Here is a 127910-nt window from a genome sequence, read left to right as displayed (position 1 = left end):
AACTCTGATCTTTTTCTTCACAGATGCTGCCAGACCTGCTGAGCTTTTCCAGCAACTTCTGTTTTTGTTCCAGTGTAATGTGACTTGAGGAGTTGTCACAAATGTTAATCACGGTCTGTGAGCTCTCTTCTGATGGCTTAAGTAGTTGAGGCGCTAATTAATACAATCATTACCCATACAGACCATGAATTACCAGTTTTGATCCTCAGTCTGTGCTGAGCGAGTGGATCTTACTGAAGTCACATTTGAGTGTGCCAAACAGTTTGCACCCCAAAACTGGTGCCATCTAGTCACTTGCTAGCAAATGCCACCATGTGGACAACAGACAGAGGTCAGGTTTAACTGTAAAATGCCCACAGACAAATAGGTTTGTCCATGACATCATGTATGTTGGCATGAGCTATTTCCAATTGCCCATTATTTGTGGATCCATCCCACCAGGATTTGACAGAGGGCAGCAAAGTAGTGTAGGGGTGCCATCTCTAGTTGGAGACATTCCTAAAAAAATTCAACAAATGATCTCCTGCCTCAAGTCAATGCATCCTCTCAAAAAAACTTGTCCATCACTGATATTTTTACAACTAATAAGCATAACAGGCAAATAGATTAAGAAAATATCTCCAAGTATTTTTTTAAAAAAGTCATTGTTTCCTCCCAAAATTGCTTAATCCACGGTTGTATCCTGAAGATCAAGCTTTTTCTAAATACCTGGAGAATCTAGTGCCATTGTGGAGAGTTGGCAACTGAAGGTACAATACAACTAGCCTTAGCATGCCAGACTGTCTGACAGACACTGACACAAGGGCTGTTAAATTGCATGCAGGACAGGGAGAAGGAAAGAGTTAAGGCTTGCTTGTGTGAAGCAAACCAGATAACCTTTTGGCACTTCAGTGACTTGCCCTATTTACATTGGCTGTTGACTGTGGGGGAGGGAGACAGAGAGAAAGAGAGAGAGAAAAAGACAAAGAATTCTGTGCTTGCTCGAAAGTCAACATTTGCTCTTTGAAAATCCATTGGGTTCACTTTAGTATGCAGCACGCACAGTGCATCATGCATTGGAATGAGGGTCTGCGGAGCTACGATTTGCCTACAGCACCATGTATCAAGCTGATTGCAGCAACTATCGGGGCCTCTCCATAGCAACTCAGTGGTTGCTAAGATACTACATTACTGGAAGAGCTGGATAAATGGCCAGCAGCTTCTGTCACTGTCAATATTTTAAGCTGGATTATAAATGACTTGGCACCTTCTGCAGCATTGGGGCATTTAGGGAGGTTTTGGGGTTGCAGATCTTGGGGCAGGAGGAGACATTTCAAGGGTTTTGTTGGGTTTTTCACCCTGGAGCTTTCTTTAAATCATTTATAATGAACCCAGCATTATTTCTCAAGGGTTGCTGTGGGAGGGTTGAGTTGCTTTGAATTTGTATGAATGAGCATGATGTCTTGACAGTACAATTTGCTGGCATTTTTTTAAAAATTGTATGGACCCCAAAGACCTTCAGTCCCATAGCTGTACTTTTGAGACCTATATGACTTCTCAATCACCTTCCACCCCAACCTTAAATTTACCTGGACCATCTCTAACACCTCTCTCCCCTTACTGGACCTCTCTGTCTCCATATCGGGCAACCACCTCGAAACCGATATTCATTTCAAGCCCACCGACTCCCACAGCTACCTAGAATACTCCTCCTCCCACCCACCTTCCTGCAAAAATGCTATCCCCTATTCCCAATTCCTTCGCCTCCGCCGCATCTGCTCCCAGGATGAGGCATTCCACTCCCGTACATCTCAGTTGTCCTCGTTTTTCAAGGACCGTAACTTCCCCTCCTCGGTGGTCGAGAACGCCCTCAACCGTGTCTCCCACATCTCCCGCACCTCATCCCTCACACCCCGTCCACGCAATAAAAACCAAAAAAGAATCCCCCTCGTCCTCACGTACCACCCCACCAACCTCCGGATCCAACGCATCATCCTCCGACACTTCCGCCATCTGCAATCCGACCCCACCACCAAAGACATCTTTCCCTCCCCACCTTTATCTGCTTTCCGGAGGGACAACTCTCTCCGTGACTCCCTTGTCCGCTCCACACTCCCCTCCAGCTCCACCACACCCGGCACTTTTCCCTGCAACCGCAGGAAGTGCTACACCTGCCCCCATACCTCCTCCCTCACCCCCATCCCAGGCCCCAAGAAGACTTTCCACATCAAGCAGATGTTCACCTGCACATCTGCCAATGTGGTATACTGCATCCGCTGTACCCGGTGTGGCTTCCTCTACATCGGGGAAACCAAGCGGAGACTCGGGGACCGCTTTGCAGAACACTTACGCTCGGTTCGCAACAAACAACTGCACCTCCCAGTCGCGAACCATTTCAACTCCCCCTCCCATTCCTCAGACGACATGTCCATCCTGGGCCTCCTGCAGTGCCACAACGATGCCACCCGAAGGTTGCAGGAACAGCAACTCATATTCCGCTTGGGAACCCTGCAGCCCAATGGTATCAATGTGGATTTCACAAGTTTCAAAATCTCCCCTCCCCCCACCGCATCCCAAAACCAGTCCAGCTCGTCCCTGCCTCCCTAACCTGTTCTTCCTCCCACCTATCCCCTCCTCCCACCTCAAGCCGCACCTCCATCTCCTACCGACCAACCTCATCCCGCCCCCTTGACCTGTCCGTCCTCCCTGGACTGACCTATCCCCTTCCTAACTCCCTACCTACACTCACCTTTCCTGGCCCCATCCCCGCCTCTTCGACCTGTTTGTTTCCTCTCCACCTATCCTCTCCTCTATCCCTCTTCTATCCGCCTCCCACTCTCTCCCTATTTATTTCAAAACCCCCTTCCCCTCCCCCTTTTCTGATGAAGGGTCTAGGCCCGAAACGTCAGCCTCTCTGCTCCTATGATGCTGCTTGGCCTGCTGTGTTCATCCAGCCCTGCACCTTGTTGTCTCTTGACTTCTCAATCAGGCGTCACCAAAGGCCTTTCAGTGTAAACTGCCCTAATGCAGGGGCATCAGTTTTAACATACAACAGTCCAGAGCCCCAAACTGCTGCTCAGCTGGTTAACTCATTGAACACGCATAATATTCATGGCAATTCGTGGTTTAAATCAAGTTTGTACCCTTCAATTTACCTTACAAAGTCATGCATTTGTCAATGTCTCAAAGAACTCCATCCCTGGCTCAAACCTCCACCTTAGGGTTAACAAGGATTACCTCCAGCATTGTCAAGTTTCCAGAAAGTGAAGAAGGGTCACTGGACCCAAAAGGTTAACTCTGCATTCTCTCCGCAGGTGCTGCCACACCTGTTGAGTTTTCCCAGCAATTTCTGTTGTTTGGGAAATATTTGTAATGGGTCCAATAGTGTTGGTGGTTTGGGAGACATCTTGCCTGACAGTCAGGTCATGGAATGCTAGAGCCTGTTTGTTTTCTGAATGGCCATGGGAAGGGTGGCAATGCAAAATGGTCATATTTGGCAATGACAGCAGGAGTAACATGTGGAGCAGTTTGGGGCCAGGATTATGTGGTGACATCTCCAGGAATATGCCCAACAAAGTTGGCAACCCTACCCCTCCATAAAAACCAAAAGAACTGCGGATGCTGTAAATCAGGAACAAAAACAAAATTGCTGGAAAATCTCAGCAGTTCTGGCAGCATCTGTGAAGGAGAAAACAGAGTTAACGTTTCAGGTTCGGTGACTCAGTTCTGAGGAGGGTCACCCGACCTGAAACGTTAACTCTGTTTTCTCCTTCACAGATGCTGTCAGACCTGCTGAGCTTTTCCAGCAACTTTGTTTTTGTTTTCTACCTCTCCATAACGCTGTTTATCACCAGGTTTTTTTATTCTTTCATAGGACGTGAGCATTCCTAATTGCCCTTGAGCTAAGTGGCTCGCTAGACCATTTAAGAGCAATTAAGAGTTGAGCAGGTTACCATGAATTTGGAATCACATGTAAGTCAGGCAAGGTAAGGACAGCAGATTTCCTCCCCAAAAGTGAATAAGAGGTTCTTGCAACAAATAGCTTTATATTCCAGATTTATTAATGGAATTTAAATTCCACCAGATGCCGTAGTAAGATTTGAACCTATGTCCTCAGACATTAGTCTCAGTCTCTCTGGATTAGTAGTCCAGTGATGTTACTACTTTAACACCATTAGGTTGGGAGCAGCTTCTCTGTGCTCCTCTTGCTGTTGAAAGTATTTTTCTTTGTAATGGCTGTCCAAAGGTTTGTGTTGAATGGGGATAGCATGAGGGTGTGGGCAGTGGCAAGTGCTCATTGTGTTTATGGATCCGTGGGTGGTTTTTGCAAAAGGACAGGGAACTAATAAAGGCCAGTCGTAGCTTACAACGCAGAATTATCATTGTGTCACCTGTGCCACGACTACTGACATTCTCAATGCCAGAACTGAGGGATTGCTGAACTGTTGGAGAGACTGGTTTTTGGATGAGATATTAAACTGAGGCACTCTTGTCCTCTCAAGTGGACAGAAAAGATCAGACTGGCATATTTGAAGAAGAGCAGGAGCTGATATTCATCCCTCACTAAGACCGAAAAACAGGTTGCCTAGGTAATTTTACAGTGTTGTTTGTGGGATCTTGCTGTGCACCAACTAGCTGCCCCATTTCCTGCATTTCAACACTGACTATACATCACAGATGTTACATTAGTTGCAAATTTGCTTGAGATGTCCTGAGTTGTTAAAAATTCTGTAGACCTATTGTTAGACGGGGTAGTATCCCCAGGAGGTGTTGCTGATAAATCAATTAATCGCAGTTTACAGAAATGCCCAGCAAATTATTCCCACTCTCTAAATGGCAACCTGGAGCAAGTTAACAATTGCACTAGGAAATAGTGAGAATGTGACCGATGAGAGAGATGGAATTTTCACATGAATAGAAGGAATGAAGCTCTTTCAACCTGTGTGATGCTTATGCTTCATTTGACTCAAATGGGTCACTCACTTTGGATCTTACTGAAGCTATCTTGGAGCAGGGAATGTTTGATGCGACAGTGAAACGGGAACTTCAGCTGATACTTCGGCATGTCCCACTTGACATAATTCTTTGTGCTGACGCCGAGTGTCCAGAATCATTGGGTGGAATGTTATAGGGGTCTGTGCAACTTGGATTGTGGTAGGATTTGTGGCAGGATCAGACGAGATGTCCATCAAGGCTGATCTCAATATTGGGAACATCTCCCTGCATCTTTTATGCTTTTGACAAACAACATGGTGAGTTTCTTGCTAAGCAGCGGGGAGTTGCCAATTAAGGGAGATTATTGCTTGTTGGCAGCCGGACTCACCTCATTGATGTTGAGCTTTGTATTTTACCAAACTCATCAAGCACTCGAGACTTTGACAGAACTTGAGATGGAAATCAAAGTAACTACCTGGTGGATTCAGCTTGCTGCTTGTTCTGGAAAACCTCCATGTTGGAACCAGGCACCAACGTGTCAGGGCACCTTCCATGGGTACCAGCTACATGTTCACTGACATTGGCACCCAATATGTGCCAGCTTCCGTGATCCCTCGTGGCATATTTCTGATCCACGTACAGGAAGCTACTGCACATTAATGCTGCACCTCATACTGCACCAGCAAATGCAACAAGGACAGCCAGGGACACACACCCTCCTGATGGATAGGACCAGGCTGCAATTACCCCTTGTCTTCCACATCCATGGAAAATGTCAAGAACTGTGCAGAGCCGCTCCAGACGGACAGTGTTTGAGGGGCTTTTCAAGATGGTGCGGTCAGAAGGAATGCCATTGAATTCTGGAATAGCCATTGGATGGCGAGTTGTTCTGGGGATAGTGTGTGGTAAGATGTGTTTGGCAAGATTCATCCAGAAAACTTGCTAAGTCTCGTGGCAGAAACCCCTCCAAGAAGCAACTTGGAGTTAGCCAAAATATGCAACATTTTGCCCAAAGTGTTCCATTCCCTTAAACAATGACAATTGATAAGACAAAATTTCAGTCCAGTGTAAATAGAAGGAATCCTGCTCCCACCATTCAGATAGATTTTACATGTGCTGCTTTTTGTGTGTGTGTGTGTGAGAGAAAGAAAGAGAGAACAGGGAGGGAGCTCAGTTTGAGCTCAAAGTCTTTACATCGGAAACCATTGTTGTCATTGGGCCTGGTGAAGATGAAAGAGTTCTCGGCACAACTAATGTCACCAACCAACCTCCAGATGCAGATGGCCAGGGTTGGGTAGAAGGTATACAAAGGGGTTCAGGCAGGATGACTGATAATATGCAGTAAACCATATCCCAGTGAGAGTCAGCTGCTCTGAGGGGAAGGGATTGGTGGTGAGATGAGGACAAATATCTCTTTTATGTAATAGCTGTTACATGCCCAGGCCAGAAGGAGTAATTTCTTTTACCTCTCCACCATTTTCTGATTAAATGATCTGGAAGTTAATTCTTGATTTTCTAGTTAGGAACACTTGGCATAAGATATGGGGATGTCTATGAATGATATATTAAGAAAATGCAGATTGCAAAAACCAGTTCTGTTTAGTATGACCTCAAACAAATATCAGCAAAAAAAAAACCCTCTGATGATCACTGCTGATTATGAACTGTCTAGCTCTCCCCTATCTCATGTTAGGATGCTGTGTTGTGGTGCCTTTGTACTCCCCATCATCCTGCCCCAGTAGCTATTCCGTTATGTGTGAGCCAAAGTGGGCTTCACTCTATGATTGTATCAGTGCAGGGGTGGGGCTATCATCATTGTACTTGCAGAGAACAGGCATGAGTTTCACCAGCCAAATCATTTCTTTCTAACCGCAGAGGTCATCGTGAAGAAACCTGATCCTTTCCAGAACTGAAAGGCATAAGTTCGTACAATTGTTTGCAAGAGTCACTAGGCAATGGAACACAATAAGTTTCTGCTGTCAGTTGTGCTGCTGTGAGCGGCAGTGTCTTTTTGGCAGGTTAGAAGTGGGTCATGGGGAGATTAATTGCCGCTGTGATGGAGCTAAGACAGAAGTGCAAGAGACCGAGGTGGCAGTGTTCACTTTTGGGGTTCAAGACACGATCTAATGCAGACTTGGGCCAGAGGGAGGGGAAGATCTCCTCCACCTGCTGCGTATGAAGATTCAATGTGAAATCAGGCAAGCTAGAATCACTTTGATTCAGCCGACAAAAGCAAAGTACTGAGGATGCTAGAAATCCAAAATAAAAACAGAAAGTGCTGGAGAAATTCAGGAGGTCTGGCAGCATCTGTGGAAAGAGATGCAGAGTTAACATTTTGAGTTCAATATGATTGTTTTTTTGGTGCTCCACTTCTTCTCCATCTCCATTTCTAAATTAGTACAGTATTTTTGCAGAAGTGTTCTGCTTTGGGAGCTTGTCCATCAGCCCATTGTCTCCGTGGGTTTCTGCCGGGTACTCCGGTTTCCTCCCACAGTCCAAAGATGTGCAGGCTAGGTGGGTTGGCCATGCTAAATTGCCCATAGTGTTCAGGGGTGTGTAGATTAGGTGGGTCTGGGTGGGATGCTCTGAGGGCCTGTGTGGACTTGTTGGGCCGAAGGGCCTGTTTCCACACTGTAGGGATTCTATGATCTATGATCCTACATCACCCCCTCATTTCATCCTCAGTGCTATGACTGATTTAGCATTTAATTTCCTTTATTGGTACCCAACATGGTAAGATAATCTCATGTGACTCCTAAAGATTTCAACAATGTTGCTAGTTGATCAGAAGAAGATGACTGACTTCAAGATTGCCCTATGAGAAAATAGGAGGGCAGGGAAAATACAATGTGCCACATTAAATTAAAATGTGAAAAAGAATTAAAAGATGAAGAGAGGGAAGCAGAGGCTAAAATGTTTCAACCACTTTAACATTAATCTACCTTTCTCTTTCCATAGTTGTTGCCTAACATTATGAGTGTTTCCAGCGTTCAATCATACAGCACACAGAAAGGCCATTCAGTCCATCATGGTGAGAGTACAATACGCTATATTAAGAAAAAATTGTAATGAAGCTTGAAATAGGATTACCCCATTCAGCCCTCTCTGGAAGAGCTATTTAATTTGTTCTACTCCCATAATCTCATGGCCCTGCAACTCTTTTATTTCCGTTAAGTATTTAAATCTGATAACCTAGTGATCATTACTCTTAAAAACTCTTCCATCAACCGTCCAGGCAGTGCATTCAAGATCTTAACAACCTAATCTGTAAAAACATTCTTCCGCCTGTTTCTCTTTTGTTCTTGCGCCAAGTTGAGGAAAAAAAAACTTTTTCAAACAGTGAGTAGTTAGGGTATGGATTGCATTGCTTGGAAATGTGTGGAGGCAGGTTCATTTGAGGCATTCATTGGACAATGGATGATTATTTGAATAAAAATGCATGGATGTGGGGAAAAGGCAGGAGATTGGCATTATGTAACACAAATGGTACAGGCACAGTGGGCTGAATGGTCTCCTTCTGCACTGTAACAATTGGATTGTGGTTAATGTACATCAGTATCCTCTGGTTTCTGACCTTCCCACAAGAGAAACTGATGCTCTTCATTTACTCTATCAAAGCATATCATCATTTTGAAGACATCTGTTGAATCTCACCAGAAGATCCACAGATTCTCTTGTCTCTCCACATGTCCATCTCAGCATTGTCTGTTTTAAATTCATATTTTTAATTGCTGCAGTGTTTTGAGTTTTGCAATTAAACTCACTTTGATAAAGAGTAAACACCAGGATTCCATTTCTGTTATGAGCCCAAACAGCAGTTGATTGAATTGGACATTTGAGAAATGATAAGGTGCTAAAATATGCACAAACCCTTTCTTTGAAGGTAAAAGCAAGCTGTTCGAAAGAAGAATCATTGGACTCAAAATGTTAACTCTGTTTCTCAATCCACAAATGCTACCGGACCTGCTGAACTATTCCACTACTTTCTATATTTATATTTCTTTCTTTGCAAACTACTAGTCGAAATATTCCCTGTAGTATATACATTTTATGCTGTCCACACTTTTCTGATGCACCTCTTCCTAAATTATAGAATTATAGGAATATTACAGCACAGAAAGAGGCCATTCAGCCCATTATGTCTGTGCCAGTTGAATAAACCAGCCTCTTATTCGAAACCCACTTTCCAGCAGCTAGACTGTGGCTTTGCTGGTTACAGCACTTCAGGTCCAGATCCAGGTTCCTTTTCAAATGAGATGAGGGTTTCTGCCTCAACTACCAAAATGGGCAGCACATTACAGACATCCACTATCCTCTGGTGAAAACGTATTTCCTCAAGTCTCTTCTCATCTTCTATCAATCACTTTCAGGGGAAAACAATTTGCAGTGCTATAGTGAAAGAGCAAGGTTTCAATGTTTAGCTCTATCAAAGAATCAATGTAGCCTTGATGGGGTGAATGGTCTTTTTCTATGCTGTAATATTCTGTGACCTGAAGGACACTGATTCCTGCATAAAGTTTGTCCTGTAACTGTTTATCTTTATGTTTAAGTAGTTGGATTTTTCAGCCAAACTAGATTATGGACTTTTCAGAAAGGATAGCATGGTGGTCGGTGATGGGCCTAGGGATATAAAAAAGATATTCAGACAAGCACAATTTTACATTTATGCTGAAGTTTTCAGGTGTTGATATATCCCAAAAATGCTCTGTTGGAGGAAATTTGGGCACTGACTGAAAATAACAGTCAAAATGATAAACTTTGAGGAGGCTTTGGATATTAGGGAAAACAAGCAGTGGGAGAATGGTCAAAGATTGCTGGCTGTCTCAGATTGTCCTTCAGGCTCCAAAATTAAAACTGAATCTCCTGGACGTTGCAGTGAACATTCAAGGAGGAAAATAATTTCAAAAATAGTGTTTTTGTCGTTTTTCTTCAGCACTTTGGTTTATCAGCAGTAAAGGTATTGACGAAGTAGAAAAAGCTGTTTGGACAGACAGTTGGAGCTAGGAGGTCATGTGGGGAAAGCTCCAGGAAAACATTCAAATCAAGTTGGCAACCCGAAGCAGGAAGCGATCGGCAGCTTGGGAGAACCGGGGTTAGAATGGTGCCTCTCTGACTTTTGGCACCACTCCATGATCTGCGCACTCCTTCAAATCTGGCCCCTGGCACACCCCCACATCCTTCTCCTCACCATTGGCAGCCATCCTTTCACCTGCCTAGGCCCTAAGACTTTCAATTCCCTCAGCAAACCATTCTGCCTTGTTTAAGAGCCTCCTTGAAAACCTATCACTTTGACCCAGATTTTAGCAAACCCTCATAATATTTCCTTCTCTAGATTTGCATCCGTGTTTATCTGATAGTGCTCCTGTGAAGTGCCTGAGGATGTTTTGCCATGTTACAGGCACTCGACACATGTAAGTTAGCATTGCACACTTCAGAGTTGAAAGGGTTAAATTCCTCATATCACTTATTCTATTCTGAATTCCCTGACATGCAATTGCTGCAGCATTTATTACACGGATGGATGCTTCAGGTAATGCAGGTTGGCACAAGAAGTTGGAAGCAAGTGGGGCTGGCAAGTAGAAGGAAAATTACCCCTCAGCATTTGAAGTGGCAAAGAAAAATATGCATGATCTCACTCGCTTAACTGTATGCCTCTGATTAATGATATCGGTGGGAGGCTTGCTTTCTCTGGCCATTGCGGTAGTCCAGCTGGGGCTAAGAAATCGGCAATGTGTAATTTCTTCCCAAACCCATGACCTTATTCACACACAAAAAAAAATGATAAAGGGAACTAAAAAAGGATAGATAGACATAATCTATTCCCCCACACTGAGTCCACCTCCCAGTGTTAACACATAGCCGCACATCTTATGAAAATCTGGAAGGGGCTTGGGCTGGAAGAGGCTGTCGTGTGTCTGTGCTGCGCAGGTTCTAATCAAATTCATCAGGGCACTTTTATAAAATATACATGAGCAACGCTTCGGCACCATACACTTCCCAGGATGCTTCACGGCAAAGAGCAGCAGTCTTGTGGCATATAAAGCAGTGTGCTTCCCTTGCCCACCAAAATGCAATTGATGGCAGGTGTTGGATCTGTCATGTTTGGGTAAACATTGTACAACAGGAGTTTTGGCATCTTCCTGTTTATATTTTTTTGTGCGTCTCCCTTTTCTCTGTGTGACGTGTGTGCTTTTATATATTTATATATATATAGTCCTCGTGAAAACCCGCGTGGAGTAGCCGAGCGGCGAGTTTTTTTTTGAAAGGTAAGCTGTCGCTTTCGGAGGAGAGAAAAGAAGAATAGATCTTGGGCTTGCGTGGTGAGTGACTCGATTGCGGGGTTTTTTTTCCCTCTGTTTGTTTCTCCTGTCGTGCACGTTTTGCTTTTGTTCTCTTTTTTTTCGTCTTCCTCTCCTTCTTCTTCGCTTTCCAAGTTTTGTAAACAAGTGCGCACTGGGTTCGAGCTGATCTCCTGGCAAAGGAACAGATAGAATTCTCGGGAAGAAGTGGCTGGGTTGCAGTTCGCAGAGAATAAGCTGGCACTCAGCTGGCACCGTGCCAAGGGCTTGTATTGGGAGGGTTGCCAAGCTGGGTTGCCTACAGTGGAAGAAGCAAAGAGAGAACAGGGGAGGCGGGTATATGGAAACTCAGCCAGCCAGTTGGTGTGTGCGTGCACACACACACATACGAACACACAAACAGCCCAAATTAAATACTTTATTTGTCCTATACAGACCCCAGAGTAAGAGGAAGAGAGACAGAGATAAAGGGGAATTTAAAAAAAAATTGGACAGTATTCTGTCGCACAGTCTCAAAGCACTTTCAGAGAGCAGATCCAAAAACAACAGCCGTGGTCAGTCTCGAATCCATAGGCCTTGTGGATGTGTAAAAAATAATGACAAACATGTTATGGATTCAAATGCCTTACACCGCTATAGTTTGCAGGAGGGTGAATGTAATTATTTTTGCAAAGATAATTTAGATTCTCATGATGCTATATGCAGAATGCAGGTAGAGTGGTTCGACACTAGACATCAGAATGATTGATACTAAATTGCACATCAAACTGAATGAATCCTAATCCTCCAGGCACTGTGCCAGTCAGTATGCCAGCTGGACAAAGTTCAGCAGGGCAAGAGTTAATTTTTTGTTGTGGTGCTACACACCCCCAGTCCTTGAAATAGTATTAGAATCTAATATCTCAACTCAATTTGACGGAGATTCGATGCCAGTGTAATAACCCAGAACAATAGTGAGCTGGTTGTCACTTGCATCCAACTCTAATTACTTTTTTTTCATGCTTGCAAGTGGGGTTTTAAAGCATTTCATACCTGCTGTGTTGGATTGCATAGTTTGTTTAAGTAGCAGATTGTTTTGGGTGCTGTGTGCCAACTGACAGCTTGGCATTGTTTAAAGACTGAAAATTCATTTGATGTAAGCTGGCATTTGTTTCATACCAGGAAGTGATTTTTGTTTTATTCCTGGCCTTTCTTTCTTTCTTCTTTCTTGGGATGTGGGCATCATCGGCAAGGCCAATGTTTGTCACCCCTCCCAAATCACCCTTGAACTGAACAACTTTCTAAGCCATTGCAGAGGCCAGTTGAGACTCAATCACATTGTTGTGGGCCTGGAGTTACATGTAGACCAGACCAGGGAAAGATGGAAGATTGCCCTGGACCATTGTAAGCTTTTTACAACAGTGTATAATGGTTTCACAGTCACCATTATCCAGATGAGCTTTATATTCCAGATTTATTAATTTGGTTTAAAATCCACTAACTGCCATGCTGTGATTTTCTTCTGTTCCTATGGCATTAACCTATGTCTCTGGATTACTAATCCAGTGATATTTCCAATGTGTTACCATCTTCCCATTTGGCCTTCACTAAAAACTCATGATGGAGGCAGCCACTGCACAGATTTCCTCAAAAATAATTACCGACTCACACCTATTTTACTTCTGCAGATGAAAGGTTCTCAGAAGTTTGTTTTGAATGAATGACTGGGAACAGAAAGCACATATTGAATTACATTTTTGTAGAGCCAGGAACTACTTTGTCTCTGCCATGACGCAGTAGACTGGGTAGCACTCTGATCTCTGCATCAGATGGTTGTGGGTTCAACACCTTCTCCAGACACTCCAGCAATCCAAGTTGATACTTCCAGTGTCAGTATTAAGGGAGTGCTGCCCAACCAGAAATGCATAGGCTCTGTCTATCATCCCGAATCAAACTAAGAGATCATGAAGCACTATTCAAAGAACAGCAGGGAACTCTCCCCAGTGTCTCAGTCAATATTTATCCTTCCATAAACACCTCAAAACAGATGAGCTAATCATTATCAAATTGTTTGTGGGAACATGTTATGCGGGAAATTGGATGCCACATTTTTACAACAGTGGCTATATTTCCAAAGTAGTCATTGACTATAGGATCCTTGAAATATTCTTAGGTTGTGAAAGAAGCTGTTTAAATACAAGTCTTTCGTTAACACTTGTACATTTACAAGGTTTATTTGCATGTGAGTGCACATAAATGCGGTATTTTTTGATTTTTCTTTGCCTCAGCTACTTGAATGTTTGAAAGAGAGGCTGATATTTTATTTTAAGGGGAAATTGCTAAATATTTACAGAAGAAGATTAAGATTCAGGGCTATGGGAGAAGAAGAGATCTGCAAGATAACTTTTGGAATTATTTATTAAAAAGTGTAGGCACAGATTTGTTGGGAAGAATTGCCCCCTGCGTGCTAAAAATCTCTATGATTGTATAGTCATATTAAACTTTCTGCATTGTTCCATAATATGAACCAAACACCAAAGACCTGATCTGAAAATAGAACTTCTCCGAAGAATGTAAGTAGCCAAGTCATACGGGCCCCAGACATTCTCGACTTTGGATCCTCTTCTAGCTAACCATCTCAGTAATTGTGGTGATATAATTGCCCTCAACACTCCTCAGCTAGGAAAAATAAACAAACTCCCAATTCTGCTCATCAAGCAGTAGACGTTGAAGGAAAATATGTGTAGAGATTGAGTGAATGTAGTATGAAATATCTGTTCTTCTAAAGCTGATCTGTTGCTGATCTTCCTTCTCCACACCAGTTTTGGCTGTATCTTCAGTTACCAAGCCCCACACTCTGAGATTCTCATCCTAAAGCCTCACACTTCCCCAGCTTTAAGATCCTTCTTAAAACTTACCTTTTCCGGTCATCTCTGAAAACATCTTTGAGTCAGCATTCATTTTTGTCTGATTCTGCTACAGTTATGGGCAATTTTGTGGCATCAAAGTGAAAATTGATGCAAGTGGGTGTTTTGATATGTGGAGATTGAATGAGGGCCATAGTGTGTGTGTGCGTGTGTGTGTTTAAGCCTGTGTGTGGAATTTGGGTCAGGGTAGGATTGGGCAACTATGCACCCCCTTTACAGATGCCACTGACTATTTAGCCTTGCTTCTGCAGAATGCAGACTTGGCTGATGCATGACAGAGTCACTAATGTCCTTAAAATTATTTGAAAAATTCTCTGTGGTGTTGTTATTTGAACAGCATCTGACAAAGTTTTATCAGAAACTGAAATCGATGGAATGTGGTGTTGGATTAAAAAATGTATAAAGAGTAGGATATTAAGAGTACTCATGAAAATCAACTAGTTGTGCTGAGTGGAAATCTAGAGATCATTGTTTAGTAATCTGTGTGAATGAACTGGATGATGAATCCATCCATACATTTTCTAATTATCAGGCAGTTCTAGAGTAGAATCTGCTGGAAAGGAGAGTGGAGCTAATAACTTGCAGATAAAAGAATTATATTTACACATGATTCAGAGATCTCTCAAATCACTTCATAAAGAATTAATTGCATTTGAGAAGTGTGGACTTGTGTAGGCACAGACTTTCATTTTTGCAAACAGACAGACAAGTGATCAATGCAAAAGTTCAGGAAAGAATGAGTAATATAGGTATATAACGAACAGACGGAAAATATCATGGGACACTGTATCATACTGGACCCATTCTTCTGGACAACTTGGGGAAGCAATTAAAGCTGGCGAATATTGGGTTACTGAGACAAAACTGTAGGAAATAAGCCTACAGAAGTAAAAATGTCAAGGTGTCCGTCAGACTTGCTCAGTTGGTAGCACACTACCTTTTGGAATAGAAGATTGTTGGCTCAATTCCCATTCCGCAAACTGGAGCACATAATTCAGATTGACACTTCATTGCAGCGCTGTTGGAAATGTTGTCTTTTAGATGAGATGTTAAACTGAGGTGGGGGCGCAGACAGGAACAAGACTGATCCCAAGCGTGAAGAAGATTTCCTTTGACAAGTAGCTTGATACCCAGAGATCATAGATTGAAAATAAATCGTAGAAGAGCTAGAATAATGTCACAGAGGTTTGTTGAGATCAGGAAAGCGATGCTGGAATTAAATTTTATTTAAATGGCAATTGGACATCTACTTGAAAAAAACTGTTTTGCAGGGATGTGGGATAAAATCTAGGGGCTGAATCTCAGTTGAACAGTTCTTTAAAGAGCCACAGGGCCTGCTTTTGTGCCGTATGCCTCTTTGATTCTGATTTATGGATGAGCTATGAAGAAAAATCCAAAAAGTTTGAGCCAGAGCAGAAACTGGTTAAAGGAAACCTAATCCAGGTAACCTGAAATATTTACTGAGAAAAATGTGGTAAATTTCTTATTTCAAGGTAAATGAGAACTGAGGACATAACTTTAAATCGCTAGAAGTAAACTCATCTCTTGGAAATTCAATACTTGAGGGTGATTGGCATACTGAAGAAAGGAAAAATACAATTGGATGCAAACCCAGACGTCCAGCCTTCTACAGTTTGATTTTAAGCCCCCAGTTAATCTCTTGCTCAAACTCAGTTGGAGATACTTGCTGACCACAGAGAGAAACAGGATTTTTGCTGGTTGGAGACACTCCTAACAGTCAGGTAGGTTAGAGAAGGAAGATAATGCATACAGAAAAAAAGCAGCTCTGTGGACTGAACATATAAATTAAGTGACTTTGTAGATTAGCATATGATTTACAACACAGAGAAAGGGTCTTTGTTTGCATCTGGGTTATGCCAGTATTTATTGTCCACAGGAGCATGCCTTCCACCCTACTTTATCTAATCCTATCATCATCACCTTCTATTGCTTACTTCCTTGTGTACTTATTTAGCCTTTTCTTAAATCCATCTATCCTGTTTTTCTCAAATGTTCCATAATGTGGAAACTTCCATATTTTCACTATTCTCCAGGTAAGGACATTTATGCTGAATTCTGCAGTTATTTTGTTGCTAACTGTGTAATACATATTGCTCCTAATTTTGGTCTCTCTTATAATTAGACATATATCCACTTTAAGTACACTATGAAGCGCTTTTTCAATTTTAAATACATCTATCAAATCTCCCTTGTAACGAGTCTACTCAATCCTTCTAGGTAAGTTATAATCTTCCAGTTCTTGTAATTTTTCTTTTTCCCTTCTGCAGTGTTTTATATCCATTTCAAATATGGACAGAAGGTAGTGTGTCATTTAGGACCTCATAGATGGTTGTCCTTGCCCGTTTGTGTGTTGCCCCATAGCCCTGGTAAGGGTCCCAAGCTCAGGCTTCTGTGTCATGGCCAATGATAGCAGAGCCAGTAAGTTTCAGTGGCGATGATGATAGAGCTGACTCCTTGAGGGGCTACAGTTGCTTACAGGCAGAAGATCCTTCAGGAAACGGTCTTGTGTTACTTTTCAATACTTATGTCAAAGGCAACTTGAGACCACCTCACACGTACTTTTCCCCAATCACATAGTTCATTGAATTTGCAAATAGGAAGCTCCTGCACAACTGAAGAGGAGAGCACAAGGTTTCAAGAAGTGAGCAAAAGATCTTGGACAAAAGATCTTTGGAAATGAGAACTGCACACAGCACTATAAGTGCATTCCAACCAAGTTCTAAAAAAGTTTAATATCTAAAGTATCTACTTTTCAATTCTGCACCTCCAGAAATGAACACACTGATTATTTCTATGATTCACTTGAGTGGTGGAACAGGCTCCAGGGTATACTCTTGCTCCTCGGTTTCAGGAGGACATTGCAGCTGTTGAAAGGGGAAGTGAAGTCTGGCCGAGGAGCCTCAATGCCCATTTGTGGGGCCCAGTGGAACACAGGCCGTCAAGGAAATACAGCCGTTCTTCAATGTCATCTGGTCGTGGATCTCCTTGCTGTCAGATTGGTCTTGGAGGGAAACCGTAGTGTATTGCCTACAAAGGGCCTAGGTTAAAATTATATTTGGGACTGGTTAATCCCACTTATGCCTAATGTTTATATTCAATTAATGGTTCCTGTGACCTGCTTGCTTGCCTGCTCCAAAAGGCTGGTTAACACTGAAACTGTTTTGGATGGAAGCGAGTATGTCATCATGTCTATTTTAACAACCCCTTTTTTAAAGTCATGTCCCATCTTAAATGGACATGAAGTGTTCAGATTGGCCATGGAGTGCTAGAAGAATCTGATTGATGGGCTGAATACCATTGTCTCTTTCTTATATCTATTTTCTTGTGAATCCCTATCAACTTGCTCATTTTCATTCTGGTCTATTTCAGTGGAGATTAATATTGTGTGGCTTTTATAACAGATGACAGATTGGCAACACCAGTTTCACACTTAATTTGTTGAGCAAAGATGTTGAACCATAAGTCTAATTCGATAGAAACATGGCAACATCTCTGAGGCACTATAGACTGGCCTATAACATGCAATAACCCTGTTATGACAGTGGATTGGAAATGGAACTGTTGTAGGATTTGGGCACACTGAGACTGGTTAGATGGGCAGACAAACAGTAGATGGAATTCATCCTGGAGAAATGTGAGGTGAAGTGTCGGGGAGGCCAAACAAGACAAAGAAAAAAACAATAAGTGGGAGGATACTGAAATGTGTAGGAAGGTTGGGCGGGGGTCCTTGGAATGAATATCCACAGATCCAGAAGGTAGCAGAACAAGTTGATAAGCAGGTTAAGAAGGCATGTGAATCCTTTCCTTTATTGGCTGAGATATAGAATATAAGAGCAGGAAGTTGTGCTGGAACTGTATAAATCATTAATTAGGCCATAACTTGTGTGCTGCATGCAACTTTGGTCACCTCATTACGGAAAGGACATAAATGTATTAAAGGAGGGCTCTTGTGACACAGTGGTAGTGTCCCTACCTCTGGGCCAAATCAAACAGATTCAAATCCCACTTGCCCTTGATATGTGTCATAACAAGTCCAAACAGAATGGGTTGATTAAAATGAACCTTAAATGTGGTTTTATGACTCAGTGGTAGTACCCATACCTCTGGGCCAGAAGATGTGTCATACCACATTTGAACTGGTTGATTAAAAATAAACATAATTGCCCTACAGACAGTAGAATCACAGAATCCCTACAAAGAAGCCATTCAGCCCTTCGGGTCTGCGCTGACCCTCTGAAGAGTGTACCCCCACCTTGTCGCCACACTTACCATGGCTAATCCACCTAGCCTACACATCTCTACACACTATGGGGCAATTTTGCATGGTGATTGCACCTAACCTGCATCTTTGGACTATGGGAAGAAACCAAAGCACCTAGCAGAAACCCAAACTGACACAGGCAGAACGTGTAAAATCTACACAGTCACTTAAGGCTGGAACTGAACCTCGGTCCCTAGCACTGTGAGGCAGCAATGCTAACCACTGTGTCACCATGCCATCCAAAGCAGAGATTTGCAAGCATGCTGTTAGGGTCTGGGGCTTACTGTTTGAAAGGGTAATAGAGGTTTGGAGCCCTCAGCTCATTTAAAAGTTGTCTGGCCATGCAACTGAAGCGATGCAACTTCCAAGCCTATAGACCAAATGTTGGAAAGGAGGATGAGGCTGGGTGCTTTGTTGTCAGCTGAGGCAGGCATGATGGACTAACAATATTTTTCCGTCCTGTAAACATTCCATGATTCTATGATCAACTGGTCTCTACAAATGTCTGTAAAATAAGTTGCACCTACCACAGCAGTCCAGCATACCCTGAAACCTCATGTCTGAAGAAAAGCTGGTGTGTTAATATATTAAAATAAATAGGCAATATTCAAGCTTTAATTTGCATTGTATTGCCGTTTATTTAATTATTGTTATAATACAGTTGCACCTTGTCCAGAAACTGAATTTCCTATACAAAGTTGGGTCTGAGCTCCAAAAGGAAATCTCTTGATTAAAAATGAAGAATTTTCACGCCTTTGTATCACAGTTGATTGAACCATTTATTCCAATGGCTCACTCTGAAGTTAATAGAAATGCTGTGACTACAAATATGTATTTGACACAAAACTCATTAACTCTCTAAAATGTCCTGATGAAATGTGGCAGTGGGTTGTAGCTGAGCACCAATACCCACTTAATTAGGGAATGCTTCATTCTTAGATCAATGAGCAGGAAGAGATTTGGATCATTAGAATTCTGTACAGTATGAATTAATTGGGAGATGTTCAGTCCTCTGGGACTCTTAGGAAGTGGGAGGGAATGGGAAGCAATTTGGTCCGTTGTAATTCTTGACAGTGGGAAAGATTTGGGAATTCTGCACATAGATATTAGGGAACCAGCTAGATGTTTACAACCGTCTGAGAGCTTCCTGTTCATTTTTTTTTTGAGACTGTGCGCTGGATTTTCAAACAGCTGTAGAGACTGAAGGCAGTGCAGATTCTTGGTAGTGTGGATGAGCAGAGAGATCTCGGTGTCCATGTGCATAGATCACTGAAAGTTGCCACCCAGGTTGATAGCGTTGTTAAGAAGGCGTACGGTGTGTTAGGTTTTATTGGTAGAGGGATTGAGTTTCGGAGCCATGAGGTCATGTTGCAGCTGTACAAAACTCTGGTGCTGCCGCACTTGGAGTATTGCGTACAGTTCTGGTCACCGCATTATAGGAAGGATGTGGAAGCATTGGAAAGGGTGCAGAGGAGATTTACCAGGATGTTGCCTGGTATGGAGGGAAGGTCTTATGAGGGAAGGCTGAGGGTCTTGAGGCTGTTTTTGTTAGAGAGAAGGTTAAGAGGTGACTTGATAGGGACATACAAGATGATCAGAGAATTAGATAGGGTGGACAGTGGGAGCCTTTTTCCTCGGATGGTGATGGCTAGCACGAGGGGACATAGCTTTAAATTGAGGGGTGATAGATATAGGACAGATGTCAGAGGTAGGTTCTTTACTCAGAGAGTAGTAAGGGCGTGGAATGCCCTGCCTGCAAAAGTAGTAGACTCGCCAACTTTAAGGGCATTTAAATGGTCATTGGATAAACATATGGATGATAATGGAATAGTTTAGGTTAGATGGGCTTCAGATTGGTTTCACAGGTCGGCGCAACATCGAGGGCCGAAGGGCCTGTACTGCGCTGTAATGTTCTATGTTCTATGTTCTAGATGGGCCTGCAGCTTCTTACCAATGGGCTAGCATGGTGAGCCAAACATTCAGGCCAGTTTCCTTCCTGGAAAACAAGGGCAGGGTCAGTGATTGAAAATATATGCCTATCCACCCATAGAAGCTGAAACATAGCCACGTACTGGAGATGGTCTATTGTAGCAGGAAATGCTGTCTTTATAGGATGAGATGGTCTACTTGTAGCAAATCCAGGCTGATGGGAAGGATGGGATGAGGAGGAGAATGCTCAATCTAGCTAGGGAGCCCTTACCCTGCCCTGTGGCTGTTAACAGGCCTGTACTAATGCCATTGGCTGTCCAGTGAACAGAGATTCCCCCTCTGCGAGGACAGTCCAGAATCCCACATCTCCTTGCGATGTTGCCTTTGCAAATAACATCAGAGGCCAGCTCCACCTTAAAGCACCTTCCTGTTCTCCCTCCTACATTGGCAACTCTATTGGTGGGGCTGCTGATTTTTCAGAGTCGGAAGGTTTCCTATTGGCCTTGGAATCTCGAGAGCCCACCATCACTCCAGTGGGTAAGGCAAAACATCATGCCATAAAATCTTGATTAAGATTAATTGTTTTTTGCAAAATGAGCTTTGCAGCATGCTATCAAAAAAAACTTTGAAGCCACAAATCCTTGAAAACCAAAGATAGGTAAAATAACAAGTTGAAGCAGTTAAAAATGTTTCTCATAATCGAAAAAAAGGAAAAAGATCTTTTTGAAGTTTTTCCAGACTATATGCTAGCGCAGATCGGAGAAACCCATGGTTAACATTGTTCATGCTTAATAATAGAAATGCCTGTTCTATCCTTTGCTGCAAATCTCCATTTATTTCATTGCAGCATTCCTTTGCATAAAACAGCCTCAAATATATTGCAAAACTTTGGCTGAATTCTAATTTGTACGCAGAGTTCATCTATTTTGTACATTAATTTATTAAATTGAATAATTAAAAAAATCCCATTATGAGCCAGACATTGATGTGATGTTGGGTCAGGACCCAGAAATTCATCCAAGCTTAGAGTCCTGGCCCCATAACGAACATTCAACCCCAACTAATTAAATATATGAAAATAAAATACGGCACATGAGGAAAACTTGAAATAAAAACAAGTGCTGGAACAGCTCAGTGGGTCAGCCTGCATCTGTGAAGGGAACCAGGATTAACATTGCAGGTGGACAAATTTTCATCAGAATTGAAGAAAGATAGAAATGTAAGAGATTTTAACAAAGGGAAATGGGGACAGACAGGCAGAACAATGGAGGAGATCTGTGATAGGGTGGAAGCCAAAGGAGTTTAAATAATAAAAGTAAAATACGGTGAATGCTGAAAATCTGAAATAAAACAGAAACCCAACAGGTCTGGTAGCATGTGAGGAGAGAGAAACAGAATTAATCTTTTGAGTCTGATACGACTTTTTTGAAACACAAAGACAAGATGGTGTTCAGAGGTTCTTCTCTTCCTAGGTTTTTAAAACTAAGTTTCAAATTCTAGAACTGCCACAATGGGATTTGGGTTCATATTCTCTGAATTGTGAGTTGAGTAACTTGATTTTTACTTCATCTTGCATGACAGTGAGGTATGTCAATGGTGGCGAATATAACACTTTTGTAGTCTGGGTTTGTATGAGTGCTTGGATTGAGGACCAAGCCTGCTTTGGTCATAAACAGATAAGAGGATAGTTGACATTCTGGGTTGACTTCACAAAATCAGCTGTAGGCTCCTCCCTGGAACACCAGTGTTTCCACCGCATAACTGGCTGATGGAACACAGGAACAGGAGGAGTTCATTCAGCTCCTTAAATCTGTTCCACCATTCAATTAGCATGTCTGATCTGTACATTAACACCATTTTCCCACCTTGGGACATATCCTGAATACATTTATCTAACTTAAATCTACCAATATCTGTTTTCCGAAATTTCCCATTGACCCTCAGCCTTGCTAGCTTTCTTGAGGGTAGTGGTGAGTTCCTGATCTCCACTACAGTTTGTGTGAAGACATGCCTCCTCAGATCACGACTGAATTAACTGGCTCTAATTGTAAGGCTATATCCCATTCTTCTGGACTGTTGAAACAGAGCAAATAGTTTCTTTCTATCAGAACAGAGGAGCAAGAGTAGGCCATTTTGCCCTTCAAATCTGCTGCACCATTCAATCAGATCATAGGTTGATCTGGATGTGGACTCAGTGTTCTGACTTTCCTGTCTGCACACGTAATCCTTGACTGCCTTGTCTGTCGAAAGTTTATCTAACTCAGCCTTGAATAAATTTAGAGACCCAGCCTCCACTGCTTTCTGAAGGAGAGATTTCCACACTCTAAAGACCTTCCAGAGAAAAAAAATCTTAATCTCTGTCTTTAAAGGGGTGACTACTTATTCTTAAACTATGTCCTCTAATGTCTGTCTCTATCACAAGGAAACATCTTTGAGCTATTCACTCACCCCTCTCCACCATCTAGACCCCTTAGGGTCTTAAAATTTTCAATAAAATCATTGTTAATTCTTCTAAACTCCAATGGATAAAAACCTAACCTGTTCAACCATTCATTGTAAAATGAGCCCTTCATCCAGGAATGAGAAGAGTGACCTTCTGAACCACATTTAGCCCTCCCCAATCTGCATCTTTAATCATCTTAAATGCTTGAATTAGATTGCCCCTTAATCTTCTACACTCAAGGGACATGCATTGTCTACGAAACCTTCTTTATCATTCAGCTATTTTAGTCCCAAGTTTCATCTTGGTGAAACTGGGCTGCATCTGCTCCAAAGGCATTGTGACATTCTCGATGTGCAATGCCCAAAACTGAGCGCAGTTCTTGAAATGCATGATTGCCAGAAATAATAACAGAAAACAGTGACATCTGCATTCAGCTGCCAAAACCAAGAACAGCACAGTTTTCAGAATCATTAGATCTCCCATGACTTCACTTCCACAGTACACATTATAATCTCAATCTTCGCCCAGCTGTACAAGAGACCAGCAACCTGAAATTTTGGGACTCACAGCAATCACCCTTTGTTCAATGAGTGAATTTGTTGATTGGAGCTTAATCCTGAGCAGCTTTGTGCTGAATGACTGTTCTCACTAATAGCAGGGAGCAGGGAGCTAAGTTGTTGGACCATCCCATATCATGTCGTTCGTGGAGAAATTTACGAAAATAAATACCTTTGACCACAATTCCATCAGGCAGTGGTCAGCATGTAGCTTCCTCGAGACCCTTTGGGAAAAGGAGAGGGTGGATCCTGTTGGGTTGTTCCATGAGACTGCAAAAGCCACTTGGCAGAATGCCTCATCACCAGAACTTTCCAACACGCACTAAGATGTTGCTTGACTGGTGGTGAGAAGTTCATTACCCATGAGATCCTCCGTGCATGCCCAGATTCCCTGTACCATCACACACTGCCCTCAAAGCAGCTGTATGTAAGATGAGACTGTCACACATCTCCTTCTGGAATTTGGCAGCATCTGTGAAGAAAACATCAAAGTTAACGTTTCGGGTCCAGTGACCCTTCCTCAGAGGACCTGAAATGTTATCTCTGATTTTTCCTTCACAGATGCTGCCAGACCAGCGGAGCTTTTCCAGCAACTTCTGTTTTTGTCCCTGATTTACAGCATCCACAGTTCTTTCAGTTTTCCTTCTGGAATTTGCCTATGCAAAGGAAATCTGGAGAAAGATGCAGCAAATTTTGTCGCGGTTCATCACGAGCAGCTCTGTGATGCAGGCCTATGTACTTTATAGGCTGTTCCCTAGGACGTACACCAAGACAAATATCAACTACACCTGAAGGACCATCAACTCGAGGACCAAGGAACATCAAGGCCCGAAACTTGCTAGTCTTCCAGTTGAAAGAGTTGACCCCGACTGTTACAGCCTAGTACATTCCAAGGTCCAGGACTATGTGCTGAAGGGTGCATTAAAGCTTGGGGCGGCTGCTGCCAAGGCGCAGTGGTGAAAAACCACCATTTAAGGTCTTTCTGTCAAAGTACAATGGGGGTCCATTCAGTTATTGGACCCTCCCAAAGCATCAGATACATGTAAGTAGTTCCTAGTACCTAGCATAATTAAGAAATTCATTTAGAATAGTTGTAACAATCGAGAAAGTCAAACCCCAATGATTGTTGTCTTGTCCATATGCAAAAATAAGTATAGATCTGAACTGCTTTAGTAACTGTGTATGTATATAAAGTTTTATTTTATGAATGAAGTGTATTTTTGCAAGAAGAAAACAGCAATGCAGCAAGTGTCTCTATGTTCTGAGGTTCTACCTGTCCCTGGTGTTGTGAAGGATGGGACTGGCCTTGTTGCCATGGAACGCTCCAAGTAGTTGGGGACCGCGCTGTATCACCTGTGCATTGTAGAAAAATTTTAAAAGAAAACCACCTTTGACCACCAGTCTGTCAGGCAGTGGTCAGCGTGTTGTGTCCTCGAAACCTTGTGGGAAAAGGAGAGGGAGGATCCTGTTGAGTTGATCCCTGAGCAGGTTGTCAAAGTTTTTTTGGCAGAATTTCTTATCACCAGAACTTTCCAACAAGCACCAAGATATTGTTTGGCTGGTGGTGAGGTGGGCACTACCAATCAGATCCGTCATGTATGCCCAGACACTCTGAGTGCCTCAAAATGGCTGTGCTGTCAAAGAGACTGTCACACATCTCCTTCTGGAATGTGCCTTTGCAAAGAAGGTCTGGAGAGGGATACAGTGGCTTTTGTCCACGGTGGTCTTGAGTTGCTCTGTGACACAGGACTCTACCTTCTGTACCCCGCACCCAGAGACAAATATTGATGCACCTGGAGAACCATCAACTCAGTGAAAGAATGGCTTCCTCTGACAGAAACTTCTTGGTCTTCCAGAGCATGGAGTTGACCTCGGCAGAGAGTTGCAAACTGGCACATTTCAAGGTCCAGGAAGGACTAAGTGCTGAGGGACACATTGAAAATTGGGCAGCTGCCGCCAAGGGCAGTGGGGAAAGACTACCGGCTAAGGTCTTTCTGCTGAAGTATAGCGAGGTTCTGTTCAGTTATCAGATCCCCTCGGTGCTTCAGTGTATGTAAATAGCGTCCTACGTGAGTAAGAAATGCCTTTGATTTTTGCAACTGTAGGGAACGGAAAATTCCAATGTTTGTTTTTGTTGATATGCAAGGACTGCACCGAACTGCTGTTGCACCTGTAAACGTAAATAAATATTTTTCATGAATAACGTATGTTTTTGAAATTAAAAAATGCAGCACTAACGGAGTTTGGTGGTGACATATTTGCAGCAGGGAAAAGCTTGCAAAGGGTTAGCTAATCACTTAGCCGTCCTGTCTACCACCACTTTACCCTGATCACAGAAGACGGAGCCAGGTTCGGTAATCCGCCCCTGTATCTTTCAATTTGCGTGATGCATGGAATTAATCATCCCGCTGATGGTCATATATGAGCTAAAATATTCAACTGATCCAGCTAAGCCTGCCTTAAACCAGACCGACATCTGTCTTTTTGAGCTGAGGGATGTGGCTTGGGCACTAACAATAGATTCTTATTTCCCCTCAAGCACCCGAATTGCACTCACCACTTGCCCACCCCCCCCCCCCCCGCTCTGTCCCACCGCGCAAAAAAATACACATGTCCACATTTATCACGACGTTGCGAGATTTTCAAAACTCAGTGGCCTGAAGCGTAATTCTATTCCTCTCTGTACAACGCTGCCTGACCTGCTGAGTGTTTCCCAGTACTTCCTGCTTTTATTTCAGATGTCTAAGCATCTGCAGCATTTTGTTTTGGCTTCTGGGCTGCCCTTCGCACTCCCTCCAACCTCGGCTCAATGACCACATCATGCTCACGGAGAGATATTGTCGATATGCAACGACTGTACAGAACTGCTTCAGTATCTGTAAATGTAGATAAATATTTTTAATGAATAAGGTATGTTTTTGCAATAAACGGAGTTTGGTGGTGAGATATTTACAGCAGGGAAAAGATGCTAAAGCAGTTCTGTGCACGTGAAGAACAAACATTGGAATTTACCATCGTCTGCAGGTGTACAAAAAAAGGCATTTCTCACTCATGCAGGACAATATTTACATATATTTGAAGTACTGAGAGGGTCTGACAACTGAACGGACCCCCATTGTACTTTAGCAGAAAGACCTTGACCAGTACAAATGTGCCAGGTCATATTGCTACAGAAAATACCCTGACCCGCCCCCCCCACCCCCTCAGCATACCCCTCACCACCACCTCCGCACTAAACGTTTAATACCAAGGGACTTTTTATTAATTTTTACAATAAAGCAGGAGAAAACCAAACTAAGGCTGGAAATCTGAAATTGGACAAGTGTCAGTGTTGGAAAGAAACAACGGGTCAGTCAGCACTTGTAAAGGCGGAAAAACAGGCGAACATTGGGGATGCATTTGTTGTAACTGCAATGTTTGTTGAAACTAAAAAGGCAAAGGCTGTATCTGTTAGCTTATGAATATGCAAATCGCAACAGTCTTTAAGTGGACAATTTAACCTTTTGATGTGCAAGTCTGCTGTGTGTGTTTCTGTTTCTGATTAGCAAAGGTGATTAAATCCATCGCGTCCTTCATCATACTTTTTTTTTGCCTGTGGTGTGTCTCATCGACATCGTTTGCAGGTCCCACACAGACTGGAGATGTTAATTCTCCAGCCTTTGTGCGCTTTCCTGGTGTTAGGATACGGGACAAGTGGGGAAGGGAGAGGAGGAGTGGCGACGTTTGGAATTCAGAGCAGGGGGTGGCATCTGCTAATTTTAAGCATCAACCTGTTTTTTCACTTTCTCCTGCAGTTAGAAAATAAATGGTGCGGAAATTAGTGTCCCTCCAAAACTGGCCCGCTGGGCTGTTGCAATCCGCAACGATACAGAACGTAAAAGTGCAAACAAATAAAAACCGTGCACAACAAAGAAATATTGAGGGAATATTATTGTCGATTCAGTGACCCACTTCATTGGCACGCATGCAGCAATATGTATGTGCAAGGGTATGTGTGTGTGTGCGCATGAGTATGTAATAATTTTATTTTTATCTCAAAAATATACTACATTCATTAAAATCTGTATATACATACATAGTCACTAGAACAATTTTGTTCTGTACAATCTTTACATATGCAGAATGAACAAACCCGAGGTATTTCTTACTTATACGAGACTATATCAATATACATTGAGGCACAGACCCCCATTCAAGTTCAGCAGGAAGACCTTAGTTGGTGATCTTTCCCGACTGTGTTTTGGCAGCAGCTGACCCAAGCTTTAGTGCATCCCTCAGCATCATAGTTCTGGTGCATAAGTGTGTAAACACAATTCCACGTCAGTGTAAGTGAAGCCGAATGAATGTCTATGTGCAGATTAAATGTGTGTGACTTGCGTTCAAAAATGCCCAGTTTTAGTCAAAGTGATTTTTTTTTGTATATCTTTCTGAGTCGGCAGATTGGAGGTTTATAAAAGGCAAAGGATATGCTTTTTTTAAAAAAAATGCTTGGTCTGTTCGTACACACTAACTGATTTCTGATGTTAGTAATTAAGGCTTTCAAATTAAATGTTCAGCTCAGAGAGCAATCTCAGCCCCTAGACCCTGCCCCTATTCTGCTCACTCCCCTGTCTACTATTGGAGTCAGTCAGAAGCTGATAAACTCCAGGGGAAGATGTTACATCAAATACGAATTTGGGATGTAAAGGTTATAACAAAGGAGGGCAGTGCTTTCTTAAACAACGAACTGGGAGAAGGGGATTGGAGCATTAATGACAGTCCCATTGATTGATTATAACGTAGGGGTAATCCATCAATGACAAGACAGCGAGGTACCAAACTAGTGTATGTCACCCCGTCTCTCCCTGAATTTCCACAGCAAGATAACTCCCAGTTCAGGCTAATAATGTGTATGTACTGAAATGAACTCATGTGGATAATTTATTTTAATCTATTTTATTTTTGGATTAGTTTTCCTGTTAGGTAAACTGCCTTAATAAAATGCCGAGAAAGTGGCTTCACGTTGCACAGTGAGCTGAGGTATTTGTGTTTTTCTGCAAAGGGGGAGGGATGGATAGATTTTGACTCTGTACAAGAATATAACATACTTTACATGTTTTTAAGAATTCAATTACAATACAAATGGAAAGTGGCATACCTGCTACACCTCTTTTACACTATTTTACAATGTAACATCTCCCCCAGTATTTTCTATAATGGAAGAAGAATTCTTTTTCAAATTGTAAAATTTAAAACATCATCTTGGAAATGTCCATCTGTATTTTTGTTGAGCGGTGTTGTTTAATCACTGATGGGGTCTGATTTTGTTGAAAATATGGCCTGGAAGAACTGGAATACAATCAGTAACTTCTGAAATCATAGAGCTTCAAGCAGTGTCTTCCACATATCCCAAAACAATCTAAACTGTTTAAAATTATGGTCGCAAAACTCTCATTGCCATCTATACTGTTTAAAGTTATCCCATCAAAATAATGAGACAAAAGCAAAACAAAAAGTAGTTTTTAAAATATATTCTTCCCTTCCTGGGATGAGTCACCACCTTGATCACCTTTCCAGAGGCATGGGACCAAGCCACTACTCTAGATGTGAAAAGGCTATTCAACTGTGGAGGGCAACACAATTTAGCCTGTTCTGCTCCTTTCAAAACCTCTCCTAGTTTAGCAAAGATGAAGTATTCTTTTTTAACTAATGCTAGTTGGAGGATAAATGTTGTCTACTGCACCAGCGAGAATGTACCTGCTCATCTTTGAAATAACGCCATGGGATCGATGGCATTTAGCTAAGTGAACAGCAAGGCCTGAATTTGACATCTCAAATGAAAGAGAGCACCATATGACAATGCAGCACTCCCTTATTATTTCACAAAGGAATGCCGGTCTAGATTTCTCGGACTGGTGCATGAACTCACCTCTTAGACGTGGGAGTCTGTACCTGCTGAGTCAAGGCTGGCACTTAAAGTACAGCAGAACCGAGTCAGTATCAAACACTTGACAATTGGTTCTCATATTACACCCTTTCCTTCCATTATATTTTCTCATGTTCCCTGCACCTCTTACTTGAGTGCAATATGTGGTGTGACCTCATTTATCTCAGTGGAGTTTGCGATAACAGGCCCTTGGATATGTTTTGTGATGAGATATATTGGCTCCTGGGCAGCGCCACTGACAGTAATACCATAAGTCATCAAAAGCCCTCCTTTCTTCATGGCCATTTGGGGGACTGTGTTTGATTAACAGTTAAACTCTTGAAGTACAAGGACCACTTGTGGTGTGTCATAAAATATCTAAACAGATTCTTTAAAAATATCTATTTGCCTGTCAATGAGGCCCAATGCTCCTATTTCCTCCCTTTGCACATGACTTGTAAGGAGCTGTGCCATGTCATGTGTGAGGATCAGTATGTTATCTTTCATCTTGAAAAGCAGCATGATTTTACTGTGCTTGGAAGGGTTATCAGTTACTAATTGCACAAGAATCTCAAGTCCTCACAGTAAAGTTTTAACAAAAAGCCTTGAGTTTTCCAAACGGCTACGTTGGTATACATATGACCTTGTATGGTACTGCTGCTGCTCATGTGCCCTAAAATGTTGGTACTGGGTATCCAAGATGCTGGTGCAGAGGAGCAAGCAATCAATGAAGTCACTAGCTACCCATTCTGACTTTCATGTCACAAATTGTCAATGTCCAGTTTCCTTGCAGTGGGTGGTACGATAGGAAGCTGCCTATTATCGAGGCAAGATTTGTAGTCAGTGAAGATGTTGACAAAACACCCGTAACAGACATCCAACGCTCATTAGGGAGAATCTTGTTTCAATGCCAGGAACTCGTTTGAAAATGCAACAAGTTGCCCTTGATGTCGAGAAAGGCCTTGGCTGACCTCTCATGCAATTCTCTAACAGTTCTTGTCATAGCCCATGTTTTCAGGGCCTTAAAAGATTGAACTGATTCAGTTAAGTTTCTGGATCTCCAAAAGGTAAATGGTGGAGATTCAGCAATAGTAATTCTGTTGAGTATCAAGGAGAGATGACTGGACCCTCTCTTGTTGGGGATGTCATTGCCTGGCACTAATGCGGTGTGAATGTTACCAGCCACTTATTAGCCCAAGCCTGAATGTTTACTGGTTCTTGCCGTATGTGGACACTGGCTTTTACTATCTGAGAATTTGCAGATGGAACTGAATATTATGCAAGGCAAGAGAACATTGATGTCACACATGATTAAATGTTGTATTGGTATCAAGGGCAATTGCTTTCAGCTTATCACTGGCACTCACCTGTTTTGTGCACCTTTGGACCAAAACCTGGTCTTGAGCTGAGTAGTCCTGATGATCCTGAACAATTGTGTGCTGGGTGTTGGTGTGTGAGTGCCTCATTGTAGCACTACTGATGATGTTTTCTATTATTTTTCTGCTGATTGAGGGTAGGCTGATAGAACGGTAATTTTACCTATGGAGTGGCCATGCTTTTTGTGGATAGCACAATCTTCAACATTGTTGTGTAGATGCCACTGTTGAAACTGTACTGGAAATGCTTAACAATTGAGATCAGTAGTGCTGAAGTATAAGTCTTCTGCAATACTAATTGGTAGTTGTCAGAGCTCAAATCTTTGTTGCGGTCTCTCCACTCAGCCATTTTTTAAAATATATGGAATGAATCAAATTTGTGATGCCCAGCTTTGAATTGCTAGATCTATTCTGAATTCAACCCCATTTAATAGGTTTGTGGTGTCAAACAGTGGTGTCCTACATAGTTCATGTTGGCAATGCTGGATTACGAAAGCCAGCTTGGGTTTGTTAAAGACAAATTGCATATCATTAGCTTGATTGAGTTTATTTAATGAAGTAACAGAAAGGCTGATGCAGTTGATGTGGTGTGTTTTTGATAAAGGGCCACATAATAGGTTACCAATGAAGCTGGTTAACAAAAGGACAGTGAAAGCTTGCATAAGAAGTTGGCTGAGAGACAGGAAAGAAGAAGTAGTGGCGAATGGTTGTGGAGAGGCATACATTGGACTTTCCTGGGGCTGTTCTTAGGAGCACTATTTTTCCTAACGTACTTAATGATCTAGATTTGGATGCACTGGGCATAATTTCAAAATTCACAGATGACAAGGAAGCTGAAAGAATTTTTTTTATTTGTTCAGGGCATGTGGGCTTTGATGGCTGGGCTAGTATTTACTCCCATCCCTAATTGCTCTTGAGATGGTGGTGGTGAGCTGCCTTCTTGAACTGGTGCAGTCTATTTGGTGTAGGTGCACCAATGTACTGCTAGGGAGGGGCTCTGGGATTTTAATCCAGTGACATTAAAGAAATGGTCAAATGTTTCCAAGTTAGGATGGTACGTGACTTGGAGAGGAACTTGCAGGTAGTATGCTCCCAAATATCTGTTGCCCTCATCCTTCTAGATGGTATTGGTCATGGATTTGGAAAGTGCTGTCTAAGGATCCTTGGTGAATTTCTGCAGTGTATTGTGTAGACAATACACACTGTTACTGGTATGTGTTGGTGGTAGAAGGAGTGAATATTTGTAGATATAGTGCCAATCAAGCAGGCTTTTTTCTATTGTCAAGCTTCTTGATTGTTTTTGGAATTGTACTCATCCAGACAAGGGGAGAGTATTTCATTACAGTCCTGACTTGTGCCTTGTAGATAGTGAACAGGCTTTGGGAAGACAGGTGAGTTACTAGATGCAGGATTACCAGCCTCTGATCTGTTCCTGCAGCCAATGTATTTATATAGCTAGTCTAGTTCAGTTTCTTGTCAATGTTAACCCCAGGGTATTGATAGTGAGGAATTCAGTGATGGTCATACCATTTAATAGCACCATTTATAACCCCTTCTATCACTTTACACTTAATTGAGAGTAAGCTGATGGGACAGTAATTGGTTATGTTGTATTTGTCCTGATTTTTGTCTACAGGTTATATATGGGCAATTTTTCACATTGCCAGGTAGATGCCAATGTTGTAGCTGTATGGGAACAGCTTGGCTAGGGATACAGCAGATTCTGAAATTGCTTAATTCTTGTCCATCATTTGCTGCTTATGTAGTTTTGCATGTAAGCAGTCCTAAGTTGTAACTAGATAGTGATGGACTTCAAGAGGACATAGACAGATTGGTGGAACAAATCGACAGATGGTTGTTGAAATTAAATGCAGAGAAGTGTGAAGTGGCTTGTTTTGGTGGAAAGAATGAGAAGAGGCAATTTAAAATAAAATTTCAATTCTAAAAGTGAGCAAAAATTACCATACTAGGAGTATATATGTACAAATTATTGAAAGTGACAAGGCATGGTGAGAAATTGCTTGAAAAGGCATATGGGATTGTGGGTTTTATGAACAGTTATAGAGTATAAGAGCAAACAACTATGAAGAACTTTTTTAAACACTGGTTTGGGATTAGCTGGAGTATCATGTTCACTTGAAGGGACCATACTTTAGGAAGGGTATGTAGGATATAGAAAGGGAGCAGACAAGATTTACAAGTATGGTTTGACAGACATCAGAGGAATGCATAGAATCTAAAAGCTGGGGTTGTTCTCCTTGAAGAAGAGGAGGTAAGAGAAGATTTTATAGAAATGTTTAATATCATGACGGGTCTAGAAAGAGTAGACAAGAGAAATTTATCCCACTGGCCAAAAAGTCAACAAGGACATCAGTATAGGGTGAAAAAGAATAGGGCAAAGGCTAAATGATGGAAAGCTTATTTTAAGTAGTGAATGTTTCTTATCTCAAATGCACTGCCTGAGAGTATAGTAGATGTTGATTCACCATAGTCTTCAAAAGGGAATTAGATAAGCATCTGAAGAGAAAAAATTACACAGTGATGGTAAAGCACAGGGAAGTGGCACTATTTAAATTGCTGTTGCAGAGATTCAGCGTGGATATGATGGGTCAAATGGTATCCTTTTGTGCCGTGACCATGTTATGATTCCATTCTTCAGTGTGAAGATGGGACTTTGTCTCCACAAGGGCTGTGAGTCAGTCACTACTACCAATACTGCCATGAACAGATATATCTACAATAGGTACATTGATGTGAAAAAGAACAGTAGGTTTTTCATTTTAGTTTTTTGACACATTCTGCTACAGGGCCAATCTGCCATATGTATCCTTCATGACCTTGTCAGCTCAGTTAGGGGTAGTGCTGTTGAGCCAGTGTTGGTGGTATCCAGTACATTAGTTGAAAGTTACGATTGTGTGTGTCAGATCAGACTATTGCTCTCCAATTTTCTCACGAGGCTCCAAATGTTATTAAGAAGGACTTTGTAGAGCTGACAGGCCTGGATGAGCCTTGTTTGTATCAGGTCGATGCCAGGTGGTCTGTTTGGGTTTATTCTCATATTTTTCTGGAGCAGTTTGCTATGACTGAATGTTCGCTAGACCATTTCAGAGGCTATTCAACAGCCAACCATGTTGCTGGGGGCTCACCGTCACATTTTGCCTCAACTGGATGTGGATGGCAGATTTCCTTCCCTAAGGGGCATTGGTAAGCCAGATGGGTTTTTAAACCAATCTAGTGGTTTCGTGGTCACCATTGCTGAGACTTTTAATTCATGACTTGTTTAATTAATTGAATTTACATACCCCAGCTGCTGTGGTGCGATTTAAACTCGGATCTCTGATCATTAGTCTAGGTTTTAGCTAGCTTATTTGTATCAGTGGCATAAATACTGTACTATTGTACTGGTAACCATTATGTCTGTATTAGTGTGTGGACCTGTGTAACCTGTATTGTTTCTGTGTGTAATGCTGTGTGTGTGGGTATAGAATGCTGGGATTGAGGACAATAGACCTGGCTCATTTCAAGGCTCAGAGATAAAGAATGTTGCGGGTGAGTTGCTAGGACAGTGGCTTGACATCAACTGACTCAGAGCATGGGAACTTCATAATGTGTTGATCAGTGCACCATCTTGGGCCATTTGGCAAATCTTCATCTCTTTTAAAAACGTATATCAATCTGAGGCAAAACCACGCCAATCTGCATCAATTGTAAAAAAGGACAGTTAAAAGTATTTAAACCGAAGGGAACCAAAGAGATAGTGAGTGACCCTGCCTGAAATAAGCTTCCAACTCTGAAACACCACTAACTGTGAGGCAAACGCTCGTTAAATAAATGATCACAAAGCTATTCCGTCACCTTTTACACCGGCTGCAGGAGCTGGCGATCACTTCCTGCTGTGTACACACTCTGAATCGTTTTTAATGCAAACCACTTGTGCTGTTCCCGGGATCAGGCAGTGCAATTTCTAAGCACTTGGCTTTGAAACTCTTACCTCAAATTTGGGTGATGTCACTTTAATCAACCTCGAGATGTTGAGTGTGATTTACCGCCTACTCAAATTTTCTATCCTGCGAGGTCAATAAAATCAACTCAAAACGAAACCACATATTTATATTTTTAAAGCATGTTTTTAACTGCTACCTAGCCAGCATGATTTTAATGATGGGGTATGCATAATGTGATTGCTTAATGCATTACAGAATGCTCTCTGTCCCATTTTCTTCAAAGCGATTGACCGTTCGACATCTAGGATTAGTGAAGTTATATTTCTGCTAGGTCTGTCGTAACTTTGGGACATCCTACAGCATTTTACAGCCAATGGAGTATATTTTTCACTGCATTCACTATTGTTAGAAGTAGGAGACCTAACAGTTATTGTGCACCCAGCAAATTTCCACAGACTGCAATGCGATAATGATCTTATTTTGATAAAGATAGTGATGATTTTGTAAACGAATTATATATCGAGTAGGTCATCAGGGAGAACTCGCCTGCTCCTTATCAAAATCGTGCCTTGAGATCTGAAAGGACAGATTTGAGTTTAAAGGCCTTATCTCAAAAAATCTCAGCACTGAGAGCCCGGATTACGTGCCCGCGCCTCTGGAATGAGATTTGAACCGACAACCTGATAGGTCAAAGTGGAGAGTGTCCCCATTTGTGTGACATCGAAGTTGAATGGTGCACGATGACTGTCTTTCTTGGCTCTCTAGCATTAGTCACTGTGTAGAACGTTTTGAGATGTTTGCCATTCCAAGCCAGGAGAGCGGATATCTTGGGAAATATCCCAGACTCGCCATGGGGTCCTTAGGCATTCTCCACTCTTTACAATTCTTTCTTTCGGACTTCCAATGTACGCCCGTGATACACGAGGAATTGCATTTTGACAACAAATTTGTAGAACCTCCTCTTACGCAATAAAAGTGATTATTTAAGGGAGCAGGATAAGTGTGCAGTTTGGGCAGTTTGGTAAGTCCTTTGTGCTTGCTGTTCTTGGAGAGTCCTTGCCTTTATTCAAGTGTCCAAAAGCTGTATAATTGGGTTTCCTCAAATATGTAATTTGCATTTATATAGTCTTGTAATGTAAAATGGTCCAAAATGTTCCCGAGCATTTCCTAGACATTGCCTGGGCCGCAAGTTCTAGAATTCTTTTCCAAACGCTTCACCTCCGTACCTTTCTCTTCTCCTCGAAGATATTTCTTCAAACCAATCCTTTTGGACAAGTTTTTGTTCGTCGGTCAAAATAATGTTTGCTGATGTTTGTACCAGTTTGCGACATGACAAGGTCCAATAGAACCCCCAGTAACAGTGCAAAGGAAATCCGGGGTGCACGCGATGTCAAAATAGGAATAGTGCAGAGATCTTAGTAGGATATTGGTTTGGAGGACATTGCAGAAATGGAGAGGGGAGGAGATGGGTGGAAGAAGTTGCTAAAACCTGCCCATGGAGGAAATGGAAGAGACATTATGGAAACATGGAATATAGAAGCAGGAGTAGGCCATTTGACCATTCAAGTCTGCTTCACCATTCATAGTGATGACTTGATCATCTAAGTCCACTTTTCCCCCATATCCTTTGATCTGTTTAGCTCCAAGTATTGTATCTGACTCCTTCTTGAAATCACACAATATTTTAGCCTCAACTGCTTTCTGTGGTAATGAATTACACAGGCTCACCACTCTCTGGTTGAAGAAATTTCTCCACATCTCAGCCCTAAGTGGCCTAACCTGTATCCTTAGTCTGAGACCCCTGGTCTGGATCCTCCTGCCATTGGAAACATCCTTCCCTGACTCTACTCTGTCTAATCCTGTTCAAATTTTATAGGTTTCTGCAAGATTCCCCCCTTATTCTTCTGAAATACAGCAAATATATTCCTAATCGATTCACCCTGTACTCATACATCAATCCTGCCATCCCAGGGACCAGTCTGGTAAACCTTTGCTGCACTCTCTGTGCAGCAAGACACAGATACAGAGACCAACACTGCACACAATATTCCAGGTGTGGTCTCACCAAGGCCCTGCACAGTTGCAGCAAGACATCTCTGGGGACTTGTAAAATGGGGCCATGGCTGGACAAGGAGCCAATTTAGGTCCGTGTGCACAGTGGAGAATGATCAAACTGGACTTGGTTCAAGTTAGAACATGGGCACCTGAGTTTTGGATGAGCTCAGTTCTGTTGAATAGGGAAGATGAGTCTTGGAACTGAGTTTAGGTCTGGCCCAGACAAAGGGGTGGCAGGCTCCCCTGTTGCAGGTTGCAAAGGTTGTCATGTGAAATTAGTTTGAACAGTTGTTATTCCATTCTTTGTGGGGGTTACTGTTGAAACAATGATTACAACTTGGATCTTTATTGTGGTTTTGATGTAAAGTGTAAGCCAAGGACCAAACAAAGGCCTTGGCATAACAGAAGTATTTCCTTGATGATTTTAAATGACGAGTAGTGGAAAAAAGAAAGGGAACCCACAAAGGCCAGGACTCAGAGGACTGAAGGAGCTGTTACTAACACAGGGATGAATGTTGGAAGCTGTGGTGCAGAAAAGGCTACATTCAAAGCAAAGTAGAGATTGGAGTGTGGGCTGCGGTGTTGAATGAGATTACAGGGATGAGATGGGTTCAGGAGATATGATCTGCAGGTTGAGATTTTAAATAAATGCTGATCCTTCCTCAGATTGTGCTGAAGGAAGGGTATGGAATACAAGGCAGTGGGACTGAGCTTGTGGCAAGGCTTGAAGCCAATAGGCCTGAGCTTCCCAACATCAGAACAAGTCAGTGAAAGTTCAAGGTTACAGTCAGGCCTGACTTGGGACAATCTGACAGCACAAAGGCAGGGGGTACACAGGCTGAGCCAGAAATGGTGAGCCTGTAGGCCATGCACATCTGGTTATTTTTCGAGGCAGGATGTAAGGGGGAAGGGAAATATCGCAAATCTTTGTGTTAAAACCCCAGTGTGTAAAGAGTGGCAGAATTGTGGTGGCTAATTTCTGACACTCTGGTGCCTCTCACAGATTGGGATCATTTCCCCCTGATTTGTACTTCAGTGAATCCGCTTCAAACAATTTCCATGGCCAAATTTGCAGTCATCTCGTTTCCTTGTGACTCCTATCTATGTTCTGTATCCTGGTCTCTTTGTCCTCCTCACTCTGCCTCTCCCGCCCCTCTCCTTTTCTCTTGTTCCCCTCAACTCCCCTCTCTTGCGGTTTCTTTTTCGCGCTCTCTCTCTCTATCACCCTCCTCCTTTCTGCCTTGCCCGGCTTTGTGCCTATTTATGTAACTAAAGTTAACCTTGATTACTGTGGCAAGGACGAAGTACCGCTGGCACTCTTGTGTGTAGCAGAATTGCGTTGTTCTTATCTGAAAAAAAGCACTCTCCCAAACAACTGTTCCCTAGTGGCGGTTACGAGTGTCAAAGAGCAATGCAGATGCATTGTGAAAAAGCAATAAAGTATAGCCTTGGGGGCCCTCTCCGGAGCTAGTCAGTCAAATCCGCGAGCAGCAGCCAATATGGGTTTGCACACACAGGGTTGCATGAGACAAAAAAAGTGTGTACGTTTTATTAACAGTCTTCAACAACACACTCGATTTATTTTTTTTCGTGTGTGTGTGTTCATTGTGGGACACTGTCTATCCCTTGCCAGGAAAGACTGGCCCTATTGAAACAGGGGAAGAAATGTGAATGATCCGCAACAGATCAACAACAAGGAGCTAGCGAATGTCTTTTGGGAGAATCGGGCGATCCTGACACAAGGTATGGTAATGAAGGTGCCAGTTTCTCATTACGCTCCCTAATTACTGTTTCGTAATTAGCACGCACCAGAGATACAAAAGAATGAAAATGATCTCCCATTCCTTCCCCCCCCCCCCTCCCCTGCCTCAGTCCTCCTCCCCCGCCTCTCAATGTTAAATTACTTGCCTCAAGCAGCAGCCCCGAAAAGGCAGCGAAGCGATTCGAGGGGCCTGTGGGGATTTGGGGGGAGGGGGGTGCTGGGGGAGCCAAATGGCAGCTTCACAGCTTCTGACTCGATGTGTTGCTAAATTACTGTAAATATTTAAGCAAATTAAAATTCTGCTTGAGCTGTCCTTGCGCCCGGCTAATTGTTTTTTCTCTCTGCTCCCTGCAGCAAAAGCCGAGTGAAGGCTGCACTCTTGTCTGATATACGCCAGGCTTGCTCTGAACCGAGCTGCAAATTGAGCTGTATTACTTGTGGACTGTTTAATTATTCTCTTCAATTTGCATTTAAAAGATTGATTATTTATTTCAGGCTGTGTGTGTGTGTGTGAGAGAGAGAGAGAGACAGACAGAGAGAGTGGGGGGTTGGGGAGATTGTGTGGTGGGGGGTTGGGGAAGTTGCTCTCAGCAGCAATGCGGCATCTCCCTGTCAGACCCACTACCACCGAGTGCCCTTTCCTTACACACCGCTCGCTGAAGGTGCCCTGTGCCAGGCACCCTCGGGCTGCATTAGACGCATTGTCTGTTTTTATCGTGACATCTTCCTGCCCTGTTATTAACCCGTCCGTCTCATCCCCGCTGTTCACTCCCTTGATCCCCACCCTCCGTCCTTGCACACAAGCCGCCCCCACCCCGCCATCCCCGTCCACATCCCACAAGTTTCTTTTTCCATGGGCCGCACTTTCACAGAGACTCGCAGTCCCGCAATGCCTGCGGTGAGTGGCTATTCTGTATCCGCAAAACTATACGGTGAGTGCGGGCCGGCTGTTCGGTCCCGGGAGGCATCACGGTCCTGTCAGCCAAAAGCCACACACACACACACACAGGTAAAGACATAGGCACATAAAGACATATACACACAGAGACACACAGACGCACGCAGGGAGACATAGACATACACAAGGACAAAGACAAAGAGACACACAAACTTACACCCAGAAATGGACATACCGACACAGAGACAGAGGCACACACATATACAGAGAGACAGCCATATAGACGCACACACAGTCACATACGCAGAGACAGACATAAAGAGACACAGAGACAGACAAACAGACACACACGCAGAGACAAACAGAGACACACACAGAAACAGGCATACTGAGACACACACAGACATATACACAGAGACAGACATGCAGAGACACGGACACAGGCAGACAGACACACAGACATACTTACAGAGACATACATACAGAGGCACTCAGAGACAGATATACAGAGGCACTCACAGACAGACATACAGAGGCACAAATAGACATACACACAGAGGCAGACATATTTAGACACACAGAGGCAGACTTAGAGAGGCACACACAGACATACACACTGAGCAGACGTACAAAGTCAGGCAGAGACATACATACAGAGACAGGCAAAGACAGCCATACAGAGACGCACATACGCACGCAGAGAGGGACTTAGAGAGACCACACAGACATATACACAGAGACAGACATACAGAGACAGGCAGAGACGGACATACGGAGACACAAATAGCCATACACAGGCAAACACGGACAGACAGAAAAGCATGAAAACACAGAGATACAGACAGACACAGACACACAGAGACACAGGCACACAAAGAGATACGCAGGCACAGAGTCAAACCACATACACATAGCCACACACAGAGACAGACGCACAGATACATACACCAATAGAGACACATAGACAGACAGACGGACAGGACTGCCGTGTGAGAAAGGGCAGGAATCATAGTGGTGATACCAACTTGGAGCACGGGCTAATTCCTAACTCCTCGCTCTCCATTGTGCAGTGGACCTACATTCCGGTCACGAAACCCCATCCCGGTCCCTCAGCCCTAACCCGGGGCAGTTAACATGGGACTCTCCTGGACTGAACAACTCACGTCCTTGGGAGTGAGGTGGTTGGGGGGAATACTATATGAAATTCGAAGAGCAGTGATCCAATTTTTTCATTAGCCTTCCTATAAATTAAGCAGTCGGATACAGTTTGCAACCAATCGATTCACATGTGTCAAGAACTGCAAAAATGTTTTTGAGTGATTTGTTCCAGAGAATATTCCAAAGCCCACCCCAACATCAGCTTGCAGAATGGCTGCCTGAGGTCACTGTCTGTAAAACGATAAGGTGTTCTGGTCCTGGAATAGAATGGTTCCAACACAGGAGAAGGACACTCGGCCCACTGCATCTCTGTTGGCTCTCTGTAAAACAAATTGAGCTAGTCACTCCCTGGCCTTCTCCCTTACAGCCCTGCAACATTTCTAATATCATCCACAAGTAGTTATCCAATTCTCTTTCGAAAGCCATAATTTGTCTCCAGCATCCCTCGCGGCTGGACCCAATCCTAGATCCTAACCATTGGCTGTGTAATAAAAGAGTTGTATCTCCTGTTGTCTTTCGTTCTTTTGCCTATGATTGCATTTTTGTGTTCTTTGGCTTTCGACCCTTCCACCAATGGGAGCAGGTTCTCTCAATCTACGCTGTTCATACTCCTCATGATTTTGAACGCGTTTATCACATCTCCTCTCAACATTCTTTTCTCCAGTCGATCCACATATTTCAAGCCTCTCGGCCTATTGAATGGTGGAACAGGCTCGACGGGCTGAGCACCCTACCCCTGTACCTTTTTCTTGTGGTCTTATCCCTAGAACCTTTTTCATAAATATTTCTCTACAGCCTTCAAATGTCTCCTAAAATGCAGTGCTTCTTGGAGGTGGTAAACACTATTGCCAGTGGAAGTGAATGGTTATGGTGGTGGCTTTGTGCCAACTAAGTGGACTACTTTGTCCTGGATGGGGTCAAACTTCCTAAATGTTGTTGGGGCTGCACCTATCCAGGCAAGTATTCCATGTATTCACAACTTTAGCTTTATAGATGGTGGTCAGGCTTTGGGGAGTTTGAAGGCAAGTTACTCTCTATAGAATTCCCAACCTCTGATGTACTCTTATTACAACGGTATTTATGTCGTTGTCCAGTTCAGTTCTGGTCTATAGTAACACTTGGGGTGTTGATAACGGGAGATTAAATATCTTTGAATATCAAGTGGATACCATTAAAAACAAAACTCTTCTTGGAGATTGACATTGCCTCATACTTGTGTGGCATGTATGTTACTTGTTACTTATCAGCCCAAGCCTGAGTATTGTCCAGGTCTTGCTGGCAACAAACTGCTTTAGTATCTGAGGATTTACAGATGGGTCTGAACACTGCACAATCATCAGCAGATATGACTTTTACGAAGGTGATGGAGGGAAGGTTATTGATGAAGCAGCTGAAGATGGTTGGGGCGTAGGACTCTACCCTGAGAAAGTGCAACGATAGTCTTGGGATTGACTTCCCAAGGTCAATATATAAAAGTCTTCCTTTCTGCTAGCCATGACTCAACTTTGGAGAATCTCCATTCAGAAGAGGAGCAACATAAATGCAAATCTTTTTCTATTGTTAAGTAATCTATGGTAAACTGCAAGCTGTAGCATAAGCGAGAAGCTCGTTTAACGACCTGTGTGCAGAGATTTGGTGGCTCTCTGTGCCAGCAATGTCTCACGCAATCTGACTGCAGTAAAGCTTCAGGAGCCGGTCGCCAGAAACGACTTAATCGTTGTTTAATTAGCCTCGCCTTCGGATCAGGCGTTGAAAATCTGCCCAACAACTATTCTCTGATTGGCCGCAGGTCTGAGCAACTGAACTGATTATTGGTCCGGAGTCCGATTAAAAAAAGAAACACCTTTAACCCTTCCTTAAAAGAGCCATTGCTTCAATTGTGACAAAAGTGCAAACAACTTATTAAAAGAAGATTGGAACTTTTCTGAGAAAGAACAGACCGAGTTAGGAAGGTGTAATTGGGATAAATGACTTTGAGCTGGGTGAGAGCGATGCTGAAATCATTTTAATGTTGTCACTGACAAGTATAGGGGAGCAGGGCTTAATGTACTGCAGCAAAATCAAACGCCTCTGATAGGCTTTATTTCTCCCTAATGATTTTTTTTTGCCTTGTCCATTTTTTTTCTGGCGAGGTTCAGTCCCGTGAGTTCTGACAGGCCTCCATTTCCTTGTCCAACTTTAATGTGTGAATTGACATTCAGAGTGAGCTGTTTGGCTGTGCTCCCTGACCTGTGCACCCAACCCCCGCTCCTGGGAGCTTGACTCAGCTGTCAGGCTTTTACATCCTTCACGCTGTCTCCAGAGACTCCCCTCTCTCCCTTGAGTGGCTATCTACCCCCCACGCCCAATCCTCTGCGCGCACACACACACACCTTGATCCTTTAGTAACCGCACGCAGTAACGTGCCGAGAACGGGCGAAGAGAGAGAGAAAGCCGGGCCCGGGCCTTGGGAGCAGGTGACTCGGGATAGCTGAGCTGCCTTGTTGTGTATTCAAGGCACATTCGGAGAGGCTGGCAGGAGACAAACTCTGCTGGGAATCTCTGCAGCTCTTTATTAACCAGGTTTTATTTAATGAGAATGTAACAAGCTCCTGGCCTGTCCCTCTCTTTCCATCTTGCCATTTGTGTACAAACAATTAACGGCTCATAATACACGAAGACTGATGCCACCTTTCTCTCTGTCGGTTTTTATTACAGCTCTTTCCTTGCCACACGTTTTGGCTTCTATTTTGCTATCGTCCTGTCTGCTTGTGTCCCTGTCTTAAGTCTTTTTGATTCCCTCTATCGGCTTGGTCTGTCCATTTGCCATTTTCTGTATCGCTGCCTTTGTCTCTGCCTCCCTCTGCTGTAGCTGATCTACGCTGGCTGTGCTAATCAGCCATTTGAACCCCGTAGGATTATATTAATTTTTGCATCCGAACGGGAGCCAATATTTGGTGTGCCAGTTTTCTTTGCTCCATTTTCACTCGTACTCTGGAGGTAGATTTCTCCTATAGCAGGCACAGTTGCACAGCTAATGGCTGCTCTATGACATCTCTCCCAAGACGCTATTCTTTATTGTGGGAGCTGAGATATTTACTGCTGCTAAGCTATTCACCTTTGGCAAGGCGTCATGGCTGAATCTCTATCCTCACCTAACCTCAGCACTCATCCATTCTGCGGCCTAGCCTCAAATTGTGAATGCTCTTTTGTAGATCAGGAGTTTTCGGACCCATTGGTAAAATCTCAACGCCATCCTTCTTGAGATCAGTTGTCTCATCTCAGGCTGGGCATTCAATCAGAAAGCAGGGAGATTGCACTGTCAGTGAAGATGAGCAGGAAATTGAGGAAACAATTCAAAAGGATTGTCATCTAAAACGTAGAGGATGAAATGAATAGGTGGGGCCAAACGGTTGAATGTGAATATACGTTTTAGGAAGTGGACCATTTGGCCACTTGATATCTGCTCTGCCATTTAATACAATCATGGCTGCTCTGACTGTGATCTCAACTCAGCATTCTGACAGACTCCCAATGCCTTTGTCTCCCTTGTTAGTCAAGAATCTATCTACGTCTGCCTTAAACAGTGCCTCTTGCGGGGAAAAGAGTTTGAAAAGCCATGACTCTCCTAGAGAAAAAGAAACTCCCCAGTTCTCTCTTTACTGAATGACCCCTTAATTTTTAACTGCATCCCCTAGTTCCAGTTCCTGCCACAAAGGAGAAACATCCTTTTATTATCCACCCTATGGAGTCCCTTCTTCATTTTATATGCTTCAATAAAATGACCTCTCATTCTCCTAAACTCCTATGGATACAGCTCCAGCCTGTACTCAGCCAATCTTCACTCATAAAATAATTCCCATTTTTATTTCAAAAATATACTTTATTCATAAAATAATTTTTATATATGCATAGTCACTAGAGCAATTCAATTCTGTACAGTCTTTACATAGGGAGAACAAACAAGCCAAAACACTTCTTACTTACACAAGACTATATTTGCATACATTTGAGGCACCGGAAGGGTCCATTAACTGAACTGACCCCCATTTAACTTTGACAGAAAGTCCTTAAATGGTGGTCTATTCCCACTGCACCTTGGCTGCAGCTGCTCCAAGCTTTAGTGCATCCCTCAGCTTGTAGTCCTGCACCTTGGAATGTGCAGTCTGTAACTCTTGGTCAGGGTCAGCTCCTTGCTGTGGAAGACCAACACGTTTTGGGCAGACCAAAGAGTGTCCTTCACTGAATTGATGGCCCACCGGGCACAATCGATGTTTGCCTCAGTGTGTGTCCCAGGGAACAGAATGCAGAGTCCTGCATCATGGAGCTGCTTGGGATGAACCTTGACAAAAACCACTACATCTTTCTCCAGACTTCCTTTTCAAAGGCACATTCTAGCAGGAGGTGTGTGACAGTTTCTAGTCCCCAACCCCACCCACCGTCCCCATCCCTCAACCACCACCACCATCACTAAAACAGCCATTTCAAGGGCAGCATTCAGTGGTACAGAGAGACCAGGAGGTACATAAAAGATCCCACAGGGTAGTGCCCCTCTCACCACCAGCCAAGGTATGTCTTGATGCCTGTTAGAAAATTCTGGTGATGAGACATTCTGCCAAATGACTTTGACAGTCCACAACATTCACCCACCCAAACCTTGTGGGTATCAGTTGAGTGAATCTTCTCTGAACTGCTTCTAATGCATTTACATCCTTTCTTAAATGAGGGGATAAAAATTCAACACAGTATGCCATGTGTAGCTTCACCAACACACAGGGGAAGTGTAGCAAAACATCCCTGCTTTTATGTTCTATTACCCTTGCAATATGTAACAACGTTCCATTTGCCTTCCTACTCACTTTATGGACCTGCACACAATGTTCTCTATAAATTGCCCAGCCATACAGCCTGCCTGAGGTTCCCCTGAGGTTTCACATGCACCAAATGGCATGATCAACACTTCAGAAGTTGTTGCTGTGTGGAGACCTTGGTGGTCCATGCATTAAAAAGAAATTGTAGAGGGAGTATTGCCTGCACACCAACCATTTGTGATTCATGTACCAAGGCACCCAGATCCTGTTGAATCCCAGAGTTCAACAATTTCTCTCATTTAAATAAAATGTTACTTTCCCATTCTTTCTGCCAAAGTAGATTAGTTCATGTTTTCCTGTATCATGCACCATTTGTTAAATGTTCATCCACTCACTTAAACTGTCAATATTCATATGCAGACTCCTTGTGTCCTCTTCCCAACTTAACTTTCCGACATCTCTTTGTCATCGGCATGTTTAACAATCGTACATTTGGTTTCTTTGTACTAATAATTGATATAAATAGGAAATTGTTGAGATCTCAGCATTAGTCCCTTATGGCATTGCACAAGTCACAGCTTGCTTAAATGAAATGGCCCATTTAAGCATACTCTGTCTCCTGTTAGCTAACCAATCCTGTAACCATGCTAATATACAATTTCAATGCCTTGAGCTCCAATATTGTGTAATAATCTTTGATGTGGCATCTTGGCAAATGATTACTGGGAATCTAAGTATGGCATATGATAAATGTCCCTATTTCTGAGCCAGGAGGCCCAAGATCAAATCCCACATGCTCCAGAGATATTATAACATCTCAGAATAGGTTGATTAAAAATACCTAGCACATCCACAGATTTTTTTTGTCAAAAAAATGAAAAATTAGTCAAATATGATTTCCCTTCCATAAAACAATATGGATTTTGGCTGATTGCGTTAAGATGTTCTAAGTGCCCTACTACCACTTCTTGAGTAATAGATTTCAGCATTTTCTGTATGACAGATATTAAGCTAACCAGTGTGTAGTTTCCTGCTTTCTGTTTCCCTCATTTCTTGAATAGATGAGTCACATTCACTCATTTCCACTCTTTTCTGATGAGTCTTTCCCTAAATCTAACCAAACTACATCTTGGTGCCTGCTTGTAAGTTTTGACCATGAGGCACATGAGGCATTCTGCCAAATGAGTTTGGCCGACCGCTCAGGAACCTTCAACAGGATCAACCATCTCCTTTTCCTGCAGGACTAGTCATAAACCTTGAAAAAGGCTGTTTGGTTAAATGGCTGTTTTGGTTACAATTTATGTGTAATTTTGCAGTCTGTGAAAGTGCAGGTAATTAATCTAATGGTTATGTTTCAGAGAGAAAGCATGCTTACATATAAAAAATAGTCCCAGGCAGCAATTACCAATTTACAACCCTAGGTTCATATGCAGCACTTACTGTAAGAAATGTTCTGAGTCCTGTTTCTGCTTACTTGCCACATTTATTTGTTTCTCTTCTTTGAATTTTGTTCGGAAATTCCTGTTCTCAGTGTTTTTACAGTGGCTTAATCCTAAATTGGAACATCAAGATCTGTTGGTAACCATGTCTTGAAATGTAAGGAATTGCATTAATTCAGCACCATTCGTGATCCCAGAACACCCATAGTACAGGCAGTTAAATACTCCTGAAAGGTAGCTGCTGTTGTAATGTAGGAAACATGTTTGCCAATTTGTGCACATCTATTTCTTACAAGCAGCAAAGAAATAAGGAACGTATAATCTGTTTAGTGATATTAGTTGTGGGATAAATATTAGTCAGGGCAGCAGAACTCTCCAACTTCTCTTCAAAGTGCTGTAGTGCAATTTGATTTTTTTACATCAGTTGAGGCGGACAGGGCTTCAGGTTATTATCTCATCCAAAGATGGCACCTCCAAGAGTGCAGTGCTGCTTTGCAATTGTACTGTCAGTGTTTGTTTGGATTTTGTGTTTAATTCCTGGGAGTTTAATTGTCAATCCACAACCTTTTGATTCAGAAGCTAAAATACTATCTATTGAGCCATGACTAAAAGTAAGCATAAAGATGAATTTATAGCAGATCTGCCGTGGTCTCAGAAACTCAATGTCACACACCAATCTGACCCATGAAAGTAAAACAATTGCTCAGTCTTGCTCTAGAATTAGACTCTTGGACAGTTTCAACAAGATTTAAAGAAGCAAATGTTATGAACAAATATAGTCAGAAGTCACACAATACCAGGTTATAGTCCAACACATTTATTTGAAATGAAGGAGCAGCACTCCAGAAGGTTGTGATTTCAAATAAATCTGTTGGACTATAACCTGGTGTTGTGTGACTTTGGACCTTGTCCACTTCAGCCCAACACCAGCACCTCCACATCACAAACAAATAGACAACAAGCTGAAATGAAAACAGACAAAGTTTTAACAAATAAACTTTCAATCAGAGAGCAAAAAACATTCTCAGGCTTTTACATTGGTTCCGTGGAGATTTTGAGTTCTCAACATGACGTTTACAGAAGGCTGCATCAGTTGGTCAATTGGGCTTTCTCACACTGTAGCTTAATACATTTCAGACCCATGTGAGTACACCTGGAGCCAGTTTATATTCTCATATTCAGTTCAACTGGACAAGGGATGCATGGATTTCCACATTTTGTTGTAGGTTTGGTTTTGAGTTGGTTGATCATGCTGTACAGTTTAGAAACCAATAAAATAACAGACTTACCCTGAAGAATTCCCCTTCAATATGGCAGTTGCACCTTATTTGGAAAAGCTGAGTAATCTGAGTATTGCTGAAATAAAATGCATATTTTGTCAAAGCTTTCCATTTCACACAGTTCAAGACATTCATGCAATTATCAGGGTAAAGGACAATAGCATTTTTATATCAAACATGAATAATGCATGACCGGTGGTGGACAATTAAACAACTAACAGGAGATGGGGTCTCCATATCATCCCCATCCTCAATGATGGGGGAGCCCAGCACATGAGTGCAAAACATGAATCTGAAATATTTCCCTCCAGTTTCGGCCAGAAGTGCTTGGTGGATGATTCATCTTGGCCACCTCCTGAAGCTGCAGTATTGTAGATGCCAATGTTCAAACAGTTTGATTCAGTCCACTTGATATGAAGAAATGGCTGGATACTGCCATTGTATCCAATGCACTGGAAAGCGTTGGATACTGCAAAGAGTACTCCAGCAATAATACTAAGACCAAGGCAACGTAGAGGCTTGGGCTGATAAATGGCAAGTAGCATTTATAACAAGTGCTTGGCAATGACCATGACCATGTTCAACAAGAGAGAATCCAGCCATTGCCCCATGACATTCAATGGCATTACAATTGCTGAATCACCAATTACCAACATACAGGGGGTTTTTACTGATTGGAAACTGAACTGGACCAACTATATAAATACTGTGGCTACAAGAGAACACCGAGGATAAAAATTCTGTCTCCATAAAGCCTGGTCACCAACTACAAGGCAAGTCTGGAGTGTGTTGAAGTGCCTTCCACTTGCCTGGATGAGTGCAGCTCCAAGAACACTCGAAGCTTGACATTATCCCAGACAAAGCATCCCACGTGATTAAGATTATCGACCATTTTCAACATTTATTCCTTTCACTATTGATGCACAATATCAACAGCGTCTACAAGATGTACTGCAGCCACTCACCAAGGCTCTTTGACAGCATCTTCCAAGCTATGACCACTATCTCCTGGATGGTCGAGGGCAGCAGGCACATTGGAATATCACCATTTGTAAATTCCATTTGAAATCATATACTGTCCTTACTTGGAAATCCAACACTGTTCCTTCACTGTTGTTGAGTCAAAATCCTGGAACTCCCTTCCCAACTGCAATGTGCACTACACCCCAAGAACTGCAATGGTTCAAGGAGCCAGCTCACCACCATCTTCCCCAGCATAATTAGTGTTGGACATTAAATGTTGGCCTAATCAGAGATGTTCATCTTCCTTCGAATGAATTAAAAATACAATATACAATGATGAATGCAAGATAAAAAGTTTTGATAAAATGTATTTTTTCAGCAATACTCAAGTTCTGTAATATCAACCAACTAAAAAGTAACCTTGTCTCTTCAGGTGCTTTGTTGTCACAATTTTCTTCCCATCTCTCTTGAAACTTCCTGGGAGATCAGTCTATTTGGAGATATTTAGCAAACTTAATGGTAGATTATAGGGTAAGTGAGAGAAATATGTCTAAACTATGCCTCAGTGAAGAGGGGAGATGGGTGAGATAACTATTGTGGCAGCTTCTGGGTATTATTTTGGTTTGGTTGGTTCATTGGCTAAAAAAAACTTAAATATCACTTACTTCCCTGCTGATTTCATTCTTTAGATTTTATTTGCTACAAAAAAAGGTGCAAAATGATTCAAAATTCAGCATTTTTAATGCAACAATTCTATGTTTCCCAGAAGTGTATTACTCTGGATTCCAACATAAATACATCTGTTTGAATGAAGCACTTGGAATTGTGAATACAAATGTGAGTTTGCAAGTTATGTTTTTAAAGTTGTTGAGATATGGGCATCATTAGTAAGATCAACATTTATTGCCCATAACTAGTTACCCTTGAAAAAGTGCTCTCACAGTGCTTGCATAGGGAGTTCAAGGATTTTAACCCCAGCAACAAAGAAGGAAGGTAAAATTGAAATAGTTATGAGCTAGTGCATCAGAGAGAAATTTACAAGTTCCCATTGTCTTGCTGCCATTGATTCCGTGGATTGTGGAGGTCATGTGTTTGCGGGGGCAGGGGGAGGTGTCACTACCAGATAAGCCATTTTGTGTTACTGCGTGACATTCTGTAGCCACAGTGCACTGATGATAGAAGTAATAGATATTTAGGACAGCAGACAAAGTGAAGATAAGCTTAAACAAAACTCTGTAATTATCTCTGTAATCTTAAATGCTTAATCCAACATAGACTTCCTTTCCTCCGCTGTTGTCATTTACTGAATTAAGGTTCACTGCAGTGTCCTTACTAACACAGTCATTTTCAAGAAGAAGACTGATGGGCCTCTACAGGCTTCCAAGAGCCACACATAAATGTTATTCCATGATTCATCTTACTCGTTCTTATATTTGCTTTTCAGTTTTACTAGTGGCCTCACATTATCTCTCAGGATTTTCTAACATCTAAGACCTTAGAGCTGACAAATCCATAATTGTCAGGTTGCAAATGGTCTGCCAGGGATACATGGATCACCCTATCTGGTGAGTGCCATTTGCCAGAAAAAGGTTGGTTGACAAATATTGAGTTGGTGTTCAGAATAGTGAGGATAAAATGGAGTAGACTTCATGTAGACTGATTGAGGCAATTAATAGCTTGGGATTGAGTATCACCGGCATGGTTCACACAATATTTGATTGATTGCCTTCTTATTATGAACTTTTATGTAGCAACAGATATTTTTTGATACCGCATCTGAGTCGGTTTGGGAAAACCTGGCATGCAGACATTCAGATCTCAAGTTCCCATGATCCCACTTGCCCCTTTTTATGCTGAGTTAAATGATCACAAATAGCATTGTAGTTGCAAGATGATAACTTAGCTCAACATTGAATAGATGGGATTAGTGTGTGTCGGTGGAGGGGGTGTGGTCAGAGAGAAAAATAGGCAGCGTTTATACTCTGAGATAACAAGGTCTAGAGCTGGATGAACACAGCAGGCCAAGCAGCATCAGAGGTTCATAGAATCCCTACAGTGTGGAAACAGGCCCTTCGGCCCAACAAGTCCACACCGACCCTTGGACCATCCCACCCAGACCCATCCCCCTATAACCCACACACCCCTGAACACTACGGGCAATTTAGCATGGCCAATCCACCTAGCCTGCACATCTTTGGACTGTGGGAGGAAACCGGAGCACCCAGAGGAAACCCACACAGACATGGGGAGAACGTGCAAACTCCACACAGACAGTCGTCCGAGGCTGGAATTGAACCTGGGTTCCTGGCGCTGTGAGGCAGCAGTGGTTGCCACTGAGCCACCTAGAAGGGTCTAGGCCCGAAACGTCAGCCTTCCTGCTCCTCTGATGCTGCTTGGCCTGCTGTGTTCATCCAGCTCTACACCTTGTTATCTCAGATTCTCCAGCATCTGCAGTTCCTACTATCTCTGAAGCGTTTATGCTCTGATTGTCAATCAGTAACTCCCTCATCTCTGCTCAAAAATGTAAGTGAAGTTTTAAGTGGAGATAGATTGGGGTTTGTTTTGATGCCTTCCAATCAATAATAGTCTACCCACACTGTCTAGGCTTATGTTTCAGCATGTGATTCAGGTTGACAGTCCCAATGCCAGTGCTGAGGGTGAGCTGCACTACCGGTTGTGCTGTTTTATGGATGACTTATACCATGGCTCATTCTGTTCTCTTTGGTGGAAATAAAAGGTATCAAAGCAGTGTCTGGTAAAATGTAGGGCAAATTTCCCCAATGACTGGGCCAATGTTTATGATGCAATTAACACAATTAAACAGGCACACAAACAGAAATTGTTGGAAAAGCTTGCTTGGTAAAACTCAGCAGGTCTGGTAGCATCTGCAGAGAGAGAGTAGAACTAATGTTTCGAGTCAAGTGACCCTTCTTCAAAACTGTCATTAAAAAGATATTTACCTGGTCATTATCACATTGCATTTTGTGGGAACTTGCTACATGCAAATTGGCTGTCATGTTACTTACAAGGGTGACTGCACTTCAATAGTATTTGATTCAGTGTAAAGCATTTTAAGACATTCTCAGATTGTAAAACGTGATATATGAATATGTATCCTTTCTTCAGTCTGAGCAAATCTCCCATGGGGTGAGGTGCTGGAGGGTATTCATGAAATGGTACTTCAAAAATTCATTTGACCCATTCTGGTTAGAGAGCATGCACGTCCATCAAGGGGTCTGAGTCTAGCCTGAAATCGGGTCTTGGGCCTCAGTAATATTTTATACACAGATGCAACTCATACTGTGCTTCCATAGTCTTGCATATTTCAAAATCTCAAAAAAGTCAAAGATGGCGGCGGACCGGTCGGTAGTATTCGGGCTTGTCAGAGTCCATCCTGTCCAGGCTGGCAGCATCATTTCCTCTATGTATTTTTCATCTTTTCACTTTTCTCCTTCCTTTCTTCTTCATCTTTGAGGCCGGAGTGGTGTCAGTGGCTGCATCAACGGTGGTGTGGACCAGGAATTCTGGCGGGGGTGGTGGTAGATCCAGAGCCTGGACTTCCAGCAGCGGAAGGAATCAAGTGGGACTGTTGGCAGTTTCAGCAAGGCAGCGGATGGCAGTAGAGCCGGGGACTCCTGGGGTATCAGCACCATTGTTGCAGTTCCTGGGGTGAGATTCCTTGAGGACCGGAACACCTTGCAGAGTCCTTGCAGAAGCCCGGAAGCCATGCTTGAGACCCCAATTTGGACAGAAGCTGAACTCTTATTTAAGTAATTTCTTTTTATCCCTATTGTACGTCAAAATGGCCCCAGATTGTGGCAATGAAACACTTTTCACTGTATCTTCAAGATATACGTGACAGTAAATAAATTATCATCATCATCATTTGACTTGCACAAATGTGAGACAGCGTTGCCTAGCAGCCCCATTGTGAAGCCCCAGGATGGAGGTTCATGTTACAATGGGAAAGGTGAATAGGAAGGGGTAGGGAGTCCTACCTCCCTCTGTGCTGCATGAGAAAGTTTTGTTACTTTTATTTGGTGGTGTTGCTGATGACTGTCGAACAAGAGGCATCCAATACCTACCCCATTTATCACTATCCAATTTCCCAGAGGTGGGGACTTAAAGCAGGGTTCAGATTAATCACTTACAGATGTAAGGGACTGACTTCCTTTTTGTCCTCAGGCACCAAGAATCCTGAAAAACGGTACAACTCAATTTTAGGCCAGATGTTACTGACTTGTCCTTGCAGAGAAGGATGTTGATCCTCAAGCTTGTGTTTTTGTTTCAATTGTAATGTAGGCAGTGATGTAGCAATAGTGTCCCAATGCCTGGGCCTGAACCGTTAGTTCAAGTTCTACCAGCTCCAGAGGTATGTCACAGCAGATTGATTAAAAACACTATACCAGGCACACAGAGGTTGAATTGCCACTACAGTGCTTTTACAGGAGAAAGAGAGGAAATAGGACAAGATAAAATCTTGAAGATTATCATTTTGTAGCAAGGGGCCTGAGAAGCTATTCCCAATTGTGCTTCTTTCTCAACAGGCATCTTTGACTTTGTTCCTAGTTTCTCTTTGAAGCTTTCTATTTGTCTTAACACTATTGTAATTTTCCATCCCTATGTCTGCCTGCAAATCAAACTTTCTGGGAGAAAAGTGGGAGGAGAAGGGTTAACATATCTGGAACGTTAACAGAATCCTAAAGTCACCCTTCCTCTCCCATGACCTGGCCTCAAGGGGATAGTTTGCATCTGTTTTCTATATTCATGCCTATAGCAAGCTAATTAAACATTTACTGTACCTCAGCAGTAATTGATAGCTTTGCTCCCTTTTTAATTGGGTTAACAGCTGTTGTTTGGAATGATACGATAATTATCAGCTACTGTCTCTCGCCAAGGCTAATTAAACGTGCAGGAAGAGGAACGTGCCAAAGTGCCATCAGTGGGAGAATGGAGAGCATTGTTTGAACCCTGGCCCAGAAGCAACCATTGGGACCATTCCCTCTCCCACCAATTTTCCAGAAGGCGCTGGCTCATGTTGGACTGCAGTTCCAAGACATTGACTACTCTCTGATTTTGGGGCTTGGTTAGCTTAATTGCCTGGATGGCTGACAATGCAGACTAATGTAAACAGCACGGGTTCAATTCCTATGTCGGCCAAGGTCACCATGAAGGTCCTATTTCACTCTTGCCGGAGGCATGGTGAGGTAAAATAGGACCATAGCAACATTACATTACTCTCTGATGACTCCCAGCTCTGACTACTCCACCATGGGCAGTCATGACTTCAGCTGCCCAGGCCTTCAACTCAGGAGTTCATTTCTTGAGCTCCTCCTATTAAGACATGTATGGCTTTAGCTGAGCTGTCCTAACATCTCTTCATGTTGCTTGTCATAATGCTCCTGTGAAGCATTTAGGAATGCTTTAAAGACGCTGTAAAAATGCCATTATTGACGGAACTTGTTATGTACAAATTGGCTGTCTGATTTGCTTACATAACATCAGTGATTGCATTTCAAACGAGATTCATTGTTTGTTGCTTTAGAATGTGATGTGGAAAGTACAATGCAAATGCAAATCTTTATTTTGATTTCTGATTTCTTTATCCTCAGTTTCATGGCTTGATGGACTGAATAATCATTTATTTGCACAGGCATTTTGAAGTTATATGGTATCACTAATATGGATGATCACACTATAGAACGATGGCCCAAGTGGCCTCCTTTCCTGCCATGTTATCTTACCCTTCTGAAAAGTGATGGGGAAAGTGGCAGGAGGGGAAGATAATTGGCTGTCTTGGCAATGGAGAGGTACCCACCATCATCTTGCCACCACAGGAATGAAATTCTGGGCAGCAAGACCCAAGGTTGACCCCCCTGAGACCCTTAAGTTGTTGATTAATGACCACTGAAGGCTCTCATCCCCCCACCCTGACTGCACTTATTTCAGTTCTGAGCTGGAGGATAATGAGTTGGCCATCCCAACTGGTGAACTGGTGTGGCCAGGCTACCAGTTTGGGGCAGATCCCAACATCTGCACTAATTCATGCAAGACTGAGGAACTGGACCTAGAGCAGGAGGATGACTGATGAAAGTTGGCCTCCTATGTGACCTCTGAACCCCTGCTCTCCCTCTCCCACTACCTCCAATCCCCCAAACCACTGCCAACAGCACCTAAATTCCTGACAGTAATCCTGCATCCCGGGAGACCAGGGTGGTGTCTTGGAAGCAGCCATTATGTCCACCCATCATGCTGCTGGGTTCGGACTTGCCAGCCTCTGATTAGCCAGTAGCTCCAAGCAGGTGGGACTTTCTGGTCCAGGATCCTAATTCTGCTGGAAAGCCAGCTGGCATCCAATCAGATGCCTGATTACTGGAAGATCTGGTAGCTTTCTTACCTCAGTAAGATTTCTCTCCTGGATAGTCTCTTGCTTTCAAAATGAGACTTCCAAAAGTGAGTAAGTCCTGGCCTATGATTCTATTCAAAAGGGTTTTCGCAGAGAATAAAGTAACGTAACAGTTGGAACAATGTTGTCTCATACATTAACTACGAGTCAGATGTAGAAAATTGGGAACCCAGATGTGGCTGATTGAATTTTCTTTTTTACCTTTTTCTTTACACCAGAAGTGCTCTTCCATGGAACCAGATAGTTTTTTTTTCCCATCACTAAATCACCCATTTATTTTAATCTATTAATCACCACCAGTACATTGCCAGTGTTCTCCAATTAATTCATTTATGTGAAAAGCCTATTAAGGGCTCTGCAGACCATCAAAGGTGAGGGAGGGGAAAGGAGAGATGGAGGGGGCTGAATGAAAATGGATTTGGAAGGGCAGATAAAACATTCCACCCCCCCACTGGTGCCCACCTGTCCCTGAAGGCATTCCTAGCTTTCGATACCAGAATGGTGAAGTGAAAAATAGAGAGTTGCTGTTTTTGATGGATTATGAGTTCTTTATTTCCCCTTTACTGAAGAGTGAAGAATGTTTATCATATAAATATAATTAAGTAAATGTTCTTCTCAAAGGTCCTAGGGGTAGCCAACAAATGTTGACCACTAAGTATATTGATCTGTATTGGTGTCTGATATTTTCTGCTAAGCTTAGACATGTGGTTAAAATGGCCTTACAGCAGTCACACCTGATACTGATCAGCAATTCTGGTTTAGAAGCAATGATTAGGAACATGTTTGGAAAGATTTGAGAAGATCTTGAAAAAGGCAAAAGTGCTTAAGGAGGATATTGCAGACCATGTGGTTGAAACACTTGAAGGTGCTTTTTCCAGTTGCTAAGAATTAAGTTCCTTAGGAACTTTCAGGAGAAAGTGAGTAATCAGCCAGTATATCAAAGTAGATTACCATGTGTGCTTTGACAGAGGTTGTGTTAACTTGACCGCAGAGAAGACTTTAATATTGTGAGGCTGCTGAATGAAACAGGCTGTTCCTATTTTACTCTTTTAATTCTTTCTCATAAGGATCACTGAGTGTGAAAGTGATGTACAGGCTTTCAGTGTTAACTTCTTAATGTTTATTTTGCTGGATTGGCCTTTGCCTGTCTTATGTACACCTGTCAGGTTGACCATGTATTGACACAGCCCACTTACTCGTCATGGCTCTGTGAGCTGTACTTTTGCTTCTTGAGTGAGAGAGTCACAGATTTAAGTCCTGCTTCAGAGACCTACAGCATAATTTTGGCTGACCCTGCCACAAAACTACTGAAGGGGTGTTGCAGTGTCAGAGACTGATCAATATCCTGTTGTTGGTATTGCTGCATGGGGACAGAAATGGGCCATTCAACTCTTTAAATCTGTTCCACCACTCAGTCAGATCATGCTTGATCTGCATGTCAATCCATCCACTTGCCTTGTCTCCATCTCCTTGCAAACCCATGTTTAACCAAACAAACACCATCACAGGTAACAGGGCAATAGCAGCAACAAGACATATAAGAATATTGCTTTTAAGAGAAGTAGATTTCTGGGGTTGTCAACTCTCATTGCCATAGATGGCAGCCCACTTAAGTTAAAGTTTTCTCACTTGCCATGTCCATGCATTAGGGCTTGTCCAGACTTACTGGCACTCTGTATAATTATCAGGAACAGTTTAGTTGCTTCTATGAATTTTAGTAGTAATTAATCTTTGAGTAAAGAATCATCAAGTTAATGTAATGATTGACAATGAGGAACTTAAGACGGGGAGTTTTGTCTCTGTTCCAGAGTAGGATTTTGCCTATGAGGTCTTTTGGGGGATGTTTATTTTGGACAATGCATAAACATCAAGAGAAATGTGAACATTCTTACCTTGTAATTAGTCTCATGTAATGGTTAGACATTATTTAAGGCAGTTGTGATAAATGTTGACATTTACCCCCCCCCCCCCATTTCCCATTATGTCTTCCCCTGAATCCAATGAGTTGCTCCAAAAGGACCTACCTTTGCCTTGAATAAAACTTTTGTTCAATAAACTCTGAACTCAGGTTTCATATGTTGCTTCCAGAAATGTACAAATCCATGACATGGACCTCTGCCTTAGGATTAGATGGTGATGAACCTTTTCCTTGTTTCCCTACAGCCAATGTATTGATGGGTGTCCTCATAATGATATTAGATACAGGAATCCAGATGAGTGACCCACCATTGGTGAAGGGGAGAAAATAATTGTTAAAGTTAGAACAGTGTGTGATTTGGAAGAAACCATAGAAACAGGAGACAGCCATTCAGCCCCTTGAATTTGCTCTTCTAATCAATTAAATCAAAGCTGATCCCCACCTTAGCTTCATTTTCTCTCCTTTGCCTTAAATTACTTGGTAGCCTTACCTTCTAAAAATCTATTTTCATCTTAGAAGTTTCAAAGACTCCCCCGGCATTCACAACCATTTGGAAAGCAGGTTCTAGATTTTCACTTCCCTTTGTGTGAAAAAATACTTTGTGATTTTTGTTCTGATTGGCCTCGTTATTTTTAGATTGTGTCTCCGCGTTCTTGATTCTTCTGCCAGATGAATCAGCTTTTCTGTATCTACTCTTGCAAGAGGAGAATACAACCTATGATTATGTAACCTGTCCTGAAAATGTAACCTTTTAAGTCTACAGTCTACATAAAGTATCTTTTAAGACCAGTCAACCCTAGCTTATCTGGGTCTATGTAGCAAATGTATATCGTGACCTTAAGGCCATATAGAAGTTACACTGCAGCTACACTTCAGCATCAAGATAATATTCTGTGCTATATAAAATGTAATATATGCAGACTGAAACCGTAAGAGCATATCTATATTAAAATGAGTTCTGTTTTAAATAATGCCTTTTTGCTTTAACTTGAAGAACGTAGATGATGTCTGATTGGCATGTAGTGTCTTGCCTCAATGAACAATATGATGGGTGATTGTGACCCAATACTTTAGACTGTCATGAAATGCCAGAGGTTTGGGAGAGCTGTAGACACAATGACCTGCAGGTAGAAGGAATGGTTGATTTTCGCTAGCTCTTTCAAACCTCAAAACCTCCAAACAGAATGTTTTTTTAAGAATAATCGTTCATTGGGATGTGGATGTCACTGTCAAGACTGGTGTCAATGGCCGATTCCTGGTTACTCTGGCAAGGGAATGGTCAGTCTTCATGAACATTTGGCAGTGGTTTAATCCAACCAAATCACTGAGCAACTGCAATGGTTTGGGGCTGAGTTATTGGCCCAGGAGTGCAAATAACATGAATGCAACCTATTGTCCAAGTTCAGCCTTCTTATTATGGTGAATCCGCACCGTGTCCCTCCAATGTCAATGTATCTTTCTTGAGATACAATATGCAAAGTGAAAATCTCCAGATATAGACTAACAATGGATCTGAAAGATTTCTCCCTCCTCTTACCTAGTTCCCAGCCAATATTGTTTTTGCATTTTTGATTACCTTCTCTATCTGTGCATAAATGTTTAATACAGAAGCAAATCTATGGCTGTTGGAAATCTAAAATGAAAACAGAAAATGGTGGAAATATTTGGCAGGTCTAATAGCATTTGTGGAGAAAGAAACAGGCTGGGATTTATAAAGGAGACAGTGGTCTTGCCCACTAATTGGAGAGATGTCATCTACTTTTGGGAAGACTGTAAAAGTAAGGGCTGATCAGACCTCCCTTGGGGAGGTAATGGTATAGTGATAATGTCACTGGATTGGTAATCCAGAGCCCCAGGCTAATGTTCTGAGAACATGGGTTCAAAACCTTAATATGCTAGATGGTGAAACTTGAATTAAATTTAAAAATTCTGGAATTTAAAATGAGCCTAATATAACCACTGTTGATTTTCATCAACAAAACACCCTGATTCACTCAGGCCCTTTCGGAAAAGAAATCTGCAATCCTTACCTGGTCTGGCCTGCATGTGACTCCAAACCCATAGCCATATGTTTGACTTTTAACCATTCTCTGGGGAATTACGAATGGGCAATAAATGAGGATGGTCTAGCCAGCGATGTCCATATTCCTTTTAATAAACAGACTCTCAACTGAGCAATGGTAAGTCGTTCAGGATCAGGGAGCCTGGCAGTAACAATCCTGCCCTCAGCCCAATCAGAGGCAGGCAGCTGCGTGTTGCTTGGCAACATCACTGGAGAGGTAGGCTGCTAGTTGTAATGCAAAAGCCTAGAATCACCAAGTGATCCAGACCACAGATGGTAGGAAGTCAGGTTGCATGGGGTTGTGAATGATAGGAATACCAGCCAGAGTGGGGAGGGATTGAGCCTCTCTCAGTCAAGCACTGAGTGCCCCCTACCCATTTAATCCATCTCACGCAAGCCACATGGACAGAGTTTTGCCTTTTGGCCTTCCAAGTGGCGACTCCCCCACTCATTCACTGGGTCACTGCCTGCCAGTGGTGGGTTGTGGTCTTTAAGTTAATTGGTCATTTAAGGGACTCAGTTAGCAGTGGGGCAGGAAGACCAGGAACCTCCCTTTATGGACTTAATCAGGTGGCGGGGGAAGGTGGCAGGTACTGCTTCCATCAGCCTCCTTTCTGACTAAATATCCAACCACCAAACCTGCCTCAGATGAAGGCACTAAAATCTACCACAGAGTAGATGGGCCAAATTTTTGCAGAGTCTTTTTGACTCTGAGAACTATTAAAAATGGTGGTACCTGGATACGAAAGCCTCGCCCCCATTTCCCAACAGATCCTATTTTTGCTGTTGGAAAAGGGGGTAATAAAAGAGAGGGAAAGAGGGGGAATGGAACAGGCTGTTATCAGTAATTGATTACAAAAAACTTCTTATTTGATTGACAAATCAGCTGGTGTAGCATCTGTTTGAACAGTTTCAATAAATGTTTTTGTTGACATTTCCCCAAGACATATTCAGTAGGAATGTTGGCTGTCATTCAAAAGCTACAGTTATCTCAGTGGGTGATTCTGGGTTCAAAGTTTGACTGACAACTTAAAGCGATTATTGATGGATTAGGGGCGTGAACAGAAGTTAATTTTAATAAGCGATTAACCACTTGAGGAGATTTCACAGCTTTGATTGGGTCACTAATGGGAGTTTTTCACTATCAAGTCTATATAGTCAGAGCTGTTTGGATTCTTAGACATTTATTTTATCTCCATGTGACTTCTGAAGTCTCTCGTGGATATAGGTTGAGCTGCTATGGAGTTGGCATGATGGGTATGACAGGTCAGAGGTGTATGTGGAGGGCATAAATTGCCATGGAGGATGTAAGGGCCCATTTGGTTGGGGTGATGAAAGGTAGTGAAAGATTGTAAGGAGTGAGGACTAGATGGGCTAAGTCTTCTTTAAAAACTAGGAGGAAGTCCGAAAGAACCAAGACAGGCCTTCTAACCTGCCTGCCGTGTTCCTGGTGTTGGCCAAAGGGAGTGGTAATGGGGTAAATAAAGTAACAAAAAGATGTATCTTAGAGGATGTGTGAATGGCACCTTAGCAACCATCTGAATACAAAGAATTCAGAAAGAAAGAAATTATAGGAGAGAGCGCAAAACTCTTAAAATGAAATAAAATAAATAAAACGGCAGCAAAGATTATAATCTAAGATTGCTGAGTTTAGTGCACAGTTGAAAGATACAGAGCTGATCCATGTGCTGCAAAACATTTACAATTCTTAGAGGACTTGACAGGATAGATGTGAAAAGGTTGTTTGCCCTTGTGGAAGAGATTAGGACCAAGGGGCATAATCTCAGAATAAGGCGTTACTCATTTAAATCAGAGATGAGGCAGAATTTGTTCTCCCAGTGGGTAATGAATCTGCGGAATTCTTTACAACAGAGGGCTGTCAAGGCTGGATCATAAGTGTATTCAAGGCCGAGGCAATCAGATTTTAATCAGTAAGGAAATCAAGGATTATGGGGAAATCCATCAAAGTGGAGTTGAGGATTATCAGATCAGCCGTGATCTCATTGAATGACAGAGCAGACTTGATGGGTTGAATGGCCTACTTCTGCTCCTAAGTCTGATGGTCTTGCTTTGACCTTCATTAGTACTCTGTGATAAGGGGAAGTCAGAAAGGTCAGCATGGGTGAAAGGTAGCAGATTGTTAGGGGACACCAGAGATAATGCAGTGGAAGCTGAAAGAAAAGCCCCTGTAAGTGGTTCTTTGGGTCCAGTGGATAGATAGTCATCTGTGGCACATATCACCCATATCAGTCATTTAAATAGTTCACACTCCCAGTTGCCATACTCTTCCTCTTTCCTCCATTTATTTCCTATGCAATTGAACATTTCAAAACTGTGATGATTAATTTTCTTTATGGAAGAATATTGAGGCTTATAGAATGAAGGTGGGGAGATGGATTTAATGTACCCACCTAAGTAAATGGCAAAACAGGTTTGATGGCTCAAATGGTCTTCTCTTGTTCCTATGTGGCTCGAAAAGCTTTTATCGTTAGCTTTGATCACATTTGCAAGTTTCTTATCATTTTTTGCTTTGTTTCTTTGCATCCTATTGTTCCCTTGTATCGTATGTAGAATAGAATGTATAAGAAGGAAAACTGAATTTGGGGAATGAGTCATCAAGTTGAATGCAGAGAGAGGGTTTTGAGATGAACTAGACAGCCATGAACATAGCTTTGTAGGTGACCATATGGTGCTAACTTATTTTAGAAGGGCATTGTGCCAGATCCAGTCAAAAGCTTTAAATTTATCTAAGGCAATTATGAATGATTCATCTAAGTGTCCTGGAGCTGAATTCAAGAGGAAGAAGAACCCCCCACTGTAATGAAAAGCAAACTGGCGATCAAAGATTGAGCCAAAGCCTTCAGGTTGATGGACTTCAGAAAGTATCAGTGTTTGAGTTGGAAGGGTGAAAAAGGTTCACTTCCTAGGAGATACAGAAAATGTAATCAAACACTTAAAGAGAAGCAAGGATGGTTCAGGAAGAGACTAAGAGACAAAATGAAGAAAGGGAGGAAGGTGGAAAGGATGAAAAGAGGAATGGATGAAAGGGAGATTTGAAGGGAAGAAGGAAGATTTTTTTATTATTCACTCATGAGATACAGGCATCACTGGCTGGGCCCAGCATTTATTGCCTGTCCCTAGTTGCCCTTGAGAAGGTGGTGATGAGCTACCTTCTTTAACTGCTGCAGTCCATATGCTGTAGGTAGACTCACAATGTCATTAGGGAGGGAATGAAGGGAGAGGGAAGGAAACAAGGACAAAAATTGCATTTATAGAGCACCTTTTGTAATCTCAGCTTGACAGTCATTGGAATAATTTTGAAGTGCTTTCACTGTTTTATGTATGAAGAGATAATACAATTTAATTTATATCCATATTTCTCGAAAACATTGAAAAGGATTGGAGAACCAGCTGAACGATTTTGGTCAATCTGATGGAATGCAATGAAACAATGGAGGAAAGTCCTTTACTAAAATCAGTAAGATTAGAATTGAAGGAGAAAAAAAATTAGTCATATCAATCACCTGTCTAATTTGGAAAGGTGTGACATCACTACTTGTTGAATTACATTGTGTAAGGTGTCGCTGTGTGAAGAGTACTCTTACTGAGTCAGATTGATGTGGATTCAAAGCCCACTTCAGATATTTAAGCAAAACATCTAACTGATGCAGGACAGTACTGCAGATGTGCTGTTCTGTTGGAGGGGCCATCTTCCAGATGGGTTGTTAAGCTGTGATGCCCTTGTCTGCATTTTAAGGTGGGCATAAAAGTTCTCTGGCACAACAGTGAAAAAGAGTATCTGAGTTTGCCCCGGTTTCCTGACCATCTCTGATACTAACATTTCTGAAACAAATAATCTGCTCATTAGCACATTACAGTTTGTGGAAGTTTCCTGTTTGCAAGTTGCTTGTCTTATTTCCTGCTTTACTTCAATGACCCCATTTCACTATATTGTATAAGTCAATTGGTATGTTGGGATGTTCTGGGATTGTGAAAGATTCTATATAAAAAAAAACTTCTTTCCTTAAGAATTCTTTCATTTCATCCCTTACTCTATTCAATTTCAGTGCTGTTATGGTATTTAGCTGTTTAAAACAGCACCTTGCTGTTCAAACTTCTACTTCTTCCATAGTCAGTTGCAATATAATAGCAAGCTGCTTTATTTCAGGAAAGAAAACAAGTTTTTTTTTAATAGGATTAACTTATTCTTGTGAATACTGTTTAATATACATTAAAATTTTCTACCACTGGGTTGAGCAGGGGCATTAATTGCAATGAACAGTACAGTGGATTATTCATAATCGTGTAATGAAAAATTGATATGGAATATCTGCTATCCAGCCCCGAGCAATTAGTAATTATAGTGACCTTGCCTTTTTTTCTTTTTTTGATTCTTTGTGTAAAAGTCTTATTATTGTCAATCTTAATGACTGGCATTTTTGACAAATTTAATTTATGCTGATTAATGACACAAGCTTCCCAATTTGCTTTGAGCTGTGTTGGCTTTGTATGTATACGTGTCTATATTTCTGTGTATTTATTTATATATGTGTGTGTATGTGTGTGTGTATATCTGTGTCTGTGTGTGCGCGTGTGTATGTGTGCATGTTTATGAACAAGCCATCATCTATGATGCAAAGGGCTTTGGGATGTCATGAATATTAATTCATAGAATAATTGGAAAGCTATTAATGTTTGGGGCGGCACAGTGGCTTAGTGGTTAGCACTGCTGTCTCACAGCGCCAGGAACCTGGGTTCAATTCCACCCTTGGGTGACTATCTGTGTGGAGTTTGTACATTCTCCCGGTGTCTGCATGAGTTTCCTCTGGGTGTTCTGGTTTCCTCCCACAGCCCAAAAATATGCGGACTAGGTGGATTGACCATGCTAAATTGCCTGTAGTGTTCAGGGATGTGTAGATTAGGTGGGTTACAGTGTGATGGGTCTGGGTGGGATGCTCTGTGAAGGTCAGTGTGGACTTGTCGGGCCAAAGGGCCTGTTTTCACACTGTAGGGATTCTATGATTCATTGTCAATGCCCACATTTGCAGTGAGGTGAATTTCTGTGCTGTCAGAGATGGTATCAGAATCTAAAAAGTTACTCTGACATGGGTGTGATTTGGGAATTTAGACGTTTACTCTTTTTAAAATTTATAGTTTTGCAAATATCAAATCTTCCTTCACTCCATTTCCCCAGTGCTTTTTGCACTTCCAAATTGCCAGCTATTCTTTGATGTCTTTTCCAAGTAGCCTTTCTTCCTTTGTGAGTCTGAACAGTGTGTCAGCAGAATGTTTGACTGTCTAAGGCATCATAACTAACCTTGACCCCACCACTGTCCATAGGTAGATTTTCTACTAAGTTTCATTAATAATTTTGGAGCAATAAGAGCAGAATCAGTCATTCCAGAGCACTTGGATTGGGGAATTTAAAACAAAAGTGAATCATGCTCAAAACCTACTTAAGTTTGTGTTTCCCACAATCTTTTGCGTTGGTTTGACATTCAATTTGCTATGTCAGATTTGCCCACAAAATTGACCAGATGGCCAAGCCAAAATTCAGGATTTCACCGACTGCCCTGATTCAGGAAGTCTTTTCAAATTATGCTCATTTTCATAGGCATGAGTAGCCATATTTAAAAGAGTGTTACCATGTCAAAAAAATATACACAGTCAGTGGTGCATTAACAGCACTTGGTTCTGACCTCAAAGAAAGCTGTTCACAAATATATGGCAATCTCTATGTTGTGCCTCTCCTGATGCTAGCTTAAATCTGGCATCAAGTTAAAGTAAACTCTTGGCATGCAGCAACAATGATGTCAGCAAGCAGATAAGCAATCATACTGAAGTATTCTCACAGACAGCATACCAGGAGGTTACTGATTATTATTCAGCCTTTAATATCATTCTGCAGAGTGCAAAATAAATGATTCAGACATGCACATGCGATTAAGGTTGAAGTGAAGGAACATTAAAAACATGTTTAAATCATTGTTTTAAAATATATGTTCTCTTTTATCAGAATGGAGAAATAGGGCATTCCACAAAAGTAAAATTAGTCTTACAGAGTAATTTATCAGAAATTGTTCAGCAATAATTATAAAACTTAGTGCGCCATTAAAAATCCACTTTAGCTTACTCAACAAATTGTAACTTTCCAAGGGCTTTTACAATAAGCCTATTAGTATAAGAAGGGAAGCTATCACCAGTTCACTAATTTCTAATTGATTTAATTTTGTGGGGGCTTCATTTGCGCACCTTATCGAGAAGTGTAAAATCACTAGGAACAACTTCTGGACTTCTGTGCTTAAAAGCGTCAAACACCAGAGGTTGCTGTCAATTTCAGAGGATGCTGACAGCTTCATTGTTATTACTACCACAAAATCAGGTCCTTTTACTTTACTAAGTAACCGACTGGCGTACACCAATTTAACTCATAAATGGATCTGAATAGATTTCTGGCATCAGTTCAGTCATCTCAAATCAGTTTATTGACTGATGGAGGACTGGATACTTAATATGAATGCATATGTTCGTAATGAACCCTTTTTCAGCTGCATTAATAAAACTGTACTGTGGTTACCAGTTTGAATATATCATAGAATTCTGTTTCATGGGGAGGAAAAGAGGTAATTGTATTCTATTATGCTGCCTGATTGTCCTGGTTCGAGGAATATTTTACAACTGTGGTTCTGCACATGATTTTGTTTAATCAGAAACTTACGCTGCAAAATAACCAGTGCAGTTTTAGATGGATATCAGATGTAAATTCTCGATTGTATTCAAGCTGAAATTTCACTCCCATTTCCTTGTTACACCAGTACACTTTCATAGCCAAATGCCCTATTCTGGCAATGTGACATTTTTTTGCGGGGGGAGGGGAGCGGGTAGTGTTGGGCAGTGGTACAGAAAGATTCTCCAGCTTCGGACTCCTAAGAAAAAAAAACAAACGTAGGACATGGCGACTATGAATAATTGAGGTATCCTTAAATTGTGCTGCTGTCATCCACTATTAGACATATGCATTTGTGAATTTTAACCTTGCTTAGTATTATGATTGAGATTTGTTGTTCTTGCTATACAGGTACGAAGCAGTCATTGGATATTGGGTCTCATATTGATTAGTCATGCACACATACACCTTGCTTCTGATGGACACTGCACCACATTACAAAGACATCTACCAGCAGGTAGGGTACTTGAAAGGAGATCTCCACTTTTAGTACTATTTTCTTACAGCAGATCAATTGTAACTTTGTTTATTTTGAATCTGGAGGCAATGCTTTGGAGTTTAAAGTGCTGTTCAAATCAAACATACAAATAAACTGCAAGACAATCACAGGTTTGGGTGTCACATGTTGAAACGGTCAAAGGTTAGATAAAGGAAGAATCTACATGATCCATTTTAACTGTTTTAAGGTAACTGCAAAATACGTTGATAATGGTCCTGAAGAATAGGGTAAGTATGATTGATTCCACACTGTCCTATCAATTCACCCTTCTGTTATCAATCCTGTCAAAGATCTACCTACACTCTCATACAGCAAGCAAACAAACATATACAAATGTCTAACCAGTACTACAGCCACCCTACATCAACCTCTAACCCTAACAACGACTTGCATTTTGCCTTTATGGTAGTAATCAAACCCCAGACATTGGCGGAGGAGACCTGCGTGCAATATTAACAATGGTGTGGACCAATTGGGCCAAATGGTCTATCTGTAGACCCCAGGGGCAGGATTTTTCAACTGATGGGACTTCTTACCCTGCCACCCAACCTGTCAGCAACCTTGGTCATTTAAAGCTGTTTGGGACATTGATTGTTTGGAGACAGGTCTGTGCACTCCAGACACCCACCCCAACAACCCTAACCACCAACCACCTGAATCCTGAATGGCCAATAACCCTGGAACCTCAGCAGTGGCCAGCAGGTGTGCTATGGAGGAAGGAGTTGGCCCTACAGCCTATAGAAAGTAGGCAAAAGATAATTTTAGAAAAACGCCATCACTAATGTAGGGCAAACCCTTTCGAGGAAAGTTTTAGATCTGAGGAGACTGCCTTCCCCAACCAAGGCCCCTGCTTAGATTAGAAAAAATGCTTCCTCCTTCAGTGTCACCGGGACATCACTTACATTCAGCTATTGGCCTTCCCAGATGGGGGCACTGTTGACCCATTATTGCCAAAATCTCAGCATAGCCTTTATATTTGGAATTAGGTTCCTGCTTCACTGGAGCAAGATGCTTGTTCACTCCCTTATGAACAGTTGGTAAAATTCCTCAGCAGCGGGAAATGGTCCATGGTTCTGCCATGGTTCCCCTGATTTTACCAGCAGACCTCCTTCCCCACTTTGTTCCTACCCTGTGAACAGGTAATATTCTGTCCTATGTAATTTCTAATTCAAAATGTCTATAACAAAATTTGTTACTGAGCCACAGAAAGCCACATTTGGACAAGTCAACTGAAAAAAGAGTCTTAACGGAAGAGAGGGGGAAGGGTAGAGAGGTGGAGAGATTTTGGGAAGGAGTTCCAGAGCTAAAGACCCCAGCAGCTGAAGGCACAGCTGGTGATGGTGGAGCATAGAAAATCAGGCCTATTAAGACCTTATGAAACACAAAGATTTCAGGGAGTTGTAGGACAGGGAGAGGTTACAGAGGTGGGGCTGAAGGTTAGTGGTGGGGAAATTTGACAGATTGGAACACACGAGAATTTCAAAATCAATGCTTTGCTGGATTAACAGTGAATTGACATCTACCTGAACCAGTTACATTTAAACTTACTCTCCCCTGCACACAGCTGTTATTGTAGCCAACATCTGAATCCCCTTACTGGCTCTTTGTCCTAGCAATATTTGATTGAGGACAGAGCTAAGAGAACATGCCATTATCTTAATGTTCTGATCAGTGATTTGTTGCACAGCCTCTTCCAGCAGTATAGTACTGGGTATGCCAGCTGCATGTATTGATAGAGTGTGTCTAATGGCATTAATAGCTAGCTGGAAACTGTTTCCTCTACCTTTCTTTATATATCTACCTTTCTTTCTTTGTATATCTCCATATCTCTTTTCACTCTCTCGATTTATGCCCATAAACCTTTCTGTTTATTGATGTGGAGAATTAAGGAGTTGATAATGTTGCAGGAGATGAAGTCACTGCAGTTCATAAGCACAAGCTGTTTTTCTTTTCATAACTTCTGTACCTTCTAGTAGCTTGCTAGTGTGTGTAAATGTGATTAAATAAACATTCCAGAAGAGTGACGCAGGCTGGATAAGACTGAGGGTGTTTTGAAGCCAGTTGAGTTTGTTCTTTTTTAGAATTGCGTATAAGTAATCTTATTTGCTGTACTTGATCTCTGAGTTTACAGAGATTTAGGGGGAGAAACGTCAAGAGATTTAATAAGACACTGGAGTTTGAACCTCTGTCACTTAGTGCTTTTAAAAACATGTTTCTGATTTTGACTGTGATTGTGGCATTTGTACAACAACTTTCATCTGCATGTTTGTAATGAAGAGGTTTAGACTCAAACCATCTCTGACCCGTGGCAGTTGTTCCACAATATCCTTATTCACTCTTTCTACCTTTCATTTTATCTATTTTCATCATCACATAATCCTTCCTGAACCATGTTTTGTTTCCTATGTCTCATATTGCTTATAGATATTTTATTTGTATGTCAAATTTGTTCAACCTCTTGTTTCTATATGTCTCTCTGTTTCTGCTTTTATTTCTCTTGATTCATTTCAATCTTATTTTTCTCTATCTTTCGATGTCTCTGCTGCTCTCACTCTCTATCTCTGAGTCTGCTTCCCTTGTTTTCTATCATTTTATGCTTCTTGTTTCTGGTTACCTGAATCTTTATGTCTTTGTCTTCTTCTCTTAGTCTCTGTGTCTCCTCATCTCTTATTCTCCATTTCTCTGTACCTGTTTCTTTCGCTAGTTCTCTATGTCTCAGTACCTATGTCTCCATCTCTCATTCTCTGTCTCTCCATGTCTCTGACTTTAACTCTCTTGCCCTCTATCTATCTCACAGGCAGTGCCTCTGCATCAAAATGAATTACAAAGTGGTTCTATGGATGGTCTGTCAGAGCTGGTTAAGGTGATGTGGCTGCAAAGATACCTGACCCAGCTTGTCTTGGCTTGTTTGTGACTGCCATCTGTTGTAGAACAGATTTAGGCGAGGCTCCCTGTTGTGAGAGACTGTTTAATGTTGGAATACACAGTCATTGCTGTAGGCCTATCTTTTTGCATGCACAGCTAGGCCCAACACCTCTGCTTTACTGATTGGATGTGGATTAGAAACCGGTCACGTTTGTATTTTACACCAAATGATCCTCAGCTTTCAATCTGGGGGCAAAGTGTAATGAAATAGAATGGCCCTAAATAACATATCCACCTGCAATTGCAGAGCACTTTTAATGCAATACACCATTGCAAAGCTATTCATGTAATATAAATAGACAAAAACATGGATGAAAGAAACATTAGGATCACCAAAAGATTAACTGAAGAGATTTTAAGCAGTGAGGATGGAAGAGCTGGAGAGCTTCGGAGAAGTATGCAAGAGATGGAGCAAAAAAAATCAATAGTGAACTCTTCATTAATGCCAATCTGAAGGGATAATCCACGTGGTTCCTTTCACCAATTTGCCTGGTGCTGTGGCAGCTCTAATCTCCCAATACTCTTTGGCAAACTACCCTTTAATACTAATGCTGTGGATTCTGATGCAATGTTTCTCTTACGCATTGCATGCAAACCAAGTTGTATACCATAGTGGTAGATGCCTCTTGTTTAACGTCTCTATAGACCTGTGACTGAGACAGGTAAATTATTGAATCATAGTTGACTGAAGCTTTGTTATATCACCTTTCATCATCCAATGACAACTGCATTGTGTTGTCAATCACATCTGATATCCTTGATAATACAACAAGCGACTTATGGATCTCACAGTCTGAATGTGTGGTGTTTTGTTCTGTGCCAGATTAACATCTGGTTTGTGAGTTGTTTTCTCAGACCTTTCACCTTTAAGTTTTCCCTTCCTGTCCTGGAGATATGGAGTCTTGCTGGAGTACAATGCCATGCGTGCCAGCTTTCCATCTGGTATCTCTGGTCTTTCTTTAGTCCTGACCACACATCTTTGTAAAATATATGAGAGTGCAAGGGACCAGTGCTGAGGCAGATCCAGTCTTTTCTCAATGTTTATGACTGTGTCCAGAAAATTCAATGATGAGGAAATTTCCATGGTGCGGCAAGTTAATGAAGAGAAAGAAATAGTTGGCTATACATAGTACCTTCTATGAATGAGGCGCCACATCGCCACATAGAGATTGAGTTCAAAGCAATGATAGTATTAAGAATTTAACGATTTTACTAATCGATTCAACCTATCCGTCAACACAAGAATCGACTAGATTACAGCAAGAATTGTGCATACATTATTAAAGCACCTTCCACAGTCTCTGGCCATCCCAAGGTGCTTCATATTCAATGACCTTTTTTGAAGTACAGTCACTATTGTAATGTAAGAAACTTAGTAGACAGTTTACACACACCAAGCTCCCATAAAGCAATGAGTTAATGATTGGATAAAATGTGTTTTTATGACGTTGGTTTAGAGACCAATACACATCTGGATATTGGTGGAAGCTCCCTGGGGTTTTTCGAAATATTGACTCCAGCATTCCACTTTGTACAAATTGGCTGGTGCATATCTTATACTGTAATAGTACCAGCAACTCAAAGCACTTCATCGGCTGTAAGTCATTTTGAGATGCCCTGAAAAGTGTTATTGAAATGCAAGTTCTTTATTTCTGTCACCATGAAAGTCTTTCAGTTGTGAAACAGTTAATAAAACTATTGTTCATGGTGCCTGCTTTCATGGTAAATAAAAGATTTTGATTTATGCAGAGAATTTTACAGTACCAGTGGGACATTAATCTATAATACATTATGATGAAATCAGTCCCAGCTCCTGAAGCTTGCCTTGACTCTGCTTTTAGGCCCTTGTTGGGTTGCAGCTAATTAACTGGGCCACCTTATCAGTTCTGACACAGACCGTACACAGAGAATGGGAATTAAAACCCATCTCTGATAAGCCATTGTTTGAGCCCAAAGGAAAGCCAGCTCTCTATTCAGCTCTTCTGAAATGCTGAGAAGTGCAGCTCTCTGATCCAAAAGAACATTTATTTCTATAAAGAGGCATCTGACAGTTTGGGTGTCATTCTTTTTGGGGGAAAAAAATTGCTTGTGCTTTGCGTCTCTGCTTTCTTGTTTTATCATAATTGACTGGTCCTGTGCCTATTTCTTTTCATTTTTAATTCTGCAGAATTTTCTTAAATGCAGCCAATGACCAATTCCCTAGTATTTCTCTGCAATTTCAGAGAAAGAAAAAACTTGCATTGATAAAGTACCTTTCAAGACTCCATCAAAGTGCTTCACAGACAATAAATTATTTTCTCTAGTTGTGTGATCTCAGTTGTAACACAGGAATCACAGCAACTAATTTATGCATAGGAAGGTCCTGTAAATAGCAATGACTGCTTTAGTTTTCATTTGTAAGGTTGGGCGTAACAGTTATTGGTTGTCAGTCTATTTAATGACTTTAGCTGACACAGTGGGCATGGTTGTGATGCCATCAGATGTGGATCTCTCAGGGCAGAAATTCAGAATGTGGACAATGGTCTGATTTGGACACATCTGAAATCCTCTAGTCCCTACGGGAACGCACTCTGTGCTGTACAAATTGACAACGCCACCTCACGATGGCACACCTCCTGATTAACTGCTAACATCACCAACTATAACCTGGTAACTGACCTAAGTGGTCTAAGGTTTCAACCATCCATTGAAAAACTGCATAACCCTCATGAGGTCGGGCCAAGATAAACATGGTCACCTTCTCCATAAGTGAAATATGAGACCATAAGATCTTAAGAAATACGAGAACAATTAGGATATCTGGCCCACTGAGTCTGCTCCACATTCACTAAGATCATGGCTCATCTTATGGCCTTAATTTCACCTTCCTGCCTGATGGTCATAATCCTTAATTCCCACGATCAAAAATCTGCCCAATTCAGCCTTAACAAATTCAATGGCTCATCCACCACTGTTGTCTTTGGAAGAGAATTACTAATGACTCATTGTGAAATGAAATTCTTCCTTATCTCAAGCTTAAATGTGAAACCTACTTACTCACATTTTACTACATTACACCCCTTCCACCAAATTATTTTCTACTCACTTCACCCATCTGTATCCCTTTGTACTCCTTTAATCATTTATCCTCCTAACTTGATTTCCTACCTATCTTTGTATCATAAACAAATGTGGCTACAATACACTGAGCCCTATCATTCAGCATATTAATACAGATCATAAGTATTTGAAGGTCCAGCACTGATCCCCATAACACCCCAGCAGTTATAATTTACTAAACTGAAAATGATCAATTTATCTAAACTCTGTTTTCTGTTAGTTAGCCAATCCTCTGTCCATACTTAAATATCATCCTGTACATGATTAGCTCTCATTTTGTGCAGTAACCTTTTATGTGGCACCTTATTGGGAGTCCAAATATGCCACATCTGCTGGTTTCCCTTTATCCCTACTTTTTACATTCTCAAAGAACTCAAATAAATTTATCAAACATGATTTTCCTTTCACAAGAGAATGGTGGCTTTTCCCGACAATATTGTGATTTTCTACATTTCCTGCTACTCCTCCTTTGTAATTGATTCCAGCATGTTTCTATTAGTTTAATTGATTTATCGTTTTCCGTTTACTGTCATGATCTGTCCTTGAATAATGATGTTACATTTGTGGTTTTCCAATCCGCTGGGATCTTTCCAGAATCTAGGAAAATTTGGAAGGTTACAGAAAATGGATCTATTATCTTTGTAGCTACTTCCTTGAATACCGTAGGATTTAGGACATTAGGTCTCAGAGACTTGGCTCCAGGTACTTCTTCTCCAGTGATGATATTTAATTCTTCCCACCCTATGGCCTCTTGATTTTCAATTATTCTCGGGATGCTTCCTGTGTTTTCTGCTATGAAGACAAATACAAAATCCTTGTTCTAAGCCCCAGCCATTTCCTTGTTTCTCGCTTTAATTCCCCAGTCTCACTTTGTAATGAACCAATGCTTACTTTAGCTACTCTGCTCATTTTTGTATATTTGTGTAAGATTTTGCCGTTTATTTTTATATTTCTTGCAAATTTTCTTTTCTTCTCCAGTTTTTCCTTGTTGCTTATTTCTTAAATAATCTTTTTCTGGCTTTTAAAGTGTTCTCAATCTTCTGGGCTACCAGTTGCACATATTTTCTTTAGATCTGATATCATCCTTAAGTTGCTTAGTTAGCTATAGATGGTTTCTTCTCAATAGAATATAACTTTGCTGTGAGTTGTGAAATATCTCTTTAAAGCATTCTGCTCATCTACCATTGTGCCTTTTTATCAATTTTCCCATTCTGCTTTAGCTAACTGTCTTCATGGTCTTGTACCTATCTTTACTTAAGGCTACAGCACTAGTTTCAGAACCAAATTTCTCACCCTCAAACTGAATATGAAATTCTATTATGTTGTGATCACTCTACTTTATAAGATCTTTTACTTGAAAATCATTGATTAATCCTATTTCATTGCACAATACTTGGCCTAAAGTAACGAATTCTCTGGCTGTTTGTAGTTCCAAACATGTTCTATGAGCGTATTATCCAGGCTAATTTTGCTAATTTGACTTATCCAATCTATGTGAAGATTAAAATCTGCTATGAATACTGTAGAAACTTTCTTACAAGCTCCCATTATTTCTTGAGTTATACTGTGTCCTGCAGTATAGCTACTGTCATGGGAGATATAAGCCACTCTCACCAGTGGCTTCTTTCCTTTGATATTTCTTATTTCCATCCAATTAATTCTATATTTTTATCCTTGGCATCAAGATAATTTCTCACTACTGTACTAATCTCATTCTTATCAACAGGACCAGCCCACCATCTTTTTCATTCTTCCTGTCATTCCAAAATATCAAATACACTTGAATTTTGTTCCCAGCTGTGGTCACCTTGCAACCATATCTCTGTAATGGTTAAATATCATTCTTGTTTATTTCTGTGTGTGCTAACAATTAATCCATTTTGTTATGAAGGTTACATGCGTTTAGGTAAAGAACTTTTAATTCTGTCTTTTTACTGTTTTTTTCTACTCTGACCTTATTTGTTAGTGCACTTTTCTGTTTGTACCATCTGTCCCTGCCTATCACATCTGGTTATCATTACCTGCATTACTACCATACACTATTGTCTTGCCCTTTCTATGTAACTTCCCAAATCTTTCCTCACATGAAGCCTCTCCTATTATTTACTTTAAAGCCCTTATATAGCCTAACATGATTTGCCAGTTCACTGATCCCAATGTGGTTCAGGGGAAGGCCATTCAAAACTTGCAGCTCCCTAGTACTGATAGAGTAGCCCATGAATCAAAACCTCTTTCTCCCACAGCAATCTGGATGCCATCCATTTAGCTCTGATCTTATTTGCCCCATGCATATTTGCTTGTGGCTCAGATAGTAATCCAGGGATTATTAGTAGTTCTGCTTTTTAATTTAATCTCTAGCTGTTCATATTTCCTCTGCAAGACCTCTTTCTCGGTCCCACCTGCAACAATGATAGTCATGTGGATCATGTCAACTTCCTCTCCCACTCCAAGTGACCCTATCAATGGGCAGGCAACATGGCCTTCTGGACTCACGCTGGCAGCTACAGGCAGTAGTATGTATCCCTGAAATATATTGTCCCTTAATAAAAATACATTCATTTTTATTCTTCACACTTGAAATCTTTCGCTGCATCATTAAGTCGTGGTCAAATCTTTCCTGCAGTCCCAGCTCTCATCCCACAATTTGGAAGAACCTCAAGCCTGTTGGACAATTGCAGGGACTGGGGCTCATCCTTTTAAATACCTTTTAAATTCTCTTACCTCCTTCACTCGGAGTCACTTGCTCCTGACCACAGCCCAAATTTGAAGCACCTGGTGAAGAGGTCAGATTATGATTTTGGCCATCCAAGTTATATGTTTTAGTGATGGTGCTTGAAGAATAAATATCAGTTGAGGAGTTTAACAACTTACCTGAAGGATGGCATGGCCAGGTGTAGCATGGCCTCCACGCTCAGCTGTGAGAGCCACGACTGACTTTATGAAATCAGATAGGTTTTGGTTTCTTAGTTTCCTTTTTTCTTGCTGTTAAAATGCTGACTGCTTGCTTGGGTAGAACATAAGTGACACTGGGCACTTCCCTAAGATCTCTCACATACACCAGTCTGTTGAGTGACCTCAGGCAGCATCCAGAGACAATGTCATAGACAAAATCAATTCATTGTTTGGCCAATGGCTACATGTATGTATATGCAGATACACATATCCACATGCACCAGTTTGCTTGTGCATACTGTTATTGTGTACACTTTCTAATGCATACACGAGCATGTACTCATGCGCATACACACATATAGACACAAAATGCACCCTCTTGGATGTTGATCAGAAGCAGGAAGCCCTTCTTTTTTGTCATTCCTAGCTGAGTGATGGCCTCGAGTGTCATCTGTGGAAGCTGACATCAGCTCACACAGCACAGACCCTGACCAAATCTAGGTCCACTGGTTCTGTAAGGCTCAATTTCTCACTGTGCTGCATATTTACAAGCTGTGGATTTTGGAAGCTCAGCAAACAGGCCGTTCAAAACAGGCATGAAGACCCTGCAGTAATGAAAGTGAAAAGCAATTTCTCTTTTACCATCTATTGCCATTCTTTGCTTGGAAATGAAAATATCATGTTGGTATTTGTTGATCCTGAAGAATCAAGATGGTCACTCGGTGTGGGGATTTCAATGGCCAATAGACATCTCCAAGATTACACACAATTTCACGTGAAGAAAAAGGCCGCGCCAACAGATTGTGCTTCACATGATCCCCCTCTCAGTAATCTTATTCTAAACCTATCAACATTTCGGTCCAACCTTTTCTCTCTTATTTGATTATCCAGCTTCCCCTTAAATGCATCTGTGGTATTCATGTCAACCACTCCTTGTGATAGCAAGATTCACATTGGTCGAGTAAAGACAGTTCTCCTGAATTCCAATTGGATTTCTGGATAACGGTCTTAAATTTATGACTTGTAATTTTGGATTCTCTCACAAACAGAAACATCTCCATGTCCAGCCTGACAAGTTCCATTGTAATTTTAAAGGCCACTATACTTTTGGATATTTGTTTAAATCAATCTGTTCGGAGATGTGATTAATCCGATCATCTTCCCTTTTGTAAGGGAGCTTCTGCTGTTCCAGTTGTGATCATTATAAACTCTCTGTCTGATATCATCCTTGTAAATCGTTATTGCACCATTTCCAGGAGCTGAACTGTTCATAATGATATAAATAATGTTCTACACAAATTTAAACATAGCTTCTCTGCTTTTCACGTGTATCCATCTAGAAACAAATACAGTCAGTTTTTGTTTTGGAATAGTAAATCTTGGCTTGTGAAGCTAGTCCAGGTGACAGCAATGTTTTAATATTTGACTCAGGATGGCCTGAGAATTTGGGAGAATGAGCACTGATGTTGGAAGTGAAGCAGGTTATCTTCAGTAAAACTAAATTTGATTGGAACAGAAATTTCACAAATGATTTGTTTTTTGAGGGTCATGTTAAACTGAGGTCCCCGTTTAATCCACTGGTACATTTGAATGTTTCCATATTGAAAGAAGAATGGTAGAAGAGATGATAGAAAATGAGGCTGCTTTTATGACAGTAGTGGGTAAGGGGACTACTGATGGATGTGCTCACAGTTATGATGTTTTTGACAAACTAAATTGAAAGGAAATACTCGAGTTTATATAATGTCTTTCTTGACCCTAAGGCATCCTAATGTTCTCTACCAACAGTTGAAGAAGCCACTCTTCTAAGTTAGGTAATATGGCAAACAGTTTGTGCACAACAGACTCCCACAAAGAGCAAAGAGATCTGTCAGCAGATAATTAATATTAGTGGTGTTGTTTTTTTTTAATGATGCTGATGCAGTGGCTCGAAATCTGTGTATTCTGCAGTGACTGACTCACTGGTCAACCTCACAAAGCCTCTCCGTCAGTTGCAAGGCTTAAGGCAGAAGTCTGATAGATAACTTTGCAGTTGCCTAGATGGGGGCAACTGGAACCACATTCTAGAAATTCAGTCTTGGGCAAAATAATCCATTTGACCTGCAGCCATTACACCGCCTTAAACTTCACTCCTTCCATCACCAGCACATCCTAGATATAGCCTGTGCTATCGACGGGATACATTGCAGCGATTCAGCAAGTCTTCCTTGGCAGGACTTGTCAAATCCATGATGTATACTGCCTCAAAGGACATGGTGGGAAGCTGCAAATATAAGCCATCAGCAACAAGTTCCCCGCCAAGTCACATACCATTTTGACTTTAGATATAATTGGTTGTTTTATCATTGCACTGGTGAAAATCCTGGAATCCCCGAACTGATAGCACTATTGCAGCATCTTCAGCACACAAACAGCAGTGGTTCAAGGGCAACTGGTTTCAGCCTTGCTGGCAATTCCCACAGTAGGATTTTTTTTAAAAAGAATCTACATTGTAGTGTCCTATTGCATAATGTAGAACTCTTCTCCTACAAAAGAATGCAGTAAATGCCAGATCAGTTAATAACTTTAAATCTGGGTTGGAAAGACTTTGGATAGCCAAGTATATACAAGGAGATAGAGCCAAAACAAGTGAAACGGAGTTTGAATACAGATCAACTGTGATTTCACTGAGTCGGCTGAACAGACAGATAGACCCAGTCCTATTCCTGTGTTTCTATAATGTGACATCCAAAGCTGTAGCCTAACCTGGTTTATGTACAAATTTATCATGACTTTTTTTGTTATCATGTACACTGTGTTTCCATTTAATATCCAAAATGTTCTGGACTTCTTTCCTTTGCTTCTGTGCTTTCAGGAAATTGCTTATTTTCATCCCTTGGATCTCTCTGCTCTTCTCCGTTTACTGGTATTTTCCTTTGATTTTAAACTCTGGGGCCTGTAGTTCCTCACAGAAACCGATGACCTCAGTTATTTAGAGTGTGCAACTCCTGATTTACAGCTGCTACAAATCACAACTTGAACAATTGAAAGCTTTCTGTAGATTGATACCTTAATGAGATCCTCCATTTAGCAAAGTATAGAAGGGGGAGCGTGTGGAGTCCGTAGCCCAGAAGTCAATAGATCTAAACCTGTCTTTATTTAATTTTCTTTAAGAGGACTGTTATGGCATAGTGGTAATCTCCCCACTGCAGAGCCAGAAGGCCCCGGTTCAAATCCCACCTGCTCCAGAGGTGTTTAATACCATCTCTGAATAGATTGATTAGAAAATATCTATTAGTTACTAATAGTTACTAACTACAAGTTGCTCTTGTCATGCAGTGGTAGTGCATGGGCCAGAAAGCCTAGGTTCAAGTCCTGCCTACACAGATAGATTAAAAATATCTCTTAGCTACAATTGGTTTTGGATGCACGGTCCATGTGAGGCTGGTATGTTTGAATTTAAGTCAGCTTTGGTGTAGACATATGAAGGGAAGTTACAGGCTGGTTGCTGCTTGAGTGATGGATTTGTTTCTTTTGTTAGTGCTGTGAACACTGCTGTTCATTCAGAAATGTTCAGTGTAAATCACACCCTGATTCCCGAATTGTAAAGTAATATCTTTTTAAATTTCAAATCCTGTACAATTTCATTCACCTGCTGAACTGTAGTTTAACGTCGTAATGTACATAATAATAGCAAGTATTTTAATGGATTGCAATAAAAATAGTCTTGTAGTGCATTATTGCATGACACATAGCAATGTCACACAGTGTAATATTTAACTTCTTAATGTTATATGAGGGTTGTTGGCAAGCTCATCATTAATGGGCGGCACGGTGGCTGAGATGTTAGCACTGCTGCCTCACAGAGCCGGGCATCCGGGGTCGATTCCACCTTTGGGCTACTGCCCACGTGGGTTTCCTCCCATAGTTCAAAGATGTGCAAGTTAGGTAGATTGGCCATGCTAAATTGCCCATAGTGCCCAGGGATGCATAGACTAGGTGGGTTAGCCATGGGAAATGCAGGGTTACAGGGATAGTTGCGGGGGGAGCCTGGGCAGGAGGATCAGTATGGACTCGATGGGCTGAGTGGCCTGCTTCCACACTGTAGGGATCTATGATTTATTTAGGGCTGGGCCTTCCTAGCGATGCTCACACACCGCACCTGATGACAAGCTTATATTCAAATAGCAACTTTAACCAAATGAAATGTCCCAAGGTGCTCTGTTGGAGCATTATAAAACAAAATATGACACTGAGTCACTAAAGGAGATATTAGATCAGATGGCCAAAAACTTTGGTCAAAGGGGTTGGTTTCCAGGAGTTTCTTAAAGGAGAAAAGCAAGTCAGAGGATTGGAGAGGGATTTGGAGAGATGTTCCTGTGCTGGGGTCTAGGCAACTGAAGTCTTGGCTGCCAATTGTAAAAAGTTAAAATTGGGGATGCACAAGAGGCCAGAATTGGAGGAGTTTGGGTGTCTTGGAAGGGTGGGGAGGTCTGGGGATGATTACAGAGTTAGCGAGGGATGAGGCCAGTGAGAAATTTGAAAACATGGAGTTGAATTTTATGGCCCCCAGCTGCACATGCTTTTGTCAGGGCAATGTAATAAATGATAGGCATCTAGCCTTGAGCACTCCCCCAACTCAACACCTCATAATATAGTGGATGGCGTAGCCCGCCCACCCTTAGGCCTACTGAAGCCTTAAGGAGCAATCATGAGCCTAATTCCACATCTGCCTCCTTAATATATCTGACAGTGGAAGATGAGCGAGAGTGGGCAAGCTGCTTCCTCACCATGTCTCATGGAAATGCAGGAAGGAATGTAGGTTAGGATATCTCCTATTGGGGAGTCTGGAAGAGGCCACCTGAGTGGCATGGGCATGACAAGACGGTGTCTGTCACCTCTGCCCACCCCATGCCCATATCCAACCCTTCAAACCCTCCTAACCATTGCGAGGATGCCCGATCCTTCCCCACTTGAAAAATCCTGGACTTACCAAGATCTGTGCCATTTTCTCATGGAGTTCTGGTGTTAGCCGGGACTGTAGGAGCTTATAGTCAATGAGAGTGGGACCTTCACCCACTAAGAGGTGGAAACCCCACATTGAGTTTGCATATTATTGCTGTGCTGCAGCTCTTTTTAGAGTTGGTCTGAACTGATTTTTCTAACCGGGGTGAGCAAAGTGCTGCAAAATTCGCATCGTGGATGAGAACGTTAAAATCAAGAATCAAGACAGAGAAATGTGACTCATGGCATATTAAGACCATGAGCAGCAGAGTTTTGGATAATCACATGTTTATAGAGCAAAGAATGCAGAAGGCCCATCAGGATTGCATTGTAACAGTTGAAGCGAGGGATAACAAAAGCATGGATGAGGGTTACAACAGCAGATGAGCTGAGATAGGAACAATGTTGGGTGACATTACAGAGGACGAAGTAGGTGACGTTGGTGGTGGTGTAAATGTGAGCTTGGAGGGCCATCCCAGGGTCAAATGTGACATCAGTTTTATGTACAAACTGTGTCAATGTCGGATTGTTAGCACAGAGAGTCGGAATCAAGGGAGCAGAGTTTGGAGCAAGGTCAGAAAACAGTGGCTTCAGTATTCACAATATTTAGTTGCAGGAAATTTCTGTTCATCCAGTACTAGTTGTCAGTTTGGCAGTGGAAGAGGTAAGAGAGGGTGGTGGTGAGGTACAGCATCAACATTCATGCAAAAACTAATGCAGTACTTTCCAATGATGTGGCCAAAGGGCACCTTGATGATTAGAGATATAGGAGGGGGCCAAGGATTGGTTGTTGGGAAACATTACAGTTAACAGGGCAAAGCAGGAACAGAAGCCATTGCAAGTGATTCCCTAACTACAATTAGATATTCTATGAATGAATAAAACAAATTTACAGAGCAATGCCAAATGCTGTAATATAACACTGCAACATAAATGGTAATGACAAATACATCGCATTGCCAAGTAATGTAATACAATGCTTCAGAACACATGGTAATGACAAGTACTGTAATATATTACTGCAATATACAAAGTAATGCCAATTTCTGTAATGTAATCCTGTAATATATATGGTAATGACAAGCATTGTCAGGTAATGCTGTAATTGATATGGTAATGACAAGTACTATACCATAATATACATATACATAGAATTATAGAAAAGTTGCAGCACAGAAAGAGGCCAACACTGGACCAGGACTGGGAAATCAATATTCAAGGGTATTTGTTGCAATGATTGACTGTGAAGTGGAATTAGTTTGGGTGGAAATACGGAATAACAAGGAAAAGAAATCATGGGTGCGAGTCATCTATAGGCCCCTGAAGAGTTGCCTCACTGTAGGATAAAATATAAATCAGAAATAATGGAGGTTTGTAAGAAGGGACTACAGTTGTCAAGGGTGATTTTAATCTGCATATTGACCGGACAAATCAGATGTGCAAGGGTAACATGGAAGACCAGTTTGTAGAGTGCATCAGGGATCATTTCTGAAGAAGGGTCACTGGACCCAAAACATTGACTGTGCTTTCTCTCCACAGATGCTGCCAGATCTGATGAGTTTCTCCAGCTATTTCTGTTTCTGCTTCAGATTTCCAGCATTTACAGTTATTTGTTTTTTGTCTAGTTTCATTCACTCAGGTTGTGACAGTGTTGGTAGAGGCACATTTGTTTCCCTTTTCCACTGATCGGAGAGTCTAGAACTTAGTTTCAAAACAAGAGAATAGCTATTTAGGAATGAGACGAGGGAAATTTTCTTCACTCAGAGGGTTCTGAGTCTTTGTAATATGCTACCTTAGTGGATGCTCAGTCTTTGAATGTATTCAAGGATGAGATTGATAGGTTCTTGGAATTAAGGGATCTGGCAGCAGGGTGGGAAAAGGAAGTTGAGGTAGCAAATCAGTCATGAACTTTCATTGAATGGCAGAGGGGCCATATGACTTATTCCTATTCTTCTTTTTTATTATGTGGAATCAAGGCTCATCCTTCTGCAGCCTTAAGAATCACTTTGAGCTGTTGGATTGATGGGAAGAACCATTGTGTTTAACATGCTGTTCAGGCAACATTAATAGCAATACACATTCTTAATGGATTAAACATCCCATCTTGCTTGACTGATTAGGACAAGCAAGGCTGATGAACTGATTTGCCTGCTCCTGCTCTTGCTGTTGCTCGTGTTTTTTTCTCAGTGAGCATCAAGTCATATTGGAGGCCTTCGGAGTGATGACCCAATGCATCATTGAAGAGAGGAGCTTAGAGGGGGTTTTCAAATGGTAGGAGGGAGCCACAGAAACTAAGTTCAAGTTGGTAGGCATTTAAGGTGGATGGGAGGGTGGGGAAACACTCAAAAGAATCTATGGGACACTTAGGGTAATTTCAAGACTGTCAGGTAGGGGGCAAATATGATGACTCCCATCATCTCAATGTTGCTTTGGGGAGACTTACAAGAAGAATCAGAAAGGTGCTAATTGTTTTACTCATTCATGAGATGTGGGCATCACTGGCTTGGCCAGTTTTTATTGCCCATCCCTAGTTGATCATGGTGAGTTAAGAGTCAGCCAGATTGCTGTGGTCTGGGGTCACATGTAGGCCAGAGCAGGTTAAGATGTCAAATTTCCCTTCCCCAAAGGACATTAATGAACCAGATTGATTTTTACAACAATTAACAGTATTTATATGGTCTCCATTAGGCTAGTTCTTTTTGAAATCTAGATTTTTTTTTATAGTGAATTTAGATTTGACTCTCAGCTATGGTGGGATTCAAATCTATGTCCTCTGAATATTAGCCTGGATTAGTGATATTAGTCCAGTGACATTACCAGTACGCTACCACCTCTGCTCTATTATTGAGTTTGATGCCTTTGAACCTTTAAAATTAGAATCATAGAATCCCTACAGTGTGGAAACAGGCCCTTCAGCTCAACAAGTCCACACTGACCCTCAGAGCATCCCACTCAGACCCATCCCCCTATAAACCATCTATCTACACATCCCTGGATACTACCAGCAATTTAGCACGGCCAATCCACCTGGCCTGCACATCTTTGGACTGTGGGAGGAAACCACAGCATCCGGAGGAAACTCACGCAGACACGGGGAGAACGTGCAAACTCCACACAGACAGTCGCCCAGGGGTGGGATCGAACCTGATCCCTGGCACTGTGAGGCAGCAGTGCTAACCACTGAGTCACTATGCCACCCTTAAAATCGCAAGCTTCTTATTTTGTTCTTTCACGCACTGCCTTAATGAATGATTTTTGTTTCAATTTTACATCCCAGACTCCTTTTCACATATTGTGGAGCTCTGAACTTTATTTGTTATTGTTCTGATCCTTTATCCTTTTTGAAAATTTGAGCTGGTGAATGGTTTCCATCATTACAGTCCTCTCCTAGCTCCTGGTACACACCACGTACCCAGCCCTGCCACTTCCTGTCTGCTACAAGCAAAGACAAACATGGCAGGCAGTGGCTCATACTCCTGAATAGGCTGCAGTCATATATTATTTAATTTATTTGTTGGCTGGCTATTCAAATTTAGATGATAAATTCAGCCTGTGTTTGCGGGAATCTAGCAAAGTGTAAAGAGATTAGGCAAATGTGTGAAGTGAAGATAAGGTTATTGGGAAGGTGAGGAGTGGTTGCATGGAGGATATAGGCAGCAACTTTTGGTCTTCACTGTACCATTTCATGGATGAGGAATGGGAAACACATTAACTGGGTTCCATTTACGTCTGGGTGCTCAGAGGTATATGGGCCACGTTTTCCTTGCTCAGGCTGGAATGCTGTTTTTGCACTAATCAGAGACCCCTGCTGAAAGGTGATGGTTATATTTAAATCTGTTTTGATCTCCAATTCCTAATACAGCCTCAAAAAATCATCTTTTCTTCATTGACAAAACTTTCATTTATATAGGGCTGAATCCTACATTTTTTTGGCCAAGTGCAAGTTGTATTGAGGAATTTTCTGCACAAGGCCTGGTGAGTCTTTTTTGCTTGTCTTGCCAAACACACCTCATTTAGTACCTACCCTGCCCCTTAGATATACATTACATTCGATTCGTGACCCATCTGATCACCGTTGTTCCCAGAACAACACGCCACTCACAGCATCCCTTGCACCCACACCACCTTTAAAAGCCCATTGTACACCTAGACAAGTGCGGCCCTTCTGAAGCTGCCCTGCATAGTTCCTGACATATACCCCCTCATATGTCAAACAGGGGGAAATCATCACTCCCTTTTGCAGCAGAGACATGGAGGTCCTGCTAGATGGGGTGGTACAGGACTAGCACTGGAGGCTGTAGTGATTGTAATGAGGTCAGCCAAGTGGACCTCATAGAATATGAATTCCCTGATTGAGGCTGTTAACCTGATACCGGCCTCTGTGGAGTTATTTCAGCGGTGATGAGAAAAAAGCACGCTTCTGAAGAAATTCACCTGCAACAGTCGTCTTTGAGTTGTGGCAAGCATTTCTGGCGTCATGCTGTTATTTGGGAAGTTTGACTCATTTGATCCTGTCTTCAAAGGCTGGGCCCAGTATATGGAAAGAATATGTTACTTTTTCTGAGCAAATGACATTGGAGTAGATGAAAAACAATAAGTAATTCTCTTGACAGCTTGCGGACCTGCAGCTTTTTCAGTTATTAGGAGCCTAACGTTCCCTGAGACACCAGATACTAAAACCTTTCAAGAGTTGACAGATTTAGTTAAGGAATATTATGACCCTAAGCCTTCTCTAATTCTGAGATACTATCAGTTTTACTCAGTAATTCGAGAACCGGGGAATCCATTTCGGGATTTTTGACTAGGTTAGGATGACTAGCAGAGGCATATGACTTTGGTTTAACCTTAAATTAGATGCTGAGTAACTGTTTGCTATGTGGGACTAATGATGTAACCATACAAAAGCATCTACTAGTTGAAGCCCAACTAGACTTCAAACAGGAACTACAACGGGCTTTGTCATTGGAAAATGCAGCAAGTGGATGTAAGAATTGCAGAATATTCCAATGGAAGTGGATACCCTCACCAGTCTGACTGAGCTTGGGGAACACCACTTGAGTGAAGGCAATTGCGTAGCCTCACTCAGGACATATCCCGAACAGAGGGACTCTAGATCAGCCCACAGGAAAACCCCAACACAAAGTTAAGCCTCGGCTAAATAGTAAACATTTTCTTCAGGCTCTGAGCCGGCAAGCCAATATAGTTACTGCCAGTATGTGGACTCGAGACAGCAAAAAAGTCCCACTAGACCTAAACTGAGTAAGAGAACTGAAAGGCCAGTATCCTGGAGAGTGCACACCCTGGCAAATCCACCTGCATCTGCTTTGGAACGGTTAAATTGCTTAGCAACATCCAAGTCAGAACCAATCAAAATAAACAACTGGTTAAATGGTCACCCGGTTCCAATGGCAGCCATTTCAGTGATTGCAGAACCAGTCTTTAACAAAATTCGCACTGGATTCCAAACCTTAAGTTTGCATAATACCTTGGCTAGCCTGAGAACCTATACCAGGGAACCTTTACAGATTAAGGATATAACTTTGGTTCCAGTCCCACATGAGAAGCAACTGATTCAGTTACCATTACTTGTAGTAAAAGGCTCGGGCCCAAACTTCATGGGGTGAAATTGGTTGAGAAAGATTCACCTTGATTGGCTCCACACTTTTTGATGAGAAAATGGCTGCCTGAGTGAATACCTGGACGTTTATTGGGAAGATGTAGGGACTATCAAAGGAGCCAGGGCTACCCTGCATGTTGACCAGGAAGCAATTCCGGTACTTTTACATCAATTCTTAAAAATGCATCAGCTGTAGAAATTGTCACATAGCCAAGCCATGGCTTTCAGAGAAATGAAGAAACAGCCATCATCCTCTAACATGTTGGCACACTATGATCCCAAGAGAGATCTGGTTTTGACATGCGATGCCTCCTCATATGGCATCAGGGTAGTACTTGCTCATAGGTGGCCCAAAGGAGAGGAACGCCCAATAGTGTATGCATCCAGGACTTTGACTAAAGCAGAAGGTAAATACACCTAGATACAGAAGGAAGTTTTGGTGGTCATATTTGGAGTCGGGAAGTTCCACCAATACCTTTATGGACCTAAATCTGTAATAATATGGACCATAAACCTCTGCTAGGTCTACTTAAAGAGATCAAGGCAGTGTTGCCCATAGCTTCAGGTTGAATTCAGCAGTGGGCTCTAATACTAAGTGTATATAATTATAAGTTGGAACACTGACTGGGAGGCCAAGTAAAAAATGTGGATGCATTGAGCTGCCTTCCACTGGTTTTAAATTTTCTGGACACATTTCCGGTCACAGAAGATAATATTAGACTTCGGACGTGGAAAGATCCGGTCCTGGCAAAACTGAAACAGCTGGTGGTGATGGGGCAAATCAAAGAGCCGTCACAACCAGAATCGAAAACATTTTGGACCCAGAAGGATCAGATCACAGTAAAAGATGGCACATTATTATGGGGGGCGAGAATGATTGTCCCGAGTAAAGGCCGCTGCCAGGTACTGTCTGAACTCCACTAGGGTCATCCAGGGGTTTCCAGAATGAATATGTTGAGGAGAAGTTACGTCTGGTGGCCAGGATTGGATGCAGACATAGCCATGTTGGTGGGGCAGTGCCCAGAGTGCCAACAAGGACAAAAATTATGACGACTATGCAGGTCCTTTCATGGGCCCAATGTTCTTAGTCATGGTGGACACTCACTCAACGTGGCTGGACATGCATAGAATTAATTTGGCAAACACCAGGAATAACTATAGAAAAACTGAGTGCATCTTTTGCCGTACACGGACTCCTGGAAGTGTTGGTCACAGGTAACAGGCCATTGTTTACCAACAGGGAATTTGAGTATTTCCTAAAGTCGAATGGTATTTGTCATCTAAGGATAGCTCCATACCATCCATTATCCTGTGGCCTGGCAGAAACAGCAGACCAAACTCTGAAGGCAAGCTGAAAGAAACAGTCTATGCCTTCACTAGATACCAAGCTGCCCCGGTTCCTATTTGATTATCCGACCACCCCTCTCGCAACTACAGGGAGAGCTCCAGCAGAGTTGCTAATAGGGAGAAGACTCTGTACCAGGTTAAATCTGATCTTTCCCAGATGCTGTGGGTGGTTGAGGAGGGGTGATAGTGTGAGGGTGAAGCAGTATTGCCATATTGCCAATGCTGGACACAAGACTGTGCTAAGTGAGAGAGACAGTTTACTTCAGCGGATGAAATTCGGTGTATGAACCACGGGAATGGCCCTATATGGACAAGAGGCATGGTCAATGTGAGGTCAGGTCCAGTGACATATAAAGTTTGGGTAGGTGTGATGGTCCTGAACATGCACATGGACTGTATGAAGGCTGCAAACTCGCAAATGGTGCAGGGGCAAAACCTGCCCGGCTCCTAAACTGCCTTTCCAACTGTTCCGGACCCTGTGGGTTCTCCCTATCTGTCAAGTGTTGAAGATACCATGGAATCTGAGGTGGACACATCGGATGTCACCCCTCCATGACCTTTCCGCCTGAGGAGAGAATGACTTTCTTCCGAGATGCTTTGGGTGCAAGAGGCGAGCTACTGTGCATTACGCACCACCCATATCAGAGGTAGAGTTGGAGGACCTGACTCAGTGCTGAAATGTCCCAGGAGGAGCTACAAAAAAAAGAACGAGCCCATGTCCTTGGACTCAAGGCGGGAGGGATATAGTGACTGTAATGAGATCAGCTCAGATTAGAATATGAGTTCCCAGATTGGGGCTGTTAATCTGGTCCAATCAGGGCGCCCTGGCTGACAGATATAAACAAGAGTGTCAGAGGTTCTGTTCACTCTGTGAGCTGGCTCTGAGGGAGCTAGATTGGTATGAAAGACTTTCCACTTGTAAATAAAGGGTGACTTGGTGATGAGAAACTGGCCTCTGTGGAGTTATTTCAAGTCCGTGACAGCAGACCATGCCCAGCCTTGTCTGAGGTAGCCACCTGGATTAAAGCAGCTTCAGTCAACTGGAGGAATGCACACCAATGTAGAAACAAGGTCAATCCCCACTCTGCCAGCATAAATAGCACCACTTGTCTCTGATACCACATGCTCACTCTATCTTTGAACGAGGAACAACAAAGAACAGTGCAACACAAGAACAAGCCTTTTGCACACCAAGCCTGTGCTAACTTTTGACGCTTTTCTAAACCAAAAAAAATGTTTGCCTCCAAGCAGTCTGTATCCCTCTATTTCCTGCCAATTCATGTGTTTGTCAAGATGGCTGTTAAACGTTGCTATTGTATTTGTCAACCTCACCACCTCTTCTGGCAGCACACTCCAGGCACTTATTACCCTGTCTGTAAAAAACTTTCCTCTCACATTTCCTTTAAACTTTCCCTCTTTTACTTTATACAAATGTCCCCAAGTAACTGACATTTCTACCCTGGGAAAAAGACTCCAACTATCCATTCTATCTAGACCTCTCATAATTTTGTAAACTTCTATCAGGTTGACTTTCAGCCTTCAACATTTAATTGAGAACAAACCAAGTTTATCCAATTTCTCCTCATAGCTAATGCCCTCCAAACTAGGCAACATTCTGGGAAACCTTTTCTGTCTCCTCTCAAAAGCCTCCACATCCTCTTGGTAGTGTCTTGACCAGAAATGTATGCATTACTCCAAATGTGATCTAACTGTAGTTCTAAAGCAGCAACATGATTTGCCAATTTTTATACTCTATGCCCTGAATGACGAAGGCAAGCATGCCATATGTCTTCTTGACCACTTTATCCACTTGTGATGCCACTTACAGGGAGCTGTGGACCTGTACACCTAGATCCCTCTGTATGTTAATGCTCTGCTACTGGACGTACCTCACAGCAAGATTCATGCTTTATCACTCTCACTGTTGCCTGCAACATCTTTCCTATTTGCCCTCACCAACTCTTCCCATAACACTACGAATCCTCTGTACTGACTACTCACTGGTTTGGGGCATCTCCCCACCTGCATCAAAAGTAACAGCTGTGCCACCCACATTTAACTCCTTTGATAGTTGTCTCTCTGCCTTTCATTCCAGGAGGAAAACAGCCCACAATAAGGCAGAAACAGCCAAGATAAATGGTGGGCTCCCTGACATGTAGCTCCTTACCTCTTGCGTGGGGAACATCCTGACTCTGACTACCGCAATTGTGCCCAAGCCCCTGAACTGGTATCAGATGCTGCCCTTGACATAGTGCACTCGGCCCCCCTGAGCGAAGGCTATCCCCCTTAAATTGACTGAAGCCTGCTGACAACCTTGACAAGCCTCCTGGCTTTATGTCTGCACTAAATAGCAAGGCAAGACAGAAGTACAGTGACCATAGCATACTGTGACTGTGTTGAGGTGGCAAACTACAAAAAAGGCAAGGCAATGCAAAGTAGGGATACAATAAGCATTGAGGCGGGCTCAATGTAACTGTGAGCTCTCTCAGCTGCTGCAGCCCAAGGTGCAGTGTTGAAGTGTGGAAGCACCCTGTAGGTAGATTGGAGATGTGCAATGAAAATACTTAGAAGCTGGCACATATCAGATGCCAGTATCCCTGAATATGGAATGCATGTGGCTGGTGCCCATGGGGCATGCCCTAAGATGTTGTTGCCCATTGTCCAACCTAGAGGCCCTTTGGAGCAAAGAGCAAGTCAAATTCACCAGGTATTCGAGACAACAAGGTGCAGGGCTGGATGAACACAGCAGGCCAAGCAGCATCATAGGAGCAGAGAGGCTGACGTTTCGGGCCTAGACCCTTCAGTTTTCTCACTGTCTAGCTTGTTTAGTGAGTTTGATCAAATAGAAAGATTATTATTAATGAGGTGAGTCAGGCCGTCAACGAGCTGTTTCACTCCCCTTAATTGGAGCTCACTGCTGCCTAGTAAGAAACTTGCCGTGACCATTTGTGAAAAACTAAAAATTGGACTGAGATGCTCCTGATGTTGTGATCAACGGGTTCCTCATCTTGTCATAGTCCATGTCACTCAGATTCTACCCATTGTGTCTCTTCTGTTCTCAGAATGCCCCAAAGTATTTCACAACCGGTGAAGCTGTTTTTGTAATGTAAGTAAGCACTTTTGTAATGTAAGTAGCAAGGCACACACCAAGCTCCCACAGAGAGCAATGTGACAATAATCAGGTAATCTGTTGTAGATGTTGGTTGAGGGATAAATATCAGCCCAGGACTCTGGGTTGAACTCCCTGGCTCCTTTTAATGTCTTGGAATATTTTATTTGCATTCAAGAGGGTGTACAAAGGTCTTAGTTTAACATCTCACCTGAATGCCAGGACCTCAGTGAGGGCAGCACTCCCTCTGTAAGACCACTGCATATGAAAGCCTAGACTTGTTGCTCAAGCTTCTGGTGTGGAACTTGAATCTACAACATTTGGTTCAGAAGCAAATGTGAAGCTCAGGAAACAACAGCTGCCACCTACTGACCGCTGTCTGAGAACAGTACAAAGTGTACATCCCTGGCAGGGTTCCCAGAAGGTTCCAGGCAAAAACCTATACTCCATACTGCTGTGTAGAATCAAAAGCTGACAGTTGTGTACCACCTCCTTGTCAGTCAACGGGATATGCGTAATGTGTATAATATTATGATGTTTTGGAGCCGTAGGGACGTCACTGAAACTATGGAAGAATCCAGAGACCCTCAAACCCCCAATTATGCCTTGTCCTATGGAATCTTCTACATGGTAATAAAGATGGTCCCTCCTGGTTTTCAGGGAAACCTTTGGACATTTATTAGCACAAACGCTAACTTGATTGAGTCTCACCTTATGAATGAGTACCGGCCTTCTGTTGGATGTCTGGTGTCGGCTTTTGTTCAATGCTTTCATGTCGTTGCTGAGACAGTACAGTGGGTTTGTAGTCCTACTCCAGTGGCTTCAGTACACAATCCGGGCTGGCATTCCCCGTGCCGCATTGCTGGAAGTGCTGTCTTACACCGATGCCCCATCTGACCTTTCAGGTGAAGATAAAAGATCCTGTGGCCACTATTGTGAAGAAGAGTCGGGGAGTTCTTCCCGCTGCCCTGAATAATATTGATCTCTCATCCCTTATCCGAAAGATGAGTTGTTGCTGTTATAGCGGGGGCGGGGATAAGTTGTGTGTGTGAGAGAGAAAGAGAGAGAGAGGTGGCGGGTGGGTGGGTGTTACCGTCCCTTTAAGAGCTGCCATCCTTGCAGATATGTGACTTGGAGGCTTTAATCAACTCTATAATTACAGCCGGCCCTGCAGTATAGTAATTACTGGTATTGTCCGAGGCCAGCTGTTGCTTTCAGTAAAGCTGTTTTAACTGTGTTATTCCGGAGCTGCTTGTTACTCCACGATCCAGGTGCACTAATAGCAGACTAAATCTGGCCTGCGTGCTTTCTGAGAGATTTCATTACCATTTAATTTGAGTCTTGATTGAACGTGGGCAAGAAATAGTAAGCCTCAGCAATAACGACCCTGAGAGCAGTGGGGTGTGGACCAGAGGGAGATTTCCATTCCTTTATTAGCTCTCCCAACACAGAAAAATAGAAACATAGAAACTAGGTGCAGGAGTAGGCCGTTTGGTCCTTCGAGCCTGCACCACCATTCAATGTGATCATGTAGTTTCAGTATCCCACTCCCGTTTTCTCTCAATACCCCTTGATCCCTTTGGCCGCAAGGGCCATGTCCAACTCCCCTCTTCAATGTATCTAATGAACTGGCCCCAATAGCTTTCTGTGGTAGAGAATTCCACAGGTTCACACCTCTCTGAGTGAAGAAATTCTTCCTCATCTCATTCCTGAATTGCTTACCCCTTACTCTTGACCATGACCCCTAGTCCTGGATATCCCCAACATTGGGATTATTCTTCCCGCACCTAACCTGTCTGGTCCCATCAGGATTTTATATGTTTCTATGAGATCTCCCACTCATTCTTCTAAATTCCAGTGAATACAAGCCTAGTCGGTCCAATCTTTCTTCATTTGTCAGTTCTGCCATCCAGAGAGTCAGTCTGGTGAACCTTCACTGGATTCCCTCAATAGCAAGAATGTCCTTCTTCAGGCTATGAGACCAAAACTGCACACAATACTCAAGGTGTGGCCTCACCAAGGCCCAGTTTAACTGCAGCAAGACATCCCTACTCCTATTCTCAATTCCTCTCGCTATGACAGCCAGCATACCATTAACTTTCCTCACTGCCTGCTGCACCTGCATGCCAACCTTCAGCAACTGTTCCACCATGACACCCAGGTCTCGTTGCACCTCACCTTTTCCTAAACTGCCACCATTCAGATAATAATCTGCCTTCCTGTTTTTGCCACCAAAGTGGATATCCTCGCATTTAACCACATTATATTGCATTTGCCAAGTATTTGGCCATTCAGCCAGCCTGTCCAAATCACCCTTCAGCCTGTTAGAATCCTCCTCACAGCACACACTGCCACCAAGCTTAGTGTTGCCTGCAAATTTGGACATAGTGCATTCAGTTCCTTTGTCCAGATAGTTAATGTTAATTGTGAACAGCTGGGGTCCCAGCACTGTACCCTGCAGTACCCCACTTGTCACTGCCTGCCACTCTGAAAAGGAGCCATTTATTCCAACCCTCTGCTTCCTGTCTGCCAACCAGTTCTCTATCCACATCAATGCATTACTCTGATACAATGAGCTTTAATTGTGCTTACTAATCTCTCATGTGTGATCTTGTCAAAAGCCTTTTGGAAGTCCAGATACACAACATCTACTGATGCACCCTTAACCACTCTACTGGTCACATCCTCAAAAAATCCCAGAAAATTTGTCAAGCATGGTTTTTCTTTAGTGAATCCATGCTGACTTGGACCAAGCCTGTCACTGTTTCCTAAATGCTCAGTTATTACATCCAATGCTCCCCACAAAACATGCCAGACCTAGGAAGAGCTGTCGTGGATCCTATCTCATCTCCATCATTAAGGCCACCTACGTCTGTCTCTGTAACATTGCACACAGCCAGTCTCAGCTCTGCTGCTGTTACACTGGGGCTTAGCTAGTAGCCTCCTACCTTCCATATAGTGTAAACCTGAGCTCACTCGCACCCTCTTCTGATCGTATCCATTGCACTGCTCATCACCCTTTGTGCTCACTGACCTATGTTTTCTGAAGAAGGGTCTAGGCCCAAAACGTCAGCTTTCCTGCTCCTATGATGCTGCTTGACCTGCTATGTTCATCCAGCTCTACACCTTGTTATCCTATATTGATGCCCAGTTTAGCAACATCTTGCTTTTAAGTTTCTCCTTATGTTCAAATCCTCCCATAATCTCTCCCTCCCTCCCCATGTAACTTATCATCAGCCTACAAGCCTCCAAGATCTTTGTACACTTTGAGTTCTGGCCCCTCATTCATCCCTGATTTTAATCACTCCACCATTAGCAGCTGCCTGGTCAAGGCTCTGAAAATCTGCCCCTGAACCTTTCTGTCTCGCACCCACCCTCCCCTCCTTTAAGATGCTCCTTAAAACCTACTCCTTGACTAATGAGCCTTTGTTCTAATAGTGCTTTCTGTGGTTTGGTGTCAAATTTTGTTTGATCACTCTTATGTAACAGCTTGGGGCATTTTGCTATCTTAAAAAGCACAAGATAAATGCAAGGGTTTGTTGTTGTGAGGTACTGAAAAGCAGAAATCCTCTAGAACCTTTGAGTGTTTTAATGTAGAGTTCTGGGACAATACCAGGTTATGAGCCCAACTCTACATAGGTCATGGCTCCGTGCCCAGTACTGCTCCCTGCTGGGCCAATGGAAGAGCATATCACAGTGGCCACATTAGCCCTGTTATCAGGGCTCTTGTGGTGAAGTGGTAGTGTCTCAAGCTCTAAGCCAGGAGGCCTGGGGTCAAGTATACCACCTGCTTCAGTGGTGTGAAATATCATCTCTGAATAGGTTGACTAAAAAATGATCTCCCATGCGCTGTACTAAGTTCAGGTTTAACATGTTCCTGAATTGAGTGATCAGTTATCTCTGGTAGGCGGTGCATGGACTGGATTTTAACACAGGTTTCAGGACTTCAGTAACAGGTCTAGCGGGCATTCTTGAACACTCAGTTTGGTAGCAGAAAAGTTCAGCAGCTTTGCTGGAGGCAGCCCTGAACTGGCTGCCTCTGGGTTCACTATCCAATTAGAGGCAGCAATGAACTCTTGATGCTGCTGGTTCAAGTACAGGACCGACAGTGATTACCCCTCAGCAGTTAAGTAAAAACAATCAGATAATGTATTTTGTTATTTGTTTATGAGATGTGGGAGTCACTGGCCAAAGCAGCATTTATTCCCCATCCCTATTGTTCTTGAGAAGATGGTAATGAGCTGCCTTCTTAAACTGCTGCACTCCTCAGGGTGTAGGGACAGCCACACTGCCATTAGGAAGGGAGCTTCAAAATTTTGACACAATAATAGAGAAGGAACAGAGAAACAGTTCCAAGTCAGGATGGTGTGGAGAGGAAGTTGCGGGCGCAGTGTTCCCGTGTATCTGCTGCTCTTGTCCTTCCAGGTGATAAAGTTCATGGGTTTAGAAAGTGCTGTTGAAAGAATCTTGGTGAGTTGCTGAAGTGTATCTTATGGATGGTACAGACTGCTACCACTCTGCATCACTGGAAAAGGAGAGGATGTTCGAGGTGATGGAGGGAATGCCAAACAAACAGGTTGTTTTGTCCTAGATGGTGTTGATTTTCTTGAGTTTTGCTGGATTTGCACCCATCTTAGTGAGTTGGTGTTTTCCATCACACTTCTCTAAATTGCACCTTTTATGTGGTGCTCAGGTCTCTGGGGAGTCAGGAGGTGAGTTACTTGCTGCAGAATTCCCAGCTTGCTCTTGTAGCTACAGCATTTACATGAATAGTCCAGTTGAGTTCCTGGTCAACAGTAACTTCCAGGATGTTGGTAGTGGAGGATTCAGTGATGGTAATGCAGTTGAACATCGAAGGGAGCTCGTTATGAACAAACAAGTTAGGACAAGAATAGGCAACTTTTCCCTGTGACCCTGCACCATGATTCAATAACATTATGGCTCCTCTGATTACTACACATTTCTGCTTACCCCCAATACATTTACCCACTTGCTTTATCAAGAATCTACTTACCTCTGTGCTAAAAATGTTTGCGGACTCTGCTTCTACCATCTTTTGAGAAAGAGAGTTCAAAAACATATGACCCTTAGTCAGAAAAAGAAAACCTCCTTATCTCCATCTTAAATAGACCACACCTCAATGATAAATAGTGAATCCTGGTTCTAGATTCTCCCACAAGAAGAAACAACCTTTTCACATTTGCCATGTCAATACAGCACAACTTCTTATAGATTTCAATCAAGTCACTTATTAGTCTTCTGAACTCCTGTGGATATAAGCTTGACCTCATAAGACAACCTGCCTATTCCAGGTATTAGTTTAGTAAATGTGCACTGAACTGTTTCCAACACATTTAGATACTTCCTTAAATAAGACCAATATAATATATAGTACTCCAGATGTGATCTGATCAATGCTCTATATGCCTGAAACAAGATGTCCCTACTTTTGTATTCAACCCCCTCGCAATAAAGGATAATATTTGATTGGCTTTCCTAATTACTTGATGCACAGAGCTAGAGGCTGGCTTGCTCAAAGACGAAGCTACGAGCAGTAAAAGCAACCCCTACAGCTCCAAGGGATTTCCCTCTGATCGGCAGGGTCCTTTGCCTTAAACCATACTGCCCTTCTCTGGATGTGGACTTCAATGTCCATCACCAAAGATAGCTCAGTAGCATCATGACTGACCAAACTGGTTGAGACCTAAAGAACAGAATTGCTCGACTGAGTCTGCAGAAGCTGATGAGGAAACCAAAAGAGGGAAATATCTATTTAATCTCATCCTCAGCAATATAATTGTCACACATCGATACATGACATTATTGATAGGAGTGACAACCAAACAGTCCTTGTGGAGACAATGTCTTCACAATGGGGATACCTTACATCGTGTTGTCTGGCACTACCACTGCACTAAATGAGATAGACATTGAACATATCTAGCTGGGCATGCAAGAGACACAGTGGAAAATCATCACCAGAATTGTATTTGACCACAGTCTATAACCTCATAATCAAGCATTAATCAAGCCATTTCTGAAAAAGGGTCCAGACCTGAAACGTCAGCTTTCCTGCTCCTCTGATGCTGCTTGGCTGGCTGTGTTCCTCCAGCTCTACACCTTGTTGTCTCAGATTCTCCAGCATCGGCAGTTCCTACTATCTCTCTCCAGTCAAGCATTATCTCCCATTTTGCCATTCTACCATCAAGTCAGGAGATCAGCCTTGGTCTACAGAGAGTTGCAGGATGGCTTGCCAAAAGCAGCAACAAGCATTCCTAAAAGTGAGGTGTCAATCTAGTGAAGCTATAGAACAAGATTACTTGTGTGTCAAACAGTAGAAGCAGCATGCAAAAAGTAGGGTTAAGTATTCCCACAACCAATGGATCAAAACTAAGCTCTGCAGTCCTGCCACATCCAGTCATGAATGGTGGAGGACAATTAAACAACTAATTGGAGGAGCAGGGGTCTCCACAAATATCCTTATCCTCAATGATGGGGATCCATCAAATCAGGGTTTAAGTGACAAAGCTGAAACATTTATCTTTGTGAGGAGTGCCACATTTCTGATCCCTCTTAGCCTCTTCTTGAGGTCCCCAGCATCGCAGATGCCAGTCTTCAACCAATTTGATTCACTCCCTGTAATATTAAGAATTGGCTGAAGACACTAGCTAAAGCAAAGATAAACAAATTCCCAGCAATGTTACTGAAGGCTTGTGCTCCAGAAGTAGCCACACTCTTAGCCAAGCTTGTTCCGGTACAACCATAACATTGGCATCAACCCAGCAATGCAGAAAATTGCCTAAGTTTGTTCTGTCCACAAAAAGCTTGGAAAGTTCAACCTGACCAATTACTGTCCTAGCACTCTACTTACAATCATCAAACTGATGGAAGTGGTCATGGACAGTACTATCAAGTACCACTTTGCTGAGCAATGTACTGCTGACTGATGTTCAGTTTGAGTTCTTCCAGGTCCACTCAACTCCTAAACTCATTACAGCCTGGATCCAACTATGGACAGAGATGAGGTGAGAGTAGCTACCCTAGACATTCAGAGAACTTTTGACCACGTATGGCATCAGAGAACCCTCGCAAAACTAGAATCCATTAGGCAACAATTACATAATGCATAGGAGAAGAAGTACACCTTTCAGCCTATTGAGTCTGCTTCACCCTACAGAGAAAAGTAACTTTTCAATCTCATTGTTACTATATCATGTATTATTTCATCAGCTTCCTTGTGCTTCTGAGTTTATTGATAGTTGCAGGAGTTTGATCCATTGGAACTCTGTACAATGAAAGGCTTTTGATTCAGTGGAATTCTGTACAGTCAGACTGAATACATTGGAGTTCTGTGTAATGGGATTGAATGGGAAGGGATTTGATACATTGTTATTCAGCATGCAGGAGTGAAATGAGAAATTATTCAGATGTGAAGTTTTTCACTTAAAATATTAGGTTTATGCCTCTCTACAGATGCTGCCTGACTTGTTGAGTATTGTTCAAAATGAGAGGGGACTGGTCTGTTGAAATTTTTAGGGTGGGATTTGGACAAGCTTGTTCTCCAGAGAAATGCTCAGTTTGAGCCTGAGATCTGTTAGTAAGGAATCTATTTGAGTTTTGAACTTGTTAAACTGACAGAAGTTGGTGCTTGCTAGCCTCTCATCATTGTTTGGAGCTGTGGTTATTTTTAATATTTCGCAATGCTTTTACTGTCTGATGTTAAATGGCAGTTGCCCACTCTGAAAGGTGACAGTGAACTTGCATGAGCAACTCTATTACTTTGCAGGGTTGAGTGTACCTGGAGGCTCCAAGTCATGAGGAATGCTGCTGGATGTAGATGGTGGAATTGTAAAACCACTGAGTCCAGTAATAAAACCCATACATAATTATCTCTGGAAGATTGATGCACTTTGCCCTTTGCTCTTTCCTCTGGTGACTTTGAAGATTTTCCAGAAACTGGAGTGCAAAATCTAGGCTGACACTTAAGTGCAGTGCCAAGCCACTGCTGCACTCAGAGGTGCTGTCTTTTAAACGAGACATTCGATGGAGACTGTCTGTGCTCTCTCGGGTGGATGTAAATGATCCCACAGCATTATGTTGAAGAAGAGTGGACAAGTTTTCCCTCAACCAAAAACACATGATCGGGTCATAAATTGTAAATCTATCTATAGCTGTTGCTGTGTGTAAATTGGCTGCAGCACTTCCTACATCATAACAGAGCATCTCATTGGCTGTGAAGCACGTTAGGACTTTCTGAGCTTGAGCAAGGTACTGAGTAAATACAAATACTCATGTAACCACTTTCTCCTTTTCTACTTTCTGATAAATCACAGGAACTCAATAACTCAATCTATGCAAAAGTGCTGGAGTCTTAATTTCCTGTCTCCCATGGCATTGCGAGACAAGATGTGGAGGTGCTGGTGTTGGAGTGGGGTGGACAAAGCTAGAAGTCACATGACACCAAATTTATTTGAAATCACAAGCTTTCGGAGTGCTGCTCCTTTCAACTGATGAAGGGGCTACGCTCCAAAAGCTTGCGATTTCAAATAAACCTGTTGGACTATAACATGGTCTCATGTGACTTCTAACATTGTGAGACAACATTGGCATAACGTCAACTCAGTGGGAAATGGCAGATGGATCTAAATAACCACTGATCGTGGGACTAGAAGAGAAGAGTCCATTCCATTATAGGGTGTGGGTGCATGGGGAGTACCAGTTCCCACTGAATCCCTGCCAGTACACCCTCCCTCCACCTCTGCCCCAGCTAAGATCAGCACAGATCAGGAATTGAACCTGTGACCTCTGTCACAATCAGACCCTCTCCAATCATTTCACAGATGCTGAGGAAACTGTGGTAAACTATTTCATATGTGAACACAATTATTAGATAATGAACCTAATTTTTCCTTCTCTGTCCATTTATCTCTATCTATCCCTCCTACTTTTATCCTAATTCCTGTCTGTCTTTATTTACTTCTCTGCCCCTCTTGCTTCAATCCTTCCTCTTCTTTTCCCTGCTGTCACTCTTTCCACTTTTCTCTCTTCTCTATATCTCATCACATACCTTCCCCATCGCCTATTCCTTTCATCACTCCTCACTTTCTCTTTTCCCTTTCTTGCTATTTCCTGCTCCTCCTCCTCTCTGGTTTCACTGTTCCCTCTTTTTCTCTCTCTCTCCTATATTTCTCTTTTCTCCCTCTCTGTTCACTCTCCCTTGCCTTGCCCCCATCTCTTTCACATTTGGCCTGCAATTCTCTTCATCTGGCGCAAAATACATCCAGCAACTCCTATCAGGTGGTTGCTTCCCCTCAGTCTCTTTCTGACACCCTCTCCCCCTCTGCCTGTGTCCCTCGATCACTCCCTCTTCTCACTCTCCTCCTTCAGTCCCTCTCCTTGTTCTGTCCCTAACTCCTCACACTCTCCCCTTCTATTCTTCACCTGTCTGCTCCTTCTCAACCTCCGTCTCTGTCTGTATTTCTCTCTTCTTCAACTTTCTCATCGCCACATTCCTCTCCTTCCAAACATATGCCACGACACCCTCTCCCGACTCTACCACCCCAGCATAGCCTCCACCTCCAAATCCACAGTAGCTGCTTTATGTTCAGTTCTGGTCACCCAATTATAGGAAGGATATTATTAAGCTGGAGAGTGTTTGGAAAAGATTTACCAGGATGCTGCCGGGGGACTGGAGGGTTTGAGTTATATTGAGAGGCTGGATAGGCTGAGACGAAATTTACTAGAGCATTGGAGGTTGAGGGGTGACCTTATAGAAGTTTATAAAATTATGAGGGGCTTAGATAAGGTGAATGACAGGTGTCTTTTCCCTAGGGTGGAGGATTTCAAGACTTGGGGGCACATTTTTAAGTTGAGAGGAGAAAGATATAAAAACAGTCATGAGGGGCAACTTTTTGTACACAAGAATGGTTTGTGTGTGGAATGAACTTCCAGATGAAGTGATGGATGCGAGTACAGTTGCAATGTTCAAAAGACATTTTGGTAAGTACGAGTAATAAATGTTTGGAGGGAAATGGGCCGAGCGCAGGCAGGTGGAATGAGTTTAGTTTGGGAATATGGCCAGCATGGACTGGTTGGACAGAAGGGTCTGTTTCCATCGTGTCTGACTGTATGTTGCTGGAGAGCTCACTATTATGATCCAGTACAGAGAGAGGAGTCTGGGGGTGCAGGGATATGGAAGGCAGGGAGTAGGGCTTGGTTGGTGGTGGGATGGAGTCAATAAAGTGGGATCACCTGGAATCAGAGACTGCATTATAAGGCACCTGGGGTCTGGTGTAACTATACTCTATTACCTGATGGATAGGGTTGGGAGGGGGAGTGTGGGGAGGCATTTCAGCGCCTCTGGGATACAAAAGGACACCAACTGATGCAGTTGCCACTGAGGCACTTACTGCCAGTTAATTTCTATTGTTGAGTAATGACAGGAAACCACGGTGAGGGAATCCTGGGCCGAGAATAGTGTGAGCAGTTTTAGCAGCAGGCAGCTTGGTCTTTGCTTGACTGGAGTCACTGCATTCAGCAATCTCTGCCATCAGCCCCGCAATGAGATTTAATTAGAACAAATTGCTTTTTTTTATTTCTTTTCCCTTCGCTGCTCTTTTCCAAGAGGGCAGTAATTACATCAAAATGTGTCTGACATCAGGACTGGCCTTTGAATAGGGAAGCTCTGCTTTAAAACCTCAACAGCTTAACTCCCTGTCCTCCTGTTCCAATTTCACCACCTTTCTGCCATTTCGAGACCTTTTTGAGGATAATCAGAGGGTCACTGACTCAGTGACCGGGGGGAGGGAGGGGGAGATCTTCCGATTCACCGTCAATGTTTTATGTGCAGGGGCTTCTCTGAAGACAGTGTGAGAGAATGAGAGCTCCATGTATGTCTTCATCCCTGGCAGGATGTGGAGATCACTTCTGCTTCCTACCAGCTCCATCTCGACTCCAGATGGGAATATCTGGGAATCAGGAGAAAGTTAGGAGTGGGACACGGTTAAAACAACTCTTACAAACAGAACCAAATCCTGTGCACCTATCTCTCCTCTTCTCCTTGACCTACATTGGCTTCCAGTCTGGCAGTGACACATTTTAAAATTCCCATCCCCTTGTTCAAATCCCTCGTGGCTTCTCCATCTTTCTATTTCTGTCATCTCTTCCAGGCCTACAAACTTCTGAGATTTCTGACCTCTTACATATCCCACAATTGCCTTCACTCCACCAATCTTTCCTCAGTTGCCTCATTCTAAAACTCTGGAAATTTATCCCTGAACATCTCCCTCCTTCTTTCCTCCTTGAAGTTGCTTTATATAACCTACCTCTTTGACCAAGTTTTTGTTCGCCTCTCCTACTGTAGCCCAATGACAGATAATGTTCCTGTGAAACGCCTGGGAATGTTTTAGCAATGTTAAAGGTGTTATATAAATGTAAGGTGCTGTTATTCACACAGTGTCTGTCTTTCCAATCAGGGAAGGCATCACCATGTTAAATTCATCATGTCCGCTCCCAGCATTTTGAGAAATGGGCTGGCAATTGTTCCTATGAGGTGACCTTGTGCCAAGGAGTCTGAGAAGGAATATGAAAAGTCAAAATATTTTGGTTAGTGATTTGACAGACGTCAGTAAGAGGAGTAAGCAAAGAGAAGGCCTTGTGTGAACAGATTGCATGACTTAAAAGTCGAAGGCATAAAAGCATAAATGCAAGCAACAGAAAAACACAGGCACATTCAAACAAGCAGGGTTACGCAGTCAGAGATGAACACAAAAACAAGCAGGGTCACAAACACACAAAACAACAAATGGACACAGAAACACAGAAAATTCAGAGAGAAACAAACACAGAGAGAATGAGAGACACAGACAGATTCACACACATACAGACACCCACACTGACAAAGAAACATAGAGAAGGACAGAGAGTCAGCCATGCTCAGAGGGGCATATAGGGGCATCTGTGGGACACACAGATGCACATGGGGAAAGAACTGCCTTTGAGGAGTGGAGCCTTGTACTAATTGTCTGCAGTGATGTGAACGTGAAGATGTGTTTGGGTACCCGCGGGTTGTTCTACACACTACTTGTTCTAGCAGATCCTCTGAACCTCTTGCAGGGGAGATTGGCTGATGACTGGGAGCTTGTCTTATCAGTGGGCATTGTCGCAGCTATAAGTACAATGGTGATGAGATAGGTTTAACCACTTTTAAACTGAGGGATATTACCAGAATAGATCCACAGACTAGCTACTGATATAGTTTAAGAAACATTCCTGCATAGTTTTCTCACATCCTGGAGCTATGTGATGAGGCCAGGGTTCCTGTGGTTTCTTGTGTTATTGGTGATCCCAAATTGTCAGCATTGGCAGGCTATTCAACCATGAGGGTCATTTCAAAACTCAAAAACCTTCACTTTTAGTCCAGTGCAGTTCTGAAAGAGTGCTGCAATCTTTCAGATGATACCTTTCAGAGGAAATGTTAAACCCCTGACCCTCAGATATTTGCAAAAGATCCAATGGCAACATTTCAGAGAAGGTCAGGGGTGTTCTCTCTAGTGGTCTGGCTGATATTTATTCTTCAATTAACATCACAAATTATCTGCCTATAATCACATTGCTGTTTGTGAGAGCTTGCTGTATGAAAATTGACTGCCACACATTGGAAAAGCTGTAAATTGCTTAGGGATGACAAGAATGGGCAAGATGCTATGTAAATGCAAGCATTTTTCTTTTCCATTCTGACATTGGGATTAAAGAATTGTAAAGAATTGTTTTAGAAATTCATTCATGGGATGTGGACATCTCTATCTAGACCAGTATTTATAGCCCATCCTGAAATGCCCAGAGGGCAGTTAAGAGTTAACTGCATTGCTGTGGACCTAGAGTCACATATTGGTCAGAACTGATAAAGGATTAATTCCCTGAAGGACATTAGTGAACCAGATGGGTTTTTGTGACAATCAATGATGGTTACATGGTTATCATTAAGTGAGCTTTTTAACTCCAGATTTTTTATTGAACTCAAATTTCACCATCTGCCTTGGTGAGATTTACACCACATATTAGAGCATTAACCTGGGGTTGTGGAATAGTAGTCCAGTGACACTACCATTACAGCACCACTTCCCCACAATTGTAATCTGCCATCCTTACCTGCTGTGGCTTATATGTGACTCCAGACCCATGGCAATGTGGCTGATTCTTAACTGCCCTCTGAAATAGCCAATCAAGCTCCTCAATTCAAGGGACAATAAGGGATGGGCAACACTTATCTGCCCTGTCTATAGCACCCATATCCCATGAAAGAAGAAAACATATAACCTTTAATATTTGTTATTTCAAGGTGCTTCACAAGGCTGATTGCCATACAAAATTGAACACTGAGACATAGAAGGAGATACTCAGACAAATACCCAAAAACCTGGTCAAAAAAATAGGCTTTTAAGGTGGGCTATCACAGAGAATGGAGCAAATAGAGAGGGTGAAAGATTTAGGGAGGGAAATCCAGAGCCTGAGGCCTAGACAGCCCCAAGGAATGGCCACCAATAATGGAGTGAAGGAAACTGAGGGTATGCAAGGGATCAGAATTGGAGGGATGCTGTGATCATATGCTAATCATAGAATCCCTACAGTATGGAAACAAGCCCTTCAGCCCAACAAGTCCACACTGACCTACAGAGCATCCCACCAGGCCCCTCCCCCTAATCTACATGTACCTGAACACTACAGGCAATTTAGTATGGCCACTTTACCTAGTCTGCACATCTTTGGACTGTGGGAGGAAACCTGAGTACCTGGAGGAAACCCACGCAGACATGGGGAAAATGTGCAAACTCCACACAGACAGTTGCCCAAGGGTGGAATCAAACCCGGGTCCCTAGCGCTGTGAGGCAGCAGTGCTAACCACTGAGCCACCATGTGATCTTGGAGAGTTACACAGCGAGGGAAACAGGAGGCCAGGAAAGGACTGAGAAAACAAGGCTGAGGGATGTAGATTTGAGGCATTGCTGGGATAGAAAGCCAGTGAGTGCAGGGGCAATTGATGAATGGGGCTTGGTGAGAGACAGGATGTGGGAGGCAGTTAATGGGATGAATTCAGAATTACATAGGCTTGAAGGTGGAAGGTAGGCGAGGCCAGCAATGGAATTGTCTTTCAACTGCAGCAGGGGTTGTACATCATGCAGCCGAACCATTCACATCTGTTTTACATTCCCAACTTTGAAGGTAAAATGATGTTTTATATACCAGCAGGATATTCCACCATGAGTTGCATCACTCTCAAGTCCAATCCTAAGCCCCTTCAAACATCTACAGAGGGAGATATTATTAAATTAGATTAAAGAAAAGATTTATGAGGATGTTACCAGTAATGGAGGGTTTGAGTTATAAAAATACGCTGGGGACTTCTTTCACTGGAGTGCAGGAGTTGAGTGGTGACCTTATAGAAAATGATAAAATCATGAGGTGAATAGCAAAGGTTTTTTTTCATAAGGTGGGGGAACTCAAACCTAGAAGGCATGTTTTAAGGTGAGAGGAGAAAGATTTAGAAAGGGTATGAGGGGAAACGTCTCTCGCACAAAGACTGGTTCGTGAGTGGAATGAACTGCCAGGGGAAGTGGTGGATGAAGGTACAATTACAACATCTAAAAGACATTTGGATAAGTACATGAAGAGGAAAGGTTTGGAGGGATATGGGCAAAATGCAGGCAGGTGGGACTATTTTAGTTTGGGAACATGGTTAGTGTGGAGTTGTTGGACTGAAGGATCTGTTTCCATGCTGTATGACTCTATGACTCTAAGTAACATATAAATTGGAGAGTAATTGGGAATGGGTACTTCCAACATCCATCCCTCCCCCATACATATTCCCATCTGTTTTCTCAATCCTGATTGTTAGTGCACGCAAGCTGGAGCCCTGTCTTCCTTAGTTAACGTTACCACCAGGTCAATGTGCAGGGAAAGGGGCCCATAGTCCAATTAAGTAGGGTGGAAGGACACGTTCAGTTTATTCCAGTAAGTTCTTTGTGCATGACATTTTTATTCCCTCTTTATTCAGTCTAGGGATGTGAGTGTCACCAGCATTATTATAATATAATAATGATACTCGAGTAACTTGCAAGGGCCACTTCACAGGATAGTTAACCATTTTGTTTGTGGATCTGGAGTCAGGGCAGACTTTGTAAGGACAGCAGATATCCTCCCAGTTCATTGAACCAGATGGCTTTTTACAGCAATCTAGTAGCTTCATGATCAATATTATGAATGAAACTAGCATTTTTAGTTTTATTGACGTAATGAGTTTAAGTTCCACCAGCTCCTGTGGTGGGATTTGAATTTGTTTCCATTGAGTATGAGTCCAGACCCTTATGTTACTCAGCTAGTGACTCAGCTACTCTAGCGATTGTAATGAGGTCAGCCAGATGGACCTCATAGAATATGAGTTCCCTGATTGGGTTGTTAATCTCATCCAATCAGGGAGCCCTGGCTGACAGATATAAACAGGAGTGTCAGAGATTCTGTTCACTGTATTCACTGTGAATAATTAGGAGATCTGCAACTGGGCATGCTGCAATGCATATACTCTCTGTCTGGTCAAAACCACTGTCTCCCTTCTGCTTTGCACTGCGTTGATCTTCGGAAATGTAGATATGTGGCTAAGTGTCAAATGTGGGCAAATAAAGTACTTGGCAGATGAAGTGAACAGTTATTTTTCATTGGTCTTTATGCCGAGGTAATAAGTAACATTCTGATACAGCTGTAACTCAGAAAGTGGAAGGGAGGAAGAAACTCAAGTAAATTACAATCACCAGGGAGATAATACTGAGCAAATCATCAGAGCTGAGGACTGACAAGGGTAAAGGTTCTGATGGACTTCAACCTTGGGTCTTACAAGAAGTGGCAGTTGAGAGATTTGATGCGTTGATTATAATTTTATAAAAATCCCTTGATTCAGGGAAGGTTCCATTAGCGTGGAAAATAGTGATTGTAACTCCTTTACACAAAAAGAGAGACAGACAAACAGAAAGCTAAAAACTACAGGCCACTTAGCCTAACATCTGTCATAGGGAACATGAGAAGCTGTTAATAAAGAAGTTACAGCAAGATACTGAGAAAAGCTTAAGAGAATCTGGCAAGTCAACATGGTTTTGTGAAAGGGAACCCATGTTTAAGTAATTTATCGAAGCTCATTGCATGATATGTTGTAGGTTAAGGGAACCAGTAAATGTACTGTGCTTAAATTTCCAGGAGACACTGGGTAAGGTGCCACATCAAAGATAATTGCAGAAAATAAGAGCTTGTGATGTAGGGGGTAACATATTGGATAGAAGAATGGCTGGCTAATGGGAAGCAGAGAGTAAGCAAAAATGTGTCATTTTCTGTTTGGCAAGATGCAATGAGTGATGTGCCGTAGGGATCATCATTTTACGATTTATATAAATGACTTAGACAGAGTATGACTGCTAAATTTACTGTTGACACAAAGATCAGTAAGTTGCGAAGAAGACATAAAAAGGCTACAAAGGTGTTTAGATAGATTAAGTTAGTGGGCAAAGATCTAGCAAATGGAACATAAAATGTGAAAATGTGTAATTGTCTATTTTAGCAGGAAGAATGAAAAATAATTGTACAATCTAAATGGTGAGAGATTGCAGAATATTTGAATGTGGGGAAGCTGTTGTGCTGCAGCTCCTCAACAATTCTGGCTGACCAGGAGACTGTCCCACTCTTAATGGCTACCACTGGTGTATTACAATGATTTACCAATCAATAATCTATGAATAATTGTTTGGCCATGTTACGGCACACTATCTGTGAAGGCTTGATGTGGGACTTGAACTTGAGCTTCTGGCCCAGAGGTAGGGATGCTATAGTACACTCCTGCACCTATTTTCCATTATCTATGTGCCACAAGATATTTGTTAAGGTGACAGAAAGTATATTGCAGTTGGTGTTGTATATGTTGATTTTCAAAAGGCAGTCAATAAAGGATCACATTTCTGGCTTGATATCAAAATTAAAGCCTATTGGATCAAAAGGGCAACAGCACAGATACAAAATTGGCCACGAGATAGAAAACAAGAGAGTTATGATCAATGGCTGTTTTCAGACTGGAGAGAGATATTTAATGATGTTCCCCATAGTCCAGGATTAGGGTCACTGATACGTTTGATACACATTAATGACTTGGACGTTGGGGTACAGTGCTCAACACTGAAATTTGAAATACCCCATGTATTTTGGAATTGCAGTAAATAGTGAGGAAAAGGACCCAGACACTTGGATAGGCTGGTGGAATGGATACCTTCTCACCACCTTCACAAGGGCAACTAGGGATGGGCAAGGAATGCTGGCCAACCAGCGATGCCCGCATCCCACAAATGAATCGAAAAAAAAACAAATGGCGGATAAACTTCAATGCAGGAAAGTGAGACGTGATACCCTGATTGGTCAGAGGATGGGGTGAGACAATACAAGTTAAAGAGCACAGTTTAAAGGGGATGGAAGAATAGAGAGACATTGGGGTTTTTGTGCATAAATCTTTGAAGATACAGGTTCAGGTCAACAATTGGGATTGTGAACTTATTGAATAATGACACTGGGAACAAAAGACAGGAAGTTATACTAAACCTGTATAAAACACTAGTCCAGCATCACTTGGACGATTGTGTCCAATTCAGGGCCTTGTGTTTTAGGAAGAACATTGAAGGCTTTAGAAATGTAGAGCTTTACTAGAATTGTTCCAAGGAGGAGAGATTTCAGTTACAAGGACTGACTACAGAAACTAAGGTTGACCTCCAAAAAAAACAGAGCTGGTTAAGACAAGGTTTGACAGAGGCGTTTGAAATCACTTCTGGTTTAGATTCAGTAAATGAAAAGAAATTGTTTCAAATACTTAAAATGTTTATGTTTCATTTTTAGGAATTGTTAAAGGAGGGATTTGGCAGAATCAGGACTGAAATCTGAGAGCCTGAAGAAGATTTTGTTCATGGTGAAAGCTACCAATACCAGCTCTGGCACTGGCACCAGCATGGGCAGCAACAGATACAGCAGCAAAGAACATCTGAAATATCGGCATCACACAAAGGATGAAAAGTAACTCCTCTAAGTAAATGTCTTGTGGGTAAACCCATACAGGAACCACAACATACTCAGCAATGTTTAAATATTTGCTGACCACATATTTTTACTCCATTTGTTTTTGGGATGTGAGTGATGTCAATAAAGCCAATCTTTATTGGCCATCTCTCGAATCCCTGGTGGTATGATGATTCAGTCATTTAGCATAGGGCTGGAGTAACATGTAGACCAGATTGTGTTGAAGTGATGGGTTCCCCTCCTACAAGGTGAACCAATTAGGTTTTTAAAACAATCAGCGGACTTCATGATCCATTTCCAAGTTCATTGATTGATCCAATTTAGTTTCTCAACTTAATCTGGTGGGCTTCAACCCCATAACCTTTCTGGACCAGCTCCACAATCAACCCATTGCCATGCCAACTCGTTACACATTACTGCCTCAAATTTCAAAATCAAACTCAATTTACCATAAAATTCCACACATTTAGGGAAATCAAATAAGACTGTAAACACCATAAAAATCCAAAATATAGATTCAAATAAACAATGGGAAAATGTTACCAAGTGAATGGAATGGAATCGGTTACAGTCGAGGAGGGAAAATCTATGGGTTATTTGCAAGATAGTTGCCAGGTGCAGTGGGAAGACAGTGAGACTTCACAGAACAGATGAGTGAGGACAGGCTAAAGGTTGACCTTGTCAAATAGTACCTTGCTCTCAAAATTGCTCTTGGTTTGATTAACAGCTAAATGGGTAGGGGCTCATATACTATGCCATTGCCCATTCTTTCAGTGGAGACATTTAAACTGAGCATGTTTAATAGGATGGCTGTCCACAGAAACTAATGGTTCAAGTAATACTAAATACAACTATGCTCACCCATAATTCTTATGAGCACAAAGGTATTGTCAACTGATGTTTCTCTACCCCTCAGTAAGATATAGGTACACTGATGGTATTTTTTAGTCACTCACTCAATAAAGGAGATATGCGTACAGTGACTGGCATTTCCCAGTCCCTCATTTCATCAGGGTGATGTATACTGACTGGTGTGTTTCAGTCATCCACTTTCTCAGGGAGGTGTCCGTACATTGACTGATGGCTGTCAATCCCTCACTCTCCCACAGAGATACATCTACATTGGTTGGTGTCTCTCAGTCCGCGATTCTGTTGGGGAAGCATCTGTACATTGATTGCTGTCTCACAGTCCCTGAGGAAGATACCTGTACATTGATTGCATTTCTCAGTCCCTCACTCCCTCAGGGAGATATCTGTATGCTGCCTGGTGTCTCTCATTCCCTCAGGAAGATACCCATACATTGCCTGGTGTCTCTCGTTACATCAGGGAATTACCTGCAAACTGACTAGTGTCTCTCATTCCCTCAGAGAGGTACCTGTACACTGAAGGGAGTCTGTCACTCCCAACAGGAAATATCCGTACACTGACTGGTGTCTCATTATATCAGGGAGATATCTGCATGCTGACTGGTGTCTCTAACCCCCTGCAAGAGATATTTGCACACTGATAGGAATCTCTTATTCCCACTGGGAAATATTTGTACACAAACTGGTATCTCTGAGACTTTCGTGACTTCCTATCCTTATGTGCAGATGATTGCCTGAATAGTGAGAATAGGCTGTCCTATCCGTTCAAGCCTGAGACCAATTTGAATTGAACAGGTATTGATGAAGGAAAAGAGCGTCAGTACATTGGCGGTAAATGACTGTGTATTCCAGGCTCAGTTGCTGATGTCTCCCTTTTGTAACATGAAGATGAAGTGATTTTTGTTGCAAGGAGAGGAGTTTGCAATTTTATCCGTTAAACGAAACGTGCAGCCTTTAGGCTAAACAGCTGGTGTATGCACATGGTTCTGTTTGATTACGTGAGTGGAACTATTGCCTTAAATAAAATAATTTGTCTTCCAAATTGTTGTGCGGTGTCCTTTTGTTTCATTCATGTAAACCCCTGCACCATTTCTCCTGCCTAACTGGACAGATGGAATTAAAATGCAGATCAGTCATGATCAAATGGAATTACAGAAGATGTTTGTGCGTTGAATGGTCTCCTCTTTCCTCTAGGATGTTTTGTAAGGATGGCAGTTTCCTTCCCTAAAGGATATTAGTGTATCATCTGCTTTTTACAGCAAAACAACAATTTAATGACAGCTTTTACTTAGTCCTCACCATTAAAAGTCATCCATATTGACAACAGGCAGTGTCTTGTAATCTGCCCAATGAATCATTAGCTGTTCATATTAATGGAAGTTTCAAAGTTGCCTAGTGCTCAAAATAAATGGAATACTCACGGCTGCACTTACTTACTACATTGTAACACACTGAAGTGAATGATAAAACAAACATTTGGAAAGAACATCACCTTAATGTTTATTTACTTTCTGTAAATTTAAAGCTCTTCTAATTTGCTCAAAGTGGTATGTGGTTGCAGTTTGTATAAATCACTGCTATGCAATCTTGATCTCCAGCATTCTTGTGAGAATGTATTTTAAAAGGGTAGAAGTAGAAAAGATGGTTTCAGTTGTGAGGGGGATACCAGAACTGTAGGCCACAAGTATAAAATATTCACTACTAAATTCAATGAGGAATTCAGGAAAAACTTCTTTACTGGTAAAGTGGTGAGAATGTGGAAATCACTGCCGCAAGGAATGGAATTTAATGTGGAGCTACATAAGCACAATTGAGGAAGAAAGTAAAAAAATGCCTAGATGAGATGAACTAAGCTGGGACAAGACTGTATATTCTCTGCAATAGCAGCGCACTGTAATAATGTTTTTTGCATTAAATGGGTCATTGTGTTGAATGGACAAGTCTCATTTGAATGAACAAGCTGGGTCTGAATGATATAAGTGATACCAGCTTTTAATTCCTACAATTTTTGAAAAAATTGAATTGATATCATAAAACTTCTGTGATGGAATTTGAGCTCTCACTTTCTGGACTACTAAAGCTGCAATGTAATCATACCACCATATATTCAAAATATTATTTTTCTGGTGCAGCTGGGTTTAACATAAATATTCAGTTAATGTTCCCCTTTTAGTAATTTCAGCTGTTACCTAGATAAGGTAAATAGAATCCTTCAACCAAAAGCAGTAAATGCTAGAAATGTTCAGGTCCAATGTCTTCAATGGAGAGAGAAGTATAGTTAATGTTTCAGATTGATAAACTTTCATTCAACTTTCATTACAGATTCACAACATCCTGAGATTTTGTTCTGAGGAAGAACAAAGAATGAAGAACAATACAGCACTGGAACAGGCCATTTGGCCCTCCAAGCCTGTGCCAACACATTTTGCCTTTCTATACTAAAACTGTCCTCACTTACAGGATTCATATCCCTCTATTCCCTCTACTCCCCTCCTATTCATGTATTTGTCCAGGTGCTTCTTGAATGCTGTTATTGTGTCTGCTTCCATAACCTCCTCTGGCAATGTGTTCCAGGCACTCCCCACCCTTTGTATAAAACTTGTTTCACACAAAGGGTGGTGAGTGCCTGAATTTTACACAGGAACGGTCACTCAACCAAAATGTGAACTCTGACTTCTCTCCATAGATTCTGCCAGACCTGCTGAGCTTTTCCAGCAATTTCTGTTTTTGTTTCTGATTTACAGCATCTGCAGTTCTTTCGGTTTTTATCCTAAGATTTTTGTTGTATTTCAATGGATTCCTTGATTTTCTATGAATTGAATGAAATACAAAGCCAGAGGTGTGAAGTTTTACAGTTTCTGGGATTATCTCTTGTATCATAAATTCAAATCTTTTTTAACATAGCTGTTTAGCTTGTAATAGCTTCATTCTACCACTGGAGGACAGCATTGCTTCACATGTTGCATCATGCTTGATGGTGAAGACACATGAACAAGGAGCTACAGAAAATTTATTCTGGGAAAATTTAATCTCTCTCGAAAGAAACTATTTTTTGTATTGTCCCTTCCACAATCTCAAGCCATCCCAAAGTGCTCAACAATGCATTGATGGAGCATTCCCTCGCACAATCTTCAGTGGAGAAAATCTTTGTTCTTCAGGATTAACAAAAGATATGACCAAGAAAGCATTGGCATTTACTGTGCCATTAGGGTGTTCCAGAGAATAGTTCTTTACCTGCATCATCTGTCTGTGACCAAACTCCTAAAAACATGGAATTAGATTAATGTGCAATCATCTATTGTTGTGGCTCAGCGAAAAACATTAGAGCCTGCAAGAACTTGCATTTATATAGAACCTTTCATGACCGCAGGACAAATTAAGACACTTTACAGCCCATGGGATTAAAAGGATAGTGGGAGTTTAGTTACAAGTAGGCTAAGGAATATGTATTATACTACACAGTCAGGATGTCAGCGTGCCTTTAAGAGACACACTCATGTTATTATTGCTGTCTGCATTATGGTGTGTGATGTGGACTCCTAAAGAAACCCTGCCTTATCTAACCTCAGATTATTTGAACCATGATACTCTGCGAGAAGCGGGTTCCTTTATTGTAAACTAATAATTGAATACTAGCCCTGATACTTATGTGCCTGAGGAATATAGTATTTGTACCTAATAGTTGATTATAATAAATATCTGTTGGATTCTCCAATAATCTGGACATCAATGCCCAGATACTTATTTTACTGGAAGTAACATTAGCATTGTCACATCAGGTAAATCGTTCCTGTCAGAGGTAAGCATATATCAGGACAGGAAGCAGAGAATAATAGTGGATGGTTATTTTTAAAGATAGTGTTCCTCTGAATCAATATTAAGACCAATGATCCCTTTTAAATCTAGTTGTTGTACATGGCCAAGATTTCTCAGTACATGGTCTCTTAAGATTTCCTTGTACAGTAGCAATATTGGCCTGCATGATCTCTTCTTGGCTGAAACACAGCTTAGCAGGGACTTGGTTTAGATTCTAATTTTGTTACGTATTAATGGTCAGGTCTAGGGCTGACACAGCATACTTTCAAACTTTGAAACTATCATGAACCTGGTACTTGATGGCAATGATGTGGAGAACAATACCACGAATTAGTAGCAGGCTAGTGAAGTTGATGGACACAAGTGGATGATATTTAACCCAGCAAAGTCTGAGGTGATACATGTTGACAGAATGTCTAAGGCGAAGGAATATAAACAGAATGGTACAACTTCTGCATGAACAGAAAGACCTGGATGTGGGTGGACACAAGTATTAAAAGGCAGGAAGGGAAGGTTGTGAACAAAGATTTATACGTAGAAGTTCTGTACAATGGCAAAGAAGTTAAACAGCAATGAAAGCAACAACAACTTTACTTAAATTGTGCTTTCATTAGAATGGAAACACGCCCAATCTGCTGCATATTATCAATCAAAAATTTTGCACCAGGCTCTTAAGGATGATCAAATCTGGCCAAAGAGGTCAGTCTAAAAGAGCATCTTAAAGAGGAAACAAAAAGTAGATTGAGAGCATTCCAGAGCTTAGGGGATATAAAAAGATTTATTCCTTCTTGGGATGTGGATGGCACTGGTGAAACCAGCATTTGTTGTCCATCCCTACTGCTCTTGACGTGAATGACTTGTTAGGTCATTTCAAAGGGCAGTTAGGAGTCACCTGTGTGTCTGGACCCAGGTACAGCCCAAACTAGGTAAGGATGGCAAACTTCCTTCCAAGAACAACATTAGTGAGCTAGATGGATGTTTACAACAATCAATGATCATTCATGATCACAATTACTTAGACTAGCTTTCAATTCCAGATTTTTATTTATTGAATTTTAAATCTTACTAGCTACCACTGTAGGATTTGAACCCACATCCTCAGAATGTTAGCCATGTCCCCAGGATTGCTAGTCTATGACTTAACCAAATTTTTCATTCAATTATATGACAAGGACTTCACCGACTGGGTCAGCATTTATTGTCCATTTAGAAGGTAGTGGTAAGCTGTCCTCTTGAGCTGCAGCAGTTGACTTGACCCCTGCTATTAGGGGTGGAGTTCCAGGATTTTGAACCAGCGATACTGAAGGAACAGAAATAAATTTCCAAGTCAGGATGGTGCGTGGCTTGGAGGGAGGTATAGCATGTGGTGGTGATACTATGCATCTGCTGTCCTTGTCCGTCTAGATGGTAGAGACTGTGGATTTGGAGGGTATTGTGTATGGAACCTTGGTGGATTTCTGCAGTGCATCTTGGACACAATGCTGCTACTGTGCACCACACCTACTGATGGAGGAGAAATTGAATGTTTGTAGATGTGTCGCAAGTCAAGCGGGCTGCTTTGTCCTGGATAGTATTTAGTTTTTTGAGTGTTGTTGGAACTGCACACATCCAGGCAAATGGGGAGTATTCCATCACACTTCTGACTAGTGCCTTGGAGATGGTGAATAGGCTTTCAGGAGTTAAGAGGTGAATTACTAGCTGCAAGATTCCCAGCCTCTGACCTGATCTTATAATGTCCGTACTTATACGATGAGTCCTGTTCAGTTTCTGGTCAATAGTCACACAAGGACGTTGATAGTGAAAGATTCAGCTATGTCAATGCAATTTAATGTCAAGTGATGATGGTTAGATTCTCTTGTTTTAAATTGTCATTGGCTGGCATTGTGTGCTGCAAGTGTTACCATTTGTCAGCCTCAGACCAGATATTATACAGACCTTGTTCATTTAGACAGATACTGCTTCAGTGTCTGGGGAGTCATGCACATTGTGTAATTGTCATTGAACATCCCTATTTTTGATCTTAGGATGGAGGGAAGATCATTGATAAAGCAGTTGAAGATGGTTGGGCCATGGACACTATCTTGATGGGCTTCTGCAGAGGTGTCCTGGAGCTGAGTTGACTGACCACAACCATCTACTTTGTGCTTGGTATGACTCCAGCCAACATAGAGATCTTTCCCCAATTCCCATTGACTTCAATTTAGCTCAGGTTCCTTGATGCCACTCTGTCAAAAGCAACCTGCATGTCAAAAGGCAGTAACTCTCACCTCACTTTGGCAGTTCAACTGTTTTGGGCATGTTTGAACCAAGGTTGAAATGACGTCAGCAGCTCAGAGAATCTGGCATATTCCCCTAGGTATCAATCAAGCATCTTGGTAGCTGAAGGCCTAAGATCCAATGATGAAGCAATTAAAGTCAGGAATGCTGAAGAGGTAGGGATTGAAGAATTGTAGATGTTTCAGAGTGTGGTAGAGCTGGAGGAGAGTACAGACACAGTGAGGGGTGTGGCCATGGATGGCTATCAGAGCAAGGATGAGTCTTCAAACGGAGACATAGCTCAACTTGGAGCCAATGTGTATCTGTCAAATCAGAGATGATAATTTGGTTGAGCTGTAGCAGTATCAATTCTGCGTCCCCACTTTTTGCGAGGCATATCAAGGCCTTCGAGAGGCTGTGAAAAGTGTACAGTGGACTGGTTCCACATATGCGAGTGTTCAATAATGTGGAGAGCCTCAGAAGCTGTGGTAGTTCTCCTTACAGCAGAGAAGTCTAAGGAGAGATTTGATAAACATGTTCAAAATCATAATGGAATGATCTTGAATCAATAACCAGAAACTGTTTCCAGTGACAAGAAGTAACAATGGACACAGATTGAAGGCAACTAGTAAAAGAAATAGAAGCGATATAAAGTGGGATTTTTGTGATCTGAAATGCAATGTCCAAAAGTAACTCTTAAAAGTGAATAAAAAATTAAATGGCTAGATTTAATTGGAAAGTTCATTCAAAGAGCTGATATAGGCATGACAGGCTAAATAGCCACCTGTCTTAATTTATTCAATGATTGTTTGAGTGAAGTTTCTTCAGTGCAGTCGTGGTCATCGTAATGTAGTAAGCACTGCAGCTAATTTACACATAGCAAGGTCTCACAAACAGCAACTGGATAATTTATTTTATTGGTAGGTATAATACTTACCTCCTTAGCTACCCATCTGTACAGCACCCTTCCCATCCCATGCTAGCCCAGATCTCCCACTCACTGTGGCTGAAAGAACTCACTACTCCCTGGATATTCAGGACCGGATTCATCATTTTAAGTGATAATTGTTGACCAGTTCACCAGGGAAAGTTCCCCTGTTCTTCCTCCACTGGTGTTGTGCCAACTTTTGCAAATTGACAGAGCCTTGTTATAACGGCTCACCCAGATGGAGGTACGTCCAGCAGTGCAGCACTCCTTGTGAGCTTGATTTAGGTTCAATGACTCTGCAGTTGGACTGGGACTCAGGGGGTTGAGTGCTGTGCACTCAGCTATGGGTTGCTCTTTATTTTAAAACATCTAGTGTTCCACTCAGTCATATTTGCATAGTGCCTGGAATACTTAGTGTTCACAACAAAAGTGCAACTGTAAAGGAATTGATACAGTTGAAAATACCCAGAGAGCTGGGAAACCACCAGAGGGAACAGAGAAAGTGCAATCTGAGGAGAAGCTGATTGAAAGATGGGAAGAATAGAGGGAGTGACAATCTCTCGATGATTTATTATCCTGTCTGATTTGCTTATGTTTCAAATCAGCCTTTACTTTCAAAAGTAGAAATCTGAAAATCACACTGTAGAATGCAAAAATAAACACACTCAACATATTTGCCTAAAACTCATCTGTTTTTGTTTAAGAGTGTGATGAAACATCTAATGTTAAATGTAAAAACTGGAGAGTGCGCAGATTTAATCAGATATAAAATATTATGGAGAAAGGTCAGATCCCATTCTGGGAATTGGGGTTGAAAGAAGATCACAGATTCTAAAATAAATATGACTGATTGGCGGAGAGAGTCATTCCTTGTCCTCTTGTTTCTTCCTTTACCTCCAGCAGTTAGACCTATGGGAGTGGGGTGGCTTTCAGATGAGACCTGTCACACTGTTTTCAGAAATATGGATTCATCTTTGGGAGGTTAGGAGGGCAGGTGTTCTGGAAAAAAATGGGGTGGCATGGTGGCTCAGTAGTTAGCACTGCTGCCTCATAGCGCCAGGGACCCAGGTTCAATTCCACCCTCAGATGACTGTCTGTCTATGTGGAGTTTGCACATTCTCTCTGTGTCTGTGTGGGTTTCCTCCGGGTGCTCCGGTTTCCTTCCGTAGGCCAAAGATGTGCAGGCTATGTGGATTGACCGTGCTAAATTGCCTGGAGTGTTGGGGGATGTGTAGGTTAGGTGAGTTATGGGTTATGGGTTATGGGGGATGGGTCTGGATGGGATGCGGTGAGGGCTTGTTGGGCCGAAGGGCCTGTCTGCACACTGCAGGGATTCTATGGAAATAGTGTAATTTCCTGGTCCTGGGCACTAGGGCAAGATTTTGGTTTTTAGGTTCAGAGCCTGACATCAGACTCAAATGGGGCTTCCAACTCTTCAATCTGTCAGGACATGGCAGTAATGCTCCTTGGTTGGTGGGCAGAGGGCACACTTGCTAATTCATTGAAGACAACATTCAGGCTCTTGAAGTTGGATACCTGGTAGAAGGCTCTCCATCACAGAAGAAATCACAGGCTGCAACCTGAGCTGCCCTCTTGAGAACTTGAACGAATGTTGTATTTACAAATGACATAGCTGCCAGGCCCTCCAAATGGGGAGGTGTCTCCGGAGGACTAGAGCTGTGACCAAATAAATGAGGAAGGCCTTACAGCCTGCCTAGAAGACTGCTCCTACCTGTGCTACCCTAACTCTCCCGGCCTGTCACAGGGAGGCTTGCAACAGGCAACTAGCCAGGTCCCCACATTCTGAGGGGACACAGAGACTGGAAAATTCCAGTTGGTTCTTGCAGATTTGTCTCAACTGGACTTTTGCTCACTATCATTGGAAACCCACTGGTAACGCACTTCTTCTCGCTCAACAGAGTCTTCAATGACATGGTTTGGGTGCAGGACTTTATCTCGCTGAGGGTGGAATGTGTATGGAATGAGGTGCCAGAGGAAGTGGTGGAGACTGGTACAATTACAACATTTAACAGCATCTGGATGGTTACATCAATAGGAAAAGTTTAGAGGGATATGGCCAAATACTGGCAAACAGGACTAGATTTATTTAGGATATCTAATTGGCATGTATGAGTTGGACCAGAGGTCTGTTTCTGTGCAGTACAATTCTTATGACTCTACGGTGCCAACAATCAGGTGACACAATATTACTCACCTGTCCACTTCCGTTCTTACCTCTAAATCTGGCCAAAAGTTCTTCTCTGGGATTGAAATTCAGCATGGGGATGGGAATGCATATCAGCAGTCAATACTACATTCCCTTTTCCTTCTGTCCTCGCTGTGGCTTGGTGGCATCCTCATCTCAGAGTAAGAGGTTGTAGCTTTACCCGTCAGTCCACAGACTTGAGCATGGAATCCAAGCCAGTCATTCCCTACACTGTGCTGAGGGAGTGCTGCACTGGCTAAGGTGCCATCTTCAGGATGAACTGTTCAACCATGACCATAAACTATCAGCTCTCTCATTAAAAGATCACAAAATGCCACTCCAAAGCAAAGTCTGAGAGTTCTCCCTGACCAACATTTATACCTTGCTCTAAGTTAGTAAAGCAGGTTGTTCAATTGTTATAACATTGCTGTTCCTAGGATTTTGCTGGCTGTAAATTGGCTGCTGTGTTTCTCATAGTACAACAATGATTATACATTGTATAGAACTTCATGACTATGGAATAACCTGTATTGTGAAGGCTGACGTGAAAGTATTAGTTATTTCTTGCTGTATCTCATGGAGATGGAGGTAGAGAGAGAGAGAGAGAGTTGGCAAACTAGAGCATTGCCAAAAAAAAAAAGACATTTTATAGAGTCACACAGCATGGAAACAGACCCTTCAGTCCAACCAGTCTATGATGTCCATGTTCCCAAACTAAACTAGTCCTACCTGCCTACGCTTGGCCCATATCCCTCCAAACATTTCTTATTCATGACCTTACTCAAATGTCTTTTAAATGTTGTAACTGTACTTGCATCCACTACTTCCTCTGGAAGATAATTCCAGACACAAACCATTCTCTGTGTAAGAGAATTGCCCCACACATCTTTTTTAAATCTTTCTCCTCTCACCTTAAAAGTATGTCCCCTAGTCTTGAAATCCCCAGCCTAGGGAAAGACACTTGCCATTCACTTTATCCATACCCCTCATGATTTAATAAACCTCTAAAAGGTCATGCCTCAAACTCCTACGCTCCAGTGAAGTTGAAGCTTTTTGTTTTGAACATATCAGGACAATTCACAAGAATACCAATGTAAGGTGAATAAAGTCAGACGTCACACGATACTAGGGTATAGTCCAACAGGTTAATTTGAAATCATAAGCTTTCAGAACACTGCTTCTTTGTCAGGTAAACCTGTTGGAACATAACTTGGTATCATGTGATTTCTGACTTTGTCCAACAGTCCAACACTGCCTTCTCCACAACTTGGCTGATAACATAAGGTGAAACAATAAATATTTATCGTGTTACCAGAAGAGAGTGCTGATTGGTTGAGAATTAGACTGATTGATAGAGGCCATTGCCATAGAGAAAATGTATTAGTTAATGACAACTGACAGTTGGTAAATTGTATTTAAGTGTTAAACCAGATAGCTTGACTCCAATTGATTCATTTCTCAGGGCAATACCTTGACCAGTCACTGGATATCACCTGACAACTCAATGAAATAGGTTTGTGGGGTTCTATAGGTCCAGACTGTAGTCTTATGGGCGCCAATGCTGGAAGGAGTGGCATATTTTAGATAAAGTGCCAATCAAATGGGTTTGCGTATTCCACATTCTAGTTTCAACAACACCGCACTTCCTTAATTGCAAACACTGAATCCTGCACTGGGCGTGTCCCTCCACTATTCTCACCCCATCGCAGTGAAGGAATTTAATTCATGTGTCCCATGTTGGGACAGTGTCCAACTTGAAGGAAATTCCAAATGTTATGAAATAAAACTTAATCAAGCTTGGCACTTAACTGTTCGTCATCACTAATTGGCACATTTCCTAAGACAAAACCTCTACCAATCAAAACCGAAAGAACTGCAGGAACAAAAACAGAAGTTGCTGGAAAAGATCAGCAGGTCTAGCAACTTCTGTGAAGAAAAAAAATCAGAGTTAACATTTTAGGTCTGGTCATCTTTCCTCAGAACAATCAAAGTCCACTTGCCGATCAGCCCTCTCCCCTTGTACACTATAAATGTTGGTTTCACCTTAACATTGGTATTCTTGTGAATTGTTATGATAAGTTCAAGGCTAAAGCTTTGATAAGATGTGTCCTTTTTCAGTTGTATTTAAGTTCCGTATTACCAAACAATGTCTTCTAGACTAATATCTTCACCAGCAGCTCACCATGGCAGCGGCAGTATATCCAAATTGCAGGATTCACTGCAGGAAGTTATCAAGGCTTCTCTGGGAGCACCTACAAAATACACAGCATCCACCAGCTAAAAGCAGTGAGTGCATCGGAATCACCCACAAGTCACACTCTATCCCGATATGGGACACGTAAATTCCATTCCTCCATTGCCACTGGGTGAAAATAGCGAAGGGACAAAACTCCACCATTGCTAATGACTGGCTTCAATACTTAACTTTAAGGAGGTAAGGAGGTGTAAACTAGAATATGCACACTCACTTTATTGGCACTTAGTCCACCATCAAAGATATACAACTCCCTCCATCACGGATATCTGGGTGACTGCATTTGAATGTATAGGACCTCCCAAACCTGCAAATCTCTACCACCTTTGGGAGAAGGGCAGCAGGCCGTTCTGACCTTGGCACATATTGCCATTCCTTCACTTTGGTTGTATTATAATCCTAGGATTCCGACATTGTACAAACTGCAGTGGTTTAAGAAGGTGGCTCACCCCCACTTTCTGAAGGTAGATGGGAATGGGCAATAAATGCTGGCCTTGTCACATTCACTAAGTAAACAAGATATCATTCTTCTACCTGATTCATTCCTTCCAAGTGTGAATAAAGCACTATTGTTGAAATGTTGAACCCCCTTGAAAACGTCAGCGAAAATTCTCAGACTCACACTGCTTCTTCTGAAACCAGTCATTAGCACAGTTACTATGGCAGCACCTATGTAATCTCTGCTGGCTAAAAAAAGGTAATGACCATTTAACTGCAATTACCTAATAGAATTATTATCCATCAAATACCATCAAACCGTCCCACCCTATAAATAAACAATATTCCTGCTCAAGGTCATTTTTAGGCACATTATTCTTTCACAGCTACAGTTCACTAAACTCAGAGGTAGTAGGAACTGCAGATGCTGGAAAATCTGAGATAACAAGGTGCAGGCCTGGATGAACACAGCAGGCCAAGCAGCATCATAGGAGCAGGAAGGCTGACGTTTCGGGCCTAGACCCTTCATCAGACCCATGTCCTGAAGGAGTTCACTAAACTCACAGTTCTTTCAACACTTTAGATTTTTGAAAGACCTTTTAGTCCCAATGATCAACTCTTGATCAATGTTTTAAAAAAATAATAATTCTAATCGACTTGTTCAGACTTGCTAATCGCACACCTCTAGAGCAGGCTTCCCTGGTACAGAGGTAGGGACACTGCACCACAAAAGCCCTCTCTACACTGTAAAGTCAACAAAGTATGTAATGTAAGCAACACAGCAGGTACAGTAAGTTCTCAAAAATGCCAATGTGACAATGACCTGTTTTACCTGTTTAGTTTTGGTAATGTTGGTTGATGGATAAATATTGGACTGGGACGAGAAGGAAATCACCCTCGGCTCTTTTACAGTCTCTGCCAGACATCTTTAATGTCCACTTGAGAGGGCAGACGTCAGTTCCATTTCTCAAGGTGAGGCCTCAGTCAGTGCTGCGTCCCCCTCAGTACGGCACTGGAGTGTCAGCCTAGATTTTGTGCTCCAGCTAGTGGAGTATAATGAGTATTATTCTAAAATATTACAAAAGAAGGATCGATCTATGTATTGAAATCCAAGCACCTACCTAGATGAAAACTTTGGCAATGCACAGCAGCTATTTTCCGAATGATCTCAATATTTCTCTGATTGCTGCCTTGATACTTCGGCTTGAAGGTAGAGGACAGGCTACACCAGGAGTCTTCAGCATGCTACCCTGAAACTCTTTAAAATCTCATTTGTTGCTCCCAATCTTTTTTAGTCAGACCACAATAACATGAGAAGAGCCTAAAAAATTAAACCGAAAAGGTAAGAGCCTGCTTTTACTGTAAGGATAAAAGGCTAATCATTATACGGCACTTTATGGCTTCTAATGATTATTTTAATGAGAAGACATCATAATGCTTTAAATAAACCTATTGATACGCTTCAGCTAATTGAGGTGGTTATAGATAAAATCTTTGGCTCAAAGTTTATGGCTGCAACCATTATTGTTTCTAATATAATTGAGATAGTAAATTATTTTGAATGAGCGATTTGCAGCCAATTTCTTATCACAAGAATCGGCAGCTGAAAAAAATCACAGAATTGTTACGATGCAGAAAGAAACCTTTCGCCCTTCATATCTACACTGACTTTCTGAGCATTTTGATTTAGTGTCAAACTACTGTATTTTTTTCCCCAAAACCTTGCACATAGTTTCTATTTAAATAATCACCTAATACCCTTTTGATGGCCTCAACCAAACTTGCCTCCACCACATTTCCAGGCAGTGCATTCCAAACCCAAACTACTCGCTGTGTGAAAAAAGCTTGTTTCTCATCTCATTTTTTTTCTTTTGTATAACTTCAAAACTGTACCTTCTGGTTCTTAATCTGGCCTTGGCCATAATTGTCTTAATCCTTTGAATCTTAAATTAATATGACTTTTAAACATGGCTTTACTGACAAAAATATAGTTCTTTGAACAAAATTATAATTCAGATTTATGTCTATTTTAATTTTGATTCTTTTCAATTCTATCTGTAAAATATGCATTTTAACACAGACTCTTGGCAATTATCCAAGTACTTGGTTTCAAAATTCTGAATTTTTATTTTGCAACAATACTTTTTCATTTTATTGAAAAGACTTTTTTTTAAAGTACAAATAAATTGCTGACCACTGGACTACCACTGACACACTGCCCCTCAACAGCAGCAGAATAAGATAATTTCTATATGCTACAATCCCAATTATATCAAACAATAGGAATTAAAATCTTACCCAGTACTATGAACAGACCCATCGCACAAAAGCAAAAGCGACTCCTTATTTCTCTCAACATCTGAAATGTCTTCCACATTCTCTAGTTGGTTAAGTGAGAAAAAGTGGTTATATTCCAGCCCTTGGCTTATTGTCTGCTGATGCATTCATCCTGAACTGGTTCTTTTGGCAGTTTATTGTCAGTGGTGATTTGCTATTGCCTTCATGAGCAGGATGAAGAGGCAGGTCCCAAGTCCACCTTGTTTGAAACATGAATCAAACTGTCGGCGTTATTCTGATTGACACATTCATCATTTGGCCAACTGAATGAGTGGGTCCCAGCGGTTATATTGCTGAATTAATATACAGGGAGAAGGGATGATACTGCACTCACTAGGTCCGGCAGCTTCAGTGAAGACAGAATCCGAGTGCAGAGATGATTAACAATATTTTCTCCTTGCTTCAGAATTTTGAATTGGCACTGAATGCAGATTTTAAAAGCTTGCATTTTCCAGAAGCCAGACCAAAAAAAAACTATTTTTCCAGTGGCAGATATCTATTTGGAAAAATTCCAACTAATCCTGTAAATCACCCTGATTTAGGGCCTTAAAAATCTTAATTGCTTCCTCCCACCCATTCAGCCACACCTGGGGAAAAAAAACCCTGATAGTGGACATGCATATGGAGCTGACTTGGTGTGCCTCCTTGTTGATTCTCTCCCTACTCCCCACCCTACGCACCCCTCACCCACCCCCCACCAAAACCACCACTAAACCAACGCCATCCCCACTTCCATAAAATCTACCAGACCAGGATTTGAACATTTCAGACCAATTTTTCAGTTTGATGGCAATTCAGATGTTGACTTGACTGCTCTGTCCACAGATGATGCCGGACCAGCTCTACATTTCCGGCACTTTCTGCTTATGGTTCAGGTTTCCAATATCTGCAGGAATTTGCTTCTATGGTAATTGAGAGACACGAACTAATAATTCAGGGAACAAAACCAAAAAAGTGCAGTCCTCAAGGACAAGTGATATGGACTCAATGGGCTGAATGGCCTGCTTCCACTCTGTATTCTATGATTCTATGATTCTTAGTGAAGCTGAGAGCCCAATGCAATGGGGAGAGTGAAGATCTGGAATTCTAGATAGTAGACACTTAGCAAAATTCACTCACCTAACTGAAGTAAGTCTAAAGCTCAATCTAAAACTGAGAGTTTGCATAAATTCGAAGGACATCAAGCAAACTTTGAAGAAAAATCACTACTCTGTGCCAACCACTGAAGACATTTTGATACAACTTGCCGCAGCAAAGTTCTTTACTGTCTTCAATGCAAAGGACTAAAGCAACTAAACGTAGATGAAATGCCAAGCAGAAAACAAAGAACTGCAAATGCTGGAAATCTGAAATAAAAACAGAAATTGCTAGAGAAACTCAACAGATCTGGCAGCATCTGTGGAGAGAAAGCAGAATTAACATTTTGGGACCAGAACTCTCCAGAACTTTAGGCATGAAGAGTAGTCCAGTCTGAAAGACTAATGTCTCACAGGATCAAAACCAATAGCTAGAGCACTACTGAAACCAGAAGCTGTAACAGGAGTGAGTGACAAAATCAGGGTGAAATGAAAGAATGTCAAGTTTCACTTTGATAAAACATCTGAGTTATTGCAAAAGCTGAGCACTGGAGAGTCGAGTGCAAACATTCAAAGCTCTCATCCTAGTGCAGCTCACATGGCAACCCGGACTTGTGTCAATTAGCTGTGACCTTGATTTTACACAGTGAGTATGTGTATCAGCTGTGTTTGTAACTACAGATATATATGTACAATCGGAGAAGCTGCTCCTTTACTGCAGACAGCTGAAGAGGACAATCTGACATCACACTGTACACTGTCCAAAATCATCATCAGTTCGGAGGACTACGGTAAGGGAATGGTTCAGCAATAACAGCTGCAGCAGCATTCACTGTGGAAGTAACACTTCTCGGGGGTGGAACATAACCCCAGAAATTGCCAGTTAGCAGATTAACAGCCAAGAATAATGCACATGCATATTTCTGGAAGACCTGCACAATTGAAAGATTATGTATTATTTGCGTATACAGAGATTGCTGAATGTGTGATAGATTATGTTATGACTCACTGCAGCAATGCACTGCAAATCAAGTCCCATTGTTTGTGAAGTCATCCCAAAAGTCAAATGTTTTATCCAAGTGTGCAAAATTCCTCAATTTCCTGTTTTAAGACCCAGGTTAACAGAAAGCATGATGCTGCCAGACTTGCTCAGCTTTTCCAGCAATTTCTGTTTTTGTGCCAAACTTCTAACCAGTTGACGAGGAGCTCCTGAAGTGGTGAAAGTGTTAATGCACTGAATCATGTTGCGTGTGTTTCTGATTGACTGTGATGATTCAGCACCTGCATTTGAAGTTGATTCAATTGAACAATACGGCCAGAACACTCACATTTCACATTCAAAAAAGAGATGTCTTTCACAGTACCAAACATAAAAAATAAATTAATTTGACTGAGAATTTAAACTGATAGAATTATTTGCATTGATTATCATTTTCCTTCACACTGTCTCTTGGTATTATCTCCTTTTCTCATTAGATTTATTCCCATCTCAATCCAAGGTCAAAGCCTGGTCAATGACAGGACTGTATGTTCACCCCTGAGCTCACCCCTGGCACCTTGGTTCTAAAGCCACCCCATACCCACGAATACGTCCTCATGCTATGTAATAATTTTAAGTAAAATCAGCTCAGTTTGTGCCTACAGCTGAAAGACACTTTCGGTTATGAATGAATTAGCTTTATTGTTGCATGTACCAATGAGTACAGTTAAAAGTTTACATGTTGCTAATTCTGGCACCATCTTATACACAAAGGTACCTAGGTACAGATTCTTCAGTACAAGTTCCTAGGGAAAAACATTAGAAAAATAAAGAAATAAAAAGTCCAGTGTTGTAGATTGTAGAAATAAATTAGAAAATAGAGAAATAAAATGTTCAGAACAACGGTCTTGCCAACCCAGTCCACGCTGGCATCTAGCCTCCAGTCTCAGCAGGGTGTTGACTCCAGACTGGGCTGGGCTTCAACTCAAGGTTCTTGAGGCTGACAGACTGCTCTGGAATCACTTTGAGACTAGAAGTCCATGCTGAGGCAACACCGGGCTGAAAGACCACCATGCCAGGCTGAGAGACTGACACACTGGGCTGCTGGGATATTTAAAATTCTAAAATGCTTTGAATGAGTTGTATTATAAAACAGAGGTCAACCCCCATCTGATAACTAAAACTAAAACACCCGGAGAAGCTCGCCTCACCTTATTATCTGTTAAAGGATATGTGAAAAGTGGCAGAATCTGCCTCTCATTCCCCTATCTGTTATAAAGGGGAAGTTAAATGAACTCCTGACAATCACTCTATAATCAACAGGTAACTATTTATCTAACTGTAATGGTGAATAAATTAACAGAACTACTAATAAACCGAACAATTCCCCCTCAACTACGAACTATTCCCAAACAAAACAAACTTCTCATGGGAGACAACAAGGTGCAGGGCTGGATGAACACAGCAGGCCAAGCAGCATCATAGGAGCAGAGAGGCTGAGGTTTCGGGCCTAGACCCTTCATCAGAAAAGGGGGAGGGGAAGGGGGTTCCGAAATAAATAGGGAGAGAGTGGGAGGCGGATAGAAGAGGGATAGAGGAGAGGATAGGTGGAGAGGATACAAACAGGTCGAAGAGGTGGGGATGGAGCCAGTAAAGGTGAGTGTAGGTAGGGAGTTAGGAAGGGGATAGGTCAGTCCAGGGAGGACGGACTTCTCATGGTATGCCATTCCAATAAATACAAATCCCACTTATATAAACCAAACTAATAAAAAAAACTTAAAACTTAGTCTCTCAAAATTGTGGCCAGGATACATCTTCCAGAATGTTCTGTGCCTTCACCACTGTTCTTCAGTCAGGATTACCTTTCTCTGTCAAATTGTTGTGTCAGGAATATTGGCTAAGGGTGCCGCTATACCTTTAGTCAGATGGTGATTTTGTGAGAGCCAGTGATTTTCTCTCTGGGGCTGCTAGTTGTTAACTCTAATAGATGGCAGTTGCTGTCCTACCAGTTTTCAAATACCCTCTTCTTTTAAACCCTTGATGACTTATCAATTTCTTACATTAGGATTGGTCCTAGGTTGTCAAAACCATAAGATTTAAATTAAAGACAACAAGGTGCAGGGCTGGATGAACACAGCAGGCCAAGCAGCATCGTAGGAGCAGAGAAGCTGACGTT

General features: G+C 42.0%; 1 long non-coding RNA gene across 1 annotated transcript; it reads left to right on the top strand.

The window, feature by feature from the left end:
• Positions 1–38097: 38097 nt before the first annotated feature.
• LOC109911780 lies at positions 38098–110448 on the top strand. Its single transcript, XR_002258068.2, has 3 exons — positions 38098–38353; positions 66365–66470; positions 108401–110448. It is a non-coding gene; the product is annotated as an uncharacterized LOC109911780 (long non-coding RNA).
• Positions 110449–127910: the final 17462 nt, after the last annotated feature.

The sequence above is a fragment of the Rhincodon typus genome, chromosome 27 (assembly GCF_021869965.1).
Source record: "Rhincodon typus isolate 14 chromosome 27, sRhiTyp1.1, whole genome shotgun sequence".
Lineage (NCBI taxonomy): Eukaryota > Metazoa > Chordata > Chondrichthyes > Orectolobiformes > Rhincodontidae > Rhincodon > Rhincodon typus.
The sequence above is the reverse complement of the archived record's forward strand: the minus strand, read 5'-3'. Positions and strand labels throughout refer to the sequence as shown.